The sequence below is a fragment of the Aplidium turbinatum genome, chromosome 4 (genome assembly GCF_918807975.1).
Source record: "Aplidium turbinatum chromosome 4, kaAplTurb1.1, whole genome shotgun sequence".
NCBI lineage: Eukaryota > Metazoa > Chordata > Ascidiacea > Aplousobranchia > Polyclinidae > Aplidium > Aplidium turbinatum.
The window spans coordinates 25,041,360-25,157,873 of record NC_137475.1 but is presented as its reverse complement, the minus strand read 5'-3'; the positions used below and the strand labels follow the sequence as shown (position 1 = coordinate 25,157,873).

The 116,514-nt window shown below is 38.8% G+C and overlaps 4 protein-coding genes across 6 annotated transcripts in view; 2 read left to right on the top strand and 2 right to left on the bottom strand.

Annotated features, from left to right (window-relative positions):
• Positions 1 to 2,055: 2,055 nt before the first annotated feature.
• LOC145769009 (uncharacterized) lies at positions 2,056 to 11,248 on the top strand. The gene is made up of 2 exons (XM_082580609.1): positions 2,056 to 2,727; positions 11,024 to 11,248. The coding sequence occupies exons 1-2, from the start codon at positions 2,056 to 2,058 to the stop codon at positions 11,246 to 11,248; spliced, it is 897 nt and encodes a 298-aa protein (XP_082436735.1).
• A 14,281-nt stretch (positions 11,249 to 25,529) lies between these two features.
• On the bottom strand, positions 25,530 to 43,879 carry LOC145768500 (outer dynein arm-docking complex subunit 3-like). The gene is made up of 13 exons (XM_082580004.1): positions 43,741 to 43,879; positions 43,444 to 43,565; positions 40,451 to 40,555; positions 40,151 to 40,303; positions 39,681 to 39,785; positions 37,524 to 37,681; positions 34,369 to 34,456; positions 33,742 to 33,888; positions 33,372 to 33,532; positions 30,341 to 30,497; positions 30,035 to 30,190; positions 28,716 to 28,800; positions 25,530 to 26,375 (listed from the first exon to the last, which is right to left on the bottom strand). Exons 1-13 carry the CDS (start codon positions 43,817 to 43,819, stop codon positions 26,242 to 26,244), a joined length of 1,650 nt encoding a protein of 549 aa, XP_082436130.1. The 5' UTR covers positions 43,820 to 43,879; the 3' UTR covers positions 25,530 to 26,241.
• A 5,614-nt stretch (positions 43,880 to 49,493) lies between these two features.
• Positions 49,494 to 105,781, bottom strand: LOC145768459 (uncharacterized). 3 transcript variants are annotated; one of them, XM_082579953.1, is made up of 27 exons: positions 105,653 to 105,781; positions 92,237 to 92,375; positions 89,137 to 89,297; positions 88,672 to 88,836; positions 88,008 to 88,128; positions 87,093 to 87,329; positions 84,828 to 84,882; positions 80,903 to 81,041; positions 79,377 to 79,498; positions 78,552 to 78,688; positions 75,016 to 75,164; positions 74,345 to 74,667; positions 72,211 to 72,394; positions 71,898 to 72,029; positions 71,557 to 71,823; positions 68,035 to 68,077; positions 66,130 to 66,327; positions 65,543 to 65,656; positions 65,206 to 65,241; positions 64,759 to 64,915; positions 64,444 to 64,597; positions 61,229 to 61,289; positions 61,050 to 61,120; positions 57,980 to 58,064; positions 54,430 to 54,548; positions 54,108 to 54,228; positions 49,494 to 53,346 (listed from the first exon to the last, which is right to left on the bottom strand). In XM_082579953.1, the coding sequence occupies exons 1-27, from the start codon at positions 105,716 to 105,718 to the stop codon at positions 53,189 to 53,191; spliced, it is 3,714 nt and encodes a 1,237-aa protein (XP_082436079.1). In that variant the 5' UTR covers positions 105,719 to 105,781; the 3' UTR covers positions 49,494 to 53,188. The 3 variants fall into 3 exon arrangements, with proteins under 3 accessions (XP_082436079.1, XP_082436080.1, XP_082436081.1); XM_082579954.1 differs by having other exon boundaries at positions 68,035 to 68,074; XM_082579955.1 differs by having other exon boundaries at positions 80,903 to 81,032.
• Positions 105,782 to 113,554: 7,773 nt separating this feature from the next.
• The window catches only part of LOC145769404 (sin3 histone deacetylase corepressor complex component SDS3-like), an 11,559-nt gene continuing 8,599 nt past the window's right edge, over positions 113,555 to 116,514 (top strand). Inside the window, exons 1-2 of the mRNA XM_082581035.1 lie at positions 113,555 to 113,749; positions 113,982 to 114,217. Of these exons, the coding sequence (XP_082437161.1) occupies positions 113,653 to 113,749; positions 113,982 to 114,217 (333 nt within the window). The 5' untranslated portion in view covers positions 113,555 to 113,652. The remainder of the gene's footprint in view (positions 113,750 to 113,981; positions 114,218 to 116,514) is intronic.

Here is a 116,514-nt window from a genome sequence, read left to right as displayed (position 1 = left end):
GTTCGCGTTTTGTCGCTTCTACCTTTTTCTTGACCTTTGCTATGTTGATGTGTATTGTGTTGATATGATGGTCAGAAATAAAAAAAACAACTGAACTGAACTGAACTGAACTGAACATAGTAGGCGTAGGCGTACCAACAGCATAGTAAGGTGTAACAACTGATTCTGTAAACCATCTAAAAACTTCATAGACCTGCTGATTATAGGGTAATAATAGAAAGAACCAATTTTATCAGAAACAGTTATATTTTAATCATTTTTTTGAAAGGTTAAAGTATAGCCTATTCTCCAAGTATTGAAAATGAGTAAGCATACAGTAAGTAGGAGGCATACTGTTGATGAATTAAAGTGATAATGGTTTCTAGTTTTTCTGCTACTACAGTAATTGTTTATTAAACAGATTGTGCAAACGAACCGGTAATTATGCTCTGACCATTATTTTCTGTTATGCTTGATCGTTAAATGGCATTTACAAAAAAAATATTTTAATTAAGTTGTAGCATTAATAGAAGTAAATAAAAAATTTGGCCTTTTTTGGCCTTATTTTATAATGAATTTGGCCTTACTATGGCTTGAGTATCTGGTAACCCTGGCACGCTTTGCGTAACGCGCGTACAGCTGATATGGGTGGGATGGGAGTGCAGTTTTGTGTTGATGTGAGGGTAAGAAGGTGCATATTACAAAGCTTGATTCATTTTAGGCTTGATTTAACGTTGCTGTGGCTATAAAAGCAAATAAGTAAACAGGCATTTTCGAACACATTGCATTGCAACACATTGCTTGAAAGCAAACAGTGTGCCATCAGTGTTCACGTTCAAACCAACACTTGCTACCTCAGGAAGAGGAGCGCGTTTGAAACGAAGATTAGAAAAGCTTTGTAACATTGAAGATTGGCAGCATGAAGAAGAGGTTGTTGATCATGCTGAATATACAACGGAACCTCATTGCAAGAGAAGGAAAGGGACTTCAGTTGCAATTCAGTGCAGCCTGGATAGCAAAGACAATAGTTCAGTTCAGTTCAGTTGTTTTTATTTCTGACGTTGATCATATCAAAACAATACACGTCAACATAGCAAAGGTCGAGAAAAAGGTAGAAGCGACAAAACGCGAACGTTAAAACGTGCTTGTGATCGAAGTAAGTTATTGAGTTGAAAAAAAATTTGGCACGGTCGCAACACCTTCAGAAAAATTTAAGATATAAAGGTAAAATAAAAAAAAATGTTACAAAACAAATAAACATATTATAACTTTATTAGCCCACATAACTTTAGCTGATATATTGAAAATTTGTATGGACAGTTGCTATGAAGATCGGCCATGGTGCGTTATCAAGTGTGCTGATGGTCGTAAGGGGAACACGTCTTGATGCGTTTAGCTCATAACAAAGAGCAAGGCAGGCAAAGAAAACCCCACAAAGAAATCCTACCACGGGCAAAGCCATTTCAAGCGCAACGCACCAGGCCTTGCACGATTCACAAAATAGATAGGCTATAACTTGACGACATGAAACAATGACAAAAAACGAATAAATCAAACTAGCAAAAACAACATCATCATCTTGCGGAAATTCAATTATACCCAGGGAAGTTATGTCTTGAAGATATCAAGCGTGCTTTGATAAAAAGTTGCGTTGATAAAGCGATAATTTTAGACCCCAGTCAGCTAAACTCGTCACCTCCACGTTGATCCAACGTTAACAAACGTTGAATTAATGCAAAAATGACAGGCATCGCCAGCTGGGATGTAGTAGTAGTATGTCACAGTAATATGATTAATTTGAGTTACCGTATGTTTTACACGTTAAACCATATTAAAGAGACAAAAAAAAAATCCAATTCGGCATATTACGTTAGAAAAATAGATAGATAAACAATCAGACAATAGCATGACGATCCAGTCCAAGATATTGAAATAAAACAACTGGTTGGAGCACATGGCCACCGCTTCACCGAAAGATGGCGATTGGTCAAAGAGGATGGAAAAACTTCCGCAGACTCTCTAGAACTTCTGTGGACAAAAAACACAAGAACCAGCGGAGGAAGCGCTTCAACTGGAATGAGAATTGAACATTACAATAAAAATAAGCAAGTCATAAACTACTACACTGGTTTCGATGATTATGATAACTTTATGTTATTCTTGCGTTGCTTGGGGCCAGCTGCATATGACTTGAACTATACCAGCAGCAAACTTGACCCACCAAACCAGCTCTTTCTTACTCTAATGAAGCTAAGACAATCAAAGGAAACTAAAGAGCTGAGTTTTCTCTTTCACATTAGTGAAAGCACAGTTTCATTAATTTTCAGGGTATGGATCAACTTTATGTATTTTCAGCTGAAGGAACTTAATATTTGGCCATCTCGAGCTGTTGTGGATGAACACATGCCCACACAATTTCAAAATTCATTCCCCACAACACGTGTCATTTTAGATGCAACTGAAATACCAATCAATAAGCCAAGAAAAGTTGATGCTCAAAGCATGACGTTCTCTACTTACAAGAATAAGAACACACTAAAAATTATGATTGGCATCACTCCAAATGGGCTGGTATCGTACGCAGGCCCATCAACAGGTGGATGTTCCAGTGATTGCCAACTTATCGAGCAAAGTGCTCTCTACAAGCAAGCTAATGAACACTTTTCATCATGCATCATGGATAGCATCATGGCTGACAGAGGTATTCTTGTGCAGGATCTTTTTGCACCTTATGATGTTGCAGTCAACACGCCTGTTCCAGACAATCGTTCACCTAATCAAACGTCATATAAAAACCGTTCAAGTCTACTGAATATTACGTCATGGAAATTCCTAAAACATGTGCCAAAATTGCACCATCGTTCGTAAGACTGTGTCAAACCTGTTTAAACCTGTTTCAGTTGAAACCTGTTTAAACATGAAATGTTGCGTCGCGCTAGCTGCTGGCGTGCCTTTGAGTTATCACAAATTTTTCTGATTCATTCTCGAAGTTGTTTGTTGGAAGTCGGTCGCACATTTAACTGGTTTATTTGGTGCTTGCTAGCTGGACAAATTTTCCGTCTTTTATCCAAGTAATCTGTATTGTAGTGACAGTTTTAGAGGTGTACGGCTTTGCATCTCGATTTCGATAGCCGCGGGCTAATTTTACAGGAATACACTTTAAGAATAGACGTTTCAAGGAGTGTTTCTTTTTCGGTCACTACATGCAGACAAACGGATTCGGGAACTTTATGTTACAATTTTCCCACGAAGAGATTATGGTTTACCGCTGTGACCATAAAAAATAAAAAATAAAAGACGATTTTTGTCAGTTGGTAGGTCAAGAAGAAATTAAAGCAAAAAAAAATAAAAGACGAGTTCTTGTTAGCTGGTAGGCCAAGAAGCACTAGAAGCATAAAAAAATAAAAGAAGATTTTTGTTAGCTGGTAGGCCAAGAAGCACTTGAAGGCATAAAAATAAACGACGTGTTTGTTGTCAGCTAGTGCAGAAGAACTACTTAGAAGTACAAGAAATAATAAAAGAAGATTTGTTGGTTGGTAGTCTACACTCTTACAGAAGCAAAGAAAAGTAAAGACATTTTTTCTCAGTTTGGTACAGAAGAAAAATAACTTTGACATTCCTTGGCAAGAAAGAAGATTAAAAGACAATCCATCTGTGCTTGTAGATTCAAGTGGAAGAATCCAAGCAAGTTTTGTGGACTTTAGGACTTCATACCCGTACAGCTACGGTATCGTGCATTTAAATTCTTTTTTGTATTTTTTCGGTCTTTGCAGTTAAGTTTTTTATAACTACTGTAGCCTAATAATTTTGTGTGTTTGTGTAACTTAATTTTTTTAATTGTTAAATTTAGCCCCAACATTTAATATGTCTACACTCGGTGGCGACAAGGACTCGACCGCCGTAGACTCGACTGAGTTTAAGCCTGAAGATGTTCTTTGCGGTCGGGCAGGCCATTCTGGGGAGGGACCCAGTAACGATGAGGCTAAGTCAGTTCGAGAGGCCCGGCATCTTAGACGGGATATTTTGACTCAAATTGGGAAACTTTCTGTAGCCCTAGGTTCTTTGAGTGATAAGCAGGAACTGTTAATTTTTAGATCTAAGTTATCTACTTTAGAAGAGGAATTACGGCATTTCCATGCTCTTTTGACTAAAATCTTTAACTCTGCAATCTTGGCAGAACTTCGTGATAGGGTAGATCCCGAATTTAACTCGTTAAAAAATAACTTTGAACAAAAAGAAAGTGAGTTCTCAGATATGTTGGATGCTGACATACATCCTGAGGATAGCGCCTCAAATGTAAGCACTGGGATGTCTAGGACTTCGTCTCGGATAGTGGCACAAATTAACCTGCAGCTAAGACGAGAGGAGCTCCAGATACAAGCTGAGGCCGAAGCAAGAGCTGCTGAGGCTGCCGCGAGAGCTGCTGAGGCTGCCGCGAGAGCTGAGGCCATTCGAGCTGAGGCTGCCGCGAGAGCTGAGGCCGAAGCGAGAGCAGCTGAGGCAGCCGCGAGAGCTGCTGAGTTCGCACTCAAAGACGCTCAGTTGAGGGCTGAACAACGTAAAGAGGTAGTTTTAGCTGAATATCGATCAGAGGTGGGCTCTCGGCGTAGCTCTAAGAAGGGCTCTTCTAGGCATTCCAAAAATGAACATCAATCGCAGTTTAATTTACATAACCTTTTCCAAACGCCCGTTCAACCTGTGAGTGGACCAGGGCAATCCACACGTTTTCCAGCTGTTTCAGGAGGTCTCGGGGCCGCGGCTAAGGGTCTTCCGAATGCTGTAGAGCCAAGGTCTGCGAATTACAACCGAACTCCTCCCCCAGAGCGTACAGGTCACGGGGCCGCCATTAGTAGTAATGCTTTGCCCCCTTCACAGTTTTCTGCGCCGCTAAGTTTTGATCGCCCAGCTACACGTAATTTGGGTGGTTGTGAGAGGCGTATCGCGTCTCCTGATTTTAACATGTGTGAGGATCGTGATCGGGCTGTGCACGTGACTGAGCCTACTCAGCCCCTTAAGGGATATAGCTTGTCTTCTCCCACTAAATCGAGTTCTCAACAGCAGGATTGCTTTTTTGAATACCAAAATAGTAGGACGTTTTTCGATAAGGCGGCCTTGATTGGTTACGATGGTAATAATATGCCATTTATCTTCTTTAAAAATCGTGTTACGGCCTTAATGGCAGCTTCGCCCTTTAAGGGTACTTGTTTGACTTTGTTACAAGCAGCTTGTGTTAGAACAGTTGCGCAAACGATTGCTAATTTGGTTTCTGACACCCCTGGCTTGTCAGAGGAAGACAGGATAGAAATGTCGTTAGCTCGCTTGTCCCAGCGTTTTGGGGTTCTTGGAGGTCTTTTTGCAGAATCGGAAATTAGAAAATATCGCTATGGTAGCAAATTGACTTCGACCTCTTCCAGTGATCTGAAAGAGTTTAAAGATGAATTATCGCAGTGTTTGCTTTTCGCGCAAGCTTATGGTCAGCGTGACAAATTGGAAGGACGTTTTGTTTTGGATTTGGCTAAGCGACTCCCGTTTGACGCTAAGCAGCGTTATCTTGACTTTTTAGGTGATCAGTATGGTGGCACTGATGAGCCTACTTTTCAGAGTTTGTTTGAATTTGTAGTACGGGAGGAAACGCGTAAGTCGACTGATTTTAGCATTATGCTAATGGGCGATTCTGGTGAGTCGCAGCATTTTAAAAAGTTTGGCAAAGGAAAATTGCCTTCATGTCCGGTTAGGCAGACGTCCATAAAACCCCATGATGATGTGATGTCAGGGAGTTCGCAGTTCTCGACTGTTGTTGGCGCACCGAGCGGTGGTGAAGCCAGACGTAACAACCTACCGGCATGCATTTGTTGTTCGTCACGTGGTCAAGTTGAATATCATTTTTTGTCTAATTGTAAAGAATTTTTGCGCTTGACACCTAAAGATCGGAGAGATGTCATTGTGAAAGCTGGCAAATGCTTGAATTGTTTGCGCCAGCATATGGTTAGGGATTGCGTTCATGCAAATAACTGTCGTAAGTGTGGGCCTAACAACGATAGGAAACACTATTTTCTTCTGCATGATTTTTATGTGACGTCACGTGATTCTCTGGATTCGGTTGGGAAAGATGATGCTCGTGCCAGAGTTCCTGTGCGTAATGTTAAGATTGGAAATGTTAAAGCAGCCTTTAACCGCGTTACTGCTGCTCGTGTTTTGAATCCAATGACTGGCAAATCGAAGTTGGTGTATTGTCAGCATGATCCTGGTTCGCAGTTGACGTTTGTTTCGAGTGATTTGGTGTGTGAACTTGATCTTAAACCGTACGATAAAGCGTCGTTTAAAATGGATACCCTGGCTGGTCAGAAAGCTACTTGTGCTGACCTTGTCAAACTCAACATCCAGTCGTTAGAGACAGATGAACTGTTTTGTGATATAACCTCGGTGGTTAACCCAGCTTGGGCTGATGATGTTAAAACTTTACTGCATAAACAAGATTTAAATGGTTTCCGTCATTTTCATGACGTGAATATGTTTCATTTGAATGATTGTAGTACTGTAGATGTACTGATTGGCAACGACAACGCTTATTTGATGTGTGCAAAAAAAGAGCGTGTTGGTGAAAATCGTAGTGAACCACATGCTTTGCTCACTCCTCTCGGTTGGTTGGCTTGTGGTGGTAAGTCACCCTTAGATGAAAGCGTTGCTAAAGTGTGCAGAGTGCAGACGTCTTCAGAGTCGGATGTCATCTCTGGCTTTCAGCGTAAAATTGAGTCTCGTGATATGGAAATAGCAGACCTGAATAAAGTCATTCAGGATTTGACGTTGCAAAATGAAACCTGTGAATTGTCTCGCAATGATAAGTTGGCTAGAGAACTTGTTGAACCGAATATTGAGTTGAAAGATGGTCGATTTGAGATACCTGTTCCGTTGAAGGAAGATATTGATCTACCTAACAATTTTGTGTTGGCGTCAGATAGAGTTGCTGCTTTAAGGAAGAAGGCTTTAAAACAACCTGAACTTCGTGATTTCCTTACTGACACCATGAAAGATCTTAAATCAAATGGCTATATTGAGCGTACTGGTGAAGCAGGAAATGTCAAGGGATTTGAATGGTATTTACCATACTTTGTTACGTCACAATTAAAAAAGCGCATTGTTTACGATGGCAAGTCTGAATTTCGAGGAACTTGTGTTAATGATGTAATGTTTTCGGGTCCTGACTTGTTAAACCCTCTGGTAGATGTCTTGGCTAGATTTCGGCTTGGTAGATTTGGTCTCATGGCTGATGTGACTAAATGCTTCTTTCAAATAAAGTTACCTGAGTCGCAAAGGGATTTGTTTCGTATATTGTGGTTTGAAGATGATGACCTTGAAAATGGTAGGATGGTACCATTTCGTTTTTGTGTACACCCTTGGGGAATAAAGAGTAGCCCGTATATCGCTTGCTTGGCTATAAAGAAAATGATCGAGCAGAATCCCAGCAGTGCTGGTGAATTGACTCTCTGCAATATTGCAAATAATATGTACATGGATGATTTTATATTTTCGGCTGATAGCTTAGAGGAAGCTCAGCAAATCACTCATGAATCAATTGCTTTGTTTGATAGCCGTGGGTTTAAACTTGGTAAGTGGAGTGCTAACAAGGAGGCTATGATTGTCTTGTCAAATTTGGATAATGAGATGCTTTCACCTTTGATTCGTGACATTGACTTTCAGACTGAAAATATGACTTTGCCATCAGCGAAGACATTGGGTTGTGTGTGGCAAACCGAGTCTGACGAGATGCGTATCGCATGTTCCTTAAAGCCCTTAGCTAAACACACGCGCCGAAGTATGCTCAGTCAGCTTGGACAAAATTTTGATCCGCTAGGCTTTGGAGCGCCATTTTTTCTAAAAGCACGCCTTATACTTCAGCAATTGGCGATAGACAAGTTTGATTGGGACACCGAGGTCCCTGATAGCTTTGTTAAAGAGTGGGAGTCGTGGCTTCGCTCTTTGGACCTGCTTAAGGATTTTTCGTTACCGAGATGGTATTTTGCAAACTCTGGTGTGTGCAGTCCGGATGATATTGTTTCATATCAATTGCATGGCTTTAGTGATGCTTCGAATCAAGCTTTCTCTTCTGTTGTTTACTTACGTAGACTGGTTAACGGAGTTCCGAGTGTGTCTTTCGTTTTGGGTAAATCTACCATTGTTGTAAAAAATCAGTTTTCTTGGCCGATAGCTAGGAAAGAGCTTGTTGCCGCTTTGAATACAGCAAGACTCGTGAAGCAGGCCTACGAGGCATTGAAGATGCTCGACTGCCTTAAGTATTTTTGGTGTGATTCTCGTACTGTGTTGCAGTGGGTTAAAAACCCTGATTTACGTTTGAATAAGTTTATTACGCGTCGAGTTGAGCATATTTTATTGTTGTCTGGAGCCCAGGATTGGCGTTTTTGCCCTACCGATATGAACCCAGCTGATGTTGGCACAAGGCCAAATCTTATTACAAAGAAAGAATTTCGAGAGTTGTGGTTAAATGGTTCTAGTCTTCTCTACCAGTGTGAGGAAATTCCATCTGTAGAAAATGCCACTCCAGTACCTGTCCATAGCCTATATCTTCGTGACGAAGAGGAGTCGCTTGACGTTGGACAGGGTGGTCTTCACAGATTGATCGAGGCCGCACCTTCTTTGTATGTTATGAAAAAGAGAATCGCTTATTTGGTTGCTTTTGTTGAATTTTTGTGCTGTAAAACGAGAAAGCGTAGCTTTGTGAAGCCAAAACTGGATGCATCTTATCTTAACAGTGCTTCAGAGTTGGCTGTGAAGTTTGTTCAGAAGAGCGTGTATGGCGATGTGGTACATTTAATGACCAAACGATCGCCGGATGCCCTTGAGGAAGTGATAAAGCGAGGTAGTGTTGGCGCTTCGCAACGTGAGAAGGAACGCTTGAAAGAATTACGTTCACTTAAAAAGTACAGACCTTGTGTAGATGACGCTGGTGTAATCCGCATTGAAGGGCGCTTAAGTAATTCTCCCGAGATCTCTCTTGAAGCAAAGCATCCGATTGTTTTGCCTTCGAAGCACCCCTTCACTAGGCTTGCTGTACTGTCGCATCATAATGGAAATGCGCACTGTGGAGTACAGCACACTTTGTTGTCTACGCGACAGAAGTTTTGGATCGCTAATGGTAATGCCTCCGTGAAGAGGTATCTTAATGACTGTGGTGTATGCGCGATTGAGAAAGCTCGACCTATAAGGCAGCTCATGTCTGATTTACCTTTGTCTCGCACAACTGCGCATAGGAAACCCTTTTTTGATTGCGGCTTAGACTATCTTGGACCTTTAACTTTTGTTGAAGGTAGAAGTCACAAAAAAGCTTGGGGACTCTTGTTCACATGTATGGCATCTCGCGCTATTCATGTTGAGCTGGTTACGTCATTGTCGCTGAGTGATTTTTTACTTGCCTTTACAAGGTTTACAGATTTACGTGGGCAGGTTAATGCTATCTATTCCGACAATGGAAGTACCTTTCAGGCAGCATCTAAGAAGTTACCCGAGTTGATAGGATCAGCTGAATTTCACAACGCCCTGAGACAGAGAGAGATAAACTGGGAATTTATACCTCCGTATGCTCCGGCGCAAGGTGGCGCCTAGGAGGCAATGGTTAAACAATTTAAAATTGCATTTTTTCACATTTTGGACTCTTCAATACGTAAGCCCAGTTTTATTGAACTGCTTACGTACACCAGTAGTGCCGTTCGGATCGTGAACGAACGCCCTTTGGTACCTTTGAGTGACGACCCTAGGGATTTTACTGTCATCACCCCTGCCTCACTTTTGACCCCATACTTAGACCCATACTGTGCTGTTGGGCAACCACATGATCGTGACCAACTAAGAAGGGATTATCGGTTCAATTTGTCACTTTCTCAGCAGTTTTGGAGTAAATGGATCGATTTTTACTTGCCAGGTCTTCAGGGCCGGAAAAAATGGCTAAAAATGGCCGAGAATTTGGAGCCTGGTCAACTTGTAGTGGTAGGTTCTCTCCAAGACATTGGTAAACGTGGGAAGTATCAACTTGGGAGGGTGCATGAGGTAGTTCCACAAATTAGGAAAGGGAAGCCTGTGGTTCGTAGAGCCAAAGTTGCCGTCTGCAACTATGATGAGAGTACGGGGAAAGTGAAAGTAGACTATGTGTTGAGGGATATTTTGTGCCTCGCCCCCGTAAAGAACACCTAAGTGTTAGGGTTTGAGCCTGGTTTTGTCTGCGGTGGCCGACACTTGTCTGAGCCCAGAACAGTCGGTTATTATCGCAACCATGGTATACAGCGTCATTTTTTTGAGTGTACCTACTACCTATGGTACCAATTTCATGTATCGTCGTGTTTATTCTTATTGCTGTTCATTCTTTGCATGCCCTTTGTATTTGCGTATTAACTTAAATGTGAGTGATTCAAACAATTTGTGTATCATGTGTTTTTATTCATTGGCTCACAATTGTCGTCAATTCTTTTTTAGTTATGCCATGTCAGACTGTCATTAACTAGGGGCCGCTATGTTCCAGACAATTGTTCACCTAATCAAACGTCATATAAAAACCGTTTAAGTCTACTGAATATTACGTCATGGAAATTCCTAAAACATGTGCCAAAATTGCACCATCGTTCGTAAGACTGTGTCAAACCTGTTTAAACCTGTTTCAGTTGAAACCTGTTTAAACATGAAATGTTGTGTCGCGCTAGCTGCTGGCGTGCCTTTGAGTTATCACAAATTTTTCTGATTCATTCTCGAAGTTGTTTGTTGGAAGTCGGTCGCACATTTAACTGGTTTATTTGGTGCTTGCTAGCTGGACAAATTCTCCGTCTTTTATCCAAGTAATCTGTATCGTAGTGACAGTTTTAGAGGTGTACGGCTTTGCATTTCGATTTCGATAGCCGCGGGCTAATTTTACAGGAATACACTTTAAGAATAGACGTTTCGAGGAGTGTTTCTTTTTCGGTCACTACATGCAGACAAACGGATCCGGGAACTTTATGTTACAATTTTCCCACGAAGAGATTATGGTTTACCGCTGTGACCAACGCCTACCATGCTGAAAGTAAAGCATCAACTTGATGCAGATGTGGTTGTCTCGGATAGACGCATTGCATCATCACGCATACATGTCGAGCGTGTTATTGGACTGAGCAAGACATATAAAATTCTGACTAACCCACTGCCTTACCAGTACCATGTCCCAATGGCATCACGTATCGTGTTTGTATGTTTCATGCTGTGTAACTTTCGTAAACCTATTGTTAGTTGATTTTGTGATTACTTTCATTCTTAGCAAAATCTCTTCGGGAGGTTTTCTTTGCCTACCGGCTTTCCCTTTTTTTATACTACCGCAGCAGCGTTCCTCCTCACATAACGTAGCTGGCCTTGCACCATTGCTGGTGACGCGGCCATGTGTTTTTATAATTATTTTTTCTGACTGTAAGCTGTTTTATGATGCATGTCATAACGCTAGCTCGTTTTGCCGCATCTTCCCTTTTCCGTTCTCGTGTTACGCTGCTTGAGTTAAAGTGGAAATTATCTTTTGCTTATGACTTAAATGTAGCCAAATTGTGGACTTAAGCCTAAATTAATTTTTGTTATTTATTGTATAACTAGCATGTCGTACTCGATAACGGGAATAAAACAAGCAACAACAAATATGAAACAAGTGTTAGTGCAAACTTAAGTAACAAACGAAATTTATTGCGACAACAAATTGATCGTAGTTTCCCGTCTTACTATGATAACTGGGTAGATGCAAGGCTACAGTTACGTCATGGTAGCTACAACATCGCCAGTTTATGGGTCAACATGTGTAGCCTACACTATGGTATTCAAAACAAGAGCGAGTTACAACACTTACAAGTGCAAGAGCGATTAAACTTTTTAACACAAAGAAAAAAATCCAAAAGTTAACAAGTTTCCTGAACTTTCGCTTTGTGAGTCATCAAAAGCATTTAAAAAAAAAGTGATGCTATAAGACAGGGGTGTGCAACGTACGGCCCGCGGGCCAAATGCGGCCTGCGAAGATGTGGCAATTTTGAATTGTGTGCGGCCCGCGAAACGTGTTTATAATTTAGTTTAGTCTGGTACGTGCGAACAATTTATTATAGAGTGGATTATTGAACATTTAAAAAAAGGGAAAGCAGTAACCTGTATTTAAAAAAGGGAAAGCAGAAGACTGCAGTAATTATCGACCTATCAGTTTATTACCAGCAATTTCAAAAGTACTTGAGAAAATAATGTACAATAGAATATATAATTTTCTAGAAGGCAATAACTTCTTCTATGGTCAGCAGTTTGGTTTCAGACAAAATCACTCAACAAGTCATGCAGCATTACATCTTGTTGATAAAATTTCAAATGCAATTGAAAGAAAAGAAACAACACTAGGTATATTTTTGGACCTGTCCAAAGCATTTGATACTATCAATCACCACATTCTGCTAAACAAACTTTACTATTTTGGTATTAGGGGTATAGCCCATGACTGGTTGAGAAGTTACTTACAAAACAGATTTCAAGTTGTAGAAGTATCTCACTCAATGTCTGCTAAAAGAGAAATATGTTATGGAGTACCACAAGGATCGATCCTTGGACCACTATTATTTTTAATCTATGTTAACGATTTTTCGAGATGTTTAGTACACTCTGAATCTATCATGTTTGCTGACGATACCAATTTATTCTTTTGCAGTAAAAATTATGATAAACTTTTCGAAATGGCGAATGAGGAAATGACAGGAGTAACAAATTGGTTAGCAGCAAATAAGTTATCACTAAATGTAAAAAAAAACAAAATACATATTATTCAATAATACAAATAAACTTTCAAACCTCTCTTACACACTGTCTATAATACATATTATTCAATAATACAAATAAACTTTCAAACCTCTCTTACACACTGTCTATATGCAATCAACCCATTGAACGTGTCAACACTATTAGTTTTCTGGGCATTTTGCTGAGCGAAGACTTGTCATGGAAACCCCACATGCTATCTTTACTGCAAAAACTTCGCAAAAACTTTGGAGTTATCTGCAAGGTTAAGCCCTACCTAAACACCAACAATTTGATTTGCCTTTATCATTCCTTAATTGAAAGCAATCTCCGGTATTGCATAAGTGTATGGAAGCATGGTCATGTAACTGTTTTAAAAAAGCTTCAAAAGATTTGCAACAAATTTATAAAAATGATTGCAAAACATGAATCAAATCACTCTGAATCCCATAATTTCTTCACAATTGACCAACTATACACAATAGAAACTGCAAAATTTATGTTCAAACACAATCACTTACCCCAATGCTTTAATTCTCTATTTCAACTTAATAACAATTTGCACTCAATATCAACCAGAAGCAACAATCACTTTTTCCTCCCCTACTTCTCCAAAAGCTTGACTCAACAATCCATTCAGTTTAGTGGAGTTAAAGTGTGGAACCATCTCCCGAAAACCATCACTGAAATTGAAACCTTTTCAATATTTTGCAGTAACTTGAAAAGGCACTTGCGTTTTGAAAATTAACCTCTAACAACCTATGCTGTAACTCTTTAATTATCTGACTGTATTATTGATTGTTGCACCATATCCTGGTATAGCATGCCTTTCCAAATGCCCCTTTTGTAAATTTATCCTACATATCATATATTGCTATATTATACATTAACATATCTTACTATACGTATATCTTATATATTACACCCGACCGGATAAGGATGATGGTTAGCCTACTATCTTTACTCTTCCATGAATAAGCTACTACACCATTTTGTATAATTTAATATTTGCCAGATAAGAATGTATCACTATGTTACTACCAGCTTGCATCTAACTACTCCCTGATTATTATAAGCTATTATGTTCGTTCAGAGGATCGCTTGACTTTTCGTAAGATTATTATTTAGATTGGTTTGGAAAAGATGCTTGAAACAACTCAGACTCTACATCCTTCATCGGCACTACCAAAGAATCTCCACCTCTCATTAGCGATACCAAAAACACTCCATCCCTCATTGACGCTATAAAAGATGATTCAACTCTTATTAGAAATACCAAAAACACGCTGCTACATCATCATGCTTCTTATGCTCTTACATGCGCAGGAAATTAATTTAAAAAACAAAGCTTTTTTAACTATTTTATCTTGATAATGAGCTGCCATATTATGTATTTGTTCTGCAATATATAGGCTACTTAATATCGTTGCTGCGAACACTTTATTTCTGTATGAAATCTGTAAATAGTCCTTGTTTTGATAGTCCGTTACGTAATTTCAATATGTGTGTGTAACTGTGTATATTAGTTTGTTTTTGTGATGTTGGGTTCAGTCGTGTTCTCATTGCTTTAAGAATTGGCGCTCCAGTTGTTCCAGGAACGAGGAGGCGACTGATTCTTAACTAATTCATCAACTTATTTTAAAGTATCAGGTTTGGTGGCCGTGCTTAACTATATTTATGATGCATATACCGCAATATTAGATCCTTTCATGCACGTCTTAAACCATTAAGGTTTTGCCACCTTTTCCTTTTGTTAGTTTTGTTACTGTATTTCTTTTTCACAATATCATTTCTTTTGCATTCTGACAAAGAAAAATAAATTGAATTGAATTGAATATTTCGCACCTTCTGTTAACTATTTTAAAAATCTCCCACTGGCCACCACTCATCCGATTGTATTTAATTATTTGGAACGTCAGTAGATCAGAGGCACAGAATTGCACAGAGAATAGCTCAAACTATGAAACCGTATTCCGACAGTAATTTTGTGAAGCAGTGTCTTATCGATGTCGCAGAAGAAATGTGCTCTAAAATGAAGAGTGCGTTCGAGAAAATGGTGGACGATAGCGAGGCGTAGGCTATCGATGATCTTGTTTGTGATATTAGTGACACTCTCAATAAGGATAAGGTGAAGAACTTTGTTTCATGGAGCTTTGCGATTGATGAAAGTAGGCTACGGACCAGAAGGACACAGCACAGTTGGCCATATTTGAAAAGGAGTGGACAAAGACTTGAACGAAACGGAAGAGCTTCTGTCATTACAGTCAATGAAGGGTACGACAACTTACTGGTGCTGACATTTTCACTGAATTGATGCTTTTGACAATTTCGAACTGGACTTGTCCAGCTTATGCGGAATCGCAACTGATGGTGCTCGATCCATGTCCGGAACTGGCATTGGAATAGGTCTCTTGAAGTCTACCTTGAGGGAGAGAAAAATCGATGATGACATAGCAATTTTTCATTGTATCATTCACCAGCAAAACCTGTGCGCAAAATCCTTGAAGTTCAAACACGTCTTAAGTCCGGTTGTTAAGGCAGTAATTTCATTCGAGCACGAGGGCTCAACCATCGTCAGTTTCAAAATTTTCTGGGTAATCTCAACACGACACATAAAGATCTACTTTACTTTTCCGAGGTGCGTTGGTTAAGCAAGGGCTGCATGTTGCAACGATTTTACGAACTGCGGAAAGAAGTCCTAAATTTTTTGATTTTACCGAAAACATCTCAACCAAGATGACTTTCCACATTTGAAAAAAACATGACTTCAAAAATGGCTCTTTTTGGCTAAACGTAGCCTATTTGTGCGAACAGATTTCTTCTAAAATGGGCGTCATAAAATATCCCCATCGATTGGTTCTGACAGACAAACACTTGGAAAATGGACTTCGAATTGCGAGCACTTCCATTAAAGTAAATTTGGAAAAAGTCGTCCGGAAAAGAAACCAGCTGCAAATTTCTCACTGAACTCGTAGTCGGTGTGACAATAAATTTGAATAGCAGTTTTTTTCAGAAATTTATGTGTCTTAACTTATTATTTCTGCAAGGAGATAACCTCTAATAACGCCATAAGATTAACATGAATAACAAAAAAACTACTTTTTTGTGCCTGCAACTACTAGAAAACATATGTTAAATAAACGTGTGGCCCGCGGTTTCACCCAGATATTTATATATGGCCCTCCTGTAATAAAGGTTGCACACCCCTGCTATAAGAGACTCAGCATTAGCAAGGCAAAATTACAAGAAACCGGCTCAGAGTGACCGCACAAATTTAGAAAAAAGTAAAAAGCAAAAATACGACTGAATATTCAAAAAAATACATAGGCTACATAGCCCTATTACATTTTTTTTCTTAGTTTTACAAGAAAACAAAAACGTGCATACTGTACAATTTTATTAAGTTATTAATCTTCAGGGTGTTGTAGTCTTCCATAATGTACCTCAGCAAGAGAGTAGCCAATGAAGCGAATCCTATGAAACCATCAACTTCAACAACTTATGCCAAAGAAGTTAAGAATCAACCAAATATTTTCATATGCAATTAATTCAATTCCTAATGTAACATGACCCATGTGTGCTTGAAGCGGTTAATTAATCTGTATGGCTACCTGGTCACAGCGATAAACCATAATATCTTCGTGGGAAAGTTGTAACATAAATTTCCCGGATCCGTTCGTCTGTATGCGACGACACGAAAAAATACTCTTCTGGAACGTCTTTCGAGAAATGCATTTCAGCAAAAAATAACCAACAGGCTGTCGAAGAAGGCGGGCAACACCGTACCACTAAAACCTTGCCACCACGACACAAATTACTTAGATAAAAGACGGAAATTTCGTCTAGTTGGTAAGCACAAGCAAACAGTTAAATATTCGACCAACTTTTCAAAACGACAATTCTAAAATGACGAATTGATTGCGATATTTCAACTGTACGTAGGCTAACCAGCTTCTGTGACGTAATAGTGCATATGCATTGTGAAGCAATTCTCAACAGGTGTTCAAAAGTTGTGCAATGTTATACTTCAGGTGCAATGCTTTACAGGTCTTACGAAGTATGTTGCAATCTCTGGACATTTTCTAGCAATTTCCATGACGTAAGACGCCAGCTAGGTTAAGTAGACCATAACGGTTTTATGTGACGTTTGATTTAGTGAACGATCGATTGTCTGGAACACTAGCCTACCTAAAGACAGGGATGGAGAAACCATCTTAAAAGTAGTTGGTCCCAGAGGCGTAGCAGTCAAAGTCAATCCAACTTGTGTGGGGCTTCGCCCCCCAGACCCCTTTAGCATTACTGCATTCCAAATACTTTATATCATTTATACATTTTAGAGAACACACGTACGTGTCGAAAACGTTTGAGTTCATTTTAGTAATGTTATATTTTTTGTGTGTAGCCTAATGTAATAATGTTAAACCCACTAAGGTTACTATGTTTTATTTCTCTATGCTTTATAGTGCTGTACAAAATATGGCGATGAACACACAAATAAAAAACACACAGTTATAAAACAACCTGGGATAAATAATCTGCAGCATTATACAGTGGGCTGTGCGCATATGTAACAGCCGCAGCACCAATATGCAAATATAATACTGGCATCAACAATGCACAGCTAATTACCACAAAGTTTCAATACCGGTACTGGTATATAGGCTACTCATATTTAACAGTTAGCAAAGTTATCAGGGAGTAACAGCTTGCAGTATTATGTGCATACACAACAGCTGCACCACCAATATACAAATATAATAGGCCTACTGGTATCAAACAACAACAAGGTTCCTTCAACTGTCAATATATAGGTGACTGCTACTGTATTACACTTGAAATTTTTTCCTAAAAAAGTTAACAACCTACGATCATTGAAAACAATAAATTCTTGGCAAATTGAGGTGAGATCAACCTGATCGATCAAGTGTTTGTTAGTGTGTTCAACTGTTCATCCTATGGTTCAAGCAGGCGCGGATCTATGGGGGGGCCCAAGGGGCCCGGCCCCCGCCCCCCCCGAAATTTTGTGAGAAATTGTTGAATGATTTGATATGCTTCTAAACAGCTGATATTAGTCCCACAGCGGACTTACAACCCCCTCTTTGGCACGCGTGTGACGTCACGATATTGAGAATGATGTTTTCAGTCTTTATGTCTCTAAAACAAAGTTTGCCTAATTTTAAGCGAAACTGCCTTAAAAGAGAGAGTTTTGCCAATACCAAACGTTCAAACATCTCAGCCAGGAATTAGCAACAAGAAAACATAGAGACTTAGTTTTATTACCGAAAAAATGCCGAAGAAAACATGATCTTATCCTTTTGCTATGCCACCGGACAGCACCATTTTACAGGAATATTTATACCCATATTTTTGTTGAAAATGCTCTCAGAATGCACCAAGTTCAAAGTAATTTTTCAAAATTTTCTGGGGGAGGCGCCCCAGACCCCCCGCCGCTGGGTGTCGCATTTGCCGAACACGCCGTCGGGCTTCGCCCGTCAGCCGTCAAACCCCCCAGATTCCTGGCTACGCCACTGATTGTTCATATCTGTTTTATCTTTTTATTACTTTGTAATTCATTTTAAAAAAAAACTCCTAGATCCGCGCCTGGGTTCAAGTGCTCTTCGGTTAATTTGCTTTTTAAGTAATTTTTCACCAGTCTGTGGTTCGACAAAGACCTTTTTGCAGTAGCATTAAACATAGGGATTTCCAGGTAAAACTGTATCAGTTTTGATAGATTTACGTTAATGTTTTATCTATTTTAACAGCTTGAATTCGTTTTCGAGAGAATTAATATCAATACCCCATCTAGCTTGGTTTCAGTGCCTTCTTTTAGACTGCAGTGGTTCCCAACCTTTTTTTGGCTGTTACCCTAATCTCCATCCTGAAGTGAGCCAATTACCCCCACGATCAATTTTCAAAAACAAAAGTGTTTATTGCTACGGTATGTATTTTAAAGGGCTAACTATGACAATCAAAATGCAATGCAATACTGAATACAAGATAACAATGCGTTGTAAACATTCAATGCGAAGGTTGGGCCTGGACTTCAGCCGCCAGCTTTGTGATCCTGGGCTTTGTGGTAGGCTACTGAGGGCAATTCTTGTGTCGCTTTCAACATCCTGGCGATTGCACTTTTTTGTCTTCATTCCCAAGACAGTTAAAAATCCTTGTTCACAGCGATACGTTGTTGAAAAAGATGTCAGGATATTTAATGCCTGTGTCGCTAATGTTGGTGCGTCCTGGAGTTTGCTAAACCAGAAGGGTTCTAAGCCTTTCCCATTGAAATCAAGTTTCAGCGCTTTGTTCGTTGATTCGGAAAGTGATAAATTCTTCTTTGGCCTGAAAGTCGTCATCATCTACCTGGCTGCCATCACATGTGAACGGCTCAGTGCACCATTGGAGACTAGCCGTGTTCAAATTCGGAAAGTAGTTGTCCATCTTCTTAGCTTGCTGGCCTAAGTGGTCAGCTATGTCCTCCTTCAACGTCAACTCAAGTCTTCGAGATACATGTCAAGCGTCTGAAACTGCGCCTCTTCCAACTCGCTTGTTCCACAATATCCCCTTTGCGATAAATGCTGCTCCGGCTACTTTGGTGTCGATCACAGTTACATTCTTGCCTTGAATTAAAAGATTGCCTTTGTTCAATTCACCAAAGATAAGCACAGCTGGGAAATCCACTGTTGGTTAGAGAAGTATTCAGCCAAGTCGGAATTCTTTTCTATCAGAAAAACATGGACAGTCTCACGAAGTTCGACCAGGCGGGTTATCACTTTGCCACGAGACAGCCATCGTACTTCTGTGTGGTAGGCCTACAGTAATGCTTCGTATCTTTCTTCCATCTTCTTGCACAGTTTCTTGAAAAGACGGCTGTTCAATTCCTTCGGTTTTATAAAGTTGACAACCTTCACTGTTTCTAAATCGGGTCTCGTTACCCCCGGAAAATAGGCAAATTACCCCCTGGGGCAGGCGCGGATTTATGGGGGGGGGGCCAGGGGGCCCGGGCCCCCCCGAAATTTTGTGAAAAATTGTAGAAATTGTATGTTTCCGCATCAAATGGTTTGATATGCTTCTAAACAGCTGATATTAGTCCTTCGGCATCACAATTGATGAAAATGGTTATCTTAATGTCTATTTTATAGCATATCGTATATGTCGTAGTATCATTGTTCATATCTGTTTAGTTTTTTCTTTCTTTTTAATTGATTTTCAAATTTTCTGGCCCCCCCGAAAAAAACTCTTAGATTCGCGCCTGCCCTGGGGGTAATTTACCCCCAGGTTGGGAACCACTGTTTTAGAGACAAAGTTGCAGCTAAAAATAAATTCTCTATAGGCCTATCACAATAAAACTGCAGGTTATTTTGGTCAAATCTTTCGATACTTTTTCAAAAATATTTGGCTTTCAAAAGTGGGTGGGCCAGGCCCACCCAGAAAATAAAGTAGGTGGGTCCAGGCCCACGTGGTTCCTCCATCCCTGCCTAAAGATACAGCCTGATTTGTCACATTTTGCAGAAATTTCTAGATTTTGCTAACTTTGGCCGAATGTTTAAATAAGTTTTTCTAAAAATTATACTTTTACGCTTTCTTTACTGTTTTCCCCAGATGACACAATAGGTTTTAACTTTAACATACTCAGATGTTGAAAAACAAAGAAAATTTGTTTTCGAAGAATTTAGTCAGACTGTTAATTTTTCAATAACAGTCTGATTCAGCGTTTTTCAACTTACTTTTCTCATTTGCTTCTGCTTCCCTAAGACAACAAAAAGCTTTTATATCATTAGGAGACAGCAAAAAGTAAAAAAATCTCTGAAAATGTCAGTCAAACACTAGCAGTAGCTGTAAACAAAATCTGCAAAATGTGACAAATCAGGCCGCATATCCAGGTGGCCATGCATGACCTATGATAATCCTATAAAACAGAGATGAGAAGTTTGGCCAACAGGGGTGGCCAAACTTCTCATCGCTTGTGATCGACTAGAAAATTTCTTAATTACGATCTGTGATAAAGCAATTATGAAGTCACTAAGCAACTTCTTTTCTGTTGCACTTTCGCTGTAAATGGATTTACATTATCACACATTGCCACTGAGCAGTAGCCTATCTTCATGGGTCAATACTAGAACCTGACCATAAAATCTACAAGCAAGACATTTTAATTTCCAGTTTTCGGAACAGGCACTTTTTTTCTTACAGCTCATGCTTTTCTTTCTTCTCTAATAATTGTGTAATGATTTACTTTTTCGAAACCCACACTTTTTTTCTTACAGCTCATGCTTTACTTTCATTCCTGTCGACTCTATGGTCATGTACAAGTGTTTACAATCTTCAAGTTTCAGTGAATTTAGGAGGCCTGGTTCCTAGTAGGTCTATAGATTAGGCTAAGGTTAAGCTGCATTAAATGCAATTTTACTGTCGTGAGTTGGAATATGGATGAACAAATCAATAAATAGGCTACCCCCTATTTGTATAGATGTATTTAAAGTAGCCTACTTAGCAGATGGGCTAACCTATACGTGATTTGAAATTTTCAAATTTCAAAAATAATAGGCTAATGGCAATCTTCAAACAACAGGTGAAAAAAAATATCAGCAACCTCTCAAGTATAGGGTAGCCCAGGCCCGTAATTGCCGGGGGGGCTTGGGGGGGCAATGCCCCCCAGGCTCAAAGTAAGAGATACATATTGTAGACTGAGCTAAAACGTTTACTTCAATTCTTCCCTTTATAAAATCACCCAACAACAATTATTTTAAGTAGCCCTCCCCTTTTAAATTTAGATATTGAGCATACTAAACTGTCGGACATATTGGCATTTCTAAAAACTAGCCAAACTTCAAGCTCTTCAAATCTGTTGGGGAAAGTCAAAAAACTGGTGAAAATGATTCTGTTAGCACCATCAATTAATGCTTGCAGCGAGCGTTCATTTTCAGCAATGAAGCGTTTAAAAACTTGTTTAAGAACATCTATGTCTCATGACAGATTGTGCAATTTATTGCTGTTGCATGTACACAAAGAGGTAGGCTAGTTTCTAGCTTGAATGTAAACAATATATCAAGGGACTTCATCAATGCAAACTCTGCCAGGCAAGCTACATTTGGTTTTCCAAATGAGTAATCCCAGACCCAAGACTTTCTATATTTAATTTGTTTTGATTCTCATATGTCACTTTGTACAATTATCTTGCTTGTAATTTTGTAGTTGTTATGTAGGCTACTGGTAGCCTAAATGCGGTAGGCTAGCTCCACACAAAGTGAAAATTGCATGACTTTTAACACTTTTTTATTAGTTCTAAAAAAATGTCTGGAAAGACGACGGACAAACCGCGGTCTGAGGACAATGGCTAATGTTTCGATCTTATGGATTTCCTCAGCGCAGTGAAATGAGAGTAGAAAGTTGCCTTGGATTGCTTCAAAGTTTTGGATGAGATGATGGTTTGCAAGAATGATTAATAAGTCAAATAAAAATCAATTTCAGTTTTAATTTCGGACTTCAGCGAAACGTAATTTTTTGGCCAATCAGAAGGTGTGATTTTTTTTGAGATAAGTTGTGCTAAGAAATGGTTTGAGTTTGGTAAAAAGTAGCAAATTGAAAATAGGCAACAACTTGTAATCTAAAAGCTGGTTCTTAATCTGCAACGTTTAGCGTCTCACTGCTAGAGGATAAAAAACTAGTAGCCTAGGCCTAGGAGTCTGAACTCTTAATATGCAGGCTAGGCCTAGGCTATGCTTCAGTGAGTTATGGATTGTGTTGGTTTTCAATATGTAAGTTTTTTATATGTTTCAAGAAGTTTCAACTTGCAATCGAATGTAGGAAAGTAGTTTCAACAGTTTTCAAGAAGAACAGTGTGCTCCAACTATAGAAACTCTCGTTATGGGCTTCGGTTTCAAGGTTGATTTCAATCAGTTTTGTACAGTATTCTACTTGAAACGCTTGATTTCGTCAGACCGGTCTTACTCTCTTTTGCCCCAATGTGTCAAGTTGGCTTATGCAATCGCAATAAACTGCTACGAAGAATATAGACGCCGTTCTCTTTTCATCCCCACCACTACCGCGCTCGGGATGTCGTTGCACAACTGCAGCTGTATATGAGTGGCCCATTTTTAAATAGTGTCGCTACAGTATAATGGCAACTCTTACTAATTTACTACAACAGGCCAACGCTTGAGTAAGCCTAGTTGAAAGCAATAGTTAGCAGTAGGCTACGGTATGTCGGTAGCCTAATAATTAGCCTACAAGTTGCTAACAAGTGCAATTTGTTTTTTTCCAACCCCATTGATCAAGAACTGTATCAGCAACAACCTCACTGGGCGCTCAGCAAACTCTCCCCGCCAGTGCCCCGTTTCTGCTAATGACATCGCTTCCCAGCTAGTGCAGAACGGGGTCTACAAGACGAAGGACCGTAAGGCACCCGCGTAGTCACCAAGGAAGTATCTGCCCTGGTAACACCACAAGAAAAAACAATCTCTGAAAATTTCACTCCAGAAGAATTTGCCACCGCCCTCCGCCTAGTGAAACCATTCAAGTCTCCAGGGCCGGATAAGATCTGCCCTACGCTTGTGCTGGCCCTGCCCTCAAGTCCTGGTTACGTAGATTTCTCTGTTCCTGCCCGCACCACCTCAAAATTTCAGAGAAGAGCTTTAGCAGTTGCGATCGCTAAGCCTCACAAGCCACCAAAGGACGCAAGGAGTTGTCGTCCGATATCCTGCTTTTGTGTTGCTTTCAAAATCCTCACCTACGTCAACCCGCTCCTTTCAAAAAAGTAAGCTGGGTTCTGGCGCGGAAAATCCACTGTAGCCTACATCAGGTCACACTCGACCCAAGATATCGAGAGGACAGCTTTGAGGCAAAAAAGAAGGCCGGTGCTGTCTTTCTATAATATGTCACAGCTGCTTATGACACCATATGGCACCGCGGCCTTACTTGCAAGCTACTTCGCCTGCTTCCAGACCGACATATGATCCATTTGATTAGGGAACGTTCAAATATTACGTAACGCTTTTTTTCCAAATTGTTGACCCCCCCCTCCCCCATGTAACGCCAACGTAACGCTTTTTTCAATCCCCCCCTCCCCCATGTAACGCTTTTTCACTACGAATTCAGCACAAAAAACTACCATTCCGTTATCGAAAGCGTTACGTAACGTTTTGCTTGAACCCCCTCCCCCCCGATGTGACGCTAACGTAACGCTTTGCATAAACCTGTACCGACTGCTGTCTTATATTCGTCACCAGCCATTATTCTGCAGTGCAGTCCAACGTTCTCACAATTCTTAATTCAATTGCTTAGCCTACCGTACTCAACTGTTTCAAGTTTTAATTAATTAGCATTGCGTCTGGCAGCACTCGCCAAGGGTGACTGATTTCGCCTATAAAACATACTGGTGTGGTAATTTTCTTCCCTTTTCGATCTACGCTCTCGCCACGGGAAGTCAGTGACGTCTCTGAATCCGCTCTGATCGCTGCAACGATTGCCGCAATAAAGATGAATTCTCAAATCTAGTGTTGCGTTTCAAGTCCTCCAACCCAGCAACGTCTACCCCTCAACACAGAAGCTTTACTTCAAACTCAGCAGTCAATCCCCCCCTCCCCCATGTAACGCTTTTTCACTACGAATTCAGCACAAAAAACTACCATTCCGTTATCGAAAGCGTTACGTAACGTTTTGCTTGAACCCCCTCCCCCCCGATGTGACGCTAACGTAACGCTTTGCATAAACCCCCCCCTCCCCCTCGAAGGCGTTACGTAATATTTGAACGTTCCCTTATGGAACTTGTCAGTAATTTAAGCTTCATCCTCACCACAGGCAACTCATAGAGAAGCAGACTGAGACAGCTGAAAAATGGTGTCGCACAGGGATCGGTCTTGGCTCCACTTCTTTTCAACATCCACACCCACGCCCTGTCAACCACGGTCTCCGCAAAATACGCATATGCGGACGACCTGGTAATTCTCCACTCCATAGAGTCATGGGATAACCTAGAAAAACACCTTGAGCCAGCTAGGACATAAAAACCCCAACCATCTCTAGAAATGGTAACTAAAACTCAGGGAAACCAAAACTGTGGCACAGAGGCGTAGCAAGCGCCCTCCGACCGGTGGGAGCCCCGCAAGGAATGAGGACCACTAAAATGTGTTGGTTGGTGCCGAATGACCTTAAACACTATGCTGCAACTGCGAATTCAAATTAAAGAACTTTTCATCACCAACAACAAGCTAAGCCAAATCAATTCTGCTGTTTGCGCTACCGGTACAAAGCTCTTTCAGTCGTGATCTGCCTTCTACTCGCTGTGATAAAACCTAACAACAACACGGTGAAAGAGGGAGTAGTAGGCCTACTGTAATTTTGCTTTACTCGTTAAAACAAAGAACAAGGCTCGAAAGAAGCGCTTTGCGTAATTATGGAATACATGTAGGCTACACACTGTCACTGTAGAGTGCAGACCTATGTATTATTAGGCAGACCTATGTATTATTAGGTTATTAAACTGGGGGGCGCGCCAACCTTGGGGGGAGTGTGAGGCTCACAAGGGGGGCGCAAAACATTGAAAAACTCTGCATGAATTATGACTAGACATGTCTTCACAACTACGCTGGACAGTCGATTGTTGAAGATGAAACTTTGTGTTAACAGTGGCACAGTATTTGTAGAGCGTGTTGTTGTCACATCTCGCATTTTTCGTGATGTTTTAGAAGTTGCTAAATGTTTGCGCGACACCTTAACTCTCGTAACACAACGGCTTACTGACACAGCAGCCTCGAGCTTCAGTTGTTCGCTGATACAGTGCGGTTCACTTTGTTTTTACACAACACACGTAATTTAGAAAGTTTGAAATGATTCAATTTTGAAAGTATGGAAATGCAATTCATTGAATTTTAGTCATTTCTACACGGAAATATGTCTATTGTTTACCAATTTGAAAAATAGCTTGAAATTAATAAGAGCGATCTACCGTTAAGCAGGGATGTAGCCATGGAGAGGGGACTAGAGAGGCAATCGCCTCACCCCCAGAATTTCATCTTGCCACCCAAAACAATCATGTTTCAAAACTATTACAACGTTTTAAAACCATTACAATTAAGTTAGATGACGTTTGCCCCCTTAAACTTTTATTTCTAGCTTCATCACTGCTATTAAGTGTAATAGTCCTCTTCACATTCTCAGCTATCTTGAAACAGTTGAGGATCGCGTCTATTGCAGGAAACAAGACGAAGATATTTAAGTATGGGATATAATCAACAAAGAAATCAGGGGTCGTGGGGGCTGACGTTGTCAACGTGATATCATATCATAGGATTGAAAATAAATGCAATAAAATGAGCAATACAGCTTCAAACTAGGTCGCTTCTACGTCAATTCAGATATCTTACAACTTTGAACCAACAAAAAATGATAGAAATGGGTAGAAAATTCTATTTGGTGTTCAGTTTTATAACATCCATAGTAAGTCTTTCCATGAAAGATCGTTTCCTTGTTCCTCTTATCATGATGTTACATCTTTCCTATCTTCTTCTTTCTGGGTCGACTTCTTCCCTTTTTCTTGGAATCGATGATCTGCTGGGATCGACGCTTCAAGTCAGCTCGCGTGGGAGCGGAAGTGTCGTCATCACCACTCTCGTCGTCGTCTGCGGATAGCGAACGATGACTGAACTATTCTTCTCAGTAGGCAAATAGACAGTTGTGGAATATATAATTAACCATGAACGATTTCAAGAATCAAAGAACGTCACAGGTTACACCACTGAAACAGCACATTTTATGGCGATAAAAACTACTTTAAGACAGTGCCGTAGGATGATACGCACTTGTGCCACAAGCGTGGAGGAAAGTTATTTTTTTGGGGTGCGAAAAAATTCTCGCCCTAATATAATTAAATGCGCCCAAATATTTTTTGCGACAAAGCATAAACCACCTGATTAAAATTTCTATACTGCTACGAATAGTCTGGTATAGATTTGATTATTTGAGCAAAAAATCAAAAATAAGTTCAATCTTAATAAAAATTTTGAAACATGCTGAAAGTTTTTGCCCAAATTTTTATCAAATTTTGCTAAAATTTTCGAGTAATTGAATAGTTTGGGGGTGCAGTTGCACTTTATTTGACATTTGCACAATCATTATTTAAGCAAAAAGTCAAAAATAAGTTCAATCTTGATACAGTTTAGTAACGTTAGTTTTGCGATATGGTTATTGCCTTAGTGTTAGTACACTGCACCGAATCACGTGCGCTTGATAACGTCGTGCCTCCCTGTGGCTGAGAGTAGTTTGTAATTATTGCAGCAGGACTTGGTAACCACACAGTGTTTGTCACTTGTACACATAGCTCTACTCGTTAAGACCTCTTTTCAATTATTTTATGTTTATGGGTTTCTGTAGCTATTCTGCAGTAGCCTACCTACAAGCGCAGCAAATCTTAATGAAGTTTTTGAAACATTTTGAAAGTTCTTGCCCGAATTTTTTTCAAATTTTCCCATATTTTCGACTAAATAAAAAGTTTGGAGGTGCGGTGGCTCCTACTGGGATAACAAATAGCTACAAACTAAATACGGTGGCTAGCACCGATGAATTTTTTTCGACATAAAAAAGTGCGAACGGTTGTTTTATTATAATTATAGGATGAAAAGCACTGCTTTGAGACAGTGATTCGACGCAAAAAATCCATGCAATGTGAATACATACGATCTAATATTTCGACTCCTATTCGTCTGTAGACGTTGAATCAACTTAAAAAAGAGAAATATTGATAACTGGAATACTTGTAAGTTTTCTGAATTTGTGTGATGTTACTACTTTACAAAACAAGAAATTTTACTATTATTGCGTGTAAAACAACACTCAATGTTTCCCAAATGTTTTGGGAAATTTCATTTCCATAAACTCTAAATTTCATTGGGTGAAATTTAGAGAGTGTCGAGAGTTGTTATGTGGTAGAAGATTTCCGTTGAAAATGAGAGGAAGAATTTATACTAGTTGTGTGAGATCTGCAATGCTGTACGGAAGTGAGACATGGTGCTTACGGGAAAACGAATTGGCGATTTTAAGAAGAACTGAGAGAGCGATGCTGAGAGCAATGTGTGGTGTAAAGCTGATGGACAAAAGGAATACCGAAAAACTTCTGAGCTTGCTTGGGTTGAATGAGAGTGTTGATAAGTTGGCGAAAGCGAATGGAGTGAGGTGGTATGGGCATGTTTTGAGAAGGGATGAAGATGATGTTTTGAGAAGAGCGCTGGAGTTGCGAGTGGAGGGTCGTAGAAAACAAGGAAGACCAAAGAAAACGTGGAAAAAGCAAGTTGAGGAAGAAAGTAGCAAGGTGGGCTTGACAAGAAAGGACGCGCTAGACAGATCGATGTGGAGGCAGGGTGTGAAGACGATTGGGGCACTTGGAGGTGAATCCGGCCACCCTCGGTAACGGGGACATCACCGGATTAAAACTGGACTATTACTACTACACCAAACCTCTTTTGTATCAATGATTTTCTCATGAGTTGATTCTCACAATGTGTCCAAAATATCGTAGTTTTCTGAAGTTGATGTTATAAACTCATAAGAAAATGTAATAAACACCGTTTTTAAGTTGGTATCTTGTTGATCTCTTCATTTGGTTAATATGTTTCTGTGTTGTGCGATTTTACTGCTGAACAGGCAGTTTTTTTTTTATCTGCGTTAGCATCCTTGATAAAGTCAGTCGTTCTGACTGACGAAAAGTTGGAACTAAAGCTGGTTATCACTCTCAACATCTTGAGATCTCGCGGTGAAAGGACTTTTTGATCCACATCAAAACGCCCTGGTAGTTTCAGGAAAACTTTTCGGTTTAGACAAGCATGATCATAATAACCGATTAACAGCGAAAAAAAAGCCAGCTGACTATGTTCACCTGATCATGAAGGAAAGAATTGTTTTTGTTGAAATCGCAACAAATTGCTTCGACGACATGATAGTGACAACAATGGGAATAGGGAACTCACCTTCATACGCGTCGTGCTTCTGGGCGGCGGGAAGCGGAATTCTCACGTTATAGGAAGGAAGCTTGTTTTCGATGCTCGAGTGAAACTGAAAAATCAAAAGGGTAAGTTGGTTCTAAAAAAAGCTGGGCTGCTTTTCTGCATGTTTGAACTTTTTTTCTTTTTTATGGCTGTTCTGTTGTAAGTAAGAAGGGATAGTAAGTGTTGTGGTTTTGCCTCATACAACCAGAGTCATACAACTTAGGTCACATGTGCACTTGTGCAGCTACCACTCTATTCAAACCGAGAAGTAAATAATCTTATTGCAACCACTAACCCAGTTCATAATAAGCCCATACAGAACACTAAAAACGCTGATTAAATGGGTTGTTCTTTTTAAACATTTCGGCACCATAGTTGCAGCATTGTGACGCAAGACAGAGTCTAAAGTAGACTCTGAACTCTGTCTTCCGTCACCATGGTGCAAATTACGAACGTGCGAGTTCTACATCATTTTAAAATTATGAATTGCTGTCAATTCGCAATTCATGTGGATATTACACATGTGACACTTGACCCAGCCTTGAATAACGATGTGTTTCCTTTTCGATCTTTCCAGGCAGGGCCGTTAAATCGATAATTTGGGACCGTCCGACACCAATGAAATCATCGAGCCACAAATCAAGACACTTCAGGAAAACGCACTACACCAAAGAATATGCGGTGGTCTCTTCAAGTTCCCTGGAAAGGTTACAGGCCCCTAAAATTATCCCGGGCCCGGGTCCAAAGTTCTCCATGGGCTTCCTTGCCAACGCTGCTGCCTCCAGGGTATCGTCAGCACGTAGTAACGGATTGGCAAGCGTGGAGGATAGTTGCTTTTGTGTGTGTGTTTTCTGTTATGGGGCTTTGTGGCAGGTAATTTACTACCTTCTCTGTGAACTTGTGGGATATATTGAGTTGTTAAGAAAAGTAAATTTATTATCCTCTCTTTAAACCTATCTTCTTCACATTTCAATATGATTCTGGGCGGCGGGATCATTTAGCGCAAAGCTGAGTTGGCCTACTCACCAATGAACAGCGAACATTGCGTTTCACTCACCATACCAATGTACTCTCTACGATAGCCATAAGAACTTTTTAGCAAGAATTCATTGCTATAGATACGTGTTTCGTCTATGAGGCTGGGCTCATCAACATCGCACCATTAGTTCATGCCTCAGAACTCTCGATCGCTGCTTTGCCAGTTAATTGAATTTTACTTTCATGTAGTTATTTGTATTTCTATTGGATAACTTCAGTTCTTAATTTGGGGCCCACAAAATACAGTTCCAAGGCTGACGTACCTCCTCATCCTCCATCTGCCGGAGAATGTCCAGTAGCTCCTTGCCGTCTAAGTCCTCTAGCAGCTTAAGAAGTTTCTCCTCGGAGACTGACAAAAGGTCCAAGACATACTCATCCGATGATGGAGAAAGATGAGCCGTAGGAACATGGCTCTTCATCTGCGACAAGTGTTAGCACTAAGTTGATAAAAATTAATCAAACACAAGTGATCAACAACGAATGCAAACCGATGAAAGAATTAAACGACATGTTATCAAAATATATGACCTAATGTTAGCAACAGAATTATAATAAGAAAACTAATGTACCATCTTCAAGTGCTGCAACTTGTCGGCGAGATGCTCCACTCCAGCTTTAACGCTCACCAGAACATGGCTGGCTCGCTCCAGTTTGTCTGAAGCTTCATCTCTTCGCTCCTCTTGCTCTTTGAGGTGTACCTCGAACTCTTCTAGCATCCTCTGGCCGCTATGATAATTAAATAAGTGTTAAGAACCATTTCGCGCTACATCGTTGTTGCTTAACGGGAATGACGTATGATAACATCACTGAATAGATCTTCTATCAAAGACATCCCACGATAGACAAAAGGTAACGTTGACCCGGAAACTAGAGCAAAGTTTGAGGCAGTGCTTATGTGCAATTCTTGTTCAGAAACTCTGTACTCTGTAGCCCACTAAATAAAAAACCGAAAATAGCAAAATAAAAAGCCTTGTCACGAAACTTTGGATGAGTGAAAAGTGTGTAACCCTGGAAAGACCAGGATTTTATCCTGCTAAAAGGATAAAGCTGGTCAATTGACCGGCAATATTCGACCCTAAGAGTTTTTTTTAAATACACTGCAATTGGCTCAAAAGAATTTTTCGTTCAAATGAAACAAAATTTTAATTTCAAAAAATCTTTAACATGAAACTAAAGTTGGTCATGTTAAAATTAAAGCAAACAGTTGCAACAAAAAGATGAAAGCTGTAGCATATTAAAAATTAGACGAGCCACCAACAAAAAAGACCGATTTCTCAAACGGGTGGTTCGCTCAAGTCAACAGTAACTTAGTTTTGCTTCAAGCAGCCCCACTAAGCTTATAAACAACAAAAGCGTTCCTATACTTCCTAACTTCGATTACAAAAAGACTAATAAGTTTTACTGATGAAGAAAAACATACGATATCTCATGTAAGAAAGCCATAATAAACAAGGAGCAAAACAATAAAAAAATCAGATACCAAGCTCCATACGTGAGGTTGACATTCAACCTCACATATCAACCGTGTGTGAAGTTCCATGCAGTGCAGTTCCCATGTGTGAAGTTCCCTATAGGGCTATCCAAACTACGGCTCGCGGTCCAGTTTTTACTGGCCCGCGATAAATTTTGAAAATATAATTAAATATTTTCCGTACAAGAAGCTTGAGCTCAACTCTGTTGCAATTCTCAGTTTCAACAATAGATAGAGCCAGCCATGGAACAATGCTCCGCAACTGTTGCCGCTACTATACAAAATTAAGAATGAAAAACAATTGCTTTTCAATAATTTTTTTAAACGATCAAATGAAAATGATTTATTGTATTTTACACCTATCTATACATCTGCATTTTTAAACATTCATCAAAACTATGCGCATTTATTTATACTCTCTACCTACACTATAAGGTGGAAAATATAATGGCATAAAAATTGTCGGGCAGTCTTATAATTTGAGCCAACCATTAAAATTATGCTCTTGGAGAGGCGTCATCTTGTGGTAAAGAAGCTCCGATGTATTGACGATTGATTTGATTTTTGCAATTAAAATTTGTCGGGCATTAATTGCTTATACTTCACTTTTTTATACATGACAAAGCAAAAAAACATTATTTGCTTTTCAGTGTGTATTTGTATATAATAGGTACCCGGATATAAGACCTGTGTTAATAATTCAATAGATAATATCCTAAGACTAGGGAAGGGACTTAGAAAGGTTTTTGGCAAAAAGTGATGCTCTAATAATGCTAAAGATATGAACCATGATATGACAATTCCCACAAGCTCAAATTTATGCCTCTGGACCGTCATTTACCCCCTTGAACATGACCATTAGGGTGGCCAGAAAAAAAATCAAATTTTTTCTTTTTGTTTGTTCACCCTCTCATTTGAGGAGGATTCATGAAAAAATGACATTGTGAAAATTTGAAGTCAATCCGACAAGAGGAAGTGCTCTCCCACCGACTTCTAAATTCACTTTCTTTGGCATAATTCGTCAAAATTCCTTGAATATGTGACGTGATTCTTTTTGACTTATCTACTTTGCAGTTGCAGCATTTTTGTGTTAACCATTGTTTTACTCGGAATTTATTATGATACAATAAGTGTTTCCACATGCAGAAAAGCATGAATAATACACAAAATAGATCACATTAACATGCGTTTGGTATAAAATTAAATGCACTAAACTTTAGCGAAAACCGCATAAAAGTACGTTCACCAATCACGATCGCAACGCTTCAGGTGACAACATATTGTCCAGAAAATGCAAAAGCAATGTTCGTAAAGAGTCAAGCCGTTGACTTTATTTAGTGATGCTGTTGGCATGTTGTGTTTTACTTGCACTTGTTGGAAGCAGCTTTCTGTGGTGCTCGACCACCCGATAAGAGGAGCTGGCGCTGTAGTTCATTTTTTGTAAGGACTTCATTGAAGTCAGTAGCTAATTTGACTGCCCGCTCCGTACAATCATTGACGACTTTGAGATCATGCACAACTTTGCATGCTTTGTAATCTTCACGATCGCGCCATGTGTCGACAGAAGCAGGTAGAAATTCTTTTGACAAATGAAGTGACTCGAAAAGGTTAAGTGAACGCTGTGTTACAAATTGTGCCAAAGATAGACGTTCAAACTTGACAATTTTGTTTGGGGCAACACGACGAAGCAGAACATCTTCGGGAAATGGGTCTTTCTTAAGAGCATTAACGATTGCCTTCTTTTCATCATCTGTGATATTATCACTGAATAAAGGCAGTAAAACTTTTTAAAATGTCCAAAATTTTCAAGTCCAATGTCCAAGGGGGTAAACGATATTTTTAGGGCTAAAGATAAGATTTTGTTTTTTTTCCTGTGTCTCCATATTTTGAGGGGTTAGAGCAAAATTTTTGATCTAAGTCCCCCTCTAAGACTATCATACACTTAAAAAAACATGTAATAGCGGTAACTGCATAAAAATAGACTAAGTCAAGCATGTTTACACAATTAGTGCACACTGCTGTTGCCAGTTTTTACTGAACATTTGCAGGTAAACTGACGATTAAGACCGCCCGCTCTTGCATTAAATCAACCATTAAATAATCAAGTATTGTTGTGTCGCACTTGATACCTTGACAATTTGGCCTCCCCAGAGTACTTCATCTCTTCGTATTCCTGCTGCAACTTCGACTGTTCCTCTTGCAGTCTCTGGAGTTGCTTCAGGTTATCCTTCTTCAAATCTTCCAGGTGATTTTGAGTGTCACCTTGCGATTTAAACCTAGCGACGACCTCCTGCAACAACATCGACCACGTCGTTGGCTGTCATCGTTAATTTCGATAACTTTCCTTATGTGCAAAAATGTTTCCACAACTTAGCAATGAAATTACCGAAAAAAAATCTCTTTTGCAGTTCTCATGACTTCAATCCTTTTCACCATTTTGCAAAAGTTTCTTGTGAAAGCTGTGACAGTGTCCAAGTAATATTGAGCGGATTGACTCACCTGGGTCCCGGAAACTCCCGTTGCCTCCTTAATACGGAGGAAAGCCTCCTCGTAACTGGTGATTTTCTTCTCCTGTTCTTCCTCAGTAAGAAGAGGCTTACTTCCTTCCTGGCCCATCTCCTGCTCCTGGAGTTGAGCTCGCTGAAGCTGCAAAAATGTTTACGAACAGCAAATGTAAAAGTCTGGCATGACCCTCATACCCAACCTTCTATCAATGTTGATACCAGAGTTGGATCAATTACGTAGTTTTCAGCTCAATTACTTTACAATACCATCCAAATGTAATTAATTGCACGTTTCAACTACACAAATTAAATGTTTCAATATTTATGTTCATCGATAAATTTTTACGGTTAGGTTTTATCAAAGACAAGTAGAATTGCATTTGATTAAGATTAAGTTGCAATGTAGACGTCCTTTTTGTACTCTAACTAACGGCTTAACAAAAGTATGTACGGATATCAATGTTTTGATATTTTGTCCAAATCACAAAGATAAACTATAACAACCTATGGACAAGAAAAACACAACAAACGAATCGTTAACAGACATGAAACGTCATAATAGATCTACGTGGGTAAAATGAATCGTCTCGAGCAAAAGTTTAAAAGAAATTGATGAGCTCACCCTACGCTCCACTCTTTCAGCGTGAGCCTTCTTTTCCTCAGCTTGCGCCTTCAATTCGGCGAGAGCTGTTTCTCTTTCCTTTCTTTCCCTGAGAAAAAGAAAAACAGGTTCATTCACCTTCTCCCACAAGACGTTAAAAAACACTCTGCAGCAACACTACAACCAACCAACCGATTAGCTATGAAAATGATTATCCTCGGACTGCAAAGGCCGCTTCTCACTGGCAGTTTGGCATGCCTTCAGACTTCGAAGCTATCAACCACTGGCAACCACTTTGTTGCTGCATGTTAATTATTCCATCTTAGCTAATGCTGAAAGGGGAGAGAACCTTAAAAAACGTTTTCTCAAGCGTACACTCTAATAGTTCCCCCATCGTTGCTTCATTCTCTAGTTTCTTCGCTCGTAGAGCTGGTGAGTCGCGAGTCAAACACAGCAGGAGCAGAATAAAAAAAACGAATATTTGATTTCTTCTTGTTTTACGTCTCAATTCCCGGAGTCAAGGTAGGACGGGGTCTGGCAAGGCGCATACTCTGTCTCCACTCATCACGATCTAGGGGCTAGTGTTGCTCATCTGCCACCGCTTCCTGTCATCATTTAATGTGTAAGCTCACGTCTTCCTGGGACGTCCACGTCGTCCAGGCTTCTTTGTACAGGGAACTGGCACATCTCGTCAATGATTTATCCATTTGTTGCTCTTGTCAACATGTCCAAACCAGTGGAGACGGTTAAAGCGAAGGACATCTTCGATCTTTGGCAAGCCCAGCCTAGCAAGTAGTGTATCTGAGCTGGTGTACTGGATCACTTGTGGTCTCATGTTGCAGATCCATCGCATCATTGCGTGGTCATTCCGTTGGATTCTACCAAGTACACCTTTTGTCACAGCCCAATATTTGCTCGCAAACAACATCACACTCCTACACAGCTGTTATAGACTCTGCTTTTTCTGAGAAGGGGGATATCTTTGTCGGTGAGTATGGGCAGTAGTTGTTTGAATTTAGTCCAGACTGTTTTTAGTGGTGGAACTGATATCGGTACCTCTACCTGCACTGAGCATGTCACCTAATTAGTAAAAGAATGCATCTACCACTTCTAACTTATCATCTGTTTGGATAGCGGTGATGGTTCTACCCTCTATGGGCCGAGCTTCTCCTGTACATCTTTTACACTTAATGTTTGGATCGGGTTTCAGTCCTCCACTTAGGCCACTGCACTTTTTGTGAACCCAGAGGAGGCAAAAGTTGCACTGAATGGAATTTGTACCCATGCTGGCCCTACACACAGCACAAGGGTAACGCCCTGAGTCTTTTAGTCGATGCAACTTCTTGGCTATGTTGACCTTTAGGCCTTTGGCTTCCAAGCTGTCCTTCCATATCTTCAACCTTTCTACCAGCTCGTCTAGGCATTCAGAGATGATAATCAGGTCATCAGCATAGACGAGTTCCCAAGGACAACCCGTGCGGAAGTTACATGACAAGTCTGAGGACATACCCCTGATGCAAACCGACTTTAACTTCGAAGTCGTCACCGTGACTGTCTTCTATATGTACCTTGCATTTAGTTCACGCATACACACTCTGAATGAGTCCAACAATCCACTCATTTACTCTCAGCTTCCTCATGGACCATCAAAGAACCTCCCCTGGGATCCGGTCAAAAGCCTTCTCTAGGTCGATAAAGGCAAAGTGGAGTTTCTTGTCTGTACCAAGACATTTCTCCTGCAGTTGTCGAGCAATGAAGGTAGCGTCGGTAGTGCCTCGTCTTGGCATGAAACCAAACTGCATCTCGTCAATGGATACTGTGTATCTAATGTTGTCAGCAACCCTCTCAATCACTTTCGTTACTTGGTCTAATAGCTTCAAACCTCTACCTTTTTGTAGGGCATCTCCTTTACCTTTAACAGGTGATAATGATGCTCTCCTCCCAAACTTCTGGTACTGCACCCTCTCTGATGATATCATTGGCTAGATCCGTGATGTTGGATGCCAGCGTCGCCAGATGCTTTGAGCATTTCAGCTATGATGCCAGATGGGCCAGCTGCCTTTCCAGTTTTCATATTTTTGAGTGCCTTAATGATCTTTTCCTTAGTGATGTATATGGGTGGACCTTGGACAGAAGGTTCCGAGGATAAGTTGTTACGGTTTCAAGAGAATTCTTCATTAAGCAGCTTTTCGTAATATCGCGTCCAAGCTAACTTCTTACTCTTGTCAACCGAGAGGTTACCGTCATCACCCCTAATGCATTTATCACCTGTGATATGTTCATTTTCTTTTTTCATGTGTTTAGCTAAGCAAAAACTTGGTTACTTTTAAAGTCTAAATCGTTTAATTTTTCCTTAAATGCTGATTTATTTGCTCGATATACGATTTGTTTTGCTATACTTTTGGCTTCAATGTAGTCTTGTTTCCTGCCTCCCTTTTCCCACTGCCTGAAACATCACTTTTTCTCTACAACCGCTATGTTGACGTCAGCATTCCACCACCAGGTTTGTCTTTACCATTGTCGCTTCTGTAAGTAGCCGCGTACTCTGCTTGAGGTAATTTTGATTCCCTTCGTCAGTTTGCACAAGCGTTCCTCCATGGTTTCGGGATGTGCATTGTCCAGCTCTTCCAGGAAGACGTGATGAAATTTCTGATAAACCTTGTTCTTCAATTTTCAAGTTCTCAACCTGGGCTTAAATTTGTGCGTCGTTGAGTGAGGAGTGACGATTGATAAGTCACATCAGAAGGTGATGCTGGAGGGCATATTCCTCACCGGGGATCGCTTTATGTCCTTCACTCGTTTTAGGTCTTTTCTCCTCACAAGAATGTAGTCAACCTGTGTTTTAGCTCCACCAGACTTATCAGATGACTCTTCCTGAACCACAAATTTCCTGATTCCGCTCGTTATACTCTGTTTCCTGCTTCAACGCTCGGTGTGGCTGGATGTAGAAACGTCAATTGCCAACTACTAGCCGATTTATGTAGTTGCATTGTGATGCTTTAAAGTTAGTTTAGAAGGGTTCTTACCTTCCAATTCCTAGAAACCATTCATGTTAGTATTAGGACCTCAGCTACCGAACAGCAATAGGCCTACAATACATGGCATGGCGAAATGCCATGATCTTATTGACGCTGCCAACGAAAGAGTTAACACGAATTATGATGCTACGTTCAAACCTGTAGACAATGTCTTCATGACGAGCCAACTCTTGCTTCGCATCATCTCTGGCAATCTGAGCGTCCATGTGCATGGATTGGACCTCTAGTAGCTCCTGTCTGGTCTTCAGTATGTCAGCTTCTTGTTGATCCAGCTGGTTGTGAAAGGAGAGGCTCTCCTGGAGGAATATTTAATGTTGTTTGGAGTTAATCGATGTGAATCATCATTCAGCACCATGTGTTAGATAAGAAAAAAAGCAACTGATGTAGAACCATGAATTATTAAATTTCATATAAATGAATCAAAAAAATAGTGTGATGGGTACAAGTAGGCCTACTGATGATATGCGGTGCCGCACACACACCAAACAGCAACGATAGACTATGTTTGATAAAGTTTTTACTATTCGTCATTGGCGATAAGCATCAATTACTTCATTTACTGAATCACGTTTTTCAAGTGGCACGTGTTCGTATTAAAAAAAACTCTTGCGAACACCAAACGAAACTCAGAAAACAATTTTAAGTTCTTTTTCTTGTAGTTATGTAGTAGCACAATAAACTCAGATACAGTTCATTGACTGTTTGTTATATTTTTCAGCATGATACTTGGATCTGTTTAGCTGTTGCCTTTGTTCAGCAACATGACAGTTATAAGAGATTTCTTTAAGTCATTGGGGCTGGTTGTAAGGTGTGGTAGGTCGGAGGTAACGACCAACTTTTCTCTGATCCGGAGGACAAAAAGTGAATTGTTATCTTAAAAACCTTGTGGGGTGATGGAGGTCGGTGAATTGGTGGAGTTGTAAAACGTCCTATGTTGTCTATTCTCTTATTAAGAACTTTTTGCACATATACGACCTTCAGCTCAACCTATCTAAGTTGTCCAACTAAAACGGTTCACAGCCAACAATGCTGATGCAGTGAAGCGTAAATTGTAACCAGACTGAAATTAAGAGTAGACAGAATAATTGCACTTGAACCAGAAAACATGTATACTTATTTGATATCATTATGGGGTATCATTATGACACAGAAAAACGGCGTTGGCAAAATGGATATCACCTAAGTAAAGACTGCTAGTGTTCATGGAACACTAGTTAAAATCACTTAAGTAAATAAAAATTCAACTCACATAGCTGCTGAACGTTTGTTTCTACCCTCTATTCCGCTGACCTGTTGCAATCAGTGCACAATCTTTCTGCATATCTACAAAGCACAATCTTCCTGATACATCCACAAGCACTGTCTGGGGGTCGTGTCGATATTAACCAACTGTATTACTAATTGCAATTTCCATTTATAACGGTGATCCACCGTTCTGTTGCTGTTAATCGCTTGTTGGTTGATTGTCATACTGTTAATATGACGTATCACATTCTGTCCTTGATTAATCTGCATCATCTGAAACAAAAACGCCTTATACAACTCAACTATTACAACAACCCGTGAACAACCTCATCACACACTAAGGTAGACTACGTCACACCGATGTATCTTGATGGCGGATTACCATGCTGCCGCGCAATTACAATGCAGCTTGTTTGGAAATATTAATTGAAAGTAATTGAGCAAAACAATGATGTATCAACGGAACAGACAACCAACATCAGCCGGCGCAATGGCCTAGTAGTTTGAGTGCTCGCCTCTGCGTCGGTAGATGTGGTTCTTCTGCATCGGGCTAACCAAAGACCTTTTAAAAATGGTACTAAAGTTCATTTCTGCTGGACACTCAGCAGTGGAGTGGGTTCGCAACCGCTGAGCATTCTGCTCTCGGTGTAAGGGATAAGCCAGCTATCCCACAGTCTGAGCGAATTGCACTCGGACAAGGAAGACTCCTTCACAAAACCCTGCAGTTAATTGCAATTTAACAGCTGTCAACGTTAGAGTCTGGGAAGGAGCCCAAATAGCTCAAACAACCAATAGCGACCAGCTATCTTTCCACTGACAATGAATAATTTTGACCACACAAATGCAAACGATAAATGCTTTATTTGGTTGTCACATTTTAGGCTACATTTTTAATACAAAATCAAAAACTAAAATGCAATCTTTCCACTATCTTACTGTAGATAAGTGAAATTGATGCATATCTTAGTCGTATAATTATATGGAATCAAAACATCAATTTTACATTTCAACTTATAGGCCTACAAACCATATTTAGTCTCTCATATTTACTTTTTGTAAATGAGCTTTAATCTTTTGGTAGACCTTGCTGATGTGTTCAGCTTCTTGACACTTCAGTCTCGCCTTATCCAACCTGTTTTCCAGCTGTCGTAAGTGCTGTAACAAAATTATTATGAACGTTTGAGGTGTATAAGCAAAGTGTTCACGAAATAAAACGCAACGGAATAATTAAAAAAAGTTGTGTTTTCTCCTTATCTGAACTGAAAGGGTATTTTGATAGCGTAGTTTTTTGAGTCGGTAGTTAATCCTGGTAGTTTCGGATAGCCTCTTTATAAGCTAAAATAACTGGATTTTTTAAACGGCTAATATTTCGAAATAGCTCAATTTTTCACAAATTTTAGCTGAACATGGTCAAAACATTCTGACGTGATTGATGCCATAGCAAGAGAATTTAGTTTCAGTCACTGCAAGTGGTGAATTGGACAGCCTGGGACTTGAACTATTCTGGCATGACTTTTCACCTGAGCAGCTTCACTTTCTCCTTTGTCCATTTCAACTGCAGCAGAGGCATCCTTCACCATTTGGTCACTCTGCGTCTTCAGCTCCTCTAACTTCTTGCGATACGACTCGGATGTTGCTCTGAGGGAATTCAGCCTTTTCTTGCTGTCGGAAACCTGACGCCACACAAATAGAGGAAACGAATTGTCGAAGTATAAAAACTACAAGAATAATAATTAATTGACATTGTTAAGATTAAGTAGGCTAAATATGGCTAGCAGCACAGGTTTCTAAAAATATATAGAAAAGTTTGTTCTACACACCTTGTGATCAACAATAGAGACAGCATTTTTCCCTGTCTTGTTACGAAACGCGGCGCGGGCAACATGTCTTCCTTGAAACGCTTCATCGATTACTCGATCGTCACCCTGCATGAAGTAAATAATTTCTTTGTATACTATTGAGATAATTTAGCTGGCAAAGTATGTAAAGTATTTTTCATGCTTGTTCTAGTACTGTATTGATAAAAAGTTTTTATATAGTTCCGTATCTATCGCAGATATGCTCTGAAGAAGTTTATCAACATTGATTGAGGGAATGCTTATCGTCGGACCGAGAAAGTTTCTTTGAGAACTAAATCCTGAAAGTTTCACACAACTGAAGAGTCTTTAAACCACTGACTCAGGCTCGGTCACAGACATTAACAGAGAGAAGTTTCTTCTTGTTGAAGTGTCATTGTCTGTAAATTGTTCCATCCACTAGGAGCGACCGAATAGAAAGCACTTTTTGAAATCAGTTGCTCAAGCGCACATCCCGAAAGCTGAACCAACGCTGCTTCATCGTACGATCTCTTTGTACACTTAACCAATTGAGCTACGGTACCAAGGAAACAGGTTTTAATACATCAGATTTAGTAGGTGGTGTTGAATCACACCTAATTCTGCAACAAACTGGCTTTCGACCCGGAAAGTCAACAACAGGACAATTCCTGTGTGTAACGCAACGTATTGAAGACGTTCCAGAAAGAGGTGATTACTGGCGTTGTATTTGTTTCAAGACCTATTTTCGACCTATCATGCAGTTGAACATCGTCTCCTGCTAAAGAAGATCTCGCAGATATCCAAAGATGCTGCAGTAACAAAAGTAATAGGAACGATACTTCACAATAGATGATTCCAAATTATCCTGAGTTCTAAAACAAGTCGCTGGCATCATCAACAGATTCAAGGAAGTGTTTTAGCACCGTTACTGTACATAATATATATATAAGTTACATAAACAATCAACCGATTGATCAACACACTAAGCGGTTTAAATATGCCTATGATCTTTGCATAATATCACAAGAAAAAACCTTTGTTGCTGTAGAACAAAACCTCACAAAGTCCCTCAAGGACCTCACACAATCACCTCAAAGCCAATCTTTCAAAGACACTAGTATGTTCTTTTCACCTCAAAAACAGAGAAGCTGCAAGGACCCTCAAAATCTTATGGTAGGAACAGAGCTGGAACATTGCGCTAACCCCGTCTACCTTAGAGTGACACTGGACCATATTCTCAGCTACAAGAAGCACATTGAAAACCCAAACGCTTAGATTAGCATCAGAAACAATATCTTGAGAAAGCTTAACAACTCTGGGTGGGACACTAACCCACAAACCCACAGAATGGCTGAACTGGCTCTGTGCTACGCCACTGCAGAACATGCATGCCCTGTTTGGAACAGGTCTTGTCACTCAACGAAACTCAACTCTGCACTCAACCATTCCTGTCACCTTATAACTGGATGTCTGATGTCTACAAATACCATTAAACTTACCTGCTTGCTAATATTGCACCACCAGGCATTAGAAGAGATGTTAACAGTGAAGCTGAAAGGCTAAAGCAAACATGTGATGAAAAACGCTCTCGCTATGGACATTTGGACAAACTGCTACACAGACCCGGTTGAAATCAAGAAAAAGATTCCTAACACACGTTCAGCCACTCATCTCAACAAAAAATGACACAAGGTTTAAGCAATGGAAACAACAATTCGAAAATGACCCATCATACACGGATATGAAGGTTCCACCATCAGAGTCTCTTCCCCCAGGAGCAAATGTGCCCTTGGCAAAGTGGAAAACCTTGAATCGACTCCGAATGGGTGTTGGCCGTATTTGGGACCTTTCAATATACGGTACAACTCCGTTGCACAAGAATGTGTCGATCTGTAGTGTATCAACCAAATTTAGATCGAAAATTCGATAGAAGATGGTGCATTTGAAGAGCCTTTAGCCATGGTAGGATAGCTTTTCATGGGGGTTTCTTTGCCTATCTTGCTTTTACTGAGGAGCTAGACCCAACACCTCAAAAGCGGTGTTCCTCACGTTGACCGTCAACACTCTTGATAACATACCATGACCGACCAACATAGCAATTGTCTATTGCCCATGCTGTCCAGTCAAAATCCTTACAAGCAATAGAAGAAACACTAACTGAAGATGTATCAGTACTGAACAATTATTTTAAACAATGGTACTTGCGTATGAACAACGCCAAAACAGCTACAACTTTTTCACCTTAACAACCACCTTGCAGAACTGAGACTAAACATTGAAACAGAAGGAGCAACACTGCCATATGAAAAACATCTGAAATATCTCAGAGTTACACTTGACAGTCTGAGCTAAACTTTTAAAAACTATCTTTAAAACATTGCAACAATAAACTAGCTGGAACAAGCTGGGGTTAGGGTGTGACAGCCGCCCCATGATTTTTGAAACTTGATTTCACAGAGCCTACCTTTTTTTGGTGCTGAGGTTTTACCTGTATAAGATTCCTGTAAAGTTTCAAAAAATTGGTCAAGGTTTAGAGGTGGACCATGGCCACTAAAGTTTTTGGGGGGTGCGTGATACATTTTTAGAGGTGTTTTTGCTATATCTCAGCTCGTAGACATGATAAAAGGTCATGCTATAGCTAAATCGATGCAGAATAAGCAAGTTTATACCAGACTTACTTAAGCCAAGACAAATAGAGTAGGCTATGGTTGCAGCCAATATCTGATATTGTGCAGCAAACCTTTCACACATAAAAGATCACCAACATCATCACTTTGATTACAGAAAAAATATACTGGTAAATGGTTATGCAAAAGTTGTTATGGAAATATCCTAAAATCAGTATTTTCCTAAATTGTGGTTGTTAAATAAGTTCAGGCATTGGAAAAATGACATTTCATGCCCATCTTACAAGCTTTACATATGCCCCAGTTTAACAAGCCAGTCACAAGCTACTTATCTAAAACCCAGTAAACAAACTTTGAATATAGACTCACCGCTAAAACATTTGATAATGTTTTGTGCAGATTTTTGTTTTCCTGTCGCATTTGTGCAATAGTGTCACGATTCTTTTTTATGGACCATTGTGAACTTTCATAGTAAGCTTTTCTGTCACCCTCTGAAAAACAAATTATATGATAGAGTAAAAACTACCAATCATCATAAAAAATTCTGTAGTCTATACCTCAAACATTTTGCAGAACTGCACAAAAAAAAACTGTTTAATATATCAGATAAATATTATTCAATACAGCTTAAAATATTGAACAGTTGTATATAATAACATACGGTACCTAAAAGTTGTATCTTTTTTGTTATTTCCAAAATTTGATCTTGTATTGGTGGTTTTCGCATTTCTGCTATACCTGGCATATTTTATTTCTATTAAGCTAAGATTATGAGAAAAAGGAGTTATGTCTTCAAACACTTGTTTTGGCCTGTGACAAAAATGTAATAAATGCAGCTTTCTCACATAAAAGTTAACATGTAAAAAATGAAATAACATTAACTTGTTTAAACAATTGATTGTTTGAGAGAATTTGCCTCATTAGCTCAGTGGTTAAGTGCCAGATTCAAGATCAAGAAATGTTGGTTCGGCTCTCTATGTATGCGCTTGAGCAATGCCTTTTAGGACTGCTCTTTATTTAGCAGCCCCTAGTGGCTGGAATAATTTTCCAGCAACAACATTTCATCAATCAGAAACTTTACTCTGCCAATCTCAACAAATGGCCCTGTGTCAAAAGCTTCTGTAGGTATGCGAAACTACCAGGAATAACCTATCAAGGCTTTGTCAGTCTGAGGATAACAATTCAAAACCAAACCAAATCAATATCATTCTTGGACCAAGAAACCTTCATTAAGAGCTTAATTCTGACAGCCTTAATCCTTTATCCTGAAAGCCTTAATCCATTAATCCTTAATCCTGACAAATCACTACTTTTTCAGGTGGGGTACACGGGTAGCTTCTGTTTTTTTCACAAAAACCTGAATTCACAAAGTATTAGTAGGCTACACCAATATTATTCTTCTAAATAAAGTATTATTCGATCAAATTAGTTGTTCTGCAAGAAGTGGTATGCTTGGCAGTACAGAACATCCAAGTAGTACGACATCGTAAAAAGGTTGGGAACCTCTACTCTACAAGCATAAAAACTGCCAGGACTAATCTTTCAAAGAAGCTTTAATCCAAAGATAAAGATTCCCATGATTAATCAATTTAGGCCTAAATGTTGGAACAAAAGATTTGGTTAGTCTTTGCATTTAGTCTACTGATGCCTTAGAAGGCTTTCAAAAGTTTAATATTCTAGTCAAAAGTAATATAGACATAGTGATGTCTGGTGAAATTATTATTTCATACACACTTACAACTGTTCTCTTTTTCTATAAAAAAAAACCCAGCTATACTCTGTTTGCTGTTTGTCCTTTATTTCAGCAGATGGCTAACGAATTTGAATCAGGCTTTAGTACTGTATGTTGTTGACATGCATGTGTGCGAAGATGAGTGATAAGGTCTATCTGTGCGGTGAAGTTTTTCCTGCAGGATGGATATAGGAAGGATAGTTGGCGAGAGTTCTTGTTCGAGGCTTGGGCTCAGGGTTGATCTCTAAGAGGTCAAAACTGGGTTTTGACTACTAAGCAGTTTAAACCTGGTTTTAACCGGTCAAAACTAGGTTTAAACCGGTCAAAACCCTGTAATGACTTGCTTGATCGTGTTCGCCAGAAAATCACTGAAAATGTGAGGGAGAAGGAAAAGATGAAATTGACTGGTGAATGAAGCATTTGAATATACTGGAGAGACTTGTTAATTCCAATTGAGGTGTTCTAACTTATATAAAGTAGATAGGCATAGATAGGCTTCAAAGAACAAATCATTAACTATCCTGTCTTTAATTTTTAAAGCATCTTAGAATATGCATTTGCATTGTTTTATTTTAACTGGATAAAATTTGATGGCAAATGTTTTTCATAAAAAAAATTGTTGGAATAAATTCTTGTACTTCAGTTGGCTGTGCAAATTGTTCATCGTTCTACCAAGCATTTTTTGGTTCATCAGAAACTTATTTTTAGAATTTGAATTTTCTCAATAATTAAAATAACCAACTGATTGAAATATCAAAAACAAACAGAGAAGTTGAATATTTTTTGTTCCAAATCCAGCATTTAGGTTATGTTGATCAAAACAAAATATAGTTGAACGTCATTACTAATAACATGGAGGGTAATACTTTTAATTCAATTGAAAAACAACTTGATTCACACACTAAAGGGGTTTTGACCAGCAATACCGGTAGGTGGTCAAAACTGCCCGGTTTAAACTGATCAACCCTGCTTGGGCTTTGTGCTGTTTCCAAACGTATGCTGTTTCTCTACTGATTCTGCACCTTCAAAAATAAGACTACACCATGTTAGTCATTTCTTTCTCAATTTATGGTCACACTGAAAGTCACTCAGCCATTTTTTATATGACAGAACAATACTGTATAACTTTTTTTAAATTGTAATTATTTTTGTAATACTGTACCATACTGAAAATGTTTTTGCTTGTACTATTTATTGACTTGAACTGTTATAATATTGGTTGCACTGAAATTTAAACACCCTTGCTGCAAGACTTTATTGATTTCAAAAGTTTTCTTTTTTCTATATTATTTTTAAGCAGCCGAAATAAAGTTTATATTTGAATAAAACCACAGGATTTCACTTTAGTATCGCAGCAGCATATGACTTTTCTTTCTTTCATTTGTACTAAACTCAGCCTATCCTGTTTTAATGTAGGCCTAATTTGTCGATGCTTGACATTTGTCACAGTTAGAATTAGAACAGGGAAGCAGCTGACTCAATGACCAGGGATGCCAGCGACAAACTTCCAATAAACTTAGATCGTGTGTTCAAAAAAACCCAGACGAGGCAAAGAAAACCCAGGTCCAGAAAAGCGGTTAAAAGTAGGCTACTTGCGTGTGCTTTTAGCATCACTTTATATCATTACACAGAAGCCTCAGAAAGCTGCAAATAGTAACACGTATAAAAAATTGGGCTATACAAATATGCATGCTTATGTTGGTACCGTAGTCATTATGGAATATAACTATATACATAAACAAATGGGGCTTCTGTTCCAACAGGGTGATTGTTCGTCCACCAAGGTGTACAGCTGATATGTTCCTATGATTTTCAGCATTGCTTGGATCTATTTCTCTTAATTTTCCGTGCATGATATAATCTTCTCTGATGAACAGACTCAAAATATTTCTATATTCTGTAGGCTAGAAACCATAAAATACAACTTGTGCAGATGAAAATGCTCACAATGGAATTCCAGGTTGACACTATTTACCTTTTAAGAACATATTGCAAAAAACAAGCATATGCTTTGTTCCACGATGAATAAGTGCATCATAAATCCGTTATGCACCATCAATCTTGTCTGTCTCACATTGAGACTGAAAATACAAAACCAGTGCTTCCCACTGCTCTAATATGCTGCTGATGACCTGTTCTCGAGAAAGCAATCATGTTTGTGCTAGTTTTGGAATTTTATGTTGAGCTGTATCAGCAACTTTTTGAATCAAAGAAAAGTTACAAATCGAAAAACCTAGATTTACCCAAATATAAAAAAAACAACTTAAAACCCAGATGTGGTAGAAAAAAAACAGATCTAGGTGGAAAAACCTAGCGCTGGCATCCTTGTATGGTACTATTTTATTCGTGTGTATAATTGTACCGTACTATTCTCGCAACAGACAAAATAGAAGTTTTCTCTGTATCTCCATAATAGGCTATGCCCAAACAAAGATGCAAAACTTTCCACACAAATATATTTTTAAGATTGCTAGGCAACAAGGTCTTTCAACAATTGCTCTTTAGCGCCAAAATGGCCAGAAGTAAACTATTTTTGCAATTTTTACTTTTTGATGAATTTGTAGCATTCAATGAATGAAAAATAGCAGTGCCAGTAGCCTACCATTGTTTTAATTTTTACAAGAATTTCAAATCAATTTGTAGGGTTTAGGCTACCTGAATCTGTCTTTTGGTTATTAAAAGGATGATTTAGTCTGTTTCGGGCAGTGGTTCCCAACCTTTTTGACCTTGCGGCACCTTATCAAAGAGATAAATAGTTTGCGCACCCTGACAAATCTGGATCAATTTGATGAGGTTTCTGTATTTCTAACAACTGCATGAAATAACACAGAATCAGTTCTACAGTAGGCTATAGCGCGCATAAATAAATGTATTTATTCAAAAGTCAGTGAAATTTGGGTTTGACTTCTTTACAAAGTCCCTTATTATCTGGAGGCACATTTGATAAAGCCACCCAGGCATGGGGTTAGTTGAAAAATCAATCGTATGTTTGTTTATTCTAAATATTCATTAAAAGCTGAATTGACTCAATACTTATTTTTGGTTGTATGATAGAGGACACCATAAATGGTATTTTAAGCCGCTTCAAGTTTAATTGTTTTAAATTTCACTTAAAAAAAAAACTTTCCGACTAGCCCCACAGCTTAAAGCAGCACCTTTTCAGAAAAAAATAATTTCTTATCGATTTTTGCACGGACATAACGGACCCGGGGGTCTGTTTTCCCTCCCGCTTTCCTCTAACAGCAAACATCTACAAAAGGTCATCAGAAGGTAGGCTAGCCTATACTACCTCATTCATTACACTGGTCAACAAAAATTTTTTTTTTCTTGCATGGAGTTTTTCAATGGATTTAGGGTAACTTTGGGGTGCTGAATCCGAATCTGACCTCAGGTTTATCCTATCACGTCAGGTTTGTGAGATATGACAACAGCAAATTGCTACTTTTGCCAAAAGTGGAAGATTTGGCGTTGCGTTTACCACCAACATATGCAGTGCTATAACGAAAGATTAGTGTTAGACAGGCCAAAACAGCTTAAATAAGGTTACTGAACAAGCATTGCCATAGGCCTGTTTAAATCTTTGTGGTTTCATGCAATACATTGACGGGGTGGGGGTCAGTTATACTTTTAACCTCCCTTTTAGCATAATACTAGGCTACTGCATGGTTAATAATGTTGCTTAGAAAACAAATTGGTATCAAAATTATAGTTGGTGGGTGTATTTCAGCTACCGGTACTTATGTACTACATGGCCTGGATTTATGGATATAGCACAATGTGTAGGCTATATGCAATAAACGCAACGTCAAATCTTCCACTTTTGAAAAAAGTAACAATTTGCTGTTATCATATCTCACAAACCTGATGTGATAGGATAAATCTGAGGTCAGATTCGGATTCAGCACCCCAAAATTACCCTAAATCCATTGAAAAACTCCATGCAAGAAAAGTTGTGTTGACCAGTGTTATAGATCTGACCTGAACCTGACTGTTTTTTTATTTGTAGATATTCAATCTAACACGTTCACGAAATATCGCTAATTTAACAGAATGACAATTAATTTACAGAATGAAGTACGAGGCAAAACGGAAACTTAGAATAAAAATCGTTTTTTTTTTTTATAAATAAACGAAGAAAAAAACATCAAGTTTCATACTCTGGGCAGTTGTATAAAAGGCGCAACAGGTCCACTATATCTGACTTGTTTGCTCAAATAGAGCAGTTTAAAGTTAGCATGCCTGTTATGCCCAGGCCTTCCCTTAATACGCCGAGTGGTTAGCGCGTTGGGCTCGCAGTCGAGAGCCTGCATGTTCGACTCCAGCCACCCGCACTTGCTGTTGTTTCTCTGGGCAAGAAACTTTACGATAATTGCCTCTACCCAGTGATCGATTTCGAGTAGGCTAATGGGTAGTAACTTACCAAATTTAAGTTATAAATAGAGTAGGCCTAGACAACCGTAAACAGACATTGCAGTCGGCTGCAGCGTGGGTTAGGTGTACGTCGGAAGGCGTAGACCGATGCATAGCGCTCAAGTCCGCTTTCCCGCAATGCAGGATAAAGATAATAATAAAAACAACAACAACAAACCACTATTTCTGTTCAAAAAATAAATTGAGGAACTGCAGAGGCCAGTGCATGACAGAAACAGGTGGGATTTTGAGGTCAGACAACAAACCACGCAAGGGGTCTACTACATCCTTTATAGGAAATTTGAAGAATTCAACAGCAACAAATATAACAACATTCATTCTCCACAGAAGATCACCTTTCATTTTACCAGGGATCGCGTGATTGCATCTGCTAGACTAAAAAGAAACCAGAGCTTTATGGAAAGATACCAAAAATATTCAAAGTGCAGCGGTGGGGTCAGTACGTATGAAGTAGAGTGGTCACGTGAAATTGTGGAAACGCTGCAACTAGTCGGCAAAATGTGCCTCATAAAGGTGCAAAAGAGCGAAGTAACCTAAGACCATTTAACAAACTGTACAAAGGTTTTAATTTTCCGGTGTTTCGCCATGACTAGACACAAAAATACAATATTCGAAAACAGAAATACGAAGAAGTTCTAGCTCTACGTAGCCTATTAGAGATAAAAAACGTATTTGACAATCAGTGGGTTTATGCAGCTATTAGAATGAGTCTTTCTACTGATAGACGAATAAAACCTAACAACCAGACAGCATTTAACGCAACAACATGAAAATAAACTAAAAATTACAAACGTTTTCGGCCATGCTCAATACTCATGTTAGCTCTTTTTAAGTAACCAAATGACTGATGTTCTTCATAAATTGAAATTACAAATCTGATCTACACACACAAAAACCGAAACGCATAAGAATAAAACGGCAAAGCAGAGGAGAGGGAAAATCACATGACGTACTCCTTCCTTTCTGTGTTCAAATGTCGTGCACAAATTCACTTGTTCGCACGACACGGACTGTACACTAGGGTATCCCACTTTTAGGCGACTTTTCAAGAAAATTAGGTTCGGGTCAAATTCTGAATGGATTTTCGTCACTGATTTCAAAAATGACATTATTTTTCATTATGACGTCATCTTGATGTGCCAGCTAGCGGATTTTTGCTATTTTGGCCTTATCACGAATATGGCAAGAGCTAGAGACTTGTGCCAAAATGACCAGAAGGGACGACTTCCTATTTGTTGTCAATACAATATGAAACGCTAACTGCAACAGAAAAGAAGTTATTTTGAAAAAACATGTTTTTGCTCATTTTGGACAAAAATATGAGAAACACGGCAATTTTGCTACTGTGACGCTTTTATTTCGGTTGTTAAGTTGCTGTGCTGCGCCACATTGTTTAACAATTAAGTACAGTGGTAGTTAGTCTAGCATATTGTATTTGCAATTGATTATATACCTCAGCATTGATTTTTACATGCATATTGCAATTACTAATAGCTACTAGCTAACTTTAAACCTTTGATCATTTCGTTCAAAGATCTATCAAACAAAACCACCATTCAACAACACAACACAGTTTAATGGGATTATTTATCGCACCATACTGTGCAAAGCAGCACAAATGCGCAAGTCTGTTTTGGCCAAATCATCTTGGTCATCTCGAATCAAGCCGTTCACAACCCGTTTCAGTCTGCCAATAAAGCACTCTGTTCCTCGATTGTTGTTGTTGATCATACGTAAAAACACTGATGGAGATGAAAAACATGCAATGCGTGGAGCCATCTTACCTTCTTCGGAGAAAAAAATCACTTAAGTTGTCACGCTTCAAAAGCGTCTGCTCGATATCAACGTTTCTTGGAAAACTTTTCTGTCTTGCCGCATCAGCAGCAAAAGGCGGAGCTTCAGCGTGGAGAACTTAAAGCAACGTTTTTAGGGCTCAACCATTGGGATGCATGCTTAACGAAATGTTTCAGAACAGCGTTGAATACTGGTTCATCCACAGATTTATGTGCAAGTAATAAATCTCTTGTAAGCAGTACCAATTGAGGGACCTTCAGCAGCGGAAGGTTTAAGATGGATGACTAAAAATGCTGGCGAATAAACACAAACAATAAAAGAAACCATACGTTGAAGTTTACGGATATCTTGAGGCCCAACACAATACCCAAAAATGAGCAATCTTAAGTAACCACTCGCTGTTGTTATTCAACGCGCAGTTAAGTAACCACTCATTATTCAACGCCCTTTCTTGACGATAAAAAGTAGGGGTTTCAAATTTCCTAGAACATTCATCACTAAATGAACTGCCATAGCAAGAAGACACATATGATCGCTCCGAAAAGATGAATCTTAGCTTTTAAATGATTTGCGGCTATAGCTGTGAGGAAACTTTACAATATTGTCGAATTTTCAGATGTTGGGGCTTAAGTTTTGATATTTTCTTAATTATTTTCATCAAACCACCATCTTCGTATGCATTAGAGCCTTTCACTTTGCCTTCCAAAAAGCTTTTTGTGTGTGTAAAATAAATCTCATTTACATGGAAGAGACATTCAAGAGTGTGTACCACTACTACTACCACCGTACTTAATTGCTAAACAAGGTGGAGCAACATAACAATCGAAATAAAAGCATCACTGTAGCAAAATTGCCGTGTTTCTCATTTTTTTTGTCCAAAAATGAGCAAAAACATATTTTTTTAAAATAACTCCTTTTCTGTTGCAGTTACCGTTTCATATTGTATTGACAACAAACAGGAAATCGTCCCTTCCGGTCATTTTGGCACAAGTTCCAAGTCTCTAGCTCTTACCATATTCGTGATAAGGCCAAAATAGCAAAAATCCGCTAGCTGGCACATCAAGATGACGTCACAATGAAAAAATACTGTCATTTTTGAAATCAGTGACGAAAATCCATTCAGAATTTAACCCGAACCTAATTTTCCTGAAAAGTCGCCTAAAAGTGGGACACCCTACTGTACACTGTAGTGTACAGTGCACAATACATACATTGGTATGTCCACGTGACATTTGGCCACAAGAGATTTAACTGCTTTCAACAGACAAAGCGCCATTAAAAATCATGTAGGCTACTCGATTGTCAAACTTGTTAAAAACAACAAACCACCCCTGGAGTCATTTAGAATTGTACGTAAATGCTTCACCGAATGCTCATAAAATCTTGCAATCCTCGCCTCAAGAAGCAGCTGTTTGCCGCAAGCGCCACCTATCTTCTTAATGTCTTCACGTAATTTTGCGTCATTGATTTGTGTTTTATTCCGAGGCAATTAAGCGTCGTGTGATTTTCCCTCTCCTCTGATTTGCCGTTTTATTCTTAGGCGTTTATTTTTTCGATTTTGTGTATGTAGATCAGATCAGTAATTTCAATTTATGAAGTACACCAGTCAGTTGGTTACTTGAAAAGGGCTAACATGAGTATGGCCGAAAACGTTTGTAATTTTTAGTTTATTTTTACGTTATTGTGTTAAATGCCGTCTGATTGTTACGTTTTATTTGTCTATGGTTAAAAAAAATCACCTCTCTACCAAAATTGTATTTCGACTAAGGTTCTTACTAGTGAAAAATCACAAAAAAAAAATACAAAAAAAATCTTGAGAACCTCGGATAAACCACAGTAATTTCAGCACCAATCAATATTGAAGATCTGACCAGTAAGTAAAGGTTGAGAGGTATGCAACGATGGCACTTTTAATGGGTCGGTGACATGAACACAGTGATCCCCGACAATAGTACCAAGATATATGCTCTATCTAGCACGGTAAAAATGACAGTACTTATAAGAATACGTTTTCACATTGAACAAAAAACAGTGAAGAATAGCCAAATTACTAAAACACACTGCGAACGTATAAAGGTAAAGACGTAACAGCATGCGTAATGAAGCAATGATACCAGACACCGGGTGAAGTGCAAGTGACGTCATAAAAGTGAGCGATCACTTCTTCGCAGAGGAGTGGTTCCAAAGGGAGTTTTTGATGGTGATGGCGTCTATGCTGACGGCTAGCGTCTTTGATGCGACCCGACTGAAAGCGCGCCGACCAGAGTTGTATTTGAATAAACTCTCGATCATCCACGGCTTGACAATGGAAGGCCCTGCAAATAAGTGATGCCGATATTCAGGACTTTTACATTAGATACAGTAGTATCTTGAATAGAATTACGCACAAACAAGTTAAAACCAGGCAGGCGGTGAACTGTTGAATTAGATTAACGTCTCTTGCACTGCTTTTCCTAACCTCAACATGGGTTTGACAAAGTTAGGTTGCACACGTCTGTGATGAAACTAAGCCAAGCACATTGGAATAACCCTTTGGACGTTTTTTAGGTTTGAAAACATTCCGCAAATCTGTTTTACATTGATAACAGAATACCTCATTTCTACTTTTATTTGCCCTTATCGACTTTCTATAACGAAGTTGAGCTTCACTCACTATGCTGGAGCCAGAATATTTCTATTGTGTAGCATTCATCATGTTGCCTGTTAAATTATCTAATAGTGAGTAATACAGTATGTTTAATTGGAGATGACCAAGGTTGAGAAAGCCAATGATGGAAGCCATGTTGAAACAGCAGAGTCTCCTACAAGTCAGCAGTCGTGAACTCAGCAAGTGATAACTGAGCTAGCAACATTTCAGCAAGTGACTGAAATTGGCAAATGAAACTTGGCATGTCACTAGTCAGCAAATTCAGTATAGCAAGCGATGACCAAGCAAGTCCGAAGCAAGTATTGGACAATGGACAGTAGCTGAAATATACTTGCTGAGTTATCGCATGCCGAGTGATCGGTCGATCGAAACAAAAAGGGTAAATAACAATTCCTGTTAACCACCTCCCTCACCACACCCCCAACTCACCGCTCCCATATATCTTGTGAAGTTTCTCTTCTCGCACGTGGTAAGAATATAAACCGCGGAACTGACACTGCTGATCCCGAAACAAAACCATGAAGTGATGATCTTCGCTACCGTCTAATGCCTGAGCACAGGAAATGATGACGTCAATTACACACTTTACTTGTGACTGTGTTCAAAGATTCGTGACTTTAGGGTCCTGCCCCTGACTTGTACAATAACAGAACGCTTGTTAAACATGAGAGATACTTACAATTAAAGACATTTAATTAAATTCAACGATCGCAAGTGGAATACCAACAAGTTGAAAAAGGCTAAAAATCACCTGGGATGCTTTACTTCGCTTTTCGTCATTGACTCTCCCAGAAAGGCAACAATGGTTGAGAGCGTTCGAAATTAGAATCCGATTTGATTTCGCACTCAGCTGCTTATATAATTTCGGGCCTATCAATTAAAAAAAATGTTTCGACAAATCTGTTGATGTGCAATTGTGCATTGTGTATTTTTAAGGTGAAAAAGCACTAATATGCTTACAACCAGGGCTGTGGAGGCGGAGTGAGTTTGGCGTCAGAGTCGTTAAAAGAAAGCTGACTCCAGCTTGATACAAAACGATGAACAATCAAATTTTTGTATGTAATTTTAAACTATGGACAGATAAAACCAAGCAACCACACGGCATTTAACATCATGCATTAAAATGAACGTAAACTACGAACGTTTTCGGCCATACACATGTTAGCCCTTTTCAAGTATATAACGAAAATAACTGATTTTATATCTACATTGAAAATAAATAACTGATCTACACAGTAGTGTAGTAGTAGTCCAGTTTTAATTCGGTGATGTCCCCGTTACCAAGGGTGGCCGGATTCACCTCCAAGTGCCACACCCTGCCTCACATCGATCTGTCTAACGCGTCCTCTCTGGTCAAGCCCACCTTGCTGTTTTCCTCTTCAACTTGCCTTTTCCACGTTTTCTTGGGTCTTCCTTGTTTTCTACGACCCTCCACTTGCAACTCCAGCGCTCTTCTCAAAACATCATCATCATCACTTCTCAAAACATGCCCAGGCCATACCACCTTACTCTATTCGCTTTCGCCAATTTATCAATATGCTCATTGCTCATTCAACCCAAGCAAGTTCATAAGTTCTTCAATATTTCTTTTGTCCATCAGCTTCACACCACACATTGCTCTTATCATCGCTCTCTCAGTTCTTCTTAAAATCGCCAATTCGTTTTCCTGTAAGCAACTTGTCTCACTTCCGTATAGCATTGCAGATCTCACACAACTAGTATAAATTCTTCCTCTCATTTTCAACGGAAATCTTCTACCACATAACAACTCTCAACACTCTCTGAATTTCATCCAACTAAACCTTACTCTTGCAGTCACTGCCGCTTCACAACCACCACTGGCATTCCATCTATCTCCTAGATAGCAAAAGGCATTCAATGATTCAACTTCGTCATTCAGCTTTTCAACAGGACCAACCATTCCTTCCTCAATCTTCCTGCATCTTTCACATTCAAAACCATCTCCGGATCTGCATGCCACTCTCTTCATCTTTGCACATCTTCCATGCACCCACTTCCTGCATTTTGTACACTTAACAAAATTTGCCATCACTCTTCTTCCACACACACCACATGGGTCAACTTTGCTCATTGTGATTTCCCCTTCCGTTCCACTTATTACGACCTTCGTCTTTTTGATATTAACACGCATACCTTTACATTGAAGCGATTCCTTCCACTTCTCAAATTTCTTTCTCAGATCTTCCATTGTGTCACTCAACAAAACAATGAATTGAAAAACGAAAAGCATAAAAATGAAACGGCAAAGCAGGGGTGAAAGGCACATCACATGGCGGTTAATTTTGCGAGGCAAAAAGCGCATCATATGACGAATCAAGAAAATACGCTTATCTGCTTAACGTCTTTTCTTAATTCGTCATATGATCACATCAATCACAATAGCAAAGATTAGAAGAGAGAGGACAGAACTCTGGTGTACACCAACCTTTACCGAAAACTTGTCTGAGAGGGCAGATCCAACGCGAACTCTCGTTCTTGCATTGTTGTAAAGACTCATTACTGTTTGCACTCTGGTGTTTATTTTTTCTCACCGCCCATTCCATCACTCTTCTTGGAACTCTAGCAAACGCCTTTTCCATATCCACGAAACACATGTACAAGTTATTTCCTTTGTCCTGATATTCCTCTTGAAACCTTCTCAAAATAAGAATAGCATCTGTCGTTCTCTTCCCAGACATAAATCCACACTGCATCTCGTCCAGCTTCACTAAAAATCTAATCTAACCTCCTTTCCACTACTTTCATTGCATGCTCTAACAGTTTTACCCCCCTGTACGACCCACAATTCATTCATCACCCTTTCTCTTGAAAGTGGATATCACCACGCTCGTCTTCCATTCATTTGGCATTCCTTTTCCATCTATCACACGTTGACTGATCTCCTGCATTGCTTTCAATCCTGTTTCTTCACTTACGCGCATCATTTCCACAGTGACTTCAGATAGTCCAGGAACCTTCTCCGATTTCATTTTCTTCATTGCTTGCGTCACCTCCTCTCGAGTTACTCTCAAATTATTGCACCTGCTACCACATCAGCTTCCACATTTTGATTCAAATCGTTTTCCTCGTTCATTATCACCTCCATATGTTCTTTCCAAATTCTTTCACGTTCTTTCCCACTGAAACCAAGTCTTCTATTTTTTCCTTTACATCGTCTACCCTCCACGTCTTTCCCATCCCGCTTCAGAATCTTCGTAAACTTGTATACTTCGTTAAGCTTGCTTTTTTTACTTTGGTCAATTCTTGTTCAGCTTCTTTCTTCATAGCTGGCGCAACTATTTTCTTTGTCCGATTTTTCGATTACTTGTGCTTGAGCTTAGTTTTTTCAGATCTATTTCTGCACCAATCCTTGTATGCAACTTTTTTCTCACCAACCACTTCCCTCACCTCTTCATTTCACCACCATGTATCTCTATGATCCATCCTGCCTTTCGTTTTCCCACACACTTCATCACAAGCTTGCAGAGCTCCATTCTTAAAGGATCCCCATACATCAGTCACATCGTTGTGAACACAACTTCCAACTCTAACCTTTCTCTCGTGTCGGGCTGTCGGCATTTTCCAACTTTTCTTCTGATCAACCTTTTTTATTTACAGTTTTCTTCAGACTTTTCTAGTCCAAGCCGATAACCACCAATCTATGCTGAAGTTCGCATGGTATTACTTTCACATCTTTGATCAGTTTTCTGTTTTTCATGCATACCAACCCAAACTCAATTTCAGTTTTATTACCAGTTACCACCTTCACTAAAAGCCACCTTTCTTCCTTCCTCTTTCTTAAACCAGGTATTTGCAACACACAGGTATTTTTCGTCGCATAACTCAAGCAGTCGCCTTTCGTCAAAACTCTATTACTTATGTGTAACACCACAACTTTAAAGCACTCCGTTTCATAAACTACTAATTACTCGTTTTGAATAATAATCCAAGAATCAAAAAATCTGACAACACTGAAGCCGAAGTCGGTCGTTTATAAATCGAGGAGTCGAAGTCCTGTAGTTTTCGCCCGACTCGACAGCCCTGCTTACATCGCTATTTGTTCTATAAGTCGAAGTTTCTTGGCTTTGTGACAGCTATTAAACCCTCTTCCAGCTTTGCACTGTGAGAATGTTAAGATGAAGTAAAATTTGAAGCAAAAGCTCTACTGTACAGTAGATGTTCACATACAGCTCATTTGTCATCTATTTTATTGGCCACTGAAAATCAGCCATAACCACAGCCGTCGAAGTGAAGACAAGTTAGGGTGTTACATAACTACTTTACAACGTGCATCCACTCACCCGTGTACTCAGAACCCGCTCCACTGCTGCTTCCCGACTCTGCAGAGTCCGAGTCATTATCTTTGCTGAGATGATAATGTAGTGCCTAGAGTGGTGAGGGAAATGATGTCATGAATACGTACGTTTCAATGATACGTCATGTTTAACAATGATGTTATTACTACCAGAATTGCAAAGTGAATGCATTCTGAAACAGAAGTTGTAATAGTATTCACTCATGAAAGGTGGTTTCGCATATGAGATGGACCGCGAGTGTGATAAAAAAAATTGTCATATGAGGTTTCGTGGATACAAATTCTTGGTGTGGCACCCTTATACTGTTGTGGGTTTGTGATGTTAATGTCAGCCCAAGTTGTGTTGATTGTAGTTCAGTAGGTGAATGCTGTACAATTGTACATGGAAAGGCTTTTGCCCATTCTGTCTGCTAAGGAAAGGGCAGTATATTAAGTTTCATACTGACTTCGAAATAAGTAAACTTTTCCTTTTTTTTTAATGAAAATCTCGTGAAGTGGCATTTTATTTCCAAGTAAATTTGAAGTGCTAACCTTATTGTGTTGATTTCTGAAGGTGCTATTAATTATTAATTGATTTTCCCAAGGGCATGCACAACAAGCAAATATGTCTACTTTTCTCCAGATTGTATTAGAGCTGAAAGTCAAGCAGAAAAGCTGTGAATCACGATTATTAACAAGTCATGCCATTGCTGGTAGACGGGCATACCATTTTTTGAAATCTTTGGTTCAAAACAGTTAAGGTTTGTTCCAACAGTCTGCTGCATTCGAGGTGTAAAATCGTTAATCTGCCTATGGGAGCCACAAAATACTTTTCTCTTCTGAAGGGTGCTGTAAGCCTAAAAAGGTTGGGAACCACTGCTATGGTTGATACAAAACGTAGCTTGTCAGCAGATCCTCTGCCTGGTTGGCACAATGGAAGGAGGAAACAAAAAGCGGGTGACTAATCTTTGAAAAGTATAAACAAAGTAGAGTCAAACGCCTCCAGGAAACCCAACGGGCTCGGCCCTCGAAATAAGGGGTTGTTTAAGCTTTTATGCTTCAGCTCTTCTGGCTGAAACATAAAAACAACAGCTTCTCGATTGAACGGTGAAGCCCTGTTGTAGTATTCACGTATTTGGATATTGCTTTGTAAATGATTTGTAAAATATGATTTTTTTGAATATTTTGAATATTTTATTTTATACCTTTGTGTTACTATACTCGCAACAAAACAAACCAATCAATCAAGCTTTCTCATAACAGAACTATAAACATTGCGAAAATAAATTGGTGACAAGCGCTGTGTTTCCATGGTTGGCTCAATTATAGGCAATCTGGTAAATCTCATAATGGACACAAAACTTTATGCATTGTAAATAGGAAAAAAAGGAATATGACACAACAGATTTTGTTGCTCTAGAGTCTAGACTAGAGTCTTTGTGGATATCCGCATGTGATGTGACTCATCCACTGAATAACTTTGCCCACTCACTCAAATTTAGAGGATCTTTTTCTTTATCTTAGTCTTTTAATTTACTTGGATCTTTGTGAACTTGATGGCCAAGATTCGGTTCTTGCAATCACGAAAGTACTGACAGAATGGTTTCATTGAAGTTTACTTGAAACAGCATTTCAATTTCTTTGCTGGACACCAAAAGCGGAGTAGGGCTCAGAATAAAAAAAAAATTCGAGCACAGTTTCACGTTGAACCACCGGTCACAATTAATCGTATCTGATGCAATAGACTCTATAGATAGGTTTTATCAATTACAGACATTTTAAAACAACGCTTACAGTAGCTACTCGAGATCTGTGAAGTTGTATCGGGAACTGTGTAGCATTGCAACAGAGTTCAATATCGAAAAAAGAGGGTACAATTCTTGTGTGCATTGGGTTCCGTCCTCATATCGTGCTGTTAATGCTCTGTGAATAGTTTTCTAGCAAAATGTATGAACATTTTAAAATCCTCCCAGAAAAGAAGAATATTAGGGCAACAGATCGGGCCATGTTCAAAGGTCTCACATAAAAACGACCACCAAGGAACTCGTATAAGATCTAGCTCTTTTAAAAGATTGTCCAGGAGTTAGCGTTTTTTTCTCTCAGAAATTCTCCATACCGAGAATACAAACTCGGTAGTAGCAAAGTTAAATGGACAGTTAATTCTCTACCTTAAATAAAAAAGCTGTTTAAGAAGGAAATTACTTATTTTATGAAGTTGTTAACTTGAATTCTGGAAGAAAGAGAACTACATACTCCTTTAAAAGCATACCGTTAAACCAGTTTTAAGCTCAACGAAAACACTACGCTTCTTTTTACCGTAATCGGTTTATTCAAGTTCTGATCGATAACATTGGAAGCAGAATGGTGAACACAACAATTTGTGAAGAACATGAAAATGTTTGTGCCGTACCAGATATCAGAGTTATGGTTAATGATTTTAATGCGGGATTGAGTGAGCAAATAAAATTTGTAAAAACGGAGATAAAAGCAGAGTTGTGCTCAGTTTTTGGGGGTAGGTGACAACTGACAAACTGGCCCTTCTTAGATCCACTACTGGACGTGGGTGCACTTCAAGCGTCTTCACCCGGGTGTCAGACACTTCTGCTCAACCACGAGCCAATGGTGACTGGTGAGCGGGATCTTTCTCTCCCTGCGAGTGTCATGGTGACCACAAACGAAGACCAACTCATCAAACCCTGTGTTATCCTTCATCCACTAAACGAATCAGAAAGCTTGCGAGTCTTAAATGTTAAAGCCAAAAATTAGCTGCTGTTGTGAGGCCTCGCTGTAATCTAAAGAAACATTGATAACCTGGGGGTGATAAAAAGGTGGATACTCGGTCCCAGTGGCTGAAACGATAACAGCGGTGGAAAGTGGACGCAACGTAAAACGCTTTGAAAGACAAATCTAATCGTCAATCTTTCACTGATTGTTGTCTACTGTGCAACCATAATGTGTTGATTGTTGAACCTTTCACTTTATGACCAATATATCAATTGTGATAAGCACGTGATCATGTTTGATTCTTCTGTGGTTTTTTTTTTGATAAAATAAACAACTGATTGATTGACACTTACCGTTTTGCCTGATGACGATGACAGGTTCGATGATATTGGAACGGTCAGCCCAAGAGGGGTAGGGGAAGTATCTGCATGCAAACGTATGGTTGACTTAACCAACATAAAACAAACTTTCCACTGTAACATCGAAAGATAATTGAAAAATTAGTAAACCTGCATCCCTAGATCCAACTTACCAAACTGTCTAAGTGTATCCAAGTTGTCATTGTGCCGAGAGTTGGTACGAGATCTATGATGCTACAAAGTAAAAGGAGGTTAATCAACCAATTTTGATGATACAGGCCATGACTTAATCCTCGTGTCGAGGGTGTGGCCTGTCTATCTGCTGAGAACGAATTCTTCACTTTCACACCTCTCGGTTCATTGGGTTGGTAGAGTTCATGTTGGTGCGGTATAAGGGAAGTTGGAGGGAAGTTCTACAAAAGTGATCCTGATCGATGCAGCCATAATATACAGTACATTATATATAATTTTCATCAAAATTAAAGTAGGTAAATACAGTCTAATTAACAATTTGAAAGATATACTGTAGCACATTTTAAAATTTTAGTACATATCATCATCATTTTAAACTTTTAGTACAAACTTGCGTGAAGCTGCAACGCACATGCCTTGATTAGAAAAGCATATTCACAAAAACTGGACTAGAAACAACTTTTACAACAGAAACAACTATAAAACAACAACACAAGGCGCGTTTAAAAAAAATGCAACAAAATTTAGTAAATAAGGTTTGCATAAAATTTTGAATGTTAACTTTCAGGCGGGTTACTTGTCAAATTTATCAAACTGTGTTGCTGGCATGCTTATGAAAATTTCGACGTCATAGGTAAATATTGTGATAAACCTGATTTACTAAACTTCTCCCGGCGAAATTTCTTTCGGTCGCGTTAAATCCTGCGTTCTGATTGGTCAAAACACCCTGCTGCATCAACCTTCAGGTTACATATACGCCTACCGGCTTAGTCGGTTGTTGAACGAGCACCGCCTACCTCTACCAAAGGTGTAGTAAATTGGGTAGGTGTAGTTGCTGAAGGAAAGGCAGCCGACATAAAGAACCATTGGCTAAAGAAAAGGTTACCCGTGCGTAAGTGGATGTGGATTGATTTCTTTGCACTTGAAGTGGGAATAAAGCCAGAAGAAGAATCAGTTTTACGTGATGATACATATGATTATTTTTCAGTTTTTTAGTACGGCTATTCTTTGGTACGGTAACATGTAGATAGTAGAGTCTGTCAACATAGCTAGTAGAGCTATCTATCAGTGACATGTAAAATTATGTTAACATCTCTAGCGTGGCGGTGGTTTTCAGAGTTTTCAATGCCGTATTTATACTCTTAGAAATTACGTATGTCTTGATTTAGATACAATTTACAAGTACGTCTGTCTACCTAGTTACTTAGTCAGTAGTGTTGTCAATGCAGTTATAATTAAAAGTAATATTTACGATACTTGTAACCTATGAAGTCACACGTATATGTACTGATTGGTCGTAAACTTTTTAGCCACATCTAGGCTACTATACCGAAATATATGACAGAAAATTGCTTGACTGCTCAGGATCACTTTTAAGAATCCTCCCCACGCACTTCCGCTCTCTACTGCCGTTGTACCTTTCGTTTTTTAAACTTAAAATTTGGTTACGATATTACAGGCCTCGAAACTGAAGGCGGCCATCGCGGCCATGGCCGCGATTAACCTACAAAAATCGACATTTTGTCCGCCGGGTCTCGCCCTTCCGTCGGCCGCATTTGTCCGCCATGAAGTTCCGAGAAAATTTACGCAAGCGGCCTTGTGAATAAAGTACTTTGCCACTTATAATCACAAAGGATTAGAAAGCAGTCAAAGTATCCGATAAATCACAATACACCCTGTCTATGCTTGAATTGTTAACATTATTGAGTGACCAAGCAGCTGATGTCTGACCTCCGCAGGATGCAAGTGACATCACAATACATTTTATTGATGCGATATATTCAGTCTTCGAAATTAGCGTCGGCAAATGGCGCATTAGCGTCAGCAATAAAATGCCGAGGCTACACGGAGCGCTTGTAAGGTTAGGGTTAGACATTCCTCCTAGTCGTTATGGCACAGCCATAGATTTGTTCCTTAGTCAACACCCTGATGGATCTCTATGAAAAAGAAAGACGCCTGTGGATTGGTATCAAAGCCCGAAAGCCGCAAAACGTGGACGCTTCATTGCGAACAGCAAAGGCGTGATGACGCGACAACCTCGTGCTCCGATACAGCATCTCATGATTCCGATTCTGACAGCTAGTTCTTTATCAAACAGACTTTGTGTTGTTCGCAGTATCCCAATTGTGCCGAAATTATGTTAGTGTATACGTAAGTCGATGCAAACTTCTCGCAGGGAGCTATTAATTTGTTACCGGTACCTGGTTGAGCAATTGACATTATTTTATGATAATTCAACGTTGCTAGATGTCGAATTAATGCAAAACAAACGTAACTTTCTTATTGGGCATTGTTGTTACGCAATATAACCCGCCGAGAAAATTAAATCGATTTGTGCTGACTCGAACGTTGAATCAACCCAAAATTAACTTACTTTCCCCCCGTGAGTTATTTAACGTGAATTACTATAACAGCGTGCGACGTGCGTATCTTGTTGCTCGCTTTATCGCTACTTTTGGCATTATTACATCACAACAAATCAAACAGTGCGGTCGTGATAGACTACTCTAGTATATTTTTCGCTTCTGCCGAAGTAAAAATGTGCTAATTTCGAAGACTGTATGTTGATGCGTGTCGAAGTTCCGATGGCCGCCATGTGCTTGTGATTGGCCGCGGAACAGCTTGCTTCAGTCGGACACGTTTGGCCGCCGGAAAAAAAAAGTTGTTTCGAGGCCTGTATTACAAACATAAGCAGCTATACTTGTATTGGATTTGGCAGTTCTAAGAGTACCCTGTCGCTGTCTTATCAAATAGGGAATGATGTCCAAGGATGCCATGGTAAAGTTGCGACTAAACCCGTAACACGTTCGAACGAGTCAAATCATTCAGCGGCAAGAACGTACCAAATTACGTGATTAAACTGGGGTCGGCGTTACCGGAACAGTTTGAAAAGAATATCTTATGCCAGACTTCCAAAATAGGTCAACAGATGTTCAAGGTTCGAGGAGTCAAACCAGACATGCTGCAACAATGTGATTACAAGACATATCGGATAACTAAGATCAGCAAAAATTCAGACATTGTAAGGACAATCGAATGGACTCGAAATGTAGGCTACCGATACTGCATTCAATTTATTCTTATATGATCATACCATACTGAGTTGTGGATGTGCAGATGCAGTTTACATTTAATTAACTCACATCCGTAGCTTACAATCGTGTAACTACGAAACTATCCCGCTCTGATAACTGACCTGTTTATGAGATCCATTCATATTTTCTCCAATCACCCCTGCCTGCTGTTTGGTCGCCTCTTCGTTCTGTTTCCTTTTTTGATATTCTTTAAATATTTTTTCTCGCTTCTTCTTTTCCTCTTGTTTCTTTAACATGATCTTCTCCTGCTGCTCTCTGCAAGAAACAGCCAGAGATAAAGATACGATGAGCGCAATATCTAAAACCGCTTAATTCAATGAATCGTCGAAAACTAGATGGGTTTCGTAATAACGAAGACGTTGTTGGGTCATTAGACATGCAAAGGAAATTCTCACTGCGTTAGTGAATGAACCAACCTGGCCTCCGTCTTTTTTCTCTCTACTTCCGCTTCACGCTCCATCTGCTTTTGCCGTAGCTCTTCCTCTTTCCGAACTCTCCCCAATAGAAATTGCTCTTTCTTCTTAGCAAGTTCACTTGCGGGGCTCCTCTCATCCAGAATAGTAAATCCGAGAACTTAAGAGAACAATTAAGAAATCAGCTAGCACAACGAAAAAATTCGATTCCATTCCAGGTCAATTGCAAAAAATCATACTATTATTTAAATATACCGTTCAAAAACTGACTTGAGGTTGTATACTACAACAACAATGCAAGAAAAATCTTCTAAACTAAGCAAGCCGAAACCACAGTTTTCATGCAAAACTGTTAGAAGTTGGAAATCACTAAATTTTTACTCATCACAAAAAAGGAAATCAAAAACGACAAAAACGCTAGCTTTACCCATCGCCGCAAGAGCGGATTACCTTTCTTATTAGCGCCATCTTTGTCTTTGGCATGTTCTGAAAACACAATTAAATCATGTGTTAGTAGGTGAGCTAACAATGATGTGTTGAATATGTTAAGATGCTGGCGCTACAATCTAGTTTCTAAGACCTCTTTATCACATACCAAAACAACAATATGCAAAATGAAAAACTAAAAATGGGTTTTAAAATTTTTTCGACAAGAAGCAAAGACCAAGTATCTTCAGACAATCAGTGTTATACAGTGCTGCAGTCTGTGCTAGGTGCAAACCACACGAAAATGTCCATGCTACTTATGCCGTTGAGGCACTCATGTACTAGTATACAGACATCCTACCTGGGGACATTGCGGAAGATACCTTTGAGGGAGTGGAATGACAAGATGGGGGCTTGACCTGATGCAAGAAGGAGTCATAGGACTCGGTCATCTCATGTACTTCTGGCAGTCCACCTGACGATTCAATGGTTTGAGAAGTACAGTACAGTATGTCATTTGCAATGTATGTAGTCGCACAAATACGTGTTTGATCGGGAGTGATAAGGCTGAAGACGCAGTACCCGTAAATGTACCCGGTAATTTCACAGTGATATAAGCTATTATGACCATAAACTGTATGCCGCAAAACGAACTCTCTCGACCTGGCAATGTGTGATCTCTGACCGTTCCTCAACTTAAAAACTTCTCTAAATGGAACAAAATTTCGGTCACAAGAAAACATTATGAAAAAATCGACGTAGGAGCTAAGGGGCATTTCAGATGAGAAATTTAAGAGATGTTGAAGTGATAGAAGCGTTGGAAAAAGTGTGTGGACTTATGAAAGAACTATTTTGAAAATTAAACAAATTCGTGAAATTCAATGTGTTGCGTGTTTTATGCGAACTTTTGAGCCAAAACGTTAAAGAAATATAGCAAGGCTAGCAAACCTTGGTGATTTGTGAGAGCTTTTGAAGTAAATAATTTACGACACGACAGAGCTTTAGTTTCCTCTGGAGCAGATGAATCAACAGTCGCTTCATGGTGAACAACTTCAGGAACAGCAGTTGCGCCGGGAGCGGATGTCACATGACCAGGAGTTGCGTTCTTCAGAGTGGAGCTGTCATTGTAACTGCTTGAAGTCGATTCTGCAAAAGTACTCAATAATATTAATAAAACCTAGTCGTTCGTTAATTTTTGTTTCATATGCACACGGCGTTGTCGGTTGGAACATCACCTAGAGCAGCGTTTCTTAACCGGGGGTGCTAGCACCCCTTGGGGGTGCTGGAATAGACTGTAGGGGGTGCTAAATGCGTGCAGTATAATATCAAAAAATGCCATTTTACTTTTATGCATTTTTTCGTCTTTTTGCCAGTATCAGCAGTTGTCATATCAATGATTGCTGTTTCGAAGTAGCCTACATGATTTGCTGTTATTGTAGTCATCTCCCAGTCAAGTACTCAAATTGATCCTGAGTGGATTGTGCGAACTTAGGCTACCTGGTGGGTGCTTTGTTGTAGTAGTTGCTCACCTCTCGCTTCCAGAAACCACTATGGCAAAATACTTTACCATAAATCACTCATATCCAGAGTGGATACAGCAGCCCTTCTTGGCAGACATGAGTGATAATAATAGACTAAAGGAGGAGCTGATTGACATGCAGGTGAATCAGAGTTGTCGGACAAAATTTCGTCCTTCCGCTTGCTGATTTCTTGTGTGATCAGTTGACAGCATATCCTGCATTGGCACGAGCAGCATTGGAATTGATCGTGCCATTTCCGACTAACTACCTGTGTGAAAAGGCGTTCTCCACCATGCTCCAAATCAAAACAATTGGCCGGAGCCGCCTTCAACATGGGTTGCTCCACGGTATGAGAGTGGCTTTGACCACCACGAAGCCTCGGATAGAGAAATTGGTCACACATAAGCAACAACATAAATCACATTGATACATGTGTATAGTTACCCAGCTGGGTAACTTATACTTATGTATGCTTAAGTTTGTCCATGTTCTTTCACTATTCTTGGGTTTTCCTATTTCTTTTATCACCAATGACGACAGTAGTTTTGAAAAATAAACAAAATGATCAATTTGTACTTCGCTTTCCTTTCAATACTGCAGGCAAAAGTTTAATGGCGGCGCCGAAATTTTGACATGCTTTTTGATCGCTTGCGGTATTTTTTGTCGCTTAACAAACTGTGCGGTTGTTTTAAGAGAGTTGATTCACTTGCATATGGTTAAATTGAATTTCTGTTGGTGAATGAAAGCCAAATACCAAATCCTGAATTAACTTCATTAAAACAACTGCATGGTTTGTTAAACAACAAGAGACTTCATTACAAAATATATCGCCAGCGATCTGAAGGCATGTCAAAATTTCGGCCTCTACTAAACTTTTGGTCGGCACTATAGCAGTCGTATGTCAACGATAGTTAGGGGGTGCTAGACTGTTCAGGCCTGTTTACAGGGGTGCTAGAGTCAGAAAAGGTTAAGAAACGCTGACCTAGAGGTTCAAAACCTTTACATGCTACTACTTCTGTGCACAACGTTTAAAATTCCTCTGAAAATATTCTATGGGTGAAACGTACAAGTGTTTTATTTATTTATACTGCAACAGAAATGTTAAAATATATTTAAGAAAAAAATAAGCCGACGTAAATCTTGGCGGGGGAGAAAGAAGAGAAAAAATAAGCATTTTGCTGACACCCGTTTTAGTTCTTGTCATTTTTGATTTGAAACCGTTAACTTCGTCAACCTTGTCTACCAATACAACAAACGCCACCGACTCATGTTGCATCAACAACAAATATACTAATAAGAAATAGTTTCTCAAAACAAAGCTCAACCAACTGACCTTGCACACTTGGCACGAAAAGATGTGCTGCGCAGCTGGCCTCCTGTAAACGAAAGGAAAACTATTGACAAGAATAATGGCGTGTTTTATTTAAAAAAATTTGGTATGACATTACAAAGTATCAAACCCATGCTGGCCGATTCAGAGGTGAATACTGTAACTACTAAACCGATATTCTTAATAGTGATGTCGTCAGCTTTTACACTACATAACGCTGCGTACAGTAAATAGCTCAGACATATTTCCCAAAACAGATATCCGATCACCAGTACCCTCATTGTGAACATACATCTGTCCTAATTAGACCCAAGTCTTACAAAAGCTTTGTTAAAGTTGGGTGATTAGAACGCACCAACCCGGTAACTACACGGTTGGAACAATGAACTTTTAAGCGAGCAAAAATAACATGCTGCGATTCCACTACATTTTGAAAGCTATAGAAAACTCCTCCGCTTGAAATGAGGAAATTGTACTGCTTAACCCTTAAACAGTAATTATAGGGCCTGAGAAGCTCACTGAGAGAAAAAACACACATATTTTTTGTTTCTTGATTTTTAGAGCTGTTGCTACAGAAATGCCTCAAGTGGTTTCTTCTGCAAAGCTTATAACCAGACTTTAAAGAGTTAATAAGTAAAAAAAAAGTATATATGCCAGAAACCAAAGTACACCTCAAATTGTGTTTAAGGGCCTCCGAGGCCCAGTTTGTAATTAATTTTAATGTAACTTTAAAATTTGATCTAGTTGTTACTCAGTCTACATTGTACATCTCCAAAAAATGAGTCATTTTTATTTGGTGCAGTTTGTTTGTTGTGCTATATCTGGTCAACCCTTTTTTATACAATGCTGAAACTTGGACAGTGTTACAAATAATGGAGAAACTAATCGACGCCTTCGAGCTGTGGACATACAAGCGAATGTTAAAAATTTCCAGGAAACAAAAGATTATTAACGAAGAAGTAAAATAAAGTAAATCCAAATTCAAAAAATTAAATATCAATAATTCTAAATGAATTAACGTAAATCCAAATTCAATTCAAGCAAAATTCCATTACAAATAGTCAAATCAAGAAAATTGACATATTTCTGACACACAATAAGGCAAAACTCGTCACAAACTTAACAGAAGGAAAAATAAATAGTAAATAAAACAAAGGCAGACCAAGAATGATTTGGACAACAAATATCTCTAATTGAACAATATAAAATTATGGAAGACTGGAAGTGCAGTATGAACAGTTGAACACTGAACAAGCTCATGATCAAGAACAATGGCATAGTGTATCCAACCATCAATATGAGGAAGGAACATAATAATGACGGTGTTAGTTAATTTACTGTTTAAAATTTTCGAATTTAAAAATGGCTGACAGAAATATGTTTCAAATGCTTCAAGCTGAGCTTAATCAGTGATATTGACGACAGTGACAGCGAACAGTCGGTCAGGAGATGACTGTGCCCTTTGTTAGTTCTGATTCGGTGGCAGATGTAGGCCTAGAGATGAGAAAGTTTTTAGTGAAAGAACAAAAGAGGAAGAAGCAGGTGGTTCAGATGAAGAAAGATCAGCACAAGTTGTTGGTGATACAAGAATAAACAGAACGAGAAGGAACTACACGGCAGTCTACAACACTTCAAAGAACTACGATGGAGCAAACACATCAATCGTTCACTTGCAAAGTCAACTAACACACACCCGGAGTAAAACTGATATTCTGCAAGCTTTTCGATTGTACGACTGTACAGTGTACAATGTACATATCTGATAAAGTTCATATATTTATCGTTGTAACTCAGGGGTGCCATGGTTTTTTTAGCCACGGGTCGCATTTTGCTATTAGTGAGTCTTGAACGTTTTCAGTTATACAATCAACTCCACTTAATTGGCCCACGTTTAATCGGATCATTTTTCGCCGGTCCTAAATCTTATTTCATTTTTCTGAGCAATTTTCCTCAGGGGAACATTACTTTTCTCAAATCGACTCCTAGTTAAGCTGGTTTTTGAAAAACACCGCTCACCTCTACCCAGGGTGTAATAAATTGGATGGGCGTAATTGCTGAAGGAAAGGCGGCCGAGAGAAGGGAACTGGCCACCCTACTCTCGTTAGTGCAGAAGGCTTAGTATAATGAGAACCTTACCTTCTCATCTCCCGATGCTTGGGTCAAGTATGGGACTCACCTTTACCTTTTCAATTTGCTCAAATGGACCACCCTCCCACTAAAAATAGGTTTTGTAGTTAAAGTTTTTCCACACGTTCGGCGAGAATACATTTCTTTGAAAAAATAACTATTTTTCCACTCTGCTTGAAATTTCTACACTCACTTGCTAATTTCAGTTTCTTGGATGCTGCCATTTCTAGTAACTCGCATTAAAAGCATTTCTTCGCTTAATTTTGTATAGTAGCGGTAACAGTTGCAAAGCATTGTTTGCATGGCTGGCTCTATCTGTTGTTGAAACTGAAAAGAAGATTCTTGTGCGGGCCAAAAAACAAAATAGACCGCGGCAGCAATCCAGTTTTTTTGGATTAGACACTACTGTTATAGCTCATACAAGCAAACCTGAGCAGGTGTTTGCTGAAAAACGGATATCTAGTAGCCTACAGATGAGAACGAAAATGGGAATCGATAGAACAGAAATACTGGCTTACACCGGCTGGTATTACAGTTGGGGTGATTTGTGGGGAAAAAAATGGAGCTACAATGCCACAGTATCGGTTCATCGCCTTGGACACACTTTGTGTGTTTGATGACAAAGACACATGACCAGCACGGCGAGCCAATGACAACCTTGCATCTATCACTATCAGAGATGACGTTTCTTTTATAACTTGAAGATGTTGCAGGAGTGGCTTCTTTCATCATTAAATTCGGACTTTTCTTTATCCCGAATGGAAATTAGGATGACATTGTATTAATGACGTTTCATAAATGTTTGGCTGCATTCAGTAGCTATATTTTAAAACAAACTCTCTTTTTCAAATATTAAAATGTTTGCCCACCCCTCAAACGGTTGCCTTTGCCCTCCTAAAATTTTCTTTCTAGCCACGCCACTGCTGTCTACCGTTGAAGTGGTTACGTAGAAGACACACCACGCTACACAAGAAGGACATACAGCATGGAAAGCATAGCACTTCACATGGAAAAGCATCATAACCTTCTTTTTTTTCGGTCATTGACCGATTTTTTTAGCAAAATGTCCGAAAAAATATATAGTCAATTCGGTCAAAATGTCCCTTTCGAGATAAAACACGACAACGTTTCTCAGCGAAACTTAATGTTGTAGCTAGTCAGGAAGTGCAAATTTTGGTTTGTATCAGCTACTTGAAAGGAAATATTTTTATCAGAAATAAATAAAAAATGACCGAATTTTTTCAATTCATTTCGGACAAATGACCGAAAAGTCTCAGCGAAAAAAACCCAGACCCTAACATTTACATTACACAGCAATTGTGCAATAGTGATACCATATTATGATATGTTGATGACAAAGGTGACTACCCAGAAAAGTCTAGGCCATAGTAGACTTACCGGGGTGCAGATAGCGTTGTTGCTTTTATCCTTTTCATAACAACTTCGTTCGGAATTTAATCTCCACCGTTCAATCTGATGTATGCACTGGATTGACCGCACTCGCAGCGCTTCTTGCTTTTTCCGTTCATCCTCAAACTTCTCTTCGTTTCTGAATTCCCTACGCTTGTTAGCAATTATCTCCAAGCGATCCAGCAACTTTGTTTGATCACAATTTAAAAGGTCATCCTTTATTTCTGGTTGGACTTCCCGTGGGTTCCAACGATACTACAAATGAAAAAACAGTAGAAAGTCCAACAAGGAACATTTTACGAATTCTACATGATTTGCTGGCAACTTACATTCGCCCATCTGTTGACCTTGCTCTGAGATGCCATGGGTTGAGTCAAACCATAATCATCCACACAAGACAATGGTGGCTTTGTTGTAGTGTCGACCGCATTCAAGCCGTTGAATTGGGCTGAAGAAGGCTTCTAAAGGAAGATTTTATTCTCTAAGCTTGAAACATAAATATGTATTCAATGACATAAAAAATTCGACTTATATTGCAACTTGCTACTTCACGAAAATGCTCATAGAAGCTAACGTGGCTGTTAACTCAGCTGAAAACGAAAAGTATGGACAAAAGACCTTTTATTTATCCACTTGACTCACCTGCACAAAGCCGCGCGAGTCTACTGAATTGTCAATGATAGGGTATCCGGCTGCCTTGGCAGAAGTCACATTGAACACAGTAGGGTCGGCTACAGTGTAACTGGCTTGAAGAGGCTGGTGTGAACCGATCTTGTTATGATTGGAGTGGATGTTCGATTTCAAGGGAGAGTTCTCGTTTATGTGGCTGTAAATAAGTTGTTTATTAATGTGATAAAACAAAAGTTGCACACCTAAAATAACCACACCTGGCAGACGACAAATACCAGAAATCTAAATGCTAGCCGGTCTTCTGGTAACTACTGACAACAGCAAGACTACTTCAAAATCTTTAGAGAGTTGGGAGACCAAAACAGAGATGACCAGAGTTGGTGAAAGAATACATTAGTAGTGAAAGGAATCTGGATAAAATCAACCCCAACAAAGCGTGGTGTAAGGGTTGCAAAATCTGGCAAACCTCTGCTAGCGAGGGCAAACGCGAGGTCTCATCTACCAAAAAAGGGACAAAAAGATGATGATTAAAAGAGTTTCGTCCTGGTAACAACCTCTGCGACAAGTTATTTTGTACTACCTCACAATGCTGATGTTTTCCTGTAGTACACTGAGAGGCTACTATAGAGCAGCAAATCAGTGATGTCATTCAAGCAGTATGGACAACTAAAATTATTTAGCTTTTCGAAATTAGATTAGAATTGTAATTAAAGCTATTCAAGTTTTCACAGTCCAAACAAAATTAGAATTAGTTAGACCAAGTTGTCACATACAGTATATATTTCTACTTGGATAAAAACGCCAAAATGGCAACTCTGAACCAAAGTGTGATTCCACCATCACAACACTGAAACCTGCCTTAGTAGCATTATGGCGCAACCAAATTAATAAATTGAGCTTTTAATGACTTTAATGCATCATCACTAAAGTTGCTTTTTTAGTTGTACCAATTAACAAAAGAAACGTAGAACCAAAATTTCATGGTTGTAGGGTCAATATTTAAGTTACAAAGTCACTTTTTGTGTTTTTAGGTTACTTTTCATTTGTTAGGTCACTTTATTTTGCATACTTTTTTGCCTAATTTCCCTATTTATTTATCTTTTATTGCTACTGGAGAGATGAATTTACATTTTATGTAATGCCAAGACTTTTAATATATCTTGATCCACCACTGTGACATGATATCAGCTAAATTTACATCTAGCTCATTGAAACAATAACCTACCTAAAAGATCCCTACAAATTCTTTAAAGGGCGGGGAAACCCAAATTAACTTTGCGAGTTTTTTGTTTCAGCGTGATGTCATTGTGTACAACATGCGTTTTAGCAATAAAAAAATCCAAATTTTGTTGCCCTCGTCTCGCTAGGGCCGCTTTTGTTTGATACCCGTTTGCGAGGTCTCGTTGCGCATCAAGCTGTGATTCTGTTCGCTGTGACGTCACAAGGTACATATAGTTGTGGCCAAAAGTTTAAGACCAGACTTGATTTATGACGATTTTTGCATTACTTCAAAATACTGCATCAGATATAAGATGATGCAACTGAAACAATATATGATGCAGTATTTTGAAGTAATGCAAAAATCGTCATAAATCAAGTCTGGTCTTAAAGTTTTGGCCACAACTATATGTACCTTGTGACGTCACAGCGAACAGAATCACAGCTTGATGCGCGCGAGACCTCGCAAACGGGTATCAAACAAAAGCGGCCTTAGCGAGACGAGGGAAACAAAATTTAGATTTTTTTTTTTTGCTAAAACGCATGTTGTACACAATGACATCACGCTGAAACAAAAAACTCGCAAAAAGTTAATTTGGGTTTCCCCGCCCTTTAAATAAACAGAAGCCGTCGCTGCATTATCAAGAAATCACCGAATCGGTTTTCTCCGATAAAGCTTATCTGCGAATTGGCCTCTCCGAAACGGGCCATTCCGCTATCTACAGGTGCATTGTTGCATTATGATCACAAATCTGTTTTGGTGTAATTTACTGATGAGGTGAATAAAGCTTCTGCTGCTGGCAAGATTCACAATGATGGACGAAGTGCCTGTCAGAAAGCTACTAATTTCCTATAACTGCACCTGCTAGAAAGCAAGAGCACCTTCATAACGTTATAATTTTTCACAGGACCAATAAAGTTTTTTCACCTCAAAGCTGTGGGCTCCACAGCATCCACCGTCAAAGATTGAGGGGAAGAGGATGAATTTTCACTCCGAGCAAGATCAGTGGTGATGACAGTGAGGTCGGATGATGAACTAGTCATTGGATGCTGGTTATTGAGAAAGGGCAGAGCTTGAAAGTGCTGCTGACCCTTTGGAATGTCAATTAAAGGCTGGGAGTTATTTTCCACCGTACGCACCGTTTCTAGCTTCATATCTTCATAACTTTTAGATAATGAAGAATAATTCGAACGATGGAAGCGGCCGGGTTCAAAACCCTCCCAGGCAAAATCGGAACTCAGTCCAGGAACCTGAAAAGAGTTACAAGGTTTGCATAGCAAACAAATTCATTTCATATACTTTACTAACACTAGCTTTCCAATGAAAAATTTTATTAAACCAGCACGCTAGAACAACCAAATGAAAATGAGACACGCCAAACAAGTACAATGAACCAATGAAAAGAACTACGGTGAACAACAGACATGGTACAAAGCAGTAAAACATATATTGTTTTGATCACTACTTTTATACCTAGGAAACACGGACGTACAACCAGGCCGGTTCATTCCGTTTACTGCAGGACATGGCTACCAAGAAATAAAGTATTACAACAGAAGTACTGTAGTTGATTTATTATCACTCTTCGCAAACCTCACCTCAACATCGTACGTCCTCTCGCTCAAGAGATCGGCTATATCATCATCCACATCAACTTTGGATAGGAGAGATGAAGGAACTGGGTGGTACAAGTGGTGCTTCTCTCGGGGAGTGACCGAAATGCTCGAATCAATACTCTCATTAACATCTGTTGGAAAATGTAAAATTTTAAAAAGATAAGTGGAAAGGCTTACACAAGAGACCACAATAAACGAGGATGTACCATGTGAGAAAACTGGCGCTAAGAAACAAAAAATCAGTAAGACCTTGGCTTGGGTAAGATAAGTAATTGGAAAGTAAAACTATGGTCGGTTACTCTATGTGCAAACTCTATTAATTACACTAGGCAACAAAACCTTTTTGCATTGCCATCGACACTTGCCTTTGGCTAAATTCGGTGTGCTGAATACGAACGTGCAGTTGTTTTTCTTTCTAGAAGCTACAGATTTTTTGCAATTCAAACTTTATCAACAAATTAAGTAGGTATAAAACGTTTTTTTTTGGGGGGGGGGGGGCCCAAGACTCCCTGTTTTGTCACAACCGCTTCAATAAAGGGAGCAAGTCGTTTAGGCGCAGACAGTTAGGCGCCGGTCAAATAAGTGCGCACACTGTGGCGTCTAGATATGCTTTTCCTAGTAAAGTCTGCAGATTGTATCAGCTTGGCAGGTAGGGCAATGCTTTTCACACAAAATGTTGTATTGAACAGAAAAATATGTCATGGCTTCAGTGAGTGAAGCTGTTTAAACCGGCAATGCTTTTCACACAAAATGTTATATTGAACAGAAAAATATATTGTAGTGTAATGCGCATGTTCGGCATTTATTTGTTGTAATGTTAGCCCAGGTTTGCGTCGGCGAAAGCTCTATCAATAAATTGAATAAGTTTCCGAATATGACTGAGTTCACTTTTAGTGAGTCAAATAATAACTACACTAAACATCAGTAAAAAATATGCCGTAGCCTATATCCAAGCGGGGTGGTAGGCTTGAGTGAAGAGTGACTTGGTTTTCCGACAAAACCCCGACTAAGTTTAATAACGAGCAAAGTCGCACCATTATGCTTGCAACTTGTAGCCAGGGCTCATATGCCCTATAGAAATGTATTCATATAGTAGAGCGTTATCTCACACGAACTCACCACACGACCAAGCCATAAATGAAGACATTTATAACACTGAAGATGAAGACAGTATAGTTTTCGAAACGTTTGTTTGCTGAACATGAGTTTGGTATCTACATTTTAGGCTCTTTATTTTTTGATTAGATTAACCAGGCGTTCCAACAATTTTGGCCTAAATATTTTGATAAATAGCCTAAAATAAGATAATAAGTACAGAATGTTTTGCCTTCACAAAGCAGTTACAAAAACAGGTTGATGGATGACAGTTTGCATAAAATGACGCCATCACTCAACTCTAACACAATATAACACATTATGCAAATCAGAGTATGAGCAATTCACTACTGACTGTCCACAATGGTAGAAAACAATGTCAAATTAAGCCCTGTTCAGACAAAATTTTCGTTTGTAGCTGTTGTAGATTTCTTCAGAGTAATCTCGTGCGATGCTGTAGCAGTAATGTGTCAACGTGTTTTTCCATCATCTCCCTTGGTAGAGATGCTCCATGGTCATTAAGCCTTAATGAAATCGCTCACCTTGTTCGGCCCGAGGTTATTGAGGAATTCAGATGATCAAAAATTAAAGAGCCCAAAATGTAGATACTAAACTCATGTTCAGCAAACGTTTACAAAACTATATATGTATACCGTTTTCACCTTCAGTGCTATAAATGTAAGCAATCCCTGATGCAGTATTATATAGTTTTAAATTGATTTCCGGCTGACGTCACAAGATCTAATCAACAAGCTATTATGAGTGAAAAAACGTAAAAGAAGTCAAGTTTTTATGAAATGATAAACAACAGAACTCAAAAGTTTGATGAAGCAAAGTATCGCAACGATAGCGATAACCTACATTTGCAGTTACATACCACGGGAAATATTTGAACATGAATCCAAACCAATCGTGATGTACAGAAAATAAATAACGTGTGAAAGGTCGCAACTACGTAATCATTAATAGAAGTATAGAACGGTGAAGAAGAACATTTTGAACAAATGTCAGTAAGTCTAACTGGCATAAATGTGCTATTTTACGATAAGACTCAGTGAAAAACAAACTTCAAACAACGAGATGGGCATGACAAATCAAAATAAGTGTTATACGATCTATCAGTTTAACAAGTAAATAATAATAATGGTACAGATGCCACGTTCAATTGCGGAGTTTTTTCTTTGATGAATAACATTTCCAAAATTGATTCACGATTGGTTTGGATTCATGTTCAAATATTTCCCGTGGTATGTAACTGCAAATGTAGGTTATCGCTATCGTTGCGATACTCTGCTTCATCAAACTTTTGAGTTCTGTTGTTTATCATTTCATAAAAACTTGACTTCTTTTACGTTTTTTCACTCATAATAGCTTGTTGATTAGTTCTTGTGACGTCAGCCGGAAATCAATTTAAAACTATATAATACTGCATCAGGGATTGCTTACATTTATAGCACTGAAGATAAAGACAGTATAGTTTTCGAAACGTTTGCTGAACATGAGTTTAGTATCTAGTCTACATTTTGGGTTCTTTAATTTTTGATAAGATTAATCAGGTGTTCCAATCATTTTCCTTATTAAGATGACTATTGAGGAAATGGAGTTTGATGCTCATTTTGCGCCCAAGTTCGCGAAAGGCTAATGGCAATGTAATGGCTACAACTTAGTTGCTTTTTTGTTACAAAAGTTTTTTGTAACTGCTGCAACAAAATATAGCTATGTACTATGTAGATTTCTTTTTGCTGTTCATTTTTTTAATCCTCATAACCTACAAGCAAGTAAATCTGAAGTCCATTGAACACACATGCCTTGGTTTTGGCAAAAGACAACTTAGGAAATGCACAAAATATGTACTGAAATCATTCACTATCGTTATTCAGTGACTTTACAAACTGTTTCATCAATCCGAGTTTTGTGCAAAGTGGGAAAAAATACCATCTTATCTATATCTAGGCTTATGACGAAGTCGTACACAATGTTTGGCATGCCTGCCTCCAAAGTTTTACAAATGGGCCACTCTGTATGTGTTTAGTGTTTCTGTTGGTTTTCGTCAAGGAAAAAGCTGACCATTCTGAGGTCTACTAAAGCAATCCAAATGTTCTTGTGACATTTGACTAAGTTGATGATCTCTTTTGTCATCATACGTTTCTCTCGAATATACATAGGCTGCATACATCCCGACTATAGATTTGGAATCAGGGCAAAAAATCTGTCAACAATCAGTTGAAAAGTGTCATGCAGCAAAAATAAATAAAAAATTATTCCCCAGAGTTATATAAAGCCCTTCTGCAAATCTTGAGGCAATCTAAATTATAACCGATTGGCTGATTATTAGCTGTGCAAATGAACACTATATTGACTTGAGATTCTAGCCTCACAACAACAAAACTTTATTCAAAACATTATTACTGAAACAGCATTACCTGGATGGGGGGGTAACTGGAAAGGTTGGACCTCAGTGGTCCACTTTGTCTGCGTTCCATCCCCTGTTCCGTTGATTGTACCTAGCCTGACCTCGGTAGATAGGCCACTCGGTAGATAGGCCAAGCAGTGATTGTTCCTGGGAGAATTAACAAAAATTTAACAAAAGTAATAACATATTTTGTTTCAACTAGGCAGTTTTCGTGATTGATTTTTTTAATAGACCTACTAAAAAAGGGAGACTTTTGACCATCTTGCAGAGTAAAGGCAGTAAGATGATATGGGCAAGCACTGAGGGCAGAAACTTTTTCTCTGTAAGGCATTAATTCCGAAAATGGCTGAGAAGAAACGGGGATAACCAAAAACAAAACACGGAAAAAAACATGTGAAGAATGAAGCAGACAAGGTCGCACTGAAGAAAGATGCAATGAACAGAATGAGATGAAAAACAGGAGTGAAGGCAATTGCTGCAAGGAAACAGTCGGCCACTCCTACCAGCAGGAAAAAACGAATTTGAATGATGATAACAAGTATTTTCAATGAAATAAATAACTGGAAAGGGTAAGATTTAAATAAAACCAACACTGCAATGGTAGTGTCACAGCTGTATAGTGTATATAAAGAGTTCAGAAAACATCCAATATGGGTGATACAGGAATTCAACAGTACACTGATATCAGAATAAGCAACTTGTAGCCGATGCCATTCAATCAGCAGCTACCCTCAACAAGAATAGATTGAAAGAAGTCCCATCACATGTGTGCTATTGTTCGGCACCTATTGCGACTCTTTGTACTGCATTTCAGATGAGTATTGTGAAAACTCACCCTTCAACGTCCTGCAAACGAGATAACTCCTCAGGGTATCTTCGAGGTAGCAATGGAACGTGCGGTATCACGCTAAATGTGGATTTGCTGCTAACGTCACCACAATCACTGAAAGGTGCAGTCTGCAAGATAATGAAGTCAAATTAAATCCTCATCAACGTCATAATGGATGAGGTTTAATGAAAAGTGTTATGTAAGGATTTCTGGAATTTAAAAGAAACACGACTCAACTGCAAATTAGCACAACAAAGCAAATGACGCCAGCTAGTGTTGGGCGATATATCGAATTTTCGATACGATACGATATCTTTTCAATATCGATATTTATTTCAATATCGTTCGATATTTTAACTATTACAGCCCTAACTCGTAACTGCAAACCCCTACAAAAATGTTGCCGAGGCCAAACGGCAAAAGTTGAAATTGCCTCGGCAATTGCTGTGAACGTTTCGGCAATTGCTGTGAAAGTAGCAATAAAGCGAACAACACGATTACGCACGCTGTTGCGGTAATTCACGTTGAATAACTCATGGGGAGGAAAAGTACGTTAATTTTGGGTTGATTTAATGTTAGAGTCAGCACAAATCGATTTAATTTTCCCGGCGGGTGTATTGCGTAACAACAATGCCCAATAAGAATTTTACGTTTGTTTTACATTAATTGGACATCTAGAGACGTTGAATTATCATAAAATAACGTGAATTGCTCAACTAAGTACCGGTAACAAATTAATAGCTCCCTGCGAGAAGATTGCCTCGATTTACGTATGCACTAACATAATTTCGGCACAATTGGGATACTGCGAGCAACACAAAGTCTGTTTGATGAAGAACTAGATGTCAAAATCGGAATCATCAGATGTTGTACCGGAGGATGAGGTTGTCGCGTCATCACTGGAATCGGACACATCAAGAGGCTCATCGCTTGGCTGTAAATCTACACCGTCTTTGCCGTTCGCAATGAAGTGTCCACGTTTTGCGGCTTTCGTGCTTTGATACCCACCCACACGCCTCTTTCGCAGAGCTCCATCGGGTGTTGACTATAAAGAGCAAATCTGTGGCATAACGACTAGGAGCAGGGCCGTAGCCAGACCGCAGAGCAAGGGGGGGCGAACTTTTTTTAGGGAGGGCCAAAAAATTAATTCATTATAATTGTAGCTGTTGCTCGAGAATGTTGGGATTTTGCCAGGGGGGGGCAAAATTTTTTTCGGGGGGGGCAAGACCCCCTGGCCTCCGGCTGGCTACGGGCCTGCCTGGGAGGAATTTATAACCCTAACCTTACAAGCGCTCGTGTGGCCTCGGTATTTTTATTGCCGACGCTAATGCGCCATTCATGCATCTGCGTCGGCAATCATCTCGGCAATTGCCGATATTAATTTCGAAGACTGGGAAACTCTTTTCTTAATTAGAACAAAAATATCGAAAAGTATCGAAATATCGAGTATTTTTTCAAATATCGTATCGTTTTGTTTTTTTCAATATCGCCCAACACTAACGCCAGCTGAACCACAAAGAGTACCAACGTACTTGAAAGCTGGAGGTAGAAGAGAATGGGGAAGCATCAGGATTAAAGCTTCTCTTGGTGACCTCACTGATCAGAGACTTCACATCAGAAAGAGTTGACGTGGGCTCTGAAGTGGCCAAGCAGGATGAGATCCTGGAAAAACTGCGGTAAATATATTGAGGAGGTGCTTTGTTCAAGAAGAATACAGACACCTATTCAAGCGATAATGTTTTTTCCGCAAGGAGGTAGTTCATATCAATGTGTGATTAAAAATCAAATACATATATATAGTTGATATGATAATTTTAATTGCTTAGGTAGAGACTGCACAGTTATGGTTAGTGAATCGCAATTGCTCGCTGTTTTAGTAAGTACTCAGCTTTGTGCTAACTGCCAAGAACGCTTCCTTCTACAGAAGCTCAGCTAAACTTGGTGCTGTGCAGACAATAGTTGACTTTTTGTACACATGTTATAAATAGATCGTTAGCAAACAAGTACGCAACTATCAAACTAGAATATTGTGATCTGTGGGATCGATGATCATTGCATGTTTATTAATACACTACATTATTTGCGACCCGTTTGGGGTTGTGACCCATAGTTTGGGAAGCCCTGTGCTAAGCTAATGTAGCTGAAAGTGAACATTCTCAGAGTAACAAGTTTTGAAGTGAAAAGTTAGCTTTAGACAAAATTTTGATAGATTTTCTTTTTTCTATGTCATTAATCGTTCTACATTCTTATGTATTTAACTGCAGTCTTAATGTTTTGTAATAGCTATTCATCAATGATTTTTTTTAAGTCGTTTAACACTTTTGTAATTCTATACTTTTGTTTTCAAGAATAATTTAATGCTTATTCTATAGTAATCACAATAGTATGTTATCACTTGATTTGTTTGGTGCAGATTTTATACTGATGAAGCCACACTTGCGTGGCAAAAGCTTCGTAATAAACTTGAATAATGACAGTTTAGTGTGATACTCTCTACTTTTTTTGATAAGTTGTCTGTTTATCATTTTTTATGAAGAATTTGAAGATATCAACCTCACAACCCTGTTTCGAATTAGTTGCCTTTTGAAAAGATAGTGAGAGGATCAGAGATCTTCCTCTCCTTATTTGAAGTCCAGATGTGGGAGGGGGTGACGAAGCGAAATATGCAAATATGACGCAGTTTACATAAATGACACAGGACATAGTTTTGCGTATCTGATGTTGAGATTGTGCTGTTTAGAGATACAGCTTATAGATAGTGCTATGATACACTACACATAGGTGTCGATTACGTAGGGGCAGGGGACGGCGCCCTTTCTCGGGTCTGAGACAGAGAGGTTTTTGTTAATATTAATTGAAAAAGCATTACAATTTTGTCAGAAACCTGCCGGTTGTGTGCTATTTACGCAAATGCACATTGCACAAGCTACTATCATCTAAAAAGTCAGCTTCGTCAAATGTCTTATAGCAAATGTGGTGAGTCGAAGCGAGTGCTTTGGCAATTTCAGCTCGTCTATTTAATGTTGAATCTTCTTCGTCGTATGAGCTGTTCTTCCGGACTATATGTTTGGGCATGATGTCATCAGCCACTCGACAGTCTCGTCATCCAGAGCCTTCAGTCCAAGCGTTCCAAAATAACGCACAACGATTGCAAAAAATGTTTGTAAAATTCGGTTAAGCGACTGATTGTGAACAAAGAAATGGCAAGATCAAGCAACTATGGTTTAATTTTTGGAATATGCGCTTGGCTTGAGCGTACCGTACGATTGTTTGGCACTATCCACTCTGTTCACATGAAATGACAGTCACGCCAAGCTACGGGAGATTTAAATGATCGGATTTAAGAACTTGCAAGTCACCTTTGATCTCGAAACTTTTAGGAAGAATTTTTTTACTTAAAGTTGTAACAAGTTGTAACAACAAATTTAAATTTATGAGAACATTTTGCAGAAATCTATGACAACTAAAATTTGAAAATGCACTTCAACTGTGAAAATTCAAAACCTAAATTCTGCTCTCACGGAATCTAGGTCACGCTTCCCTACAAATGCCACTATCATGGAATTTAGCTCACCACATTTGTATTTCTGAAGCGATATAACTGTGTAACCGGCTTTGCTTTCACAACTCTCACGATAGGCTATTACTCATAAAAAGGCATTACCGTTATGCAATAAGCAGAGAATTGAAAAATGCTCACACTCAGAGACAGACTTTAAAAGAGAACAGACCGAACGACTCAAAAAGGATAAGGTAAAATTCACGACTGGAGAATGTCGCTTTTCTGACACCGGTCGATAAAACTAAATTGGTTAGAGACAGAATAAGTACTTTTCAATTTCCCGAATACGAACTTGTAAGTTTGATTAATAATAAATGTATTTAATATTACATTTAACTTGTTTAATTTTTGTAGGTAGCCTAACCATACCCCTAGACCAGAGGTTCTTAAACTGGGGTCTGTGGACCCCCAAGGGGTACGCGGACTAGTTTTAGGGGGTCCATGAAGGCCCAATGAAAATCTTAGTGTATTATTTTAAAAATGGAATAAATTTTTCAAAAGAAAAGAAATTAAGTTCAAACAACGCTGATGATTTCTAGTTTGGCGTTTCCAGATAATTGTTATTGCATTGTAGGGCGTAGGCCCACCGTTTTTTGTTACGTACGTTTATTACGTCACTTTCCACATGGTTGTTTTTGCCGCTATCTGAACATTGCAAAATTTTATCACTTGCAGCTAAGCTAGACGCCAGCTAGGCTAGGTAAGATTGTGAAAGGTTTATGCTAACCCTTTTTTGGTAGAGCCATGGCTGCTGTGTCTCTTTTGCGACTACATATTTATGTGAGTCAGGATTTTCATCCTTGGTAACTATCAAAACAAAGAGTCGAAACCGGTTGGATGCAAAGGATGACATGCGTGTTGCCCTATCAAAGACGAAGCCACAATTTCACGTTCTTGTTGAAGACAAACAGCAGCATCCTTAACATTAATGAAACATCGAAGATATTGAAAAACAATCTGCATTCGCTATTTCTTAAATTTAATAAAACATAAATTTTGTTACCTCAAAATTTGAGGTTAGGGTTAGATCAAATCAAATCTGAGGCTCAAATCAAATATATATAGTTATTACTCTCTAATAAACCCTTGCAGCCTGTTTCACCCTAAAAGGACGATCATCAGAAAGTTCTTATTCAAATCGAAATAAATTTTGATACCAATTCATTTTAATTTTATTGCGTTATGTTCAATTCGTGCTGATTAAAAAAGTTTCTCGGACTAGGCCATAAAGGGGGTCCACGCAAACCATAAATCTTTTTAAGGGGTCCGCGTTAAACTAGACAGACTAAATTATCCTTTTAATAGCCAAAAGCCAGCTTCAGATAGCCAAAACCCTACAAAGTAATAAACGCATGCACTTGGGGTAAAACTAAGTTTATTAGCCATTCATAGGGTCCGTCGTGCTTCTATTATAATGAAGAAGTAAAGGAATTCTATGTCGCCTGTTGGTTCACTGAAACGTTTTTAGAAACTAGGATTAGGTGAATCTGCTTCAACTAGAAGTAAAAGAAAATTAAAGTACAAAATAATTAAAAAAAATTAAATTAAATAATAAAATAGAAGTAGGCTGACGACATTGAAGTTCATCATTACTCCACCCCACCAAGTCATTTGAGTAAGAAGTCATTACGGGCTTGATGCTTTTAAGCATGATGTGTACATGTCATAAAGTCGTGTAGCGACCCTTTGTCACACAGTAAATGATACTGGTGATTCTGAATCTTAACATGTTAAACCAATTCATGCAAACTAGTTAAAGTAACAAATACAAAATTTCAGCACAACAATATTAATAATAATTAATTTAAGACTTACGAGTTACAAGTCACAAACATGAATACCACTTAGAAAAATAATTATCCCTATTCATAAATACGAGACATGGTCAACAATACCTGCTCCCGGGCTGCTCTGCAGGATAGTGAAGCTTGGATTTGTGATCTTTGCTTCCTAGATAGCCACAACAACGCAAAGGTCAGATAGTTAAAAACAAAACTTTACATGTTTGGTGATTATAAAGTTTCTAAAGATCGTTAGAGTTACCAAGTATGTAGTGTGTATATTAGGGACTCATGGATCGATTTTCGGCATTTCAGTGCAAACAATCTAGAGCAGTGATTCTCAACCATTTTAGCTTGCGGACCCGTAAAAAGTCAAAACAAATTACGGACCGGCGGACCTTCAAAAATCAACCCAAACTGTAATTACTACAAAAGTATGCAACTCAAAAGCAAAGAATGGAAACTTCAATTTAAGGAGAAATTTGTTGCTGTCTTTTTGATATCATACGTGTTACAGGTGGCTCTATTGAAGTTTCCACAAGGCAAAGTACAGCTTTGACTTCCACACGATTTCTTTGTTTGGTTTTGATGAGATAACGATAAAAAGATTTTCTTAGATAGGTAAGTTGTATGAAAAATCAGCAGTATTTTCATAGCTTTGTCACTGAGCTCACGATATTCATTTTTAAGCGATATCCAAAACTTTGACAATGGCAAGTCTTTATGCTTGGACAACAACGTTGTATCACAGGAAAGCTCAATCAGCGATTCTTTCTCAATACCAATAGCGTTTCTCAATAGCAAGATTGCACAAATTAACATCATTTGCAAAAGGATTAACAATCTAAAAATTTCTGTTTTGAGGAACTACATTTTCTGGAAAATATTTTCCAAAACTGATCCTTAGCTCTTCTAAGTGTTGACTTATGACAGCAAATAACTCTTCTGTGTTTACAGAAGCACATGTGACTCACGCCTTGCAAACATGGAAACATATCGCTATCGCCTTTCTGCACATTGTTATTTCAAAACATCAGTTTTTTTACGCAATGTAAATACGTGGGTGTGATTAGCTTGTGTAGAGAACTGTTAAGATCATTCAAGCGGCTGAATATGTTTGCTAAATACGCTAGCTTAGCAGTCCATATCTCATCAGATAAGAGTTCTCGAGAGCCACATTATTTCTGCATGAAGTAACAGATGTTTATGTGGCGCACTTATGCTATCACAGAAAGCCTTAAAGAGCCTTGAGTGCAATGCTCGGCCACATATACAATTTATGATCTTGACTGTGCCGTTCAGAACGTCGTTCTATTCAAAAGACAGTTTTTTGGCAGATAAATTTTTCCTGGTAAAGAACGCAGTGTGTAATCAGCAGATCTTTGTTGGCCACGTCTTTAATTTTCGCGGTTATACCCGAAATACATCCAATTCCAATCATGTTAGCAGCACCGTCAGTACAAATTCCGACGCATTTTCCCTAATCTAAACCTTGCTCTTGCACGTAAGTATTAAGAAACTGAAATATTTCTGAACTGGTCGTTCGTCCAGGTAGTGGAGACAAGAAATTCATCAATGATATTTCCTTCATTCTCATAGTGAACAAAGGAAGCAAGAACAGCACAATTGCTCAAGTCTGTAGATTTGTCAAGTTGTATTTCTGCATACATATCAGCATTATTTACATGATTGTTTCAAGCCATGTTGTAAACCTGAAGTACTGTAGTAGTTTCTTCCTCTGTCCTGTTAAAACCACTAACTTGATTTTTACTATTGGGTTTCTTTTGAAAGAAATGCATAGGCCTAATACTTTGCTCTTTGCTAGACTCCATACTGTGAAATTTCGCTAAATTACATATAATATACAGTAAAAATTCGTTAAATTTTGTTCAACAGTCTTCTTGACTGTCACATACAACTGGCCTTAAACGAGTGGTAGTAGCTTACTTTTAAACAGCTGGGCACAACGTTGGCAGCATTGTGACATACGATAAAGTTCAAAGTAGATCATAAACTCTATGTTACGTCCCAGTGTTGTAAATTACGCAACTGGTGAAGTTCTAAACCAGTTCAAAATTTGATGTTTTATTTCTTTAATCAATGGAAAAACCTTCAGCATTTTGCAATTGAGATATAAAATTGTAATATATTTGGCAGACTGGCGGGAATGCTGATGCGGGCCAGTACCGGTCCGCGGACCGGCAGTTGAGAGCCACTGATCTAAAGACATCGTTTTGGTTGATTAGTTCTAATAATTTTGCTCCAAAGAAACTTTTAGTTTTAAATTGGAGAAAACAATAGTTAAAAGTGTGAAAATTAAACAAAAATCGGCTGAAATGCTAGTCAAACATGCAATGCTGATCATGTGTTGGATCTCACCTCTTGGTCGGACTAGCCGAGGATCAGGATTAATCTCCACACAATAGAATAAGAATGAAAAAAAGGCAAAAAAGTTTTCCTGCAAGGTCTCATTGCAGTGAATGAAATCATGAGGTGAAAGGAAGCTGGTTGGATGTTCCTGACGAGAAGGAAAGAGTTCCGTATAGCAAAAGTTTAACGACACGGTCAGATTGTGCAATGCATCAGCTATAGACGTGGTTTTCTTCAATATTATGTCTGCAAAAACAGTCTAATGTCAATAACTGCAATGGCAAAATGGCATGTGTTGCCAAGTATTTACAAATAAACATGCTACTTCCTCTGAACCACTTTTGTTTATCATATTGAAGTGATGACAGATAGTTTTAGGATAAAAAAAACTATTCAGGCTTGGGCCTGGCATTTCACAACTTGGATTAAGTGAACAGCTAGTAGAATGGTTCATAAAACAATTTTAAATTTTTTTGGTTGGGTTTTTAGTGATTCATTTGGGAAACAAACCACATGCCAAATAAACTAAAAAACTATTTGCTTTTAAGAGTACGGTAGTTAAAGTCCCCTGTAAGTAGGAGAACCAGTTTGGGATAAGCAAAAAAGCAAATTTGGGCGAAAAAAAAAGAGAGGTCGAAACGATGTGCACTGTCTGCAGTTGTGTTGTAGATAGATGCATTGCATCATCCACAGCCATAAAAAGTCCCACATCAAGTGCAGATCAATAGGCAATTATTATAGGGCAGCAGCAATATGTTTTCACGGTTTCCGTTGATTTGTGACTTGATCCAGACTTGCGTTGATTTTTGCTCTTTGCTACTAGCACAGACTCGAATTCAATTGTTGCTTAATTTAGCTACTAACTTATTTATTTAATCAAGCGAAGCAATTTAGTAATAAAATGTAGTACATGTAATAGTTTACCATTCAAGGACACCACATGAGGACAGTAGTACTGCAGTGTACATAAGAGCACGCAGCTGTCACACAGATCATCCAGATGACGAATCAGCATTGGGAAACTCCTGGAAGCAGTTGTTGATATCTGTGAAATGTCACAAATGAAACATTCAAAAGTGATACCTATACCTCCGGAGTGAAAGTGGCATCCCAGTGCAGTTTTTGTTTTCAATGATGTGTTTTTGTTTGATCGCCCTAAGCTAGTCAACTTAATTTTTTTATCTTGTTTATAACTAAAAATTTTACTATTTCAGTAGGCCTGAGTTGGGGGTGTGACTTATACTTGAATAAATACGGTATATAATTGATAATATCATCTATTCATACTCTACTCTCAGGGCCAGGCCTTGTATTTGTATATATTGGTCGACCTGTGTGCATTGATAAAACAATCTTTTTATAATGATCTTTCTAATTCACTTTCACAATTTCAAATTCACTTTCTAAGTGCAACCATCTAAATTAATGTTTAGTGCATCTACGGACGAGTCATTACAAAGAGACAACCCTCCAAGTTCTTGCGCAGTCATTTTTACTTTAAAGCTGAACTCAGGTTTGGTTGGCTGCAATTGAATCTTGAAATTGGAGCATAACATCATGTCATATACTCAATGCTTATGCCACATACCTTTGTCAGCCACATTACTACTGCATTCTTGTAATCGCATGGCAGCTCTTTTGAAGCTAAGAAGTTCGGAAATCGCCTCAAGCTGTCGACCACATTGTGAATAGATGCCCAGACCTTACTGGATATAGCTCGCATCATGATGTCTATCAGTTGGAGGTGAGCATCCTGGTAGATATTGACTAATAATGGCGTCATATATTATTTTAGAAAACAGAGACACATAGCACATTATGCACATAATATCATGCTATTACATCCAATCTTGCACACAGGGCCTGATATCAAAAAAGACAAATGACAAAATGAACCAACCCCAATCATGAAAACGGCACAAGCTAACACAAAAATGCTATGGACCCTAGCCAGATTACTCTGTATCCATATTCCATAGTCATGACACACTGAATAGCCTACCCAACACTCATAATATATATGTACATAGAAGTGATACATAGCACAACTCACCAAATGAACAGGAACGGTCACCAACTGCTGTGACGTCAAGGTCTGTTCTTCGGTCATGAAATACATTCTTTGATGATTGAGAACCTTAAGCATGTCAGCAAAGGTCTCACAATGCAATTGGTCAGCAAAAATGTATGAAAGGATATTTCTGTAAGGCATACCTGGACAAACAAGGAAACACTTAAGGCGGAAGCCTACAGGAAAAGGGCTACTTAAATAATACAACAGTCAACACTGCACTGATAAATTGATGCTTTACACCCTCTAGAGCAGTGGTTCCCAACCTTTTTAACCTTGCGGCACCCTATCAAGAGATAAATAATTTGCGGCACCCTGGCAAAACTGGATCAATTTTATGAGGTTTCTGTATTTCAAATAACTATATGACATGACACAGAATGAGTTGTACACTGTATAGCACGCGTAAATAAATGTATTTATTCAAAAGTCATTGTGAAATTTGAGCTTGACTTCTTGCACAAAGTCCTTTAATATCTGGGGGCACATTTAATAAAGCCACCCTCATTTCTTCCTCGACTATAAGCTGTCGTTCTCGTTTTTTTAGTTTTTACGTTCGTTAATACGGAAAATCCCCTCTCACATAGGTATGACGTGGAAAACTTCAGCAAAAGCACTATAGCTTTCTTTCCAACGCAAGGATATTCATTTTGAATTTTTATCCAGAACTTGTCGAGAGGCATCTGCTTGTGAATAAGCTTAAAATTTTCATCGTTACGAATGTCACTTAATTCTTCTTCTTTTAGATTCAAAACAATATGAGAATCCAGTAAAAATGGATTTCTTACCCATGCGTTAATCCTCCCCCCCCCAGTGCTGGCGTGTGAATAGACTGGTTTACAATGGTTCGCAAACAATCGTGCAACTTTATAACCGTGCTGGGTCACACAATCCTTCTTCTTCTCTCGTGTTGTCGCTATATGTCAGGGCATCCGTTGGCTTAGCCACGGTTGTCGTCATCGATGGAAACTAGGCTTTCCATACCATGAGGTGGTCTGTATAGCCGGCAATCCTTGATAATGTGGGCTGCCGTCTGCATTTCACCACACTCACAAACAGCACTCTCTGCCAAGCCCCAGCGCAACATATCTGCACCATAGCGTCCAACACCAGTGAGCAAACGGTTACGCCTTGATGAGGCTAGTCTAGAGAGGCCATGGTCCAGCTGGTTCTCGGGCGGGGATCTCAATACTTGGCGAAGTGGGGATGTGCTGCTTGACCATTGTTCACATCGTGCCGCGTGGCACCACTGTTTGCTAGGGCTTCTACCAGATCCTGCCAGAAGGTCTTGTGCAGCGCGTACAAAAGGCTTTCTTGATTTTAACCGCTGCTTTGGAGGATAACTCAGCGTGGTTGCGTGTAGCAGATGGCCGGGGTTTAGAGCTTTACGGATCAGGGAAAGAACAGCACGTTGGCGCCGATGCCACACTGGCGCCACACAATGCGCTGGCGCCACACAATCCGATAATCCATCACTACAATTTGACTTTGTGCACCGTGAAACGCAAAATAAAATCATGAAACCTGGCAATAATGATGCATTTCAAACGATTTTATGGAAAGAACAGCAAGAGTCAAAATCTCTTTCATGCTGTTTTTCCTGGGCGAGAATACAAAGGCTTACCGCCAGCGACTTCCCCACTAAGCGACTCTCCAGAAAGGAGCCGGGAATAACTGCGTGACGCGAAACTTAATACGCACTGAAATTCGGTTAGAAATAAATAAATGCCGCACTTAACGGGTTAAAGTTAAAATAAAGAATGGGCCACAGTATTGCAATATCTCAATACCTCGCGGCACCCTTGAGCATTGCAATTGGCACCCCAGGGTGCCGCGGCACCCCGGTTGGGAACCACTGCTCTAGAGTCTAGATTCATGCTGTCCAATATCCATTCACATCTCTATATAGCTACTGCAAGATGCCAATATTTTTTCTCTTAACTCTCAACCTTTTTCACATACAAGGCAAAGTCTCTCACACGCTGATGAGAAATATTGCTGATAAATGTTTGGCAAAAAGGGTGAGCAAGTGAGTGTGGACTTATAAAAACTCGAATACTAGCTTTACACTACTTGGGAAGCAGTACATTTATGGTTAATACAACAGCAAATACGTTACAGGGCCTTGTTTGCATTGTTCTCACAAGAGTGAATGCAAAAACACGTTAATAAGCAGTCTTTATGCTTATTTGGAATACTGTACACCATAATTTTCCAGTGGAAAAATGCTTTTTGCTGTAATGACGAATTTTTTATTTTGACTGCTGACAAGAAACTCTGTAGCCGTAAGCTGTTTTCCTCTGTGTTTCATCAGAAAAATAATGGGAGTTTAGAGGCTTGAAATGGGCAACACTTATAGTATGTTGCAAATGAGTTGATGCAAAAACCAAAATGTAATGTATATCGCATGTATTAATTTGTGACTGTTTTTTTCAAGGACCTCTGAATGTCACATTATTTAACTTAAGCAATATGGTACACTTTTTTATTAAAAATATATTTTCATACTTTTAAGCATGTAATAATTTAATGGTAGTGTTGTGGGTTTTAAAATTACAATTTAGTGGATTATGTAATTGCTATTTTGATACTAAACACCACTGTCATTCTGGCAGAATAATTCTGTGCGAACCATCTTATAAAACAATCTGTAAAAAATATGCAATAAATAATGTGATGACGGCAACAACAGACAGACCCTGATAAAAGCACTTCTCAATGATTATTATGTTACATTTTGATGCTGCTTCAAAGTCAGGCCATTTTTTATTAATTTTTTTATAGAAACGGAGTTTTTCTCAAAACATTATTTTAAAACTAAAAAACATGTCACGCAGTAGGCGTAAAAAGATGAAACTTGTAACACAAATTGAGATAAAATTATTGAAGAAAAAAACGATAATTTTTTTTCTGTCAAATTATTTTCATCTGAAAAATATTTGTGATGTGGACGCAGTTATATCGATGGTCGCAAATTAGTACATGGATTCTAGTTAAAAATGTATATACAAAACTTAATTCTTGGATAAAAAAATGTTGTAGATAGGAAAAGAAGCAGTTAATGTTTAAAAATTGGTCATACCACCAGTTAATAATCTTTCCGTTTCAGCTGTGAATGATCCATCGTTTTCGAAATGGCTACTTGGAGTGAGCGTTTGGCTTTTGGTAGAATCACTTAAAGATGATGAAAGTGACAGCAGCCATGAGATACTGCTCCTCATCTGAAAATGATGGATAAGTAATGCATAAATAGGAAAAATAAAAAGCAGTTAGTAATTTCAGATTCCCAAACAAAATGTAGCCTACAGGTAGGCTAGACATGGATGTGTTCTAAGAACAAACCGAACAGCTGATGCCATAGTTTATTTTTATTATTTATTTGCACCAGACAAAGCAACGAAATAATACACAAACTGCAAATGCACAAAGGTCACAGTGAGCCACTTTGGATGTCGTCAGTTTAAGAGCTCACTAATAACGGAATGACCCGTTTCGGTGAGTCCGATTCGGTGAGTTCCCTATTCGGTGAGAGCCTTTTTCTGTGAGAACCCTATTCGGTGATTTTTTTTTAATTATTAGGTACTGTAGCCTAATTATCATTGCCGTTTTAGGGTTAGGGGTTAAGGGTTAGTGGTTACAGGTTAGTGTCTTATTTCAACGTTTAGCGACGTTAAAACGATGTAAAAGCGGCAATGATAATAATTAGGCTATGGTACCCGATATTTTTCAAAAAATCACTGATAGGGAACTCACCGAAAAAGGCTCTCACCGAATAGTAGCAGACCCCACTAATAACACCTAACTTACTTTTAAGTTATTTTGGCAGCCGATTGTAGCATCGAATAGACAGCGATAGACACGTGTTTCGCCCATGAGGCTGGGCTCATCAGTATCACACCGTATTCTTGCCACTTCAGTAATCGACCGCCTCATTTACCAGTCAGTTTAACTCTTATCTTTGTGGAAAGAAAGAGCCAACAAAACCAGCAGGTGCCAGGGGTAGGTCAATGTGAACGGGAAGAACGCCTTTCTTCACCTAACTTACTGTTACAATTAACATACAGTGAGCGTTGGATGCAGACTTGGACAACTAGAATTTCTGTAGTCTTTCGAAATTAGATTAGAATTATGATTAGAGTAAGTTAAGCTTTTACAAATTAGATTAGGATTAGAATTAGAGCTACCAATCAATCAGTTTATTTATTTGTCACAAATACAAACATGAAAAGAATACAAAATATCCAATAATCTGTTGTGTGTCATATGACGAAGAGACTGCGAAAAGACCAAGCGGTCATCTAGTCAGCAGCCACCTCAAGCTAGGTGATATAGGTCTAAATAACATACACAGTGAATACACAAACAGTCATACCAAAAATCAAGCATTTGCTGATACATTACAGATACACATGTTTTCATTAGGCAAAAAAACAAACCAAGCAGGTTTACTACCATGCTACTGAATGAATTAATTGTGAACGGAGCTTTAAGAGATATCAACTGACAATTTTAATCAGTAAAAAATAAAAAGCAACGTATATATACAAGCCTTAAAGCAGCCGGGGGTCATCGCAGCCATGGCCGCTAAGTAGGGCTTGAATGACCGCCGGTGCTACCTCCTCAGTCGGCCGAGTTTGGCCGCCGGTTTCTTCTAGCTAATTATTTAATTTCGCAATAGAATGATCGTGATTAACTGTCAAAAATATGTAGCATCAAAGAGTGACGCAGAATTAGGTCAGGGCGTCATAATCACAACTGTTGTATTGTGCGGGAACATTTGCTATTGTATGGAATATATCCAGCTGCAATCACCAGCGCTGTAAGACATTTGAGAGAAAACAGGTGTCTTCATAGTTAAAAAATGTTCCCGCTCTGTGGGTTAGTGACTTCACACCTTCAATGGTGACATCATAACGGTATAAATGGTCAGGTTTTATGAAAGGCGACATACAGTTGAAAAAAAATTACTGAGCAGCGAGCACTAGAAACAATTTAATGTCGTTAGACGGTCCCGCAATACCGGATTACAATCCCGATAAAGCAGTTATAGCGTGGTACAACTTTTCTATTGCAGGACGTCGCCCAGACTTCAACAACGCTAAGTGATTATTTTAGCATTGTTGCAAGTTTAATGCTATTCACTTGTGCGATCGTTATTTGTATTTTGGCCTCTAAGCACGCAGATTTGGCCGCCGAAAAGGGTGTCTGCTACTATTTGGTGAGTCCGATTCAGTGAGTTCCTAACCTCTAACCCGAACCCCTAACCCTAAAAAGGCAATGATAATTAGGCTACGGTACACGATAATTTAAAAAAAAAATTGAAAAAATCACCGAATAGGGATCGGACTCACCGAAACGGGCCATTCCGCCGAAAAGGAGCTCTCGGTAGGCCACGATGGCTGCCGGAAAAAAAACACCAGTTCTAAGGCCTGGTATACCAAGTTTTGATTGATTGAATCTCTGTCCCCGGAATGGGAAAGCTTCTTGCAGAGCTTAATTACGACAGTTTTGCATACTTGTAGAGGCTTTGAATCACTGACGCAGGCCCGGTTGCAACTTTTGAAAAGGTACCATAAAAAAATCTCCTCTGAGCAACAAAGGGAAACGTATATTCTAGCTCAGTTTAGTCACTCGTTCCCCATCGGCTGGCTTGGCGCATTGGGTTAGGGCGGTGGTAGTAATTAGTAATTACATTGACGTGGGTTTGATTCCCACCACAGCTGTTGCTCTTTTTTCTTCTGTAATTACCAAACCAAGTTGAAAGGGGATTTTATAATGGTACCTTTTCAAAAGTTGCGGCCCGGTCACCGAGATTGACAGAGTGAAGTTTCCGTCATGACCGGTCAAATAGTATTTCAGATTAAAAGACCTGAGCCGGTCAAATAGCCAGTGCCGTAAAATTACGGTACCGATTGATGAAATGTTGTTGCCGGGGAACTATTCCATCCATTAGATGCAGCTGAATGGAGAGCAGTCCTTAACATGCATTGCTCAAGCCCCGAGAATCGAACCAGCAGCGCCGCTTGATCTTGAAGCTTCTGCGTTCCAGAAGTGACGCGCTAACCAATTGAGCTATCGGGTGGATTTCACAAATTAGAGTAGAATTTAAACTAGATTAGAAATAGTTGGACACAGTTGTCACATATCTTTTTTTAGTTGGATAAAAATGCCAATGTGGCAACTCGGGATCAAAGTGTCATTCCACCATCACAGCGCCAAAACCACTTACATCAAAATATATCATACCGTACATTGAATTAATCGAATTTTTCATAACTTTGCTGCTCAAAGGATGGAATGACACTTTGATCTTGATCGTTTTATTGCATTTTCTTTGTATAACGTTGATAAGAGCACAGTATCCTACCATTTGCCAAAAAATACTGTCGGACAAACTAAAACTTTTAGCAAAACTGGAGATTGGATAAGAACTACAATTAGAGCAAACAAGTTTTTATCGAATTAAATTAGATTTACCGACATTTCGCTCTAATTTATCGAATTAGACAACTAGAATTATCTAGTTGTCCAAGTCTGGTGGAAAGAGTTGAAAGTATTTAGAACGATAAAACAATCAGATGACATCAGGTCTGATATAAAGTCATAATTAAATTGAAATACGCCTCATTAGCTTAGTGGCTAAGTGCTTGACTTAAAATCATGCGGCACTGATTCGGCTCTCGGGGTGTGAGCTTGAGCATCACATTTCCGGACTGCTATCCATTCAGCGGCACCTAGTGGATAGAATAATTCCCCGGCAACAACATTTCATCAATCGGTACCGTAATTTTACAGCAGTGGCTATTTGGCTGGCTCAGGTCTTTTAATCTGAAACACTATTTGACCGGTCATGGCGTCTTCTTTTTTCTTTTTCAAAGCAAAGACAAGAGGAGAAGAAAAAAGTGCCTATATAACTTCTAATTTCAATTGTTTTATTCAACTGAGTCAGTGGCGCGTGCAATGTTTCTCGGGCTAGTATCTCCAAGGGTATGAGTTCGATACTACCCAGAAGCGTTTCATTTTAAACTAAAATTGCCTGCAAAAAAACACTACCTAAAAGTTAACTGAACAAGTGAACATTGATGAAACCATTTTTTTAAAGAAGTATTGTAACTTTTTACAGCCACCAAACTAACTTGTTGAGAGCAAAAATGCAATGCGTTGTTCGGCGGGAAACACTAAAAGGTGGAAATGCGGAACGCGGAAATAAGCCGGGCGTGAAATGGCGTATTGTCCGCAGAAGTAGCGATTTAATGCTGATGTAGAAAACGCGGAAATGCGATCTTGGCGTCCATATTGTTTAACATAGCGATAACTTCATCATGAAAGAATGAAATGTTGCAACATGGAAAAAGGTGGAAATGCGATTTTTAACAACTCACCACCAAACCTACTTTTATGTTGAAATATCATTGAAAGATATTGTTTAGAACAGAGCTTCCCAAACTTTTTGCTTGCAACCTTTTATGGTTAAAAGGAGAAACAATGCGAAATATACGTTTGTGATATTTATTGAAAGGTTTAATTTAAACGAAAACTAAAAACAAGCTATCCCTACTCGAAGCCTACTACTTTACTACTTGTAGCCTGCTGGAAACAAAACCAAAAAGTAAACTCATTTATTGGGTGTGATGGTTGTGACTGCTCTCTGCTACAAAGCAAGTCTAGCCGTCGCTCGATGTTTGTCAATAGGCGGTTTTAATGTTACTTTCGCTGGAACGGCATTTTATCAACATTGAAAACACTGACACGCACATATACGTGGAGATCAACAGCATAAGTGCGGTTATTGCTAAACCATATAATAGTGAATATTCCGCTCTAACGTTCGGCTTAGGGACAGGGCACCGGGACGACTCACTTTACTGATTTTTCTTGCAAAATGGGCAGCTGGAGAGTCACTAAGAAGTTCAAAAATTAGCAGAACTGCACAACGTTTTCTTTGCTTTTAGGTAAATTCATTCCCATCAAATGAATTGCTATATTTGGTTAAAATTTTGAGTGCTAGAAAATCTGCAAAACCTTACTGCAGCAGTATGAGACTACCTACCGTTACCAGTGTTGCATGAAGTCTACCCCTGCATTATCATGACTTGAATACTATTAAATAAACACGATATCACATATTTCCTACATTTATTTTGGCGATACACACTTTGTACACACGTGGGCACTGGGCAGGTCATATGAACTGCACCTGAGTATGCGACATATGGCAGTAGACCTCAAGCTGCAGTTGCATCAAATTTTGTCATAACATTATGACCCTCCAGTTGTCCACCTTACTTTTGAGTGAGCAATCCCCTACTTCTACCATCCCTAGTTCGGCTAAGCCAAAAAATGTGAAAGTTTTTTCCAGAAAATTTAAGCCACAACTTAGAATCAAAAGATAGATCTGCAAATTTTTCCTGAGATGTGAAATAGAGGTGCTCGGTACTTTATTTTTGCATTGCAAATGGATTTTGGATCTAATGTAAATTGATGGTATTGTCCAATTCTATAGAAGAAAATACATTTTAGACTCTTTCAACAGTCTTGACAAGTGTCGATAACCAGAGGCTTAATAACGTTTGATTCCACGCCATTGTTAGCCAAAAAGCTTTTCAGTAAATGAGAATATTTCAAATGAATCCTTTTCAATCTTTTGTTTCTAGATGTTTAATTTTTTGATGAACGCTCCAACTTTAGATTTCAATGTAAATATATAGACGTTTTCTGCTTGGAAGGAAAAATTAAATTCTTACCCTTTCTTCAAGCAAACCTGACAAATAGCATAAATTGAAAAGCCTTTCCAAAAACGTCTTTACAAAAACAGCAGACAAAGTCCAAACTTTTTCCGTTGGAAAAATCACGACTTAATTTTTTAACACTAGTAACTTTTTAAAGCATTAAAGCATTGGCTTTAATTTTGAAATCCACGTTTACAATGCAGCAAAGAGGGTTTTAAAGTTCTATTCCGTATTTCACTATATCTTCTTCTTTTATTGTCGCATTTGATTCCAAGCATTGACTGCCTCTTGCATGAAAAGTTTCCAAGATTCTCTGTAGTTTGCTTTGTGTATTAGGTGTATGTTGGTGTTAGTTTTGTCGGTTTGAGTAGGTTAATCTTTGTCTGCCTTGGGCACGCTTCCCTTCAATTTTCCTTTGAGAGAGAGATGTTCTAACTTTCCTTTTCGCAGAACGTATCCTAAAAATTGAAATTGATTTTCTTTGATATTTTTTAGTAGATTCTATGTTTGTTTGACTTGATTTAAAACAGTTTGGTTGCTTTTTCTGTCAGTCCAGGAAATCCTCTGCATTTTTCGAAATGCCCACATTTCACATTTCAAACCCATTTATCCTTTTATTAATTGATTTAGTAATTGTCCAGGTTTCTGAATTATATTTAAAAATTGGATAAATGTAGGCTAACACTTCAATACTCTGTATCTAGTTGCGAAAGATATGTATATACTTGTTGCGTAATATTGATTTCATTTGATGGAAAGCGGCGTTTGCTTGAGCAATACGTATATTGAACTCCCTATCATCTTTGGCGTCCCAGTTTATTGTTGTACCAAGATACTGAAAATTTCACTATACAAACTTACAAAATACGGGTACCTATTGAGTGCACGACTCTTAATGAAATTAATAACTTTCACAGCATCTTGCACATAAGTGTTAATATGCAGTGCTTTGTGTAAAATTTGTATACTTTCTGCGACCCCCGAAGTTTGTTACGTGACCCCTCAGGGGGTCGCGACCCCCACTTTGGGAAGCCCTGGTTTAGAAACAATTGTGAGGTCATTAAATACTTTGACTGTTTTAATTCCACAGTTATTGGAGTAAATTTCGAAAATTGAAAGGAATTTATTTAAACAGGAAAAAGGCGGAAATGCAATTTTTAACAACAACTCACCACCGAACCTACTTTTATGTTGAAATATCATTGAAAGATATTGTTTAGAAGCAATTGTGAGGTCATTAAATACTTTGACTGTTTTAATTCCACAGTTATTGGAGTAAATTTCGAAATTTAATGGAATTTATTGAAATAGAAAAAAGACGGAAATGCGATTTTTAGCCACAACTCAATACCGAACATTTTCTTATGTTGAAATATCATTGAAAGACATTATTTAGAAGCAATTGTGAGATCCTTAAATACTATGACTGTTTTAATTCTACAGTTATTTCGGCTTATTTCCGCGTTATTTTCCTCTTATGACGAACGGAAACTTACCCAAAGATATTCTGAAACTCCAGCAAATTAAAAATACTCTAACTTTATTACTTATTATTAAAAAAAGGGACGATTACTTTAAACTCGTATCAACGTATACGGTAGTCAATCAGGGATCCCTGTAAAGCAGATATGAAGAGCTTTCGGTGATTTTGAGAAAACCACAAAAAACGTTTATGCGCGTAAGTGGTTTTGGAAGAAAACACAGTTTTTAGTGTCGAATTTGAAGCAGAAAGAGAAGGTTTTGGAAAAAAAGGAATGGATAGTAGGTAGGTAGGCATCCTTCCATCTTTTTAGATGATGGTAGCACTCTGGGTACGGCAGCTTCTCATGTTGCTCTGAAGTCCAATCTTGGTGTGGCGGTTAGGGGTGTTCAATTTCGATTCGATTTCGATTAAGGTGATATTCGAAATTCGTTTTTCGTATCGGACATGTTCGAAATTATAGCAGCCCTTTCGGCTGAACGCGGTTGAAAGTAACGCGAGTGGCGCAAAATCTGTCTTGTCGCACTTTGCAAGCGAAAAAATATTTCGACGCATGCGCATCGTCGAACTCGTGACTATCACACGTTCTCACGGGTCTAACGGCCAGTCCTGCACCAGGGATGCCAGGTTGGCATTTTTAATGCCAAATTTCACAAATTTCTCTCAAGAATGAAGATAGCTAGGTTGTGCAATATAGCAGAAAGTGTAGGCTGAGCTTTGTCGCAGTTTTATCCATTTTTTACCGAATCTATAGGTGCCTAAGCCGTGGGGGCAGGGCCGTAGCCAGACCGCAGAGCAAGGGGGGCAACTTTTTTTTAGGGGGGGGGCAAAAAAATAAAAATCGGCAAAATCATTATAATTGTAGAGCTGTTGCTTGAGAATGTTGAGATTTTGCCAAGGGGGGCGAGGCCCCCCTGGCCCCCGGCTGGCTACGGGCTTGCGTGGGTGCCAGGCCCCCACGCATATTTCTGTGTGGGGGCAACTTTTTATGCTACTATTGAATATTGATACATAAAACAATACATGAACTAGCGATCCGCAGCAGGAAAACACTTTTTGAATGCAAACCGCAACAGCTTTGCGATAAATAATCACTATGAACTTGTTGCGATGCTACAATCCAACACCAGACAACAAAATCTGTCATTTTTACATTGATTTAATGTCTGCAGACGTTGAATCAATGTAAAAATGACTGATTTTGTTGCCTGGGACATAGCAAAAATCTACCATTTTGTGTCGATCCAAAATCTACCATTTTGTGTCGATTCAACACAACATAACTTGCTATGTAGACGGAGCGTGCGTTTAGCTTTATGCGCTTCCAAACATACTCGATGTCGCTTTCGAGACGAAACCTCTGCACTCTGCAGTGAAATGTCGCGGCAGTGAATTGCTCGCTGTGAAAATGAACTTGAAGTGTTTGGGATCCCAGCGATCTCGGCTCCAGCGGAGCGATCGTTTTCAAAAACTGGCCTGACCGTCACGAAGCTGACATCCCGACTGACGAGTGACCATGTCGATTAGCTTGTGTTCATAAACACCAACATGGGCCTGGAGCTGTAGACGTTATTTTGTGTTCTTTTTTTGCAAATTTTCATGGCTTTTTTTCGCGTTTTCTAGCAAATTTTCATGTCGTTTCTTTCAATAAAATCTCATTTTGCAGTTTGGTGAATAGATGTGATATTCGAAATCGAAATTCGGAAATCGAAAACAAATTGAATTTCGAATATTCAAATAATCGAAATTGAACACCCCTAGTGGCAGTCTCGTCCACAGTTTGGACACATGAAATCAGAGGAGTTCTGAGGCTGCTGTCTCTCTTTTCTTCTTTATCTTCTTTGCTCTAGTTGCTTCCTCCGCCTCGACTGACCCTTTGCTAGACCCGCACTGACTTCGTAGCGCCATCTGTTGCGGTTTGCTGCGATCAGTTCCCAGCTGGCAGGGTCTATGTCAGTTAGCTTCAGGTCGCGTTTGCAAACGTCTCTGTAACGCAGTGCAGGTCGTCCTACTGGGTGTTTCCCTGTGGCAAGTTCAATGTACAGAATGTCCTTTGGAATACGCCCATTAGGCTGGCGCAAAATCTCGAAAAAAATTTTTTTTTCTTTTAAATTTTTCGTCAGTTTGGAATATTGTTCCTTTTGGTAAATGTATCTCCTACACCAAATTTCACAAAAAAATATTAACGTTTGACCCTGGTTCACCTGGTTTGAATTTTTTCAAAATATCGAATTTTCGCTTATCCCTGAAACTGCTCACCCGCTATCTTCTAATGCACTCTAGCATCTTAATGGACACAATAAGAGGCAGTAACGCAAACTTGTAGCAAGCAAAGTGGTTTAATTAGCAACTCCATGAACACTGACACATGTATTACTCTCAAAATGTCGAAGTCTACCACATTTCAGTAATGATTTTCTTTGTGCACCCTTCACGTAGTAAATATCTACTGCTTTCAGTTTCTTGAATCATTTGACGATGTTTATCGATTTTCACAGGCCAACAAAACTTTTTTTTATATAAAGGCAGGACATGTGAGAGTCATTTTAAGGTATTTCGAGGCCCCTGATTCTGAAAATGCACTAAGTTTTCTCGAATTGGCTTTAGTTTTTGAGTTACAGCAAAAATATTTTTTTCGCAATTTTGAGCCCCTATAGATTTAACGTCGTGTCGTTTACTACATAAACAAAACTGGAAGTAATCCCAGGCACATTTCTGAGTTGTATAAACGCTATTTGGAACCAATCACGTTGATTACAACCCAAACAAACAGCTATTTAACGTTTACTGGCTTAGTAACAATCAAAATATGATGTGAAGTAAGCCTGAGGATACAAGATGTAGAATATATAACTTGCGTTTTGCATTAATATATTTGTTGATTTCAACAGTCTCAGACTTAGGCTACTAAGTAAGCTACAAAGTACAAACAAAATGCATACATTGTTTTGCTTAACAAACTAGACAAATAAGCAAAACAAGCTATCGATGAACAAACGCAACTCTTTATTATGATTGGCCGACTGAGCAACACCCATCAAGGTACGAAGGCCATTTATATAATTACAGAATATAAAGTTATGTTCTTCAGTAAAGTATAGCTGCTTAGAATTTTATCCTTGCTGCGGAAGAACGTAATCTTGGCCTTGGAGTCAAGAATGCCATGTTGATCGAGATGAGGAGCCAAGATTGCAGCTACCACTTTTGATAACTAAATCTTTAACTACTACAGTAGCCTAAGTGGTAGAAATGGTTTTGAGAAAAAAACTTGATCTTGCTCCAAAACATTACTGAAGGTATTGAGGTTACTCTCAGTCATGCCCGTTTTCCTATGGTTTCAAGCAAATCACCACTTGAAACTAGAGAGGGCAAACAAAAAACAGAAATAGCAACGTCCATGCAATGACTGCCTTGCACACTCCATGTAAACATGATGTTCCAACTTCCTTCGAACATCCTCACCGTGCAGAAGTATCAATTTTCATGGTGATTCCACGGCTCTCTTTATGCCATGGCACTCTGAACTTCTTAGCCTTGAGCCCAGAAACGGGTTTGAGTGCAATGTTTGCATACTTTAGGAGGAACCCAGGACTTATCTTGATCACCCAGCTTCATGTCAAAGTAATAATAATAATGCTTGTTTTTATATAGCGCTGTATCTATCGCAGAATGCCTTGGTCCTCTGCGTTGCCTCATGCAGCAAAATATATCTGGGTTGTTTGTACAGCATCCTACTTGTCAAAGGCATATTATACTTGCCTATATGCCATTTGTTTAGCCTATAGGCTAGACCAGAAAAAAACTTCTTGCAGCAAAGACTTGGCCTTAGCAAAGGCTTAGAATAAAACTTCATTTGTACAAGTATCCATTTCAGTACGCCTTATACCTTTTCAATATAAAGCTGCATTCATAAACACATGACTTTCGGGATATTTTTCTTGTGATGTAGGCCTACTGATTCACAACTGTTTTCATTGAGTATTTATGTCTCCCTTAGGTTAAACACAGTTCATTTCAACCTTTGCTTGCGTTTTGAACTTTCGTGCAATATGAACCAATTGAACTAGACAAGTGCAATTATGACATCATAATGGTGAACAGGGCTGAAAATAAGTAATTTGCTAATTGAAATCTTTTGAGAAACGATTTCAAAAATATGTTCATTGTCGAATATCTCGAAAACTAGAGCCAATTCGAAAAAACTAAGTGCATTTTCGGAATCAGGGGCCCTGAAATACTCTAAAATGACTCTCATCTTTTGTGCCAAAATTTTTTTGTTGGTCTATAGCCTATGTTATAGATTCACTGACTGCGAAAAGGCTGTAAAATCAACTAAAATGACACTAAAAGCATGCACTATTAGTGACTCTCAGACTTGGAGTAGGGTGAAGATGTTCCACGTGGAAGTTAACAGAGGAAGTGACGTCAAAATCACGTGGTCAAATTTTGAGAAATCCTCTCTTCAAATACTGCTAAACCACTTCGAAATTTACTAATTTTTCAGAAAAATTCAGAACTCCTCCTTGGGTGAACCAGGGTCAAAGGTCAAAACCCAACAAAAATTTTTGGTTTACAAATATCAGTGAGCAAAATGGAACATTATTCCAAACTGACAAAAATTTTAAAGAACATCAAGGAAAATGAGCCACCCTAACGCCCATCCTTCATTCTGGATACATGCCCCAACCAGCGTAGACGTCGCTGGCAGAGGAGAATTTGCATGCTCAGGGAGCCAGAACGTTCCAGAACAGTGGTGTTGGGTATTCTGTCCTTCCAGGAAATACCAAGAATGCGCCTCAAGCAACGAAGGTGAAAGCTTTCAAGGCGGTTTTCTTGTCTGGCATAAGTGGTCCAGGACCTATGGTAATACTCTTACCTAATGACACTCTAAACTCAATTTTGGTAAAAGTGGTGCCTAAGCGGTTTTGGAAACAAGCTCTTCATGTAATAGCATCAATAAATTTGAGAAAAATGTGAATACTATAATATTAACGACGACCTTTTAGAGTACATGTTAAATCAAACAGTAAAAGAAAATTATTGGTAGTGGCTGTTAAGCTAGGACCTTTGAAATTCTTCCTTTAAAACCTTTGAAATTCTTCGGTTGCGTACTGGTACTTATATTTGAAAAGACATAAAAAAGCTACTTGAATTAAAAATTGACTACAAAAATGCAGCAGCCTAACGATTGAGTCACTTCGGGTCAAAATTTAGTTTAAAAAAAAAATGCTTCTAGGTAGTATCGAACTCATTCCCTCGGAAACACCAGCCTGAGAAAGATCGCACGCGCCACTGACTCAGTTGAATAAAGGCAGTGGCTATTTGACCGGCACCGGTCTTTGAATCTGAAACACTATTTGACCGGTCATGATGTCACTATATAAGCATTTTTTTCTTTTTCTTTTGTGGTCAATTTATAATTTGAGTAGCCTACAGCCCAATTTTTTATGTCTAATTTTCCGTTCGTCATAAGATGATGTGACCATGTTTGCCGAACGACGCAAAAATGTAATGACAAACGGAAAATTATGACAAACGGAAAATTACCCAGAGAAATTCTCAAATTCCAGAAAATTAAAAACTCTAACTTTATAACTTAATTTTATTTTTTAATTTTCCTGCATTCAAGAATTTCTCTGGATAATTTTCTGTTCGTCCAGAAAAAAATTACCCAGAGAAATTCTCAAATTCCAGAAAATTATTGATTGATTTAATCTTTAACTTTAAATTAAAAACTAACTTTATTACTCATAGTTGAAAAGTCATAAAAAAATTGGGCTGTAGGCTACTCAAATTAAAAATTAACCACAAAAATGCAGCATCCTAACGATTGAGTCAATTAAGGTCAAAATTTAGTTAAAAATTAAAAATAAAAGAGCGCTTCCGCGTAGTATCGAACTCATTCCCTCTGGAGCACCAGCCGGAGACTTATCCTATGCGCCACCGAATCAGTTGAACATAACTGCCGAATTTAGAACTTATATAGGCATTCTTCTCGTTTTTTGCTTTGGAAGAGAAAAAGAAAAAAATGCCTATATAGTGACGTCATGATCGGTCAAATAGTGTTTCAGATGAAAAGACCAGAGCCAGTCAAATAGCCACTGTCTAATTTTACTTTGCCAATCTCAGTAACAGGCCTTGCGTCAAAAGCCTCTAAAAGTATGCAAAACTAGTACCAAGAATACCCTATCTAACTTTTTGTCAGTCCCAGGATAAAAACTCAAAACTAACCAAACAGTGCTGATTAAATAGTAATAATAAGTTTCTATCAAATGTAATGTATACGTACTTTTGCAATCTTTGGATCATAATTTTCCATATCCCAACAGTGTACTTCCAATCCAAAAGAACTCATTTGAAGAAAATGGTAAAAAACTGTTTATCCAAAGGTATCAAAAAGCCCAGTAGGGCAGCAATGGTAGGCAAGAAGGATAGGTTATTGGGCTATCCAGTGGTCGGCAACCTTTTTTAACAAAAGAGCAATTATGTTACATATTTTGGCAAATATCACCAGCTGAGAGCCACAAAACGTAATATTATGTATTTCAAGTAGATCAGACCACAGTTTCTTTACTACCGAACAATTCTTTTTTATGCCGTCTTCTCTATCTGTGTACGGCTCTTTTCGCTTAATCTATTGAGCTGCCACAAAACTAGCAGCATTGGTGTGGGGCATGGGGCTGTTATCCATTTATTGAAAGTATCTTTACTCTGCTCCGATCTTTGCATAAGTTCCAATACTGTCTACTTTAACTAATCTCCAAAATGGGATAATGTGCAGCAAAATTAATGCTCTATGGCTGTTCTGACAGTGCCTTTTGAAGTCATTTATATTGGGATTTTTCCCACATAGGCTATTAAGCCTGCAGATATGCCAACATCATTTGCATTAAATACAAAGTTCATGTTTATGTCCAAAGGTGGGCAGTAACTAGTTAAAAAAGTAGCTAGTTACATAACTAGTTACTTTTTGAGTAACTGTAACTGTAACTTTGTTACTTTTTTGAAAAAGTACCGATAAGCAGTAACTAGCTACTATTTTAGCGTTTTTCAACAGTTACTAGTTACAGTTACTTGATTTCCCAAAGAAAAATTGGTCGTTTGTTTTTCAGTTTATGGCTGTTTATTTGTAATGGTCAAATTATTTGTTTGGAAGAGATTATAGGCATTCAGTGACAAGAAGCGAGGTTGTGTACAGAAAGGAGCTGTGTAAACTGCAAGATAGGATTTTGCGGTGTACCAGCGACAGAAAGGAGGCCGCGTAAACTGCGAGGTAGGATTTCGCAGTGTTCTATAAGGATTGATGTCTGTGACGCCACAATCCTTTGTTTGTTCTCCCACTTGGCTGTTTGTTTTTAGAAATTTCAGGTTCTCCTTTATTGTAAAGCGATTCTTTTTTTGTAGATTGTGGTTATATAGCTTTGAACACAGGTAGACGATGTAGTCAGTACTCAGTAGTCGAAAATCGAAATGGATAAGTTCCTGTCTAAAGTATCTGAGACTGAAACAAACCCCACTGGTAATGCGACCAATATGCCAATCTCTGGACATTCTGCAATCAGAAGAGAAGGCATATATGGGCACGATGAGGAAAAAACTATAAGAACTTTGAAACAGCAACAATGTGGCTCTCTGCCTGCCATTACTTATATACCCGATTGTTGGAATCTTTGGAAAACAGATTTGGCCATGCTTTTGATGATAGTGACTACCATCAGCTATGGTAGCTGCTGCGTTTCACCCACAATTTCGACTTTCTTGGCTTTACAAGGGTGAAGAAATTAAGACGGCTCTACATCTCAAAATTGTTAACCTATTAAAGAACCACAGCAATTTCAACATCGACGATGCAGCAAGCAACCGTGACACTGATGTTGACAGGCATGAAACAGATGACTTTTTTGCTTCGTTATTTGAAAACACAAAAAAAGGAAGCGAGTGCCGCAAAAATTTTAAATGAATTTCTCGAACGTAACCCAACAAAGGCGGTTACGTCTGATGCATTCCCCAATGACGCCATGAGGTGTTTGTTCTTGCGATACAATACCCCTATCCCCTCCGGGTCTGCTACTATTCGGTGAGTCCGATTCGGTGAGTCCGATTTGGTGAGTCTGATTCGGTGAGTTCCTAATTTCTAACCCCTAACCTTAACTCCTAACCTCTAACCCTAAAACAGCAATGATAATTAGGCTACGGTACTCGATAATTTAAAAAAAAAATTGAAAAAATCCCCCGTTAAGGGATCGGACTCACCGAATCGGACTAACCGAATCGGACTCACCGAATCGGACTCACCGAAACGGGCCATTCCGATCCCCTCCAGTGCTGCTGTTGAAAGACTGCTCTCCCTTGGAAAGGACATTTTGAAGCCAAAGCATGCTGGACTTAGCAATCGACATTCTGAAATACTGGTGTTTCTGAAAAGAGATTGGTGTTGTGCCTCTTCGTTCATTTTAGATACCCGTATAAAAATATTGACACGCCCTACTGCTTATCACGGAATGTCCTGTAGCCTACATGTCATTTTTTTCGATTTTATATTGTTTCATATTCGGTAGGCGGATGTTTTGGGGTTAGATTATGGATTCTTAGAAGCATCATAGTATGTGGACAGCTAGCAGAGTGGTCGCTGTTTTGTAGTTAGGCAACAGCTACGAACAAAGTATCATCTTGCCCTTTATCATGTATTTTTCAACTTGTACTTCATGCAAAGAAGAGTAGTTGTAGATCAGTAGGCCTACTCATATGCAACCATTTTCTTTGAAAAGTAACTGTAACTAGTAACTGTAATTAGTTACTTTTTAAAAAACGGTAACTGTAACTAGTTACTTTTTGAGCAAAGTAACTGTAACCGTAACTCAGTTACTTTGAAAGTAACTAGTGCCCACCACTGTTTATGTCCAATTGTCTATGCTGAGTAATACCGTATCTCTGTTTTCGCCTAAAACTTTTCTCTTTTTTATTTGTGCATGGCTACTGATAAAAAAGGGTATGCTGTTCAGTGTTCACGCCAAAAGCTGTAAACTGACCTGATAAAGTCAAAACTTCAATAACAGACTTGTAAAAAAAATGTATTATTTTCTGATAGAGTATCACTCGATCACAGTTGGCTCATTGCTGCATCATCTTGCACAACTAGTAAATAACGTTTTGATGAAGTTTGTTTCTTTCTCATTATCACAGTTGAACGCATAGGCTATACCAAATCATGTCAAATCTGGAGGGAGCCGCTTCAGAGGAGCTCAAGAGCCGCAGGTTGCCGACCACTGGGCTATACTATTACCATCATCTGACATCTATGGCTATACGAGTTATACGACCCAGTTATTTCAAATTTAATATTCAGAGTTGCCAGGCCTCAAAAAAGTATCCAGCCAAAACAAAACAAACAAAAAAAGCCAATTTTTTAGCACATTTAAAATGACCAAAATGCTTAGAAAAACAGGTTTGTTCATAAAATGAAATTTTCAACAAAAATACAGCAGCAAAACTTGGGGTTTATTATGATTTGTCGTTTACAGCTCGGTTTTAAATAATCAGTGATCAATGAACTCGCAATTTTGTGGTCAGAGATACCGACTATTGCTGCCTGACAGAACAGTCCGATTTCGTATGTTGTAGGCTATCAGGTATCAGTATTCACCCAAGCATTGATTTGTTTTTGAATCTTTATCCTCGGGCTAACAAAACCTTAATAGGTTATTCCTGGTATTTTCGCATACTTGTAAAGGCTAAAGCGGACGTTGCTGATTGGCATGCCTGCCCATACACACTACACAGCCGTCAATAGGAAGAAAAATGAAGGCAATTCCTAGTAAAACACACCAATTTTGGAATTGGGAATGATTCGCTATCAGTTTCTTCAATCTCTAGTTAGCACACATCCAAATTGTCACGAAACCCGCAAAAAGATCACAGATTGCATATACAAAAATCAATATAAACCTACCAGCACGTTAATGAACGGGAAAAGGTGGCAAAACCTTGAAAGACTTAAAACGTGCTTGAATGAAAAATTATGTAGAAGGCTATAAATCAGTAGTTAGCACGGCGAAGAAACCCAAAAAACAAATAGCAAAAAATAAAACGAAAACAGAAAGAAGCATATACATGTAGTAATGAATAACAGCCCAATGAAAAGTGTTGTGGATTGAATTTGCCTGTCCAATATTGATGTGGATGAGCAGTCATAATAATAATAATAGGACGGAGAAAGAAAACCGGACATAAAAGAAACCCATCCTCAGGCAAAAGCCCGTTTCGATGTGGCCCAGGAGAGCAGGTGTTGAGCTCTTTCTGTGGTTTGACTGCACATCACACGTATAGCCTAAGACGATTGAGATTTAATATCCAGTTTAAGTTATTGTTTCTTGTCCTGGTGAGTGATGGAGTGGATGAGCTGGCAGATGATGATATCCTGATGGTGTTGATGAAGCTCTCATCCCCTTTTGCGACACGTCGTGTTGATTATGGAGTGTTGCGTTTGCTGTTAATATCTACAAACATAAAAGTACAGCACAAGCAATCGATATTATTGTTAGGTAAGCCTAATCTTTTGTAAATAATTTCGGATTTTCACTAAAATCTTCACAAGAATGCAAAAAAGCCTTTCTACGTTGTCTTTTTATTGCTTGTCCGTTTTGCTGAAATGTGGTTTTAGTTTGTGAATAATAATATTTATTTGCATCAGACAAAGCTGTCCATATCCAAAACAACAAAATACTACACAAACTGCAAATGCACAAATAACGAACAACAACAACGAAATAACAATGTAAAACAACGAAATAATACACAAACTGCAAATGCACAAAATCTCACTAAATAGGCTATCTACTGTTACAAGTTTACAGACAATGGTACGGTAGTGTAACTAGTGTTACAAGTTAGAAGAACTGAAAGTATATCAGAACGATAAAAGCAATCAGAATTATTATAATGAATACGGTAATTTGAGACGATGACAATCAGACCTCATCAGGGAGGCAACTATAGAGTTAGACGATACTTCGCATCTTCCAACAAAAGAAAAAGCATATTTACGAAGTAATGCATCAAATGTTATGATGTTGCACAAGACTTGATGTTCACGTACGCTATAGTGTTTAAGTGAATAAAAAGTGACTTTGTATCAGTCTTTCTAATTGAAGAAGGAAATTCGTTCCATGTTTTCGCACCTGTGAATTGTATTGAATGCTGAGTAATAAAAATTTTTTGAGAAGTGTTGAATGTTTAGAGCGGTGGTTCCCAACCTTTTTGTTGTTACGGACCCCTTTAGACAAATTATTAATTCTGCGGACCCCTACCTAAATTTTGCCTGAAACTCAATTAACATACTATTGACTATTGCCAAGAAATTTATTTTCACACGAGTAAGTTCAATCACAGTGCTATTGACTATTGTAATAATTATGCTACTCAACTACTGTATGATGTCATATTGCATTGCCGCTGTGACTCCTGTGGCAAATATCAGGTTATCAGGTTAAACAGTTGCTCAAATAAGAAAATGAATGGATTGTTCAAGAAATGTCAGCAGTATTTGAATATTAATGTAAATTATGAATAATAGGGGGCCTAAAATAGAACCTTGGGGCACACCACACTTTGTCTCTAATGGAGTTGAAACACTAGCCTACCAGAAATTTCTACTGTCTGAAAACGATTATTTAAGTAGCTTCGAAACCACTGGAGGGGTGTTCCTTTGATACCATAGTGATAAAGTTTTGTCAGAAGTATTTCATGATTTACTGTGTCAAAAGCCTTTTATAAATCCAGAAAGATGCCAAGGGTTGCCTCTTTATTTTGATTGATTGATTGAATCTTTATCCTCGGACTGTGAAAGCTTCTTGCAGAGCTTAATCCTCGCAGTTTGGCATACTTGTAGAGGCTTTGAATCACTGACGCAGGCCAAGTCGCGAATTTTTTTCCCACGAGATTTCCGTCTCATTTACATATTTTGGTAAAAGTTTGTAGCCTATTAAAACCGTGTGAATGCAACACTTTCTCGTTGGCACGGTTGGTTCAGTGGTTTCATCCTCTGCCTAGTGATAGTGAGAACGAGGGTTCGACGCCCGTCGAAGTCAAATTTTTTTTTTTAAATAATTTTTGCGGTGCACAAAGAGTTTTTCAAAAAAGTAGGATTAGGGAAAGCTTATATTTTATTATCATTGCAGAATTTCATAGGCAAATAGTTATTTCGCAATCTGAATCAACCAATCTTTCGTTACACTTTCGAAAAATCTTACTTTTAGAGTGACTAGAATCAATGAGACAGAAATCTCGTGGGAAAAAAATTTTGCGACCGGGCCGCAAAATTTTTTTCCCACGAGATTTCTGTCTCATTGATTTTAGTCACTCAAAAAGTAAGATTTTCCGAAAGTGTTTTGAGAGATTGGTTGATTCAGATTGCGAAATAACTATTTGCTAATGAAATTCTGCAATGATAATAAAATATAAGCTTTCCCTAACCCTACTTTTTTTGAAAAGCTCTTGTGCACCGCAAAAATTAATGTAAAGAAAAAAAAAGTTTGACTTCGACGGGCGTCGAACCCTCGTTCTCACGATCACTAGGCAGGGTATGAAGCCACTGAGCCAACCGTGCCAACGAGAAAATGTTGCATTCACACGGTTTTAATACAAACTTTTACCAAAATATGTAAATGAGACAGAAATCTCGTGGGAAAAAATTTTTCGCGGCCCGGTCACCGAGATTGACAAGAGTGAAGTTTCCGATTGTTGAAGTCTTGTTGCCGGGGAATTATTCCATCTATTAGATGCCGCTGAATGGAGAGCAGTCCTTAACGTGCGTGCTCAAGCGCACACCCCGAGAGTCGAACCAGCGCCGCTTGATCTTGAAGCTTCTTCATTCCAGAAGTGAGTGAAGTGACGCGCTAACCAATTGAGCTATCGGGGCGGACATTTTCCATTGCTTTGTAGATCTTGTTGGTTAGTGGTGTAGTAGCCTGGTTCGTGGAGTGGTTATGTCTAAAACCAAACTGCTGGGTGTAAAAGAAATGACGCTAATCAAGAAAATAGTATAATCTTGAGTACATGACTTTTTCTAAGGTGTTTGAGAAGCAAGACAACAGACTCCCTGGTCTATAGTTACTGCAATTGCTTGGGTCTCCTTTTTTATGGATTGGCACTACTTTACCAATTTTAAATGCTTTTATGAATTCACCATGTACCAAAGATAAGTTAAAAATAATATGTGTTTGTACTTTTATTATGTTATCGGGGGTATGCCTTAAAATTTTCCCTGGAATGCCGTCAGTTCCACAACTTAACTTTGGTTTCTAATAAATCTGTAAATTTCTTCAATACTTGCAGGTTTTAAAAATATTGATTTGGGTGATGAATTTGGAAGATACTTGGAAAAATGATCAGCAGAATGGGGAATTTTTTCAAATAATTTTTCTGCCACAGAAGTAAAATATTCATTAAAGTGATTGCATTTTTGTGTAGCATCATTTACTACCTGACCATTAATGCTAATGGGGTAGTCACTTTTAGGTTTTTTCCTTCCAAGTTCCAACCAAGCAAACTATTTATGACACTCCACGTCTTTTTAAGATCATTTTTGTGCTTATGCAGAAGGGTTTTGAAATAATTTTGTTTCTTAAATTTCAAAAAAATTTTCATAAGTATGTATTTCTTTATTATATGCTGCTTTCATTATCATACCATATGTTATGTTTCTTGTTTTTGTCATTACACACTGGAAAACAAGTTTTGAAAAGAGTATTATACTTGTCAATAAATCATATGCTTGGTTTGCATCAGTTTCATAATATATGTCAGAGATAGGCTAGGCTATCTAATTGTTGTAACTTTTCTGTAAACATAGCAATATTTTTATCACATAAATTTCTATGTTCTTTTTTAAAATTACACTGTTTGTGCATCTTTTGCTCTCAATTTTTGCAACCCCTGACTACCGAGAAACATTTATTGATTAGAAAAGTGTTCATGGCTATTGTGGAGGCAACACCAGTACAGTTAGTAAAACACAATGCTTGCTGTTTTATAATGAGTATATATAAATGAACGATATTCAGCTACGGTACATGTTAGTTTTGCACTAAAAAATATCCGGCATCAATAATATCCGTCAATGACACTTTTTTTGTAATTGACTCACAATAACCAGATTTTCTTTCTCTATTTTTATATATATTGGTTTAGGTCCAATTTTTTTTCATACAAAAAATATCTGATAAGACGTTTAATGTGGTCAAGCATTTGCCATTATTAGAGGTTGGTTCTAAGGCTGAGTTACAGACTTGTATGAAACAACTAGCTAATATGAAGATGGCTGAAGTTGTTGACTATGGCAGGATTGATGCTGACGATCATTCCTCCACACTTATGAAGAAACAGCTTGGTATGTGAGACATTATAAGCAATGGAAAAATTATCTAAAAAAAAAATTCACATTGTAATACAGTATCATATAACAAACCTCTAGAGGGTTTCAACATTGTTGTTTTGACAAAAAAATATTTTTTGTCAAAAAGTTCTTTGAAATGTTTTAAATCTGATATGGGCACTGATAATGCAATCTAGTTTTACTCTGTGCATTCACATATGCTGATTACCAAAATATATTTTTGTAGTGTCTGCTGATGAAGACACTGACGATGCAAGTGAAACCGATCGTGCAAAGCGAGAGGAAGCCACCGAGATAAAAGAGCAAATGTATCGAGAGAAGCTTGCTCAGATCAAGCAACAAGCGAACCTACTCCTTGCCGGAACATTACCAGAGTTCTGTAGAAAGCAAAAGAAACTGGAGCAGATACATAAGGAACGCCAAAAGCAACTGCAGGCGTACCACACTTTCCTTCAGTGCAAGGTCGGGAAGTTTGAGTAAAATTATTATGTCTCGGTCTGAGATTATTCGGTGCAGACGTTCTTGAAAATCTAGCTATGGCTTCTGTCATTAAGAGAATTTGTAGGGATCATTTAGGTAGGCGGTTTTTATGTTTATCTTCCCATACCCAAAACCCATGCATGCATGGTAGGGACAGTAGAATATCGGGATGCGCAACTACATCCGCTTTTGGCATATCCGCAACACTAGAAGGGTTACGATTTTTTCTGATTTACAAAATAATGTACATTTTATAGGTTATATAAGAAGAATGAAGTTGGTTTTAAAGTAATTTAAGGTTTTTAGTTGAAAACAAGCGAGCAACAAAGCGTGAAAAAAATGTCAAATTGGCAATTGACCCTTCTCATGTTGGCGGAACAACGGAGTTGCGCGTCCCGGTATCTACCGTCCCTAATCAGGGTTCGATCTTAGCACTGTTCCTCTGGCCAATGTCTAGTGCGAGTTCCCCGCGGACCAGTACGAATCGTTTCGCACTGGTCCGATGTCCAGTGCGAAAATATCATGGTATTATGTGGTTTAATCGTTTAGAATGCGTGGTTCTCGTTTGCGCTTCTCTTCAGACAACAAAACACGTGATCCGTGCATGTTAAACCGTAAGAAAAAGGCAATCGCAACATCACGTGTTAAATCGTAAGAAAGCAATCGCAACATCACGTGACAGTGTTAAATCGTAAGAAAAAGGGTAATCGCAACAACACGTGAGCTCTGGTAGCCTAGTTTCGACCCCAAACCTGCCATACATCCATGGCTGGAAAACGATTCATCTGTGAGGTCAAGAAGGCCCGACACTGGCTATGTGTTTACAAGGCCAGACAAACACATATCGGATTTTGATTATGACCCCGTGATCGTCCCGTCATCAGATTCCAATTATGACCCATCATCGGATTCAGAAATTGAAGAAGAGCCCCAAGTAGATTGAAGACTCAACGTAGATTGAATGTCTTGCCTAGATAAACTGTTGTTAGTGTTATTGCCATTGTATATTTCCATGTTATTGCCACCATTCATTGTTGTCGTTTTAAGGTGGTTTTCTCTGGGTTGGCCTCCTGCTTCCCACGACAATCTTGTTTTTATCAGTAAACGGGACGGACCAGTGCAAATGGTGAGCCACTGGTCCGGTTGGCCAGTGCAAAAAAAAGTTAAGGTCGAACCCTGCTAATGCATGGGCTATAGACAAAAAAATCATATTTTTTGATACAAACAAACCATAAAGAGTAATTTTGTATAATTTGACCTCCAGATTATACACATATTTACTCTACATTACTATATACACTTCCTAGCTTCAGAATAATGAAACGCAGGACACGTGTCAATTTTAAGTGAGCATACATTGTAATTCAATACGGTAGTTCAAAAATAAATCTTATTTGGTTTTTAATTTTGGCTATACCGTACTATACTTGTTTAATCTAATTTTGAGATGAACCAAAACGCTCTTACTACTATGCAGTATCATAGCCGGTGCAGCCTTTGATGAGCTAGATGCTCATTTTGTAATTTTTTCCAGCGTTCCCTATGTCATACAGTATCCCAGAAGTGTTCTTGGTTGACTGATTGATCTAGTTTCTTAAAAATCAGATAAAAAGTCATTTGTTGTTTGCCATGAGCAGTAAGCACGTCTCCTGACATGGCGACTACTTGGACAGAGATCTTAAAACTTTTTTGATTACGTGACCGAGAAATTTTAGTTGCCTTTGCGCTATGTTGTTCAATAATTCCTCATTTTGATGTACTTGGTTTAAAATTTCTGCATTTGTGATATAATCAGTACATGTATTTTATGAAATCCTGTGCATTCTTCTATAAAACCACATATCAGCTGCTTCAATGTTACGCCTAGTTTCTGTGGTGAAGGATGTCTAATTGGGATATCTCCAAATCGAGCCATTCTGCTGCCAATGAGATAGTGGTTTGCTACTTGCATGGCTTGGTTTTCTGTGTAGTACTCACAAGACGAGGAACCAAGTTTGGAACCTTTTTAACAACTTTATCTGATAGTGTTTGTTTAAGTGGGTAATTTACCGTATATGAAGTTAGTTGTTGTTTGTTAATCTTAATTTCGTCTTTTTTAGACGTTTTAACCAGTTTTCATTGAAAATAAGGTCAGGGCATTTTGGCTTAGCCAAGTAGGTGTGGGAATGTTAAACCATGTCTAAACTGGTGCATGGACAACTCGCTGCAGAGTACACTTGCCTACAGGACTATTTGGCTCAGAGTATATTTTCCATTGAACACATCTTGCCTTGTGTAGA

What these genes read in the sequence shown, in the direction of transcription:
- LOC145768459 (XM_082579953.1), bottom strand. Translation starts at nt 105,718, where the DNA reads ATGAGTTCTTTTGGATTGGAAGTACACTGTTGGGATATGGAAAATTAT. An exon ending in TAGTAATGTGGCTGACAAAG is followed by an intron (nt 88,129 to 88,671) that starts GTATGTGGCATA and finishes GACATTTCACAG; the next exon opens with ATATCAACAACTGCTTCCAG. An exon ending in AGGTCAACAGATGGGCGAAT is followed by an intron (nt 71,824 to 71,897) that starts GTAAGTTGCCAG and finishes TTTCATTTGTAG; the next exon opens with TATCGTTGGAACCCACGGGA.
- LOC145769009 (XM_082580609.1), top strand. Translation starts at nt 2,056, where the DNA reads ATGAGAATTGAACATTACAATAAAAATAAGCAAGTCATAAACTACTAC. An exon ending in CTTATGATGTTGCAGTCAAC is followed by an intron (nt 2,728 to 11,023) that starts ACGCCTGTTCCA and finishes CCGCTGTGACCA; the next exon opens with ACGCCTACCATGCTGAAAGT.
- LOC145768500 (XM_082580004.1), bottom strand. Translation starts at nt 43,819, where the DNA reads ATGCCAGGTATAGCAGAAATGCGAAAACCACCAATACAAGATCAAATT. An exon ending in TCTCTATTGTTGATCACAAG is followed by an intron (nt 40,304 to 40,450) that starts GTGTGTAGAACA and finishes GTGTGGCGTCAG; the next exon opens with GTTTCCGACAGCAAGAAAAG. An exon ending in GGCAGATGGAGGATGAGGAG is followed by an intron (nt 28,801 to 30,034) that starts GTACGTCAGCCT and finishes TTGATTTTTCAG; the next exon opens with TTTCACTCGAGCATCGAAAA.